Source organism: Astatotilapia calliptera, chromosome 18, assembly GCF_964374335.1.
Source record: "Astatotilapia calliptera chromosome 18, fAstCal68.1, whole genome shotgun sequence".
Classification (NCBI taxonomy): Eukaryota; Metazoa; Chordata; class Actinopteri; order Cichliformes; family Cichlidae; genus Astatotilapia; species Astatotilapia calliptera.
The window spans coordinates 28,254,372-28,396,799 of record NC_137439.1 but is presented as its reverse complement, the minus strand read 5'-3'; the positions used below and the strand labels follow the sequence as shown (position 1 = coordinate 28,396,799).

The following is a 142,428-nucleotide window of genomic DNA, read 5'->3' as shown; positions in this document are numbered from 1 at the left end:
ATGTTTCAGACCTCGCTGTTATATAATTATCATGTCTAGGTAAATTTTTAACTTACATTTAATCTTGTTTTATCTTAATTAAATATGGCTAACATCAGCTAAACATGCTAGCACTGTTATTGTGAGCACGATAATATGCTAATATTAGTATTTAAGTACGGACTAGCATTAAAGCAGTTACCCTCCAAAAAGTTGATTCTGTTCATCTGGACGCAGCGTTTTGTGGGAGAAACGTTTCGTCACTCATCCAAGTGACTTCTTCAGTCTCAGCTGACTGCAGGTCTCCCCAATCTTATAAACAGTACATTTGCATAATGACTGAAACCAGCCCACTGAAGGAACAATGGGCTGGGAGGTCAGTTCCTTAATCATAATTATGCAAATTCTCATGACCATTGATCAACAACCACTGACCAAAACCCGCTGATCAAAGACCACTGATCAATGGCCATGAGTCCCATTCACAGAGAGTTGGGGAATGGCTGCAATCACAGCATCGTAAGATGGCGAAAGATGTACCCTTAGGCCCCCTCCTCGATTCAGAGATGGTCTTTTCCTTTTCACATAAATGGCCTCCTTGACTCCGCGCTCAAACCAGCGTTAAAGCGGTTAGCATAAGAAGAGAACTTCAACTGCTTGTTTACAATAGCTCACTAGCATGTCTGTTAGAAAACCAAAGCGAGCTCTAGCATGCTAGCTGTGTTTGTTTGACTTTTCAAATACATTTTGAAATATCAAAATGAAAAAGTTCAAATGTTACGTTACAGGCTTGACTTATTATGGTCATTAATAAAACTTTATTTACATTGTTTGGTTAATGTACAAAAGTCTTTCTAGAAAAAAGTCTTGCAGCTTTGCATCTATGTTGAAATGCCTTTGGATACTTGCAGTTATCCCACTGTGGTATCTAAATGAATTTGAATAGTCACCAGGACACAACTGCTTGGATACATTTTTTGGACACTTGATTGTATTGGGATTTACTTTTAGAACTGCCTCAATTCTACATGGCAAAGATCCAGCAACGGGCTGGGAAACATTCCCCAGAGATTTTGCTGCAGATTTGTTGGCTGCACATCCATGATATGAATCTCCCGTTCCATTACAATCCAGATGTGCCGTACTGAATTGAGATCTAGTCACAATGTAGGCCATATGAGTACAGTGAACTCACAGTAGTGTTCAAGAAATGTACAGATCTACAGCCCACTCTTTGTCCTGAACATGTCTCCTACTGCTTATCTTTATGTTTCACACAACCGATGTACTAAGGCTGGGAGTAAAAGTAGGTGTCCAGTCACAAAGCACATAAGAACAGCTGTAACTGTATGAATGTGAGATACCGTAATTTTTCGTCTAGTGCACAGAAGGACACGAGCGAAACAATGAAAATGTGTCAGCAGCTGAGTACAAATAAACCAGGAAACAAGTCTTTTCTAAACTATCTTTTCCCGCTCCTCTTTCATATCCTGGTTGTATTTTGCCCCCATTGTACTATTTCTCACCAGTTACCAAAAGATCTATACACACTGCATGTTTTTCATCTCCGTGCACCAGCAAGTTTTAGTGTACCACAAAGATGTGTACTACAGGCAGTGCTGCCTGTGTGTGGGTCTGATTATAAGAAATCATTAGTATTAATGATGTCATAAACCCAATGATGTAAAGTAATAATATTAGTATTAGTAGTTTTGTCATTTAATTTTCAAATACAAAGTCAAACATCATGTGAAAACTGTTTTACATCAAACATCAGAGCACTTTTGTTGTGGTGGATATGCCTGAGTACGTGTGAATTTGATCTGTGTGTGTGTGTGTGTGTGTGTGTGTGTGTGTGTGTGTGTGTGTGTGTGTGTGTGTGTGTGTGTGTGTGTGTGTGTGGGTGGGTGAGTGGGGGTGTGATCGTCTACAGATGGTCAGGTTCCCTCATATTCAAACACGACTGAGTTTCCTGCGGCTGAACAATCGTGGGAAAAACAGAGGTCAAGACAAAAGGAGAAATAAAGAGAGAAGGAGGCTGGGTTGCATCCAAATGGCTCACAATGACTTCCTGCTTTTTTCCTGGTGGATTAATACAATGTGACAGGTGAAACCAATAGCCCGCTGGCTGATGTTTGTATTGACTTCAGCAGGTGGAGACGTGAGAATAATGTGGGAACTGAAATAGAAATTAATAGAATAATAGAGCAGAAATGAATGTTTACCCTGACGGTGGACTGAGTTTGCCTCAGGATGGAGTTTGTGTCCCCTGGGTGATCCAGCCCTATATTGAAAGACACCTTAAGAAATACATAATAATGTTTTATAGTTTGTCTTATGGGTATTTTTATGTGTACTATGATGTAGATCTGTAGTTTCTGTTGTTTTACAGGCCCTCGAGGACAGGAGTTTGACATGTGTGGTTTAAGACAGGGGTGTCGAACTCCAGGCCTCGCGGGCTGATGGCCTGGGGGTTTTAGATGCGTCCTTTATCCAACACAGCTGATTTAAATGGCCATAAACAACCAGAAGAGTCTGTTCAGTGACAGGTTGCTTCTCCCCAAGACAAGAACTAACAGACTTAAAAACTCCTTTGTCCCACACGCCATCAGACTGTTTAACTCCTCTCTGGAGGGGAGAGGGAGGGGAAACAGGAGGACAAAGGAGGGGGGAACAACTAAGCTGTAGTGCCTCTTCACCTCACTGTACAATACCTTGTGCAATACTTTTTGTAAATAGTCAACAGTGCAATAGACTCAATACTTGAAATGTGCAATTCACTTGTATTTTTATTTTTTATTCCTATTTATTCTATTTATCCCCTTTGTATATTTTATTTATATTTGTCTCTGTATTTATATGTGTGTGTGTGTGTGTGTGTGTGTGTGTGTGTGTGTGTGTGTGTGTGTGTGTGTGTGTGTGTGTGTGTGTGTGTGTGTGTGTGTGTGTGTGTGTGTGTGTGTGTATATATATATATAACAGTTCTGTAACTGTAACTTTGGTCGTTGCTGTGCTTTTTTTGGAAGTCGAATTTCCCAGAGGAACCCACCCGAGGGATTAATAAAGTTCTATCTTATCTTATCTCTTATCTTAAATGACCTCCTCAACATGTCCTGAGGTTCTCCAGAGGCCTGGTAATGAACTAATCATTTGATTAAGGTGTGTTGACCCAGGGTGAGATCTAAAACCTGCAGGACACTAGCCCTCAAGGCCTGAAGTTCAATACTCCTGGTTTAAGGCATTTGAGGGAAGTTATTTTTTCATGTTACTGCGTGCCATCAAACATCAAACCAATACCACATGAAAGGCAGTCCTGTTCTTGTATTAATCAGCAGGGGATGTAGCATAAAAGGAGATGAAGGAGGCAAAACCATGTGCCGTAGTCAGGGGTTACAGTGGGCCAGTGGTTTTGCAGTACTTCAGCATCTAGCGAGCCCTAAAGACGAGCGAGCGTGAAGGGAGTGATGTTTCTATCAGCTTAACAAACACACAAACTGTTTGTGTGCAGTTTGTCTTACACTGTGTTGCTAGCTAAAGGTCCAGCTGCTGTATTTCACAGGGAGAGAAAACACAGAGAGCTAACTTCACTCAGAGATGGAGAAAGATAAGAAAGAGGACACGAGAGGAAGAAGAGGGGCTAAAGATAAGGACTGATCAGTGGTGTTTGATAAACCGGAAATTTAAAGCTTACATGTAAGTTCTCACATTTTTAAATCAGATATCTGGTCTGTACACATGACATTACGTTTTTTCATATTGTGAAACCTGCAGCTAAACAAACGGAGGTACACTCGCTGTGTTATTTAAAGGTTGCATGAAAATCCTATAAATCCTATCCAATAAACAGGTTAGTTTGTTGTGAGGGGTTTAAAGTAAAGAACAGTGTGTGACTGGTGCACAGTGGCTGTGGTTTCATGGTCAGAGTTAGGTTACATAAAGTGTAGCAGAGATGAATCTGAAGTTAAGCTGATGATGCTGAGATTCATTCAGCGAATTTCACCTTCATACCAATTTTATACCTTCTAGAAAAAAGACAGAATACACACTGTACTGTCAGTGTCGAGGATGGAAATCAGCCAAGACAACTCATAAAACATCTGCTGACATCTGGTTGAATTAAGTTGTGTACATCCACAAAGAGCAGCATATTATTTTATAGTTACAATAATAGAGCACAAGGTTCAGTTAGTGTTGCACAAAATAGGTGGTAGAGATGTTCTTCAAGGAGCTACTTTTTACTTTCTTACTGTGAGTACATTTCAGAGTCTGTACTTTTTCACTTTTACTTGAGTAAAGAATTCAAACCAGGACTTCAACTTTTACTGGAGTATTTTTGAATCTGCACTTCTACTTAAGTACAGAATGTCTGTATTTTTGCCACATCTGCTTGTCACTTATTATCAGCTAACTGTTGCAGAACATAATCATGTCCACTCGGTTCCGAGAATTGCAGGCGGTCTTGCTCTACTGTTCCCCCTGTGAATTGTTCTGTTAACAAATAACTTCCTCTGCCGGTCTCTCAGAGTCATTCCAAAACATGCCCAATATAAATGTGTGTTATGTAACCACAAATATATCTATCTATCTATCTATCTATCTATCTATCTATCTATCTATCTATCTATCTATCTATCTATCTATCTATCTATCTATCTATCTATCTATCTATCTATCTATCTATCTATCTATCTATATATATATATATATATATATATATATATATATAAAAGCTACATTTCAGTGAGTTTTTCTTTCAGAAAACCCTCTGGTTGTCCCCACTGTCTAAAGAAATTAAAATGAGAAAACGTCACGGGTCAAGATGACTGTCTGTGGGGATTCCTCAGGTGTGCCTGTTTGGTGTTGGGTTCATTTGGTCGACTTTTTTCTACTTTTTTAATTCTGCTGTAACTGATGTGAATACAAGGTCACAATAGCTGTTCTTTCCAGTCTCGAGGAGCCACCGTGATAAAACAAAGAAGCAGGGACTGTAATGCTCTCTACAACATGGACATGATCCGTCGGTGGTTTCTCATTTTATTGTTGTAACTTTATTAACAGCACCTTTACTTACAAACTTGTACTCCAACCTTCCACCAATGCCTGCTGTCCCATAGCTGCACTGTTTTAACAGAACTACAACAATAGAGTGGAACAAGTATACACAGACACATAGTGCAAAATTAACCATTCGGCTGAAGTTGTATCTTTCTAGTCCCCGCGCAAAACTATAAATAAGAAAAACAATTTTGGAAAAATTGTATTATTTTATTGTCTGTAGTGACTGTAGTACTACTTTCCTTTTAGAAATGATGCAATATAGACCTGCACCATATCATGGATAGCATCACCCCTGCAACACATAGATACCTAGTAGGCGCTGACACTGACTGAGCTGACATGTAAAATAAAAATATGCAGAAACGTGAGTGTTCACTGCCCCCCAGTGGTCACGTGGTACATTTACAAGTTGAATCCAATTACTTGTGTCCTTGTGCACAGTTTTGACGATATACTTGTAACTTTACTCCCTTCACCTCACAAACATGAGCAGTACTTTACAAAATAATATTTACTGCAAAACACACAAAATGCTTACAACATAAAGCACACTGGACACACATATTTCAAACATAAATGCACACAATGTGTGAGGCTGTGCGATGAGTTTTTCATCTAAACCTTTGAGGCACAAACACATTCGTTACTGCAAATAAGTTGATCTGGGAATTTTTTTTTTAAATTCAGTCTTTTATTCCCATCTAACAAATTCTCACTTCTAGCTGGTGACCTCTGAAGCAGCTTGTTTCTTTGGATGGAAACCACTAGTGGAAGAGACAAATGACATGTAGGCTTGTATAAAGCAGTTAAAACAGCTTCACCGCAGATGTGCAGCAGTAAAATGCTTTCGGTTTTTAAATCAAAGTACATTTACTCAAACCCAAATCCCCTTTTGGTGTTTAGCATCCATTGTAAAACTGCAAAATTAAAAATAAGGGAGCGGCTGGGAGTAGCTTCTACTCAAAGGAAAAGGCTTACAGTGAGTTGTACTAGGAAAGGAGGAAAAAAAAGTTTTGGCTTGGCAGAGAGATTGCGCTGGGAAGGATTTGCAACAGGTTACGGTGGTTAAAGATAGAGATGGAACTGTATTAGCGAGTGAAGAAAATGTCCTGATAAGGTGGAAGGAGTACTTTGAGGGGCTGATGAGGAAATGAGAGGAAAGTGCAGAGGATTAGTAAGGAAGGAGTGAAAGTAGCTATGAAGAAGGGTGAGTGGACATACCTGTGGAGGTATGGGGATGACTAGGAGAAAGGGCATTGGGTGCATTAACAAGATTGTTTAACACAATTCTGGAAAGCAAGATGCCTGAGGAATGGAGAAGAAGAATACTAGCACCAGTTTTCAAGAACAGTGGTGATATGCAGAGCTGTTGTAACTACAGAGGGAGAGTTGCTGAAACTATGTTAAGAGGAGAAATGTGATAGTGAGCAGGACTATGGTTTCATAGCACTACAGATGTGATGTTTTCTTGGAGAGTGTTCATGGAGAAGTGCAGAGAAGGTCAAAAGGAGTTGCACTGTGACTACATGGGTCTAGAGAAAGCATTTGATAGGGTGGTGAGAGAGATACCGTGGTACAGCATGAGGTTGTGGCAGAGAAATATGTGAGGGTGGTGCAAGACATGTAAGACAGCAAGAGAGGGGTGAGAGTGACAGATGTGTTCAAGGTGGGGGTGAGATTACATCAGGGATTGGCTCTGATCCCCCTCTTGTTTTGATGAGGTCAGGCAGGAGTTTCCATGGAATATCAAGTTTGCAGGTTACACTGGGACAGTTTGAGCTGGATGTTGGGATTTTCACTGGGAGTGACCAGAATGGACACGATCAGGAATGAGTATATCAGAGAGGCAGGGCGGGTTGATCGGTTTGGAGACAAAGTAAGAGAGGCAAGACTGGGATATTTTGCACATGTGCAGAGGAGGGGGAGCAGATATACTGGGCAAAGGATGCTAAGTATGGAGGAGGCAAGCAGAAGGAAAACAGACGATTCATAGATGAAGCTGGATGATCCAATGAGGAAGAAAGAAGGAAGAAGAAGATGATGATGATGATGATGATGATGACATACTTTTAAATTGTCCAAATATTTTGGCCGGAAATGGCTCAAGTGCTAAGTTCACTGTGACGCTGTCAGCATTCTTCATTTATATCTGTTTAACGCACGTGCTCGACAAAGACACGCGCACACTGAGATAACAGCTCGGTCTCTCCCCGGGGTCTACAGCTTAGAACAGGAAGCGTACCGCGGGAAAACGGGCAGCAGGGCTCCGCGTCAATTTACGTTTCCGCTTCTAATTGGCTACGAGCTCAGAGATATTTCCATAACGTCGCACATTGGTCGAAAGCGGCGCGCCAAACATCACGTGGTCTCACTTTTCGCGCGAAACCGGGCTCTGTTGTCCGGAGCTGAGCGTGCTGTGTGTCAGAGAGGAGCAGCTCGTGTCTGTTTTGCAAACTTGTTTTTGTATCTTTTTGTTGTCGCAGTTTGACGGACTTGCAGCATGGATGTCGCCACAGCCACCGCGGAGACTGCCGGGGCGATGGTGAAGGACGAGCTGGCCGAGAAGTGCCAGAAGTTATTCCAGGCTTTCTTAGAGGAGTAAGTGAGGCAGCAGCGACGGGGTCGTATTGTTGTCGGCCGAAACGTGCTTGGCTTGACATCGCTCTTGTAATCAGCAATTATAAGGATCGAGTGCTACTTTGATCGGCTGCTATTGGTGTCTTTTCACTGCTTTTCTTAACTCTCGCCCGATTCCTGCGTCACCCTGCAGATTTCAGAGCGGGGATGGGGAGGTGAAGTATGTCCGGGAGGCCGAGGAGCTGATCAGGCCTGAGAGGAACACCCTACTGGTGAGCTTCACCGACTTGGAGGGTTTCAACCAGGAACTGGCTACCACCATCCAGGAGGAGTACTACAGGTGAGCAAGCCCACCAAGTCATAGGTGCTTCCATCATATCTCATCTAAATACTGAGGTGGGAGAGTGCGCTGCTGCATTTCAAACCATCAGTTCAGTGCTGTGGAAATAAGCTGTGGGGTAACCTGAAGGATTGTCTGTTTCCAGAGTGTATCCCTACCTCTGCAGAGCAGTGCGCAACTTTGCTCGGGATCACGGGAACGTCCCCCTCAACAAAGAGTTCTACGTCGCTATCGAGGAGCTGCCCACCAGACACAAGTAAGACACTGTTAACCAAACCACCATGTACATCTCCATTTATCTGGTCTGAGCTGCCATTTATGCAGCTAGATTGCTTTAGTGCAAAGATGGTTGTAGAAATGTCTGCTTGGCTTGAATCAATTGGAACAAAATGGTGTTTAAGTTGTGGTGCATAAAGCAGGAATGATGCATCTCTCACTGGTAAATGTTAATGGGAATGAAATGCCAAATCTGATCCTTTTCCTGTGTTAAATAAATAAATAGGATCCGTGAGTTGTCCTCCATGCGTATTGGCAGCCTGGTGAGAATCAGCGGTCAGGTGGTGAGAACGCACCCAGTCCATCCTGAGCTGGTGAGATGTTTATATCAGTGAAGAAGACACAAAGTTCAGTTGCGTTACGCTTGTCTTTTGTCATTAAACCCATCCTGCTTCCTTTGGTGCAGGTGAGCGGTACCTTCCTGTGCATGGACTGCCAGGCAGTGATCAAAGATGTCTCTCAGCAATTCAAATACTCTCCTCCGACCATCTGCAGGAACCCCGTGTGCAACAACCGCTCCCGCTTCCACCTCGACACGCACAAATCCAAGTTCATCGACTTTCAGAAGGTAACTGTGATAAAGGATGTCTGTCTGCATGGATGAATGAGTCTGATTTTGACCCTGTGTACCCTGTTTGTGTATCCAGGTGCGTATCCAGGAGACGCAGGCGGAGCTGCCTCGCGGTTCGATCCCACGCTCTCTTGAGATCATCCTGAGGGCAGAGGCTGTGGAGACGGCTCAGGCTGGAGACCGCTGTGACTTCACTGGGACCCTGATTGTCGTGCCGGATGTCTCACAGCTCAGCACACCTGGTACTTTTTAAAATTTTAACCATTTATGGTCAAAACTATGTCTTGTGGTGTTTTGTTTTGGTTCTCATGACTGTATGGATGTTACTTCCAGGTGTGCGAGCAGAGACCAGTACCCGTATAGCAGGAGGTCCTCAGGGCTTTGAGTCTGATGGTCTGAGAGGACTGAAAGCTCTGGGAGTCAGAGAGCTGTCATACAGGCTGGCCTTCCTGGCCTGCAACGTGGCGCCAACCAACCCACGGGTAAGAAGCGCTCGCCCATGTGTCTAAAAATGCAAACGGCTACAAATCTTGCTGTGTGATTACAAATGTGTGCCGTCTTTATCACAGTTTGGCGGTAAAGAGCTGCGGGAGGAGGAGCAGACGGCTGAAAGCATTAAGAGCCAGATGACAGAGAAAGAGTGGGAGAAGGTTTTTGAGATGAGCCAGGACAAGAACCTGTACCACAACCTGTGCACCAGCCTCTTCCCCACCATCCACGGTCAGTGATCGAACCCCCCGTCTAGCCTTTTTCTCCAATGGAGGACGCTCTCGTAGTTCTTTATCAAAGCTGTGACTTGTGAGTTAAACGTTAACGTGATGGTGCAGGTAACGATGAGGTGAAGCGCGGCATCCTGCTGATGCTCTTTGGAGGCGTTCCCAAGACGACCATGGAAAGGACCTCGCTCAGAGGAGACATCAACGTGTGCATTGTGGGAGATCCGAGCACTGCCAAGAGCCAGTTCCTCAAGTACGTTCCACAGTTTCCACCTTCATTGATTAGCTTTGCATAAAGCTTTTCTTTGTTCCATCTTCTGGCACAAACACTTTTCAGTGCTCTCTTTGCTGTAGACATTTGTTGTACAGCAGTGTTGATTTGAGTGTGTGTGCCTGTGTAGGCACGTGGAGGAGTTCAGTCCCAGAGCGGTGTACACCAGCGGCAAGGCCAGCACTGCTGCAGGTCTGACGGCGGCCGTGGTCCGAGACGAGGAGTCACATGAGTTTGTCATCGAGGCTGGAGCTCTGATGCTCGCCGACAACGTGAGTGTCATGAGTTCTGAAGAACAGTGAACAGTGTATTGTTATATTTAAAAAAAACAAAAAAGTTTCTTTATGTAATTAGTGCAAGTAAAACTTGTTAACTGGTTTGATTTCAGGGTGTTTGCTGTATTGATGAGTTTGATAAGATGGACCTCAAAGACCAGGTGGCCATCCATGAAGCCATGGAGCAGCAGACCATCAGCATCACCAAAGCCGGAGTCAAGGTGACGCTTTCAAAGCTTTGCGCTTTAAACACTCGCGTTTATGCAGCACAAGCGGAAGTTACACTGCTATCATATTCGATCGTTCGTCTCTGCAGTAGAATAACCAGACTGTTCCTCCGCTTCTCTCCTCAGGCTACCCTGAACGCTCGCACATCCATCCTGGCTGCTGCTAACCCTGTCAGCGGACGCTACGACCGCAGCAAGAGTCTGAAGCAGAACGTCAACCTGACCGCTCCCATTATGAGCCGCTTTGATCTCTTCTTCATCCTGGTGGACGAGTGCAATGAGGTACATGCAAATGAGCGTAGTCTGAGCATCCTGTGCTTACTGGTTGTTTCTATTCATGTCTTTTATTTTGTCCATTTTTTTTTTTTTAAATATGATAATTTAGTTGAATACTGCAGCTAACGATTTGCACCTGTCATAGGTGACGGACTACGCTATCGCCAGACGCATCGTGGATCTGCACTCCCGTGTGGAGGAGTCTGTGGACAGACTGTACTCCCTGGATGAGATCCGCAGATACCTGCTCTTCGCCAGGCAGTTCAAACCCAAGGTGGGTGTGCTGGTGTCCCCACACGCCGACACCAGCGACCCAGTTTTTACTGTTTAACACATTTCCTTTATATTAACTTCTGGACCTCCGTAGATCTCCAGCGAATCAGAAGAGTTCATCGTCGAGCAGTACAAGCGTCTCCGCCAGCGTGACGGCTCAGGGGGCGTGTCCAAATCTGCCTGGAGGATAACTGTGCGACAGCTGGAGAGCATGATCCGCCTCTCAGAGGCCATGGCACGTATGCACTGTTGTGATGAGGTACGTGCGAAGACACACAAGCTTCATTCATGCAACACTCGATACTGAGTGTGGTTGATAAAATTTAATACTGCAAAACCACCCTGAGTATCACTTTAACCAAAATGAGGGGAACAAAAAGACATCCTTTCAAAATAAAAGGCCAAACTGTGAATTAACTCTTGCCCTTTCATCCCATGCTTCTAGGTTCAGCCCAAACACGTGAAGGAAGCGTTCCGTCTTCTGAACAAATCTATCATCAGAGTGGAGACGCCAGACATCAACCTGGAACAGGAGGATGAAATGGAGGAAGAGGAGGAGCAGCAGGAAGAAGGTACTATCAATATAGAGAAGATGTGAAATGACACCATGCATCACCGCTGTTTATTTAACGTAAACTCTTCTCTGCATCTTTGCAGGTAACGTCCCGAATGGAGTAAATGGAAACGTGGATGGTGTCATTGGCCTTACTAATGGAATTAATGGACACGCTGGCGGTGTCAATGGCCACGGCGAGCCTGGGAGCCAGTCCAAACCATCTCTTCGTCTGTCTTTCGCCGAGTACAAACGCATCTCCAACCTGCTTGTCCTGCATCTGCGCAGAGCAGAGGATGGTAAGAGATGTTCCTCCCTCCAGTCTGTTTTCCATCTCATTTCCTTGTCTGTTCTGTCACTGTTCTTTTTCTTTTTCTTCTCACATTTTTCTTGCTAATCTGTGTTGCAGCTGAGGAAGAGGAGGATCTGAAGAAAAGTGCAGTGGTCAACTGGTATCTGAAGGAGATCGAGTCAGAGATCGACTCTGAGGAGGAGCTCATCAATAGGAAGGGGCTGATAGAGAAGGTCATCCACAGGCTGGTGCACTATGTAAGTCTACCATCTTAAAATGTGAAAAGATAATGAGTCAGCGATTCTCTAAGTGCAGACATGTTCATTTATACGATCTCCCACACAAATCTCTTCCTCAAGGATCACATCCTCATCCAGCTGTCTCAGGCTGGGCTGAAGGGCTCAGAGTCTGCGAGCACAGAAGAGGAATCTGTTCTGGTTGTAAACCCCAACTACAACCTGGAAGACTAAACTCCTGTCCTCAAATTGATCCCTGCTTCTTTGTGGCAAACAAGAGTTAATGTTCATAGTGTGTTTAATGCTCATAATGGTGGCATTGGAGATGTTTCGCTGCTGTACAAAGATACGAGGATTTATCTAAATATTCTTTAGATTTAAAAAAAACAAAAACAGATGTAAATATACTGGCCTCTTCTCCAGCTGTTTATTCACTTCTCTTTGACTTAGTTTATTGTTGACTTTGAATAACTGTATATTATAAGCATACAGCATGGTTTACGTCCATGGTTTAAAGTGTTTTTGTATTATAATTATGATTTTGTGAATGAAATGTTGGAACAATAAATAAAATGTTGAAAAACACAAATTTTCTTCATGTGTCTTTTGTTGCCTGCGGCATTAAAATAATACAAAATCTAAATGAGTACCACTAGGTGGCAGCAGCTCCCGTTGTTGCGACTGCGCATGCCCGTTGCAATTACGCAACAAACATGGCGGCGTCCACACTGAATACAGTCCGGACAACACTGAAAGGTTTAATTATTGGCTTTATTCGTTATAAAAAGTCACAATTAAGGGAATTATATTTTTTTTCTCGGCGGCGATAAGTTGTTTATTTTAATATAGTTATTTTTTGTAAATAACCTTTTATATGCTTTAGCACTTTAAGAAGACTTCATATCGACGTGGTCGCAAATGAAGTAAGATTTTTAAAGTACTGGTGTAATTTGTGTCAACAGGTATGTACCTTTTCTCCGGCCGGTGGCTGCTCAGACAGAGCAGTCAAAGCCGGGCCGTGTGTCCGAGCCTGCGGCTGCACGTCTCCCCTGCTGCCTGCTCCAGGATGGAGACGCAGAGGAGCGAGCAGACCCAGAATACCGACAGAGGCAGAGCCCAGGAGGAGGTAGAGGAACCAGAGGGTCCTGAATACATCCCCAAGAGAAAAGCCAAGAACCCTATGGTGAAAATCGGCTTTGCCTGGTAATTTCTCTCTTTTGACCAAAACCCGCGAGAGAGATATAGAAGCTACAGCACTGACAAATCAAGTCAGAGGTGTGTCAAAGAACGATTAAAAGATTAGAAATGACACGCTTTTTATGCAGTCCTCGTTTCCAGAGGCTCAAATATAATTGGGCTAGCATGATAATAAAAATGTTTATTTTTGATTGTTTGTTTGACTGCCTGAAGCCTACAGCTAGAGCATGGGTGATTGGCCTTTACTGCAGTTCTTCTGATTGTAGTGCATGCTTGGTTGCTTGTTCAAGTCAGCTGCTTGACAAATGCAGAACTTTTCACTTTTCTTCGAAAACCTCTCGGTTTTGTTCTGTTTTCTCAAAGAAAACGCGCTCTAGTGCTAACTGCAAAAGTTTACAGTAACTGTGTGACAGCGAAGTGAGGTGTTGATGGGGGTTGGAAAAGTGTTTTTAAAGTACTTGAATAGATCTCAGTGAATATCAGTTAGTATTTCTGCTTGAATTGCTCACCTTTCAAACTGATCTTGCTTTTCTATGCAATACCTAATCTGGCCTTTAAGTCCCTGAGGAAGTGTGGTTATACCAGCTGGACATTTGTCAACACTGGGAAGGCACCTAAAGAATGCCCCAGGCAATCTTCAGGAGATTGCTTGGGGTTAAATTAAGTTAAGGCTTAGCTCATGTTGTCCATGAAACCAATTTTGAGTCCACTGGCCAATTATATTTGGTCCCTTGAAAAGAGGTGGCTGGCAATTAGAGCAAATATTATTAGAGCACTTACTAAAAACTTCCTGTGTCTTTAAGTTCATATTTATTAGGTAACTGTAATGTCTGTGAAGGCTTTCAGTCATCCAGGTCATCGTAGTCTAAAGAGCTTGGAAAGAAAAGCGTCTGGACGACTTCTTCTTCATATTTTGAAGACGTTTCACCTCTCATCCTGTGAAAACAAGGATGCCAATGTTCACATTTTGGACAAAGACAGATGGTTTGAAAGTGTTAGGAGCCATTATGTCCACTGTGAACAACCATCTTTGAATAGAGGTGGTGGCTTACGACACCAACTGTCTGCATCTATAATCCAGTTTTGAGATCCCTTCCCAGACGCCCTAACGCCCACTCACATCTTGGGCCATTTGACCTCAGTAAATCATGTGATAGGGAAGGGCTAGGTTTCGCAATGGGTTCATGCGAAAACCTTGGCTCATTGTGACCCACACCCAGGCTCATGTGATTAGACGGAGGATCCATGACGGGGTCCATGTCCCTCTTAGGGTCACTCCCATAGGGCTTAAAATCTGTGAATCTCCACCAATTACTCTTCGAACTGAAGAAGCTTTGCGGATGAGAGGTGAATCGTCTTCAAGAAACTTAAAGAAGTCCAGATGCTTTTCTTTCCACGGTAATTTTAATGTTATGTTTTGGTCACCTTCCTGTGTTGCCTGCATGTTAATGTTACTGATGTGTCCTCCTCAAGTCCCAGAAACACAATTGGCAGACAATAACAGTGAAACAATTGTTCTTCCATATAATGCTACTGTGGCTAAAAGAGAAAACTTTGCACAATTTTCCAAAAGAGAGATTCACTATCCAAAATACAACTTGGATGAATATCATCCACACAGGCTACTACTACATTTTTTTTTTTTTTTTTTAAAGAGCAAGATATATTAGGTGCAGATTTGTCGTTCACATTCAGCGCAGTCACTGGGGAACCACCAGTTTTCCCGAGCTGCGTAGAACTTGCTGTCCTGTTATTCTCTAGTGTGACAGAGCCATCAGTACTGTATAAATATTTTGTCTCTTTCCTCTCTGTGCAGGATTATCGGTCTCCCTACAGGAATAATCAGCTTCTTCCTGGCTAAGAGACAAGTGGACAAAAACAGACTGAAACAGTTAAAGATCAGACAGAGGATGAAAAGATCAAATGAAGGCGAATACGAAGGGAGTCGCTACCGCCATCATGCAGTGGATGTTAAACTCGACCAGTAATTTATGTTGCAGCTGTGATTTGCATCGTATGCACAGTATCCCACACAGAGACTCTTGGATAAAAGACTGATCAGAACACTGATGTAAAGTTCACCCATGTCAGAGGTAAATGTATATTTGAATAAAATCATCACTGGTACAATCACATTAAGACTAAAAGAAAACTTTATTTATAATGATAAGCAAATAGATTTTCTGTAGCACTGATATATTTACAACCCCCTCTTCCACACTAACCATCCGTGGTGTACAGTAAACATGTCTGCCTCTGTTGATTTGACTCGAGGCTTTTATAAACTTTAAGCTGTGCTCTAAATTTGTCATTAATGGTCTTCGCTGATCATCTCAGGAGAAACATTTGGACAATGAAAGACTGGAGTTCAGAAATGTTCCAGTACTTTAACAACATGGCACCGATAATGCTGTCCTGTGTGGAAAAATCCCGCCCTGCCGGCCCTCGCTGTCTGACCCACATCTGACTAACACAACTATATTTACAGGCACACATATAATAACTCTATAAAACATATTATAACCCTGTATTCTGTAAAGTCAAAAAAAAATTTAAAATAACAGACATTGACACGGTGAAGGCACTGAAGTGATATAAAGGAGTACAATTCAAATAAAGTGACCTATATAGCAGAGCCGTGGCTGCCATTAGTGGCGCTGAGCTGTGCTTCAGGGGTGGACATGTCCCAAAATACTGACTCTGCTCATACTTGAGTAACTGAGATCAAATGTTGTGGCAATGCCCACCCCTACTGTACTTCATAATCTCAGAAAGTTACACTTTAGGATTTGCCTTGTTCTTGTAGCATTTAGACACATGGGAGAATTCATTTGTAGCTGTACATGTTCATACACAGAAGAGAGATCAGACACTTTCTGCATTAAGTCCAGTAATATGGAATAAATGTTGCAGATGGGATTCAAGTGTCTGTAGATAGTTAGGTAATAGTATTTGTCATAACCACCGATAAGCTGTTAAAGTATATAAAAAACAAATATAGATTTCATACAAAGTGCATTTTTGGGTGATGTAAACTAATGCTCAGATTTTTGGGGGGCATCACTTTAAAATATCCTTACTTTGCAAAAAAATAAAAAACCCCGGAGGAAAAAAAAACAAACAAAAAAAAAAAAACACTTAACAAGGCATGATCAGAGATATTATACAAACAAAGATAAATGGAATTATTCTAGGGCTGTCAACATTAACGTGGATTAATCTGTCGTCATGATGAACACGATCAAAATTTTCAATGCAATTAACCCATTTGGAGCGAAAATGACTCAAAATCCCTGCATGCATCAAGGCAATTTGGGCAGTTTGCACAAAGTTTGTCCATTCTGCGCTCCAGGTGGTTTAATTGTGTTCAAAAATTTAAAATTGCGTTAATCATGATGACGGATAAAGCCGCGTTAACATTAACAGCCCTAAAGTAGTCATAACTTTTTTTTAAAAGGTCTCCTTAGTACAGCTCTCTGAAACAATGGTTCAGTCCACGCCTTGACTTTTCTGTTCAGGGGATGAAAAAAAAATAAAAAAATCCAACGAATAACAAAAACAAATCATTAATTTTTACCACAGCTCTGATCAGCTGGTCATGGCTGGATCACAGAACAAGAAAATAAATGTTATTATTGTAAAGTCATCCAGTTAACTGAACATTTAAACATTAGCTTACTGCAGACTAGCATGCTTTAACACCTCCACATGGATAACACAGTAGATGGAACTCCAATACAATATATATGGTGGGAAATTACATCATAAACACAGAAGCCCACTTTCATGGCACACCCTGTTACTTAAATGCAAGTTTTTCCATGTAAAAAGACTGACCATGTAACAAGAGCTGAGAACAGATTAAAGAAGCTAATCATTTACTTAGCTGATTGAAGCATTTCGTGTGATTATACTAGATTATACTCTAACTATACTAGAACGCTCCTTTATCAGCTTTCAGCTGTGTTTGGAAAGTTTTTTTGTCTAGGGATCAATAAGCCTGGTCCCGTGATAAACCTGCATTAGGTAACACAATACACCTCAGCAATACAGGAGGGAAAATGCTGAAATTGACTCCAGTTTTCTTATGAAAATCCCAAACCATAAATTTACATAATCTCACATAATTTGGACATTTACAATTAACTGTCATTAAATTGATCAGATCATTTCTGATCAAGTTAATTTGTTATTAGATGAAAGTTCTTCCTTTCAAGAAAAGGGTATATCAGCGTGACCCCAAACATTTGAGCAGCAGTTTAGGTTTAATCTACAATGTAAAATCTCATATTCAGCCCTTAGACATTTTCCCTGAAGAGCACCATGGTCTTAAAAATCTTTTAATGTCTATTGGAAAAGTAAAGCTTTTCAAAAGCATGGAATGATTTCACTACACTGTGCCGCTGGATTTTTATTTGGTGGAAGCACCAATAATTTGCAACAGGAAAAGGAAGATCTGGATTATATCGACGTAGATGGAGAGTGCAGCGAACACGTACTCCTCTGGACTAATGGAGTGCTTTCTGTTTCCAATCAGTAGCTGAGTGTGATATGCCAGGAACTGCAAGACACAAACAGTTACAAAAAAACTGAGCACTATATCAACAAATACAATGAGGGCTGCTGTAAGATTTAAGGTGACTTTTCCACTTCTTTGTAACTTTAAAGTGAAATACTTACCAGAGTGAAAACTATGGCTCCTATAGCCGCATAAAGCATGTGAAGCCAAAATATCTGCAACAACAAATAGTCATTAAGATAACAAGAAAACCCAAGAAGGTGTCAGGAAACAGTCACAGTCTTCACAACAGCAGTAACTCACGTATTTGAAGGACAGCACGATGGCTGTAATGATGCCAGTCACGAACACGACGATACCGAGGACACAGAAAAGGCCCTGGCACTTGGTGAAGTCGACCTACAAAGAGAAATTGACAGCAGGCATCTCAACGCGTGGCCTTGAACAAACACACTGTGGAGATTTAAAGCTGATAAGCAGAAACGTGCACGCCCCTACCTTCGTCTGGAAGCAGAACACTGTGACGGCGATGCAGACGACAGCTGTGATTCCCAGCGCAAGAAACACTGCTTTTGTGTCATAGTAACTAAAACCAAAGCGCAACACACAGTCAGCAGTGAGGAAACCATCAGAATCTTTTTATCACATGAAAGGGACTGTATATATATTTTTTTACCTGGATATGGTTCCAGTCATATACGACAAAGACAGAGTCTGTTTCACAAAAAAATAAAGATCAGATATAACTACAATGAAACACTTCTTGTCCAACCACAAACAGCATAATCTTGACATGCGGTCTAACTCAGTGTCAACACAATACTGTGATAAAAGTCCCAGTGTCATGTGGGACTCCTACATGTCCACGTGACAATTCAGGAAATAAGAATACAGAATAAAAAACCCACAAAACCTTTTATTATGTGACAAAATGCAGATCATAAAACAGCTCAGTCATGTTGCTGTTCGAGCTGATAAACTGAACACTCAAACGTATCAACAGGTAAAATGCAAACAAATGTGGTGACTCACAGCTTGGCTCTGATATCAAAATTACATTTCAAGTACTGTGATAAGGCTGTCATTGGATGGAATGTCTCGCTGACAAAGACAAAAAGGGTTTCAGTATGACTTGATCCAAGTCCAGGAAACTGCTGGTAATGACCACAACCACAAGTCATACTTACAAAGAGGCCGAGCAGAATCATGTTCCATGGGAACTTCCTCCTGCAAAATAAGTTGGCTTTCAGTACAACGTTGGTTTAACACTGTTCAAGTACAAGTATTTCCTCTTAAAACATAATAAAAGCAGGCAATCACACTCACCGGGGGCCCTTGCAGCAGACCAGCACGATGTGGGTGATGAAATACACCGCGCTAAAATGTAGAAATGAATCACAAAGGTACAGTTTTTATCCATGAGTCAGCACATCACTTCGAATGATGTTACCACAGAGGGAGACTTACTATGATGCCCAGTACACAGCTGAGTTCTTCCTTACAAAAGATTTGACAGGTTGGCTGTAACAAAGAGAGGCCCAGTTAACACCAGGAAATGCTCACACGCAAAGAGCCTGAGAAAGAACACAATCTGTATACTCACACAAACGTGAATATGGCGACAATGGCTGTGGTGACCAGGAGCTGACACGCCAAGATCAAATACACCTTAAAAAGAAAAAAATATTCACATTTTTTTTATACTCTGAATACAGAAGCTATTGGATTGGTCCAGTTTGTGTCTGACATATCTTTGTGCTCATTTGCGTATGATACAAAAACAAAAACAAACTAGCAGTATGTAGTTATGAATTATACATTTTCTCAAAATATGGTGGAATCTTTTAAGCTACAATGTCACATATAATTATTTATTTTATGTGCTTTTGTTGTTCACTTAAAATAAATCATGCCAACACTGAGCAGGTTGGAGCTCGTCAACAATAAAAACTATACAAAACAAAAGACTATGTTGGAATCAGGATGTAGCAAACCAGGACACCAGTCCGGGAAAGCACGTTGGGGGAAGAGATTTGACACTCCACCTTTTGAAGTGGCAAAACAGTCAGTGCCAAGAGTAAAGTCAACACAGCCATTCATAGCTATCCAGTTACAAATACATCACAAAAACTCATAGGAGACGAGATCTGGTGACCACGCATATTTAAAAGTCTTAAGACACTCCCTGGTCTTTTTCTTCAAGCAGTTCTTTACAGATTTACCAGTGTTTGAGCTTGTTGTCCCACTGCCAACCGGACTCAAGTGAACCCAGGATTCGTACAGCAGTCGCTAAAGACTGGAAGACAACATTAGTGAAAACAACCCTGTGCTTGCAAACCAAAACAAATGTGTCGCACGTTCACACACTATCCATTTAACTTCGAGCCAGAAAGGTTGTGTACAGGAAACCCAACAAAACAACACTCAGTGACAGCTCTCAAGTTCAGTGCCAAGTAAACTTAGTTTGGCTGTTCTCCTATGCTTTCTGTTTCGCTGTGTCTTCATTTAACTGCCCTACTGTTACAGATGAAGAAGGCACATAAGTGAAATCCTTAAAATACCAGAATCAAAGCAAGGCTGCACTCTGCCTTCTAATATTTACACTCACTTTCATCTGTTTCTAAACAGTTTAAGGGTTATCAGTTTTCAAGGCAGGGACTCGTGTAGACTAGCACACACTTGTGGACCGGCAAGCAACCAAAGCACTGACCAGAGAAGCTGAGACTAAAACACACACACAGGTTAATTCTCTTGTAAAGCTGTCATAGCTCCTGTGTATCCTTATATAGCAAAAGGCCGTCTCCTGTTATATAGTATGTATAGTACACAGATGTATAATTATTTACACTTATTATCTAATGTGCTTACAGTACAAACTGTGAAGCACTGGGTGTTTTTAAAAAGGCCATACAAATAAAGTTATTATTAGAATAACTCATCCTCTCCCCAGTTTATGCTCTGTCATTGACCTTTCAGTCAGTGTCACAAATGTCAAATTTGGATCTAACAATAAACAGAACCTCTCACCATCATACTCTATAAAATGCTGCATGACTTAGCCAACCCCCCCCGTGCTTGTTTTGTTTCCCCTCCACAGAAGTAGTTTAGAGACTGATGCTTGTCCTCTGAGACTACTAGAGTTCTTTATTTGGAAAATTCTGCATCTGTGATGAGGCTACTTTTCTGTCTCAGTAAACAAAGCTGGATATAATGATCTTTTTCTGGTCTGCTGCTGTGTATGTGTTATCAGAATCAGAATACTTTATTAATCCCGAAGGCTTGTATATTCACTTATATAGTCCCATGTACTAGTCCATTAGAAAACCTCATCACGAGTCAAAGCTCATCCAACCATTCAAAACACATGAACAACAGCTGCAAGGCAAAAATCACTCTGGCCAGTGTTGCTGAACACATCTCAAAGAAAATTTGCCATTTTGTATAAAGAAATACATTCTTTGTAGCGCCTTGAGGCACCTGTTGTTGTAATTTGGCATATAAATAAAAATGAATTGAATTTAATACATTCTGCCAAAATTTGACTGTTAACCAGGAAATGATGTGGATTTTTTTCAAATATACAGTGGGGCAAAAAAGTATTTAGTAAGCCACCGATTGTGCAAGTTCCCCCACCTAAAATGATGACAGAGGTCAGTAATTTGCACCAGAGGTAAACTTCAACTGTGAGAGACAGAATGTGAAAAAAAAAAATCCATGAATCCACATGGTAGGATTTGTAAAGAATTTATTCGTAAATCAGGGTGGAAAATAAGTATTTGGTCAATAACAAAAATACAACTCAATACTTTGTAATATAACCTTTGTTGGCAATAACAGAGGTCAAACGTTTACTATAGGTCTTTACCAGGTTTGCACACACAGTAGCTGGTATTTTGGCCCATTCCTCCATGCAGATCTTCTCGAGAGCAGTGATGTTTTGGGGCTGTCGCCGAGCAACACGGACTTTCAACTCCCGCCACAGATTTTCTATGGGGTTGAGGTCTGGAGACTGGCTAGGCCACTCCAGGACTTTCAAATGCTTCTTACGGAGCCACTCCTTTGTTGCCCGGGCGGTGTGTTTTGGATCATTGTCATGTTGGAAGACCCAGCCTCGTTTCATCTTCAAAGTTCTCACTGATGGAAGGAGGTTTTGGCTCAAAATCTCACGATACATGGCCCCATTCATTCTGTCCTTAACACGGATCAGTCGTCCTGTCCCCTTGGCAGAAAAACAGCCCCATAGCATGATGTTTCCACCCCCATGCTTCACAGTAGGTATGGTGTTCTTGGGATGCAACTCAGTATTCTTCTTCCTCCAACCACGACGAGTTGAGTTTATACCAAAAAGTTCTACTTTGGTTTCATCTGACCACATGACATTCTCCCAATCCTCTGCTGTATCATCCATGTGCTCTCTGGCAAACTTCAGACGGGCCTGGACATGCACTGGCTTCAGCAGCGGAACACGTCTGGCACTGCGGGATTTGATTCCCTGCCGTTGTAGTGTGTTACTGATGGTGAGCTTTGTTACTTTGGTCCCAGCTCTCTGCAGGTCATTCACCAGGTCCCCCCGTGTGGTTCTGGGATCTTTGCTCACCGTTCTCATGATCATTTTGACCCCACGGGATGAGATCTTGCGTGGAGCCCCAGATCGTGGGACATTATCAGTGGTCTTGTATGTCTTCCATTTTCTGATGATTGCTCCCACAGTTGATTTTTTCACACCAAGCTGCTTGCCTATTGTAGATTCACTCTTCCCAGTCTGGTGGAGGTCTACAATACTTTTCCTGGTGTCCTTCGAAAGCTCTTTGGTCTTGGCTATGGCGGAGTTTGGAGTCTGACTGTTTGAGGCTGTGGACAGGTGTCTTTTATACAGATGATGAGTTCAAACAGGTGCCATTCATACAGGTAACGAGTGGGGGACAGAAAAGCGTCTTACAGAAGACGTTACAGGTCTGTGAGAGCCAGAGATTTTCCATGTTTGAGGTGACCAAATACTTATTTTCCACCCTGATTTACGAATAAATTCTTTACAAATCCTACCATGTGAATTCATGGATTTTTTTTCACATTCTGTCTCTCACAGTTGAAGTGTACCTCTGGTGCAAATTACTGACCTCTGTCATCATTTTAAGTGGGGGAACTTGCACAATCGGTGGCTGACTAAATACTTTTTTGCCCCACTGTACATGTAATTTTCCTGACAATACAACTTTTAGCTGTCAATCTGCCCTTTTCTTTTGGGTGCGGGTGTTGTAATGAGTCTTAAATGATTCTGAAAGTAACTTAAAAGTGTTATTAAGCACTCCTCTGGATAAATTATTGCACAGGACAGTAAAATAGGTAATTTCATGCAGATTGTGGTGCTTTACCTTTCTGATGAAGGTATGCCGAATGCTCAGACTGTCCCAATCGCTGCCACTTGCTGCAAACTCATCACCTGTATCATCAGTAGATAGAAAAGCGATCACTGACTACAAAGAGCAACAAGAAGCATTATTCATTAGGTAAACTTTATTACAATTAAAATGTGCATATTTTGTTTTATTTATTAAAATTCACTTGATAGTCCACTCACAAGTGTAAAAATGAAACAAAGAAGCTCTAATATATAACTCTATGAGACTAAGAACTCCTATAGGTGGATTTTGTTGTAATATTCCTTAACCTACATCATGCACTAGCTGACTAATGGCTCTAGTTCAATACTGGAATGATATCATTGTTAGGTGTTGTATGAGCACACAGTAGCAGGATGCTTTCTCCTTTTATTAAAAAGATAATGTCATTAGAGGATACACGTTACAAGCCAGAGTCTTACCAGAGCTCAGGACATCTGATGGTATTGTAGGTGGAACGACAGGAGGCATGGGAGGAGGATTCGGGTAGCGAGATCCTGGATGTCCAGCAGGCTGTGGCTGCCCTGGATAAGGGCCTGGAGGGTAGCCAGCTGGCTGGCCTGGGTACAGAGGGGCATTTGGACCAGAAGGGTATGGAGCAGAGGGATAGCCTGGCTGTGAACCACCATATGAAGGGAATCCATATGGAGGGGGTGGTGGGTAGTTCCCACCCTGAGGTCCATACAGTGGGCCATGAGATTCTTCGTACCCTGGAGGGTAGTGTGACATGATGCCTGTGCGGAAGGGAGGGGAGGAAATACAGTTCACAACATGCAGGGACTACAGGGAGCAGAGGTAAGACAGTCGGAAGCATCACCAACATGTGCTCTTTAAGGTTTTGCTGTACACTGTCATCGTCAGTAAAAGATTTATAATGCACATTGAAAAAGTCAGGAAAAAGGGAAATAGGTACAGCAATTTATTGAAACATGGGCAAACATACATGGTATATAAGGCCGATACGGTTTTTACCTGACTTATGACCACCTTTATTCTTCATCACAACCTGAATTCTCTAAGGCAGCCTTCTTGTAATTTCACATTACTTCAATACTGTTGAGGTCCACACTCTGACAATGTCCCACTGTGCGTTTTTCTATCCAGGTATGGTTCTACTGCACTGGCAGTGTGTTCAGGATCACTGTCAGGATCACTTTTTCACTTTTTTTTGCGTTATGACATTAGCAAACTTACGTGTCCACGCCGCCCTCCCGCCTGCCCGCCTGAAAATGCACAGTTGTGCCTTTGGCGACAACAACAGAGCTCCATTTAGCTTTAGGGCTCTGCATGGAGCCACTGTTGGTGTGCGTGCACATTAAGGTCTGGGTAATAGCTGGGCTTGGGCTCCTGCCAGAGTAATTACCATGCACCTTACTGTACACACTTGGGTGTGTATCAGGTTCACGGAGTAGAAGGATTTGCTCAACACTGGTTCACAAAACCCACCACATACCCAGGAACCATCACACGGGCCCCAAAGGGAAATTTCTAATAATAACCACATGCACGCTAACATCATGCAACAACATGAGGCCCAAGTATTCCATGCTGCTGAAAGAACTGAGATGGTCAGTACACTGGGTTCTTGAGACTTAAGTGTACCTACTTTTTCAGTGTGAAACATAAAGAATTAAAAGGGCAATTTACTTCTGCTGATTTTACAAAAGACACCAAACTGCTATCTTAAAAGGCTGACGTGTTTCTAAGCACAATACAGTTTGCTCAGTTATTCTGAAAGTGCTGCATTTTCAGTGGGACTTTTAGGGAAATATACGCAGTAAAGGAATTCAAGAGCTGGCTCCACCTCTTGTTGCCATTACCTCACATACTAAGCACCAAGCAACAGGACAGAAAACAATCAATGGAAAAAGTGCTTCAGCTGATCCTTGTGGAATGAGGACAAAGCTGATTGCTTCATAGTCACTGAGACATGAGAAGGCAGCAGGTTCATATGTGTGTTTGAACAGGCGGGTGTAGCTCTAATATTTACGAAAAATACACTCATATTCAATGTATTTCATCCTCCCTTCAACCTCAGGTCATCATGTGGTTGTGGTTATTACTGTAACGTATGTCGTCTGAACACACTAACATAACTAGTCTGTTTACATTCATCTGGCATGGCACAAACACGTCACTCAGAGCACAGCCCTGTGACTCAGAAATGCTTTTGTTACGTGAAGCCTGTCATGCGGATGGACACAGTTACAGAAGCACCACACAAGAACACTGAGAACCGGTTTGGCAAAGCTTTTAATCACTCCTTTTTGTTGAGCTTCATTATTTCTGCCTGGGCAAGAAGTCATGCATTTTTTTTAATGCTGCCGACTCTTTCTAATCCAATACGCCTGCAACAGACTTTGTCCTTTACATTCTCGCACATGCTTTCCTGCCCAATCATGACATTTTACATTGTACACAGCAGTGAACTTTAACCTGAATGCTAACTTAAAACCTGTTTGTTATTTTATCCTGTTTTTTTATTATCAGATAAACAGATTTTTTGCATACTTCTGCTTCATTATTCTCTACATGTACAGTAAACATCAGCAGATTATTAAAATGAATTGTACAAAAATAATTAATCGAGGATGTCAGAAAATGGGAATGCTGTTGTTCAGTATTATTGAGTATTGCTTTCATTTGGTGTTCCTTTTTTGTGGTAGAACCAACATCCAGTTACTTATCCTATCTATGAATTTATGCTGCATTTAAGGTTTTATTTGTCATATCAAAAGCTGATCAAACACCAGACACCAGGGAGGGGATTTGCAATCTAGCTTAGGCTAGATAAAGCCTGTTATGCGTTTCCTGGTTCTTATAACACATTTGCCACTAAACCTAAAATTAAATGTAACATTTGGTTGCTCCCTTTTGACCCCCCACAACAGTAGATGACTAACACTGTGTAAAGGCTGGTCAGATGAAACCAGACACACGGAGATGTCATCATACATTTGGGCAACTGTGTTGGGCATTTTTCAATTTAGCCTGTTTGTGTTTACATGTTTACGGTCAACTTCCGCAAAGCAAAACTCAGGCTTAAGCCCAACCGACTCCCAAAACAATATTCATCGGGTATAGTCCTGTTGAACATCAGCCAGTTATTATTTAACTATAACAGACTGTGCACAAGTATGTGTGTAGACTGGCACACTGACTAAGAACTGACACGACGTCTCACACGACTCGACAGGACATCAGCGAATTAGAAATCATCAAGAGCTCCGTTGCCTTTAAGGGCGCACTCATTAACGTTATTGCTAACAGCTGTCTTCCCCGCTACGAGGGCCGCCTTTACCCGCCCTGTAACTCATCGCTGACAGCAAAAAATAAGCAACGATGTAACATTCAAAAGGAAAAAGAAGAAAACTCAGCATCAGCTGTGTCTCGTGTTTAACATTTCAGTTTTGTCGACTGAACTGAAAAAGAAAGATGGCTATCCTAAAAGCGTTTACACACAGACCCACTCCACCCAGTTACCAAACCTCCGCTAACTCCCCCCAAAAAAGCTTTTCCAGGTGTGTGAGCGAGCTCAGCCAGAACACAAACACCACCACCTTCACCATGAGCGGTGTTTCTGACAGAATGGGAAGAATATAACAACATCTTACCAAATTACGAGACGTCAACCTCGTCGGTGGCTCTCAGTCCCAGAGAGAAGAGCGATATCCTCCCGCTGTCACTCACAAAGCCTTAAACTGTCTTTAATGCTGTACTCCAAGTTTTAGTGTGGGGTTGTTTTATGTTCTCGATGTTGTTATTCAGAGAAGCACTGGCAGAAGTGGGCAGCTGTGAAAAGTTATTTTTTTTCCTGGAACTGTGGAAGCAGGGTGTGGTCCGGAGGAATCTCTCTCACACACACCCACATCGCGGACAGCGGGGCCCGAAAGGCGCTGACTCATTTTCAGCACTGGCGGTGTCACGTTACTGAATGCACGCGCTCTCCTGAAGTGCCCTCTGCTGCTGGCGCGCGAGTCTTCCACACTTTGCAGAGTTCTGACTCCTTTCACCTGATATGAGCTGTTATTTGGACTCTGTAGTAAACAAGCTCATCAAGTGTGCTGAACTTCTCTCAGGCTGATGAAGGCCAGCGTTATGACGTGAAAACACGTTTTATAGGCGCCCTCTGCAGATACACTCATACACTTATTCTTCTTTTTTATACTAAGTTAATATACTGTGTTGTGTTGTTTGTTACGTTGTGATGTGTCATATCGTGTCGTGTTGTGTTATATGTAGTGCCGACGTAGGACAGTTTTTCCAATTTCATTGTACTACTGTACTATGTATGACTGTGCAATGACAATAAAGAGTTATCTTATCTTATCAGATAAGCTCATTCATGATTTGACAGGAAAAAGATATGCCTGTTTAAGTATTATAGAGTACTGTAAAAATTCTCTAGTCACTCTTCATTTCTTTATGTTTTGCTTCCAAGGAACCAGAATTTGCTTCTTCTTTTTTTCAAAGCGGTCTTAAACAATAATCATTGGCTGCTTCTTCAATCATTTTTAGTCCAATTCTTTTATCTGATCTGAGGATGTTTTTCCTTTATCTTTAGGCACTTTCCAAAAACACATTTCTTCAAATTTATCGGATACATACTGTCAGTCCCTATAAAAGTAGTGGACAGAAGACGATGTAGCGGGCCTTTAAAAACTATCTACAGCAGGTGAACAGTATATGAAATTCATGTACCTAATAAATATGAAGAAAATCTAGCACCTGAGAGATCTGGCCCTTCAGTTTATCCAGCTACTGTCCACTTAAGTCTCATCAGACAAGGTCTTCGTGGAAGGGTGGCTGTCAACAAGCCATTCTTAAAGGGAAACGGGAAGAATGGGTTGAGGCATTCCAGATTACACAAGACCTGCAGTGAAATCAGTCCAGCTCTTATGCAGTGACGGATCCAAATGTAAAACTTTTGGTGTGTGATTCTTATATAATGCTTTTTTCTTCTTTGAGCGCTCAAAGTGCTTTATGCAACCTGTTGCTCAAATGTTAAGAAGTGGTGTAAGAGTGTAAGATTTGATTTCATGATTCTTAGGTGAAAATCAATTTTCTAGAGTTTGGAAAACACCAAATAAAAAAAAATCCTATTTATATTTGAGAAATGACAAAAATGTACCATTTCATTTGCCACTGTGGATAATTTTTATTCAGTTCATAATTACAAAAATCACATTTATCAAACCAAACACACACACAGTGTAAACTGTAATGCGAATCCGGGAATTGTGTAGACATGCAGTGTTGTATTTGGTCACAGTCGGGTCATACAAATTTGAGGACGAGCTTCTTGGTGAGAGTGTAGTTGGGCTGTGGCATTTGTTTGTGGGATAAATACTCTCCTTTGCTGACCTCCCTGTTCACACGTGTCAGGACAGTGAGGATATCGTCCATCTCCTGTCTGGAAGGAACACACGTGAAACAAAAAGGATTCATCTTGGATAATTTTAACAAAACACGCAGCTCATGCCAACACCATGTCTGAAACCACCAAAAGCAGGAAGACAGAAATGTACAAAGATTTGATGCATTTGATTTGTCTTCCCTGATGACTTTTGAGCCTCAGAAAATGGGTGCAACTTCAAAACAGTTAAGACTGTGCTTTTTGTAAAACCCCTTGAATAAAAGCACAAGGTCTGATTGTGTGAAAATGTATTGAGGCGCTCTACAGAGGAAAAACTACAACATTTGTGTCTTTGTCCATAATTCTATGGACCGAACTGTATATAACAGAAATTACATTTAAAAAAATCTACTTTGTAGGAAACTACTGCACTATGACCTTCCCATATGTCAGTAGTACATATGGGCCAGAGGGGCCGATGGCGCAATATGGCAGCCTCGCTTCTGTCAGTCTGCCCCAGGGCAGCTGTGGCTACAACTGTAGCTTGCCTCCACCAGTGTATGAATGTGAGAGTGAATGAATAGTGGAATTGTAAAGCGCTTTGGGTGCCTTGAAAAGCGCTATATAAATCCAATCCATTATTATTATTATAGTATGGTCTGCCATAAAGAAACTAATCAGTTCAACTCACCTTCTTGCTGCTATTGTCAGCTGCTTGCACAGCTCCTGGATGTAGATAGATCCCGTAACTGTGTTTCGAAATGATTTGAATTCCTCCACAGTGGCCATGCCGATCAGAAAGTCTGCTAGTTCAGGCACTAGCACTGCCTCATCAGGGATTGAAGCGTCTGATTGCAGTGCTCCTTTGTTTTGCTTCTCGTCCTCTCTGCTGCTGGGATAGTATCCTTTCTGGTATTCTTCACCTTGACAGGCTTGAATGAAGAAGAGTTTGGGCTTCCCTGCCAAGGTTGAGGCTCTTCCACTTGTAAAGGGGTCCGTCAGCTCTTTCAGGAGCACCTTTCCCCCATCAGTGCCAAAGACACACCCCTTTTCTCCATGTGAAAGAACGCACACCACCTTAAATCAGAGGTAGATATATGTTTTATTATTTATACTAACACTACTACTGACATTGTCGATGTAGCTGCTGTTACAATCACAGAGATATGCACTACATGGTGACATTTTCAGAAATGTGCTGATCCCAGCTAAGACCTTTTTGAGAAGACAGATACCACATATCTGCACAGTAAATATGAAACAGTAGCTGGCTCATTTACTAAAGAAAAAAATGTAAATGTAATATTAATAAGTTAGGGTTTTATGGTAAAGTATTTGCAGGTTACATTTAGCCTCAGAGCCTGCTGCTTGTATTCTGTATGGCTGTGTTGCCAATCTTCTCAGATATCTCTTATTTAAAAAAGAAAAAAATTCAAAATAAGTGTAAATGTATAAAATGCATGAAGTACTACAACTCTAAAAGGTGTGTGACTACACACCAAGGCATCATGATTTGTAAAATTAATCCTGCCAAGATCATTTATTTTCTTCTTCATCTGCTCTGCAGTACAGTTGTTGTGTATCTTCACTTGAAAACCTAAGCGAGTGAACACTTCTGTCAGAGTATCTGTGTCAGACAGAAAAGAAGCAAAAGAAGGATTATAAGTACATTACATGGTCATGGCATACGTATATATGCATTAATTGTTACAGGGCTCAGGAGCTTCCAGATAAAACAGTCATAGATAAATCAGGTCATTGTTTAAAGGCAAGAACTGTACCTGCATCCTTCTGAGTTCCTTTTCGATTACTCAGATGTGTTGCTGTAAAGATCTCATTGTTGAAGACCACGCACCAACCACGTGGGTTATGAGTCAGTGTGTAGTAGTCTGACTACAGGACACAAACACAGCAAACAGGCCGATCATAAATGTTACTGATGTGACAAAAGAATGAATGAAAGCATGAGAGCCTGTGAATGGATTACCTGATCAGGAAGAGAGGTGGGATTTGTTTCTAGTTGTGCATCAGTGTTAATACTCTCTCTTCGATCTAAACAAAACATTACAACAATGTAAACTTGTATATCAATCATGAGTATGATAAAAATAACAAAAAACATAAGTGTGACAACAGAAGGTTTAACAAATAATAATCACAAATACATTTTAATAGAGACACCTACAGTTGGGCTGAGTTTCAGTTATAGACAGTGGCTCATGGGTCCTCTGTGGGAATAAAACAAAGCAGTCAGCAAACTGACAAACTGCAACATTAACTGCTCAGAAACACACATTTACAGACACACATAGACCTCAATATCCATGCTGACATCAGGGGGTAACGTGAACTGCTGCCGTTGCTGACCGCCTCCTGTAACGATCACAATCATTTGATGGTGTTACCAACACATTCAATTTCCACATGTATGTATATGTACATGTGCGGGTATATGGAAGTGGATCCTATACCTTGTGTGTACTCCTCTAAAGTAATTGCCAGTTGTTGATCACACTCTTGCAGTGCTTTATGTAGCAAGCTAACATCTGTCTCTGATAGTAAAGCAGATTTTTCCATTTCTGCAAACACGTCCAGCGGTGTCTGGAATGAAAAGACAGAAAGTTTTTAGTTCACAGAGGCTGTTTGTGGGACAGTCATCATCTCTGGTGCCATCAAATCCACAACACGGTTTCCATTTGCATCAAATGCAAAGCACAGAAAATAATGGCTGCATGCCAAATATCCTTGGGCAAGATACTAACCCCATGTTTGCCTACTGGTGGTGGTCAGAGGGCCCGGTGGCGCCTGTGTCCGGCACCCTCGCCTCTGTCAGTGCGCCCCAGGGCAGCTGTGGCTACAATGTAGCTTGCCATCGCCAGTGTGTGAATGTGTGTGTGAATGGGTGAATGACTGAATGTAGTGTGAAGCGCTTTGGGGTCCTTAGGGACTAGAAAAGCGCTATATAAATACAGGCCATTTACCATGTGTTACACTACAACATGGGGATACAGAAATATGCATTAGAACTCAAACACTGGGCCTCATGGCCCAGCACCATGACAACGGTGGTTGGTTGGCAGCATAATGGTGGCAGCAGGGAGATCCCATAAAGACTCTTTTAAATAGAGCCAAATGCACAAACAAACTTGGAGACAACGGCATACATCCATCACGTACAAACAGGAATTTGGTAGTACTAGTATTCTGATTAGGGCTTGGAGCAGGGGTAACCATCTCCAGCCCTCTAGTGCCAGTGTTTTAGATGCGCTCTACAAATGCAGGCAGGCCATAATACTTAGTGGAGATTTTAATTGAATTTAAGAAAAATACAAAACAGTGAGATTCCATATTACAGAAATTCAACCAAAGTAATAGACATTATTATTTACAAATAATCTATGCTGAATTCAGAAAGTTACTTGTGGGACTCCTTAAAGTTCAGTGCTCAAACCTAAACTGTTCAAACGGTATGTCTATAAATTTATGTTGTTCTGGGATAAAAAAGTGAAGCAGCGTTTCAATACAATTTAAAGGGAATTGTAAGTTTTTAAATATGAATAAATTATCACTAACCTATAGCAAAATAAAGAAGAAGGATAATTATATAATAACAGGAAAATTAAATAACAAATTCCAAATAACGATGAATAACAGTTAAACAAAAGAGGTGTAAATAGATGGAAATTGACACCACCAAAAAAATATATCTTCAATTACAAAATTAATTGTTCCTTGTTAGTTTCACATAGTAAGGATGTCAAACTCATTTTGATTTCAAGTGGGCCTGACCAGAGAAACACACCTTTCTGTCAGTGAAAAGACATTTAACTAATTTCAACAGCATATCTCAGTTTTTCTACACGACACAGAAATGCTGCTGTGGTAAACTTTCACCATGACTGTTTGGGTTTAAATTCTAAAAAATAAATGTGTCAATTTTCAGAGAAAATTCTAATAGTTCGTTGCCTCGTTGCCCTGACTGGCCTGTAAATAGGAAACAAGAAATGTGCTTTTTTGTGTGGACGCACAAGAAAACAACATCCAAAAACCTTCCATCTTTAACATTGAAAAAACAGGAACTTTTCTGTTTTTTAAAATAATGTAATTAATGTGGTGTACCAGGGATGGTCACCAGAGAGATGTGTATGGGTAGGAAAAGCCGAAAAATATATTGAATTATAGTTAAAAAGAATTTAGGCCTTGCTTCACATTTTCTAAAGCTGCCTAATGGGCAGGATTGGAGTCTTTTCTCAGACTGATTCTGGACCTCGGGCTTTGCGTTTGACACCCCTGTACAACATCAGAATAGTTAGAGGGATATCATGTGTTTGCTGATATATTCATCTCAGCATTTATGCATTTATATAAAAAAATAAACAGGAGAAACACCCTTCACCATATAACGATGGCTGATGTTATATGTTATATGTTAGTTACACACATGTTGTGAAAGCTGCAAACACAACAACCAGCTGATCCAAGCAAAAGTTGGGCAGAGTGTAAACAAGTAATCCATGACCTCTTATGATAATAAAAAAATTAATCTGATTTTAGCAAGGACTGTAAATAACTACATTTAATAAATAGTATGGAAATCTGTTTATGTTTCATGTGTCTGGAAAGAAATCCGCATTGGTTGCACTTTAGCTGCATGCAAAAATAAACAAATCCAGTTTTCCTGCTTTTACTTTTTTCCCCTCTTTAGAAGAAAACTCTTGAGAATCGATTAGTTTAAGCCAACCAACAGACTTTCAGTAAACTGCATGCTTTTATGATATCACTGATCTCAACTTTGCACTGATGATGTACAAAGCACAAAATAATAAACTGTATTCAGAGGCTGGTAGTTTCCACTTGAACTTCAGTGTGTGAAAAGCCACTGTAAACAGTACTCAGTCTATTTGACAGAACATTTCAAAGTAAAATTACCAGTTAACTACTCTTAGTAGTGGAAGCGTGTTCTTTACTGTGCTTATAAAATGAAAGGAAAAGTCGTTACATGCTGATCACAGTGAAAACAATCTAAATGTCAACTGTACAGCTAGCCTTTGATGTTCAGTAAAAAGCTTCTCACTCAAAAGCAGAAATGAAAAGGTGGATTGGTGTGTTCTCACCTTGGACAATTCCATTTGTCTCCTGCCCAGCTGGTCAGTCAGTAGAAACTTCAGCTTTTCAAAGTTCTCTGTAGTGAAGCCATTGTATATAGAATACAGGGTCTTCCTAATGGTCAGAGAAAAACTTTTGATATATTACTATTCCTATGCTGCATGCTGTACTATTAAGATAAAAACCGAAAGCTTTTACCTGTAGTCTGACAGGACAGGACTAGCATCTGTTTCCTCTGGCGGTCTGCTGTCTGTCTCCAGGACCCTGAGGAGATCTGCTCGATGGATGGTGCAGAGCAGCTGCCTGAGGAAGACATCGTTTTGCAGCAGACCTTTTTCCTCTAATCTCAAGAACAGGTCTTTTGCATCCTTAATCTGTAGGGAAAAAAACCCACTCTTGAACATGCATATCCTAGGGCGTCATACTGTCAACGTGTTATTTAAAACAATTTCCCACAAACATGCTAACAAAACAAGTGTAAACACATTACAAAATTTGCTGTGCTCACGTTCTCCAGGCGTCTTCTGGTGACTACATCACGGCATAAGAAGCAAAGTTCTGCCACTTCAGAAGAGTCCAGGCCCTCATCTATGTGGGACAAAGTCAGCCTGTCCATCATGGCCTGGTCCTCAGCTCACAGCGATCTGCAGCTTTTATTGTTAACAGAAAACAAGTGTGCATGTTTTGATGGAGCAAAAACTGAAGTATTCAAAAACTTCATGCATTGCAAACAAGCAGTTTTACATTAATGACTAAAGATCATGGCTAGAATGTTAAAATAACGACAACAATAATAATAACACCACACCATACACGATAAGATGCCATTACTGCCCTACGTAGAAGCATCGCTATACTGTATGTTTTTACAGGGAAACACAGTAAGATGACTACATAGAGAACTTTGTCTTCCATCGCTGACCTTTCAACAGCGAACTGTTATCTTGATCATTATTAAATGGCACAGAGCTTTGGATGTTAGGCCACATCATCTCTGACTATCCAAACAAACAAACAAACACCTGCAACATTTAAATGTTATTTACAATTTCCTATGAAAGCCTGGTTTTAAATTGTGTATTTGCATGGCAGCTTATACGTGACGCGGTGTCTTTCAGTCCTTCACGGTTTACTTTATTTCATGTTATTTTGGCCTCTCAATGCGTTCCTAGTAATCCCGTGTAGTCCCATGAAAAGACATCTGCGTGATACGACAGAGTGACGTCACTAACACTACCCACCCCGCCCCCCGCCGCCAGTTTTGTTTCTCTTGACAAAAACGAACATTAAAAAGTTTTAAGTCAATGTTACATAACGTGGCCCAGAGTTTACGCTAACAGTTTACGTCAGGTGAACTAAATTATGACGCTGAAACTTACCGCCGCTGTCTCTCGCTGTTAGTTTACAGCTCCTTAGCGAAAAGGGCGCGTCTTGTTAAATGCGAGGAAAATAACTTAAACAAATGAAAAAAAAAAACTTTTTGGGAGCGAAAAAAATACTGAAATATGTTTCAGTGGCTTTTATTTCCGCTTTCTGTTAGAGCTGCAAATTCTTTCGTTTTCGGAGCAAGCGCCTCACGTAACTGGATGTGACGTCACGGTATAGGAAGTTGAAGTTGAGTGTCGGGTGCTGGGTAGAAAATTTTAAAAAATAAAGGCCACATAGGCCACATTCACACACAAACTGTAGCGTTAGTGAGCTGACCAATATATTTTTCGCTTCACACTTGGCTACATGAGTTTACTAAGCTCAACTACAGCACATACTGGCACGTCTTTCATAATAAAATCCGTTTGTTTAGCATTGTAAACCTTTATTTTGAACTCCCATGCTTCTTTTTTTTTCTTAAACACATATTTATCGGCAGAGGGCTTTGCCCAAACGTGTACAAGAAACCCAAACTACTGAAACAGAAAAAAAAAAACCCCAAACTTTATTTATCTGTCTTTTACTGGAAAGATCACAACGTTTGAGTTTTGATCGTTTGTGTTCCTCTCCACCAAATGTCCACAGATACAACTAATAGTCAGTCACTCGGAATAAAAAACAAAATAACTTTCTAAATGTCAGTGAAGATTATTCTCATGAACAAACATATATGAATCTTATAAAGAGACAGTTTGTGAGCATGTGATAATGTGACTAGAGGGACTGGGCTTCCTGGTCTGCGTCTGCAGGATGATTGGAGGCAAAAGGGGTGAAGTACTCTCTGGCAAACAGAAAGACGTCGTCTGGTTTCCTCAACAACAGCAACTGCAGGAAGTCAGATATTAGTGCTCGAATCTCTGGATGCTGTCTCAAGTATGAGGAGTGGTCGGCCTTAAGCTCTTCCTGCCAAAACAAGACATAAACACACATTCATTTTCTGCTCAGATGGTCAGTAGAGTAATGGAAGTCTAGTATTAATCTCCTGTTGCACATGACCGGCTACCTTTCTGTCCAGAAACTTAGAACGCATCTGCATGTCTTCCTCCCACACAAGGGGGATCTTCTTGAAATCTACTGTAAAATTACAAATACACAAATATCACTGAATCTTTCATTGGAATCATACCTCTTATGTGTGAATATGTGTGTGGGCGATGTGTGTAACCTTTTTCTGCCTTTGATGGCAACTCTAGAAGTCTCATGGTGACTGGTGACCCCACCTGAACTCTGGTCACCAGATGCCTGATCAGAGAATATAACGAGTCAAATTGAAAGCACTAGTGTAACACATAACAACAATAATAGCACTTACTTGTTATTCAGAAACCGCTTGAGTTAAACCAGAAAGTTCTCATGTATCACCAATATTCTTTCGCATACAAAAATCAGATGTGTCCTATTCCGTAGGTATATCTACACTTTATGGGAACCTTTCCCTTCAAAATGATCATTTTTAGAAACTGAATAGTTCCTAAGATGTCAAGGACACAAAGCAATTAACTATTCTACTATAGCTAATGTTATAGTTTGGACCCACAAAGAAGAAGCATCAATGGCTCCATTAGCAGTGGTTAATAGTTTTGGCTAACATGTGAAAGATCTCTAGTTTAAGACCAGGAGGTGACATAAATCACAAGCAGGGTTGTACCAGGAAGGATGCCTAATCAAACATGTGGGAAATAGTAGAAATTCTTCTTTTATTTACCCCTTTCCCTGTTTCATCCACACCTCTTTAACCTCACTTACTGTCGGAGTTTTCTTATCACTGGTGGGCTCCTTTGTTCCATACCTGAACTTACCTGGCACAGAGTATATAATGACTGCACTCCCTTCCACCTCACTCTGTTTGCTTCTGGACTGGGAGCAGCTAAGGTGAGTTAGCTTAATTTACTTATTTAGCTTTAAGTCAGTGACTTGAAATCTAACCTTGTTGGTCTTTTTAAGAGATTGCTAGTCCAAGTGTGGCAATCTTTTGTGTAATTTAAACTACCTTTTTCTACAAGTTAAATAAACCCAACCACTGGGGAATCACTGATGGTTCATTCATACTGGTTGCCCATGCTGATAACAGTCCTCTCCTTTTAACCTCCTAACTAATGGATCCCTTGTGATTAAGGGAAGCATTCAATAAGTAGTGCTATTGTGTGATTAAAATGATTTGTTGTTTAGTCTACATTAGTGACCTCCTATCAGCAGTAGGTAATATAAACATGAAACTCAACAGTGGGCAGCTGCAGTCTGTCTGGTGCACAGAGGGAGGCAGTAACACAGTCCAACATGTGTGGGATGATGGAGAGGTACATATATTAAGCTTACCCATCATCCAGGAAGTAGCACTGCCAGGTACTGGGGCTGCCCTCCATGGACTGAATAATCCTCTCTACCCCAAATACATCCAGGAGCTCACCCCCGACCTCTAGCTGCCTCTGATCCAGCTCTCTCTGAGCACAAAAGAGACCACAATCAGAGCTCAGTACTCAAACAAGTTACTGATGGACCAGGATGTCTTACACAGGCATAAAGACTTACAAAAGAGGTGTTAATTATGTGTAATCCTGGGTCTAAGGAGACAAACGTCATGTTTTCTGGCATCTTCCTCCTCAGAGCGATCAGGCGCATCAACAGCAAGCTAGAGCCCTCAGTTACCAGCCCTCTCAGGACAGACATGGGGTAGGACATGCTCTCTTCTGTCACCTCCTGTACACACACACACACACACACACACACACACACGCACGCGCGCACACAAATGACAACATGCAGTAAATGCGCAACAGTAAGTAAAGATTTTGTAAATACTGGACTAACTCTTGCAAAGAGAGCGTGGAAGTTGCTCTGAATGACTGTGGTACTGTTTCATTAATATATTAGTGAGTTGACCTATAAAGCAGTGGTTATCTGACCTCTCCCACAGTCGTAACCTTATGGATCACCATCAGCCCATCACACTGCACCATGTGACACCTCTTGTCCACACTATGGCCCTCAAGCTGAGGAGAGAAGTATAGAAGCACATCAAAGGTGCAATATTTCCACTTAATGCATCTGCTGAGCTGAGTCAATGTAAAAAGAAACAGCCCGGAAAGGATTCAGCGACTCACCTTGACATATTCATGGTGATCTTCCTCCAGCACCTCCAGGTCAGTCGTTAGGTAGGCTTAAACAGAGTAAAGGGTATGAAGAGAAATACTAACAACAGGAAACAGCAAAGATCAGTTTGTCCTAGCATCCTCTGCCTGCTGTCACCTGTCACTGCTGTCCCACAGGGGCAGTCATCAATGGCTCCGTGGCTCTGAGCATGAAGCATCATGCATGGCTGCTCTCTCCGGGCAAACTCCACCGTCACACTGAACTCCCCCAGCTCTCTCCCCCCCTCTGATACAGTCACCAGCGAGTCTGCAAACACACACTTCTGCAGCTCGGCAGGCTCTGAGAAGCGAAGGGACACAGAAGGTAAAGCCAAAGTGGACAGATTCAAATATCTGTAATGATTTCACGGTTTTTTGCTTTTCAGGTAGTTTTGGACTCAGCTGTTTCCTACCGACCATATTAGCCTAAATTGGATGCGAACTCACCGATGCCGGACATGAACGTGACAGCTTCGTCAGAGGTTTCCAGCTCCTGTCGCTGTTCAGGTCCTTCAGTCCCCGCTGAAAAACCCACAGCAGTCTGTTCACCCAGCGTGGCTTCCATCTTTAAAACAGCCTGAAAAGTGTGTGGGAGCAACTTCACAGGACACTCGCCTGCCTCGACAGACAGTCTGTCTGGGTAATTTTATGCAAAGCAGTCTTATCCCACACTTTTCCTGCTTAGCATTTTTCTGCTACGGAAGGGAAGCTGGCGACCAAATCTCTGTTGGCATGGCAACGACGCTGGAGTACCGTAAAGACCATTGTATGTGTACATTGTAGGCTGACTATTCACCACCAAATCTAGAGGAAGGAATTATACAAAAATAGAGGCGCTGTACATAAGCTAATAAAAAAACAAAACAAAGAACACTGATTACTATTCCTCCTAAAAACCAGCAAATAATTTTTGTGAATTAATCTACTTAAGTCTGAGATCTTTACATCAAGCAAACAATTATGCAATACAATATATAATAGTGAATTCAGATCATAATTCTGATTGCAAAAGCTGCTAGACAGAACAATCTTAAAAACAGTCCTACTGTATTGTCAGGAGGACATCCTGGGCCACATTTGTGGGGGTCAGTCTAGCAGGCAACATGCTTGCTTTTCAAAATGATGGCCATTTCACATGTTATAGCAACAAGGGAGCTTAAGTGGGTTTTTTTTTAAATTTGATCATTTTATTTTTTTTATTTAAAAGGGACAGTGCAGTTTAACATATTTCAAGTGCAAGACATGAAACTGATGTGCCGCACACAGGTTTATAGCTACTGCTAATTTTCAACAATTGTCCCTTGTTGGGCTTACAATCTAAATAGATACATTTGTAGATATTATGTTTCTGTTGCTAAAAGTCGATTTTTTTTCATTCAATATTCTTGGGGATTCTTATTTTGAATTTAGTAGGACTTCAGAAATGTACAGTAAACCTATCCCACTTAACCAATTGTTACGGCCCTAGCAGGGCCTCCTCCTGAAGGTGCCTGTGTGGGCGTGTCCCACCACCTCTTTTGCCTGAGGTGCCATCTTTCCCTGTTACACAGCTGACTCACATCAGTAATTAAAAGTATTTAAGCCCAGGGAAAGGTGAGCTCTGGGCTAGAGTGCCAGTAGTGTGGTTACAGCTAGTGAGCTGAGTGGGTGTTGTGTTTGCAGCTAGTGAGCTGTGTTTTTGGTGGTTTTCAGCTAGTGAGCTGCTCTCTTTCTTTTTGGCTTACGTTTTACTTTATTGACCAACACCTAAGTTTTGTTTGTTTTCTTAAATGGTGATAGCGGCTTGTCCGTCTCTTTTACTTGGTATGAATTGAGACTTTAATACTCTTTAATTTACCCTTTTGCCTCCTTGACTCCTTTTTCTGACCCGGTCACTTTTGTTACTTCCCCCTCCCCGCCTAGACCCCTCAGGGGAACGTAACAAAATGTTTGATTCAGTGTCCTTTGTAGTGGACAGCAAGACTCCCACATCAAAGTCAAGTCAAAGTCAAAGTCAACTTTATTTGTCGATTCTTCCACATGTACAAGACATACGGAGAATAGAAATTGCGTTACTCTTCAATCCCTAGATAAATAGCAAATGAACATTTAAATATATTTAAATATAAAAGTGATTTAAAAAATGCAAGTAAAATAATTAAAAAGTAAAAATTTAAATAAATACAATTTTACATATAACAAGAAAGCTATACAATATACAATATAATGGGTAAGTGACATTGAGTGTAAACCAGGCAGAGTAGTGCAAATAGGCAAATAGTGCAAATGGAGATTTAGTAGTGTACGGTAAGAGAAAGTGTAACAACAAAGTCTTATGAGGTAATGGCAGTCCAATGCTCCACAAAGTGACTGGTAACTGGTGCAGGCCAGTGAGTGAGTCAGAGAGTGTGTGTGTTTGTGTGTGTGTGACAGAGTTCAGTGAGACCGTGGAGGAGAGAGGGGAGAGGGGGCAGAATCGGGAGGGAGTTAAGCTTCCTGACAGCCTGATGGATGAAGCTGTCCTTCAGCCTGCTGGTCCTGGCCTGGAGACTCCGCAGTCTCCTCCCCGACGGCAGCAGCTTGAAGAAGCTTTGCATTGGGTGTGTGGGATCAGCCGCTATGCAAAGGGCTTTTTTAGTGAGACGGGTGCTGTAAATGTCCTGGAGGGAGGGGAGAGAGACACCAATGATCCTCTCTGCAGCTCTCACTATGCGTTGGAGGGTTCTATGACAGGACGCATTGCAGGCTCCAAACCACACAGTGATGCAGCTCGACAGGATGCTCTCGATGGTGCCTCTGTAGTAACAATTGTTATGTCACACATTTTCAATCTGTGTCCACACTTCAGGAAGCAGAGGGCTGAGTGATGTAGAGTTCTTTTAAATTCTGGATTTCACTCAGTCAGACTTGCATATAGGATGAGGCGGAGGAGTGCAGGGAGGTGAGAGTCAGAGGGCACACCAGCTTCTGAGGAGCCTGAGAAGGAAGCCACTGTCACTTATGGACAAGCGTGTAACCAAAGGTGTTTTTTGGCTCTACCCGTTCTTTCTTTATGGATTCAATTTCAACCCTATTAACACTGGGTTGAAAGACTAACAATAAACATGAAAACAGGGCAACTCTGTCTATAACCACCATGACTGGAGGATCACTGATTACATCAGTGATCAGACAGCCAGGTTCTTGAAAGTGTCAAAGCACACAAACCAAAGGGAGATGCTCATCTCTGCAGGCAGCCCAAACATTTATAAGCTGCATATCATACGTTAATATCTATGACATGACTTGACTCTGGATATATTCAGTACTATTTATAGCAATTTCAATGCATATAGACAGATTGTTTAAGACTGTTACTTTCCAGCACTGACAAGATGACTTCAATGTGTGATCAGACGATAGAAGGCCAGTGCAGATGTTTCCTACAGCACTTACGCAATATCTATTAACCATAATAGGCTTCAGCTGTGGTCTCTTTGCTCCAGCACAGACTACTCAAACACTGGGATGTCCTTCTCTGAACTTCACCTTCCTTTTTTAAATCAAGTATTTCCCTTCATCTAACAGTTCAGAGATCCACATGAAAAAAACAAAACAAAATGAGGGACAGAATAAAATAAACAACATTTTTGAAAAAAGGTTTTGCTGGAACATTTTTCTTTCAACCACATATGGTAGCCATGGTAACTTTCAGGATTTGTGGAGGGAGAAATCAAGTCAAACAGTTCTGAAGCAAACTGATGTATTCTGAGAGAATTAAAAGACATAACAATTGTTACTATCAGGAGACCGTTGTGAGATTTGTTTGAAATAAAAGTAACCTTTTTGATTGATTAAGTAATGTTACTAGGTTTAAGAATGTAAAGGCTCAGTTTAGGAAAAGCACCCGTGAAGCTCTACTGCAGCACATGTAAAAACCTCCCAACACAAATAACACCAGGTGTGTTCCCAGTCTGAGATTTATTCTTTGATATAAAACTGCTACAGTATAAAATGCAGCACCTCAATGCGAGATTCAGATTTAGAAAAATAAAAGATTTAAAATGATGACAGAAAGATGGAAAATATAAAGGAAACATTTTAAGAAACATAATAAGTAATCATGCATCCCTAGTTGCACAGTAAGATGTGCTGTATTTCCATGATGACTTCAGGTGCGCTGAGGTGGCAGCACAAGTTTCTTTCTCAGGGTGAATCTCACTTCAGGCATCTGCTTGGCCAACGAGGAGGTCTCTCTATGTGCTACATCATCGTTCACGTAGTGGAGGATGGAGACGATGTCTTCGCCCCTAAGAGCATTTATAGAGATACAAAAACATGTTGATATCACTGTCAGGGTCAGTGTGCACATGTGTTTGGTGATTTTAAAACAATTACCTGGGACAGCGCTCCTTCAGCTGCTCACAAAGAGACTGAACGAACCAGCTTCCATCGACTATATGTCGATGTGCAGCATGATCTTCAACAGTGGCCATGGCAACCAGAACATCAGCTTCCTCAGGGATGGTCAATGGTGAAGTATCATCATCAGTCTCCATCAGCTGCGCTCCACGCTGTATGTTACTTCCTTGGCAGGCCTGGATCAGGAACACTTTGGGCTTACCGGTGAGGACGGACTGGTCACACCCCCTGAACTTTCGGGTAATTTCTTTAATGGGGAGGGGGTTCCTGTCAGTTCCCAAAACTACACCCTTTTTTCCGTGACTCAGAATAGAGCAGATGAAAGCATCACCGTGCTCAAGGACCTGCTGAGGATCAACAAAGCTGCTGCCATCCCACTCTTTTAAGTTGAACTTCTGCAGCTGAGACATGTCTGCCAGGGAAGCAACAAACGTCAGTGCCTGATCCATCTGATCCTTGTTCAGGTCTTCACACATCAGCACTCTGAAGCCCAGACACCTGAACACCTCTGCCAAGCTTTCTGCAAAAAATGTAATTAGAGAAAAATATTTAAGCACCAGATACTAACAAGAAAGAATAAAAAATCTGCCCCTGAAACTTACGGGCGTCTTTATCTGTCCCTCTTCTCTGTGAACCATCCTTGAAGTTCTTATTGTTTATGATCACGCAGAGGCCGACGGGCCGGCTAATGATTTGATAAACATCCTAAAGAGTGGACACCAAGATTTTACATGTGTTACTACAGGATGCGTAACCACAGAATTTCATCTACATATCTGCCTCAAGCAATGTCACAAGTGTAGGAGGCTGTTTCTGCATCACCATCTTACCTGTGACATATTCCCATCTTGTAGCAGAACATGTGAGGGAAGAACAATAAAACTGAGGTAAACAACCAAACACAACAGGAGACACAGTGTTTCTATACTGTATTACGTGTGTGTTACCGTGCTGACATGAAGACACTTGGACAGGCTCGGATAAAAGGGGGGTACAACTCAGCTGTAAACTCGCCAGCAGAGGGAAAGTTTCTTTAATGCCGCCATCGGTTTGCAGGAGGTTCAGGAAGTCTTTGCATTTATCTTCTCCTTTATTCATGATCGTATCCACGAGCTCAATGACGTGTGTCTCCACATTTGCACTGTTGATGCTTTTAAGATTCTTGTACTCCCGCTGAGTGATCAGGTTATTCTCATAAACTTTGCTGAGAATTAGCCCGTGGTCTCCGGACAGAATCTCATGAATGGCTGTTTTATTGCTCCTTATTGCATTTTGGGCCGACATGCTGAATCTGCGCAAAGGAAAGAGTCAGAGGTGATCCTAAAAACTACTGTCTATGAGAAGGAAGTGGTTTACTACAGCTTACTATCGTAATAATAGCTGCACATTATATTACATAAAACGTAATTCTCTTACGGTCAGTTGGAACTTCTGCTGTCCTTGAAAACGAAACCTCGTTCCTTCTTTCAAATAACATTGAGCTCGAAACTCTCCCGCCTTCTGAGAACAGACTCGGAAGTGACGCAGATCCTCCAATAACGACTACACGCTATACAATAGCGCCCTCTCCTTCTGGACAGCAGGAATAACAGGTTTACAGCCTTTGGTGTAGCACTGAGAAGAAGCTGTGCTGCAGCATCCCTGTCGCAGCAGAGAGTATTCCCCACAAATCCCCCACCCTGCTGCAAAAACGCACAGTATTATTACACAAACATAACATATTTTGTAAAGATCTCACAGTGAATTTCACACTGAATTTATCCGTGTGTGCGTGTGTGTGCACGCCCATGTGCAACTGTACATTGTAAATCATGATTAAAAGACATAAAAGCTGCATTTTAAGAAATAAATTTATGGAGCGCATTGTAGTTACCATGATAATTTATTTGGTGAAGGCAGACCCTTTGTATATGTGGAAAACAAACCACATATCTGCCAACCTGCTGCCTCAGGCTCAGGTGTTCCACTCCCATTGCCCCATTCCCACACACTGATATCTGAGGATGGAGGTTAGTTATTTTATGTCACAAAACAAGTGGAATTGTGTAAGGAAAAAAAAATCTTTCCTTTTTGCTAAGGCATATAGGATTCCCATGATGCATTGAGTATTTCTTCCTCAGTCACATTTCTCACTCACTGTGTGTTAATAGACCTCGCTGCATTGAATTATTAATCTTCAGCTCTCTTCCACAGCATGTCTTTTATCCTGTCTTCCTTCCCTCACCCCAACTGGTTGCAGCAGATGGCCGCCCCTCAGGGCCGTGCAGAGAGGTTTAAAGGGGCGGGTGCTCAAAGTTAAAAAGGGGCACATTGAACCAGGCTGAATAACAACAACACACATTCATCAAGAATCTAATATGGGAAGGGCAGGGCTGTGTTGATCTGAGACTGTAGACATTAAAAAGACTACTGTAGACTACGTACGACTCTGGATACTGTAGCTCCTGTGAAAACTAAGGCCTCAAATCAGAAGTACCTGACTCCGTGGTATAATTCTGAAACACGTACCCTAAAGCAGATGACTCGTAATCTGGAGAGGAAATGGCGTGTCACAAATCTAGAGGATCATCATTTAGCCTGGAGAAATAGTTTGCTGCTTTATAAGAAAGCCCTCCGCAAAGCCAGAACATCTTACTATTCATCACTGATTGAAGAAAATAAGAACAACCCTAGGTTTCTCTTCAGCACTGTAGCCAGGCTGACAAAAAGTCAGAGCTCTTTTGAGCCAACCATCCCTTTAACGTTAACTAGTAATGACTTCATGAACTTCTTCACAAATAAAATTTTTATCATTAGAGAAAAAATTACCAATAATCATCCCACAGATGTAATATTATCTACAGCTACTCTTAGTACCATTGATATTAAGTTAGACTCTTTTTCTCAAATTGATCTTTCTGAGTTAACTTCAATAATTACTTCCTCCAAACCATCAACGTGTCTTTTAGACCCCATTCCTACAAAACTGCTCAAAGAAGTCCTGCCATTAATTAATTCTTCGATCTTAAATATGATCAACCTATCTCTAATAATCGGCTATGTACCACAGGCCTTCAAGCTGGCTGTAGTTAAACCTTTACTCAAAAAGCCATCTCTAGACCCAGCAGTCTTAGCTAATTATAGGCCAATCTCCAACCTTCCTTTCATATCAAAAATCCTTGAAAGAGTAGTTGTCAAACAGCTAACAGATCATCTGCAGAGGAATGGTTTATTTGAAGAGTTTCAGTCAGGTTTCAGAGCTCAGCACAGCACAGAAACAGCTTTAGTGAAGGTTACAAATGATCTTCTTATGGCCTCTGACAGTGGACTCATCTCTGTGCTTGTCCTGCTAGACCTCAGTGCAGCGTTCGATACTGTTGACCATAATATCCTATTAGAGCGATTAGAACATGCTGTAGGTATTACAAGTACTGCGCTGCAGTGGTTTGTATCATATCTATCTAATAGACTCCAATTCGTGCATGTAAATGGAGAGTCCTCTTCACACACTGAGGTTAATTATGGAGTTCCACAGGGTTCAGTGCTAGGACCAATTCTGTTTACATTATACATGCTTCCCTTAGGCAGTATCATTAGAAGACATAGCATACATTTTCACTGCTATGCAGATGACACCCAGCTCTATCTGTCCATGAAGCCAGATAACACACACCAATTAGTTAAACTGCAGGAATGTCTTAAAGACATAAAGACCTGGATGGCCGCTAACTTTCTGCTTCTTAATTCAGATAAAACTGAGGTTATTGTACTCGGCCCTGAAAATCTTAGAAATATGGTATCTAATCAGATTCTTACTCTGGATGGCATTACCTTGGCCTCCAGTAACGCGGTGAGGAACCTTGGAGTCATTTTTGACCAGGACATGTCCTTCAACGCACATATTAAACAAATATGTAAGACTGCTTTCTTCCATTTGCGCAACATCTCTAAAATTAGAAATATCCTGTCTCAGAGTGACGCTGAAAAACTAGTTCATGCATTTATTACTTCCAGGCTGGACTACTGTAATTCATTATTATCAGGATGTCCAAAAAACTCACTGAAAAGCCTTCAGCTAATCCAAAATGCTGCAGCAAGAGTCCTGACAGGGACTAGAAAGAGAGAGCATATTTCTCCTGTTTTGGCTTCCCTTCATTGGCTTCCTGTTAAATCCAGAATTGAATTCAAAATCCTGCTCCTCACATACAAGGTCTTAAATAATCAGGCCCCATCTTATCTTAATGACCTTGTAGTACCATATCACCCTATTAGAGCGCTCCGCTCTCGCTCTGCAGGCCTACTTGTTGTTCCTAGAGTATTTAAAAGTAGAATGGGAGGGAGAGCCTTCAGTTTTCAGGCCCCTCTTCTGTGGAACCAGCTTCCAGTTTGGATTCGGGAGACAGACACTATCTCTACTTTTAAGATTAGGCTTAAAACTTTCCTTTTTTCTAAAGCATATAGTTAGGGCTGGACCAGGTGACCCTGAATCCTCCCTTTGTTATGCTGCAATAGATGTAGGCTGCCGGGGGATTCCCATGATGCATTGAGTTTTTCCTTTCCAGTCACCTTTCTCACTCACTATGTATTAATAGACCTCTCTTCACTGAATCATACTTGTTATTAACCTCTGTCTCTCTTCCACAGCATGTCTTTTATCCTGTCTTCCTTCTCTCACCCCAACCGGTCGCAGCAGATGGCCGCCCCTCCCTGAGCCTGGTTCTGCCGGAGGTTTCTTCCTGTTAAAAGGGAGTTTTTCCTTCCCACTGTCGCCAAAGTGCTTGCTCATAGGGGGTCATATGATTGTTGGGTTTTTCTCTGTATCTATGAAGCGCCTTGAGGCGACTTTTGTTGTGATTTGGCGCTATATAAATAAAATTGAATTGAATTGAATTGAATTAAAAAGTCCATAGGAGAGATGGTAGCTGATTAAACAAGTGTCATGAGATAATAACAAAATGCAAAGATTGGTGACAGCGCTTGGAACCATAAGGCAACAAAAAACTGTGAGAAATAATTTAGGCTCTGCCTGTGAATCACTCTTTGCTTCTCTTCTTCCATCCCATCATTTCATATATCACTCTCCACTTGCTATGTGAGAACAAGGCACAACTTGCTATTGCAATAAACTATAATCTAATTATCCACACCTAACAACTCCTGCACTTAATCTATAATAAAATGATGACAGAAAAATGTTATAGCACTGCCTTTAGTAGCCTCACACAGCTCCTACTGTTTCCTCCTCATGTCCTTACCAGGCATGTCTGGACAATGTTATATCATGAGTAATATTTTTTTTTAAACTCCATCTAAATAAAACACACACATGCACGCACACACAGGGACATTTTAGACCTTCTTCAGAATACTGTACTATGGGCATCATGGTGCTGATCCAGAATCCTTACATTATTATTTATTACTAGAGCTACAATAATAAAGCAATGAGGAGGGGGAAGTAATAAATATGAAATAATGTATTTATGATGATTCCATTTGTTTCACTATCCACTCTGTGCAGGGGCAAAGCTTATTACTTTTTTAAACTGTAGAGATACAATCATTTTACTGCTGTAAAATCCAAATTTTGTCTTATTTAAAATATAAATCTAATATAATCTGCTTCTTAATGTATGTTCTTTAAAATACAGCTTGTGTTTTTTAATATATTATAATAATTATTATGTGGACATGCATATTAGACCGTTTTTTAGTGAAATATAATCCCTCCAGAAAGGCAGGAAAAGCCCGGAAACTTACTTTAAAACTAAATATGTTTCTAAATACTTTAAAACTAAATATGTTCCCTAAAACGGTGACAGAGCTACAGACCCATGAAAGCCTTACACAGGTAGCCAGCAGCTATGACCAGCACTACTTGTGCAGTTAATAAAAGGACAGGTAATGTTTGTCGCGCTGTTGCACACACAGCACGCTCGTTTGTTTCAGTTAGTCAGTTGCCACAAGACAGCTTACCAACGTGTACGTAATAAGCTAATACTCCTGGGTGCTACACACTACAGTTTACGCTGTACACCTACTTACTGGTTTTGTCGCATCAGTCTGTGTCTCTGAGTTAACTTGTGTTTCTCCTACAGCTCCGGACCGCTAAAAATGCGCGTGCTCTTTGTGAGCTCGTTCCCGGCTCGTAACCAGCGCGTTCTGCCGTCAAGGGCGATCATTGGTTAAATGTGATCATGTGACTGATGCAAGCCAGATCCTTTTATTTAGCAAAACTGTGATTAATAGTTAAATATTATTGTTGAGGGGCACAGACAGGACTCCGCACGCACACACACATAAAAAAAAAAAAAAAAAAAAATTGCCTCAACAAAAGGGCACTTTGGGCACCCATCAGGAAAGGGGCGGGTGCTCAAGCCCCTCTAGCCCCCCCCTCTGCACGTGCCTGCCGCCCCTCCCTGAGCCTGGTTCTGCTGGAAGTTTCTTCCTGTTAAAAGGGAGTTTTTCGCTTCAAACTGTGGCCAAAGTGCTTGCTCATAGGGGGTCATGTAGGGCTGGGTATCCTCACTGATTTCTAGAATGATTTGATTCCGATTCACAAGGTCCCGAATCGATTCGATCCACGATTCGATTCGATTCAACACTCGCAAGACTTTTTCAAAGGTGTGAGCATCACAGCAGATACCTTTGTGTCAAAGTAGCTGAAGATAAAACACAGAAAAACATGAAGGTGATTTTCCTGTCCGGGATTTTATAAAAATATTCTGCAGTACATCAAAAACGAAAGAAAACCATTAATCAACATATGAACATTACCTCTGAAGTTACAGAGGTTTTATTAGAGACACAGCTAAGTGTTTTGCATTTTGTATAATTTTAAAAAGTTTAAATTTGTTCAGTAGCCTATTGAACGACAGAAATTAGGTTTTCTAAGTAAAAGGGAAAAACAACAGTAGACTTGTGCATAACAAGCAAGCGAATAATGCAGAAAAAAGATTTTTAGCTGGGAAACTGTTCTATACAGAGAGCGCGAGAGAGAGAAAGAGCTGTGCATGAAGTGTGATTTTTATCGTGGTGGAAGCAAAACAGCAAAAGTCAGAGGGAATGCATGACGATGTTTATGTGAAGCGTAGTTTGGATCTTCTTTTGCTGCTGGTTCGGTCAATATTGTTTGGAGAGAGATAAAACTAACAGCTTTAGAATCAACGCAAAAGGGGCTTAAACATAAAGCGCGACCCGCCGAAACATCAGAATCAGCGAGGTGTCGGCTTTCAGCCCCGACCGTGTCCGTGCTGTCACTGATTCTGATCCGCTTTGTGTTTACGTCTTTGTGCAGAATCCGTGTACCTGCTCTCATTTACTGTTTTAGCTTTTGTGTGGATTAACCTGAGATTCTGGCATTTCGGGCAAAATTAATTTATATTAAAAAATCGATTCAGGATTTTAATGAATCGATATCACGTTATCCAAGCCAGAATCGATTTTAATCGATAAATTGATTATCAAAACCCACCCCTAGTCATATGATTGTTGGGTTTTTCTCTGAATGTATCATTGTAGGGTCAACCTTACAATATAAAGCGCCTTGAGGCGACTGATGTTGTGATTTGGTGCTATATAAATAAAATTGAATTGAATAGAACAAACAGCAGCCCGATATCAGTCAGAGCTGTCATTAAACAGAAGCTATGAACACAGCTCTCTTGAGTGGGCAATTGAAGAAGTTTGTTTCAAGTTTTAGATTTAGGTTGCTCTTCATATTGTTTTGATGCCACCAAAGAAGACTGTGTTGAAAAGCTTTCAGTAATGAACCGTTTTTCAGTACAAGCTTAAATGCTTCAGAAAGCTTCATTTAGCCTGCAGAAACACAAAGTCCATTGAGCCAAAATGGAAGGAAACACACGGGCAGACAAAAAGTACAACACAACAGAAAGCTAGGACAAACCGAGACTTTATATACAGACAGATGGAGCATTAAAAGAGAATGAGTCACATCTGGGGGAAAATAAGAAACAGGTGAAAATAATCAGATAACTAAACAGGGGAAGCAAAAACGCACAGGAGACAGACTAGAAAAATAAAACAGGAAATGGCGACTATAGATATGGATGAAACACGGGAACGTAAAATAAACTTAACCAAGGAACAGAATACGATCAAACTAGAATTATGAACAGAACAAAGACTACAGGTAAAAAGGCCTGAGGATATAGACATAATGAAACCAGCCATACTATAAAAATAAAAATTGCATAATTACAACAGACTAAGGGTCAAAGAAAAACCTAAAAATAACAGAAAATGAGCAGGAAAAAACAAAACAAACACACACACACACACACACACACACACACACACACACACACACACACACACACACACACACACACACACACACACACACACACACACACCAAAAACAAAATCAGTATATATAGTACATAGTATATAGTAACAAAATAAAAATAAAACAAATGCCGTTGTAACTGAACTAACTCCATAAAGGTTTAGTTTCACCAAACTAAAGAAAACAAGAAAACACCTGCAAATATTTTCTAAAAGTAGTGTTTGTTTTAAATTTAAAATATTGTACAACAAGACCAAGCTGCAAACGTGAACGCAATTCTTTTTTTCAACTGAAGCCTTTAATCGAACAATCAAACAAACAAATTGCCACTCTCTTATGGCCAGACACGTGACAGCTCTTCTGCTATCATTTTGTTCACATTTGAAATAAAAATGCAGACATAAGTGTACACATTAGTTTTTGAGTGCTAGTGAAAAGGGTTTTCTTTTTGTTTGTACTCTCTTGAGAATTTTTCTCCTCAAAATGCAACATTTGTACTTGCAAAAATTATTTACGTGCGCTTAGAATAGAGGCACATGATCTATAAGTCATTTCTAAATGTTAATGTTTGGTTTATTTCGGTGTTTTATTGGTTCCTGACTAAATCAGTTTGGCTTCATAACTGGACCGTTTAATTTAATATTGAAGCCTTACTCTGAGAGCTGTCAGTATACTTTGAATTTCACCCGTCATATTCCCCCCGATGTAAAATCTTCTGTTCTTATTTAAACGGCTGACTGTGAATTGAATTTAACATTAAAATATATTTTAATACAAGAAGAAACATTTTCACCGGGAGCAAAAATAGCATGTTAATAAGTGGACATCCTGAAGATTGTATTTTAAATATTGTTCAGTTCTCTTCCAAACACCAGCAGCTGTGTGTTGTAAGTTTTGAGTGTCTATTAAAATGAAAATAAAAGCATTCTAACATCTCACCTGTTTGTCTTTATTCAGGCATACATGTGTTTATTAATAGAGAGATTAAGCTTGTGTTTCTGACATGTAGTGGCTTTGCTTAACCGTATGAAGCTTATTAGACATTATGAAACAGATGATACGTAAAAGCAAATTTTGCCAAAGTGCTTAAGGTACTTTTTAATTATTTTTTTCTTAAAAAAAATCTACTACATTATGTGCATTTTTTTCATTTCATGTGTAATTTCCAATGCAAATATTAATCACAGTTACATTAAGAAGGAAACGCAGTAAAAACTCAGGAACGGAGATGTCATCACGTACACTGCCGTCCTCGGGAAGTCAGGACTCCCATGTGAATCGACAAAGTCCGGACTGGCGAGAGAATTGAGAAACTGCCATTATTTGTTGTATTTCGTCACTGGGAGCCTCCAAACATAAAAACTTGAGCCTAAACAGAAACACGTGAAAGGCAGTCCTGCTCGTGTATTCATCACCAGGAGATATCAAAGACATGAAAGGCAAAATCGTGTGCCATAGCCAGGGGTTAAAATGGGCCCGTGTTTTTATTTATTATTGCAATGGTGGCTGATAATGAAGTCGTCAGCAAAGAACAAGTGACTTTTAATGAACACAGCACATAAACATAGTTGAATGTAGTACAGCTTACATGTGTGTTTATCAGTTAGCCATCTTAACTATATTCCTGGACAGCATTATTCTTCGACAGTATTCCACAGTGGTGCAGTTTGGTATGTAGCGCAGTGAGTTTTAGGCCTCAGTAATGCAGTGCAACGTTGTTATTGTTAAGTGTGATTCATCACTAAGCTGTCAATCACTTGAGTTGACCTCATTTAAATCGATAATAAAATATAAATATTATACATATAAGAAACCCCAAAGAATAAATTCGAAACCGAATTGGTTAAGAAAGAACAAGCCCCGCCTCCCCCTGCTATTTACGTGCTCAGATGCAGCCTGAACACACACACACACACACACACACACACACACACACAGGTACTGTTTAAAGTTTAGTGTTAACCTGAGTCACTGATCATTTACAGTATTACAGAGTCTGGCAGTCTTTGCATGATGTCCACGTTACTGTAAGTTTCCAGCTGACTCTCAGCTGTGCCAGCAGGAAGGAGGCTCAATAAACCTGCATCCTGAGGTTTGTCATGCAGGATTAAATGAGGCAGACTTTGTTCAGACAGCTAGGATTGTATTTTACACTGACCCTAGATCAGTATAAGTATCATACAATGTAAACGAAGCACTGAAACTTGCACATATTTTTATAGATGCATTGAAGCTAATCGGGATATTTACTGTCAATCTGTGGCTGCGATTAATGACTTTACTGGAAACTTTATTAAGTAGTAACTCATTACTTCATCACAGAGGCTAATATTTCTGTCCTAAAATCGTTTAATCGTTTAAATAGTAACAGCCAGTGGCGGAGCGGGGGGTGGCTTAAAGTTAACAAATATGGTTTTTTATATTTATCAACCTAAAAAAATAAACATTTAGTCTGATTTGATGTTACAATTAAAAAAGTGTTTGTGTTTTTGATCTGAAGAATGTGTAAATATCTGGTTTCAACTGTATATTTGATGATGTTGATGTTTGGCTTGATTGTCAGCACAAAGAGGGAGAGAGAGGAACAGAGAGGGAGAGAGAGGAACAGAGAGGGAGAGAGAGAGAATGAGGACAGAACAGCGATGGAACAAGAGCAGGTGACACAGACATGTTAGTCAAATGGTTGTTTAACAAAAGTATCACCGTATCATAGGTACTCATGTATCTTGTACCTAGTGTTTCGTTTTAGGTTTGTTATTTTTCAAATTCTATATTTATTAAGTTATGCAGGATTGTTTGCACAACAAGGCTAAACAATTATATAAACTTTCAGTGTACTAAATAGTGGACTTTGGTAGAATTAAAAAAATAAGTGTAGTGCAGGTCTATGAAGATTTTTCGTGCTACTATCATCTAGTTCTGATTCTGATTCATGCATACTACCCTTTAGGGCTAAGCCCCGGGTGTATCAAATGTCTGCCTCCGCCTCTGGTAACAGCCTTATTGTAATATAAGCTAACCTTTACACCGTAATGTTAAGCTAGCACCATAAAGACAGTAAAACACATAATAATATCTAGAAATGCATCTTAAAGCTGTTATATTAGCACTTGTTCTATTACTAACGTAACCACATTAACATTATTGACACTCGCTGACTTTCCATAGTCGTTGATAAGTGAAGCAGATGGAGCCTGACCCTGCGTCGCATATTTGATGAATTAAACCTTGTGATCCACAAAACAGCACCGGCTTCGCTCATGCGCGATTCATTTGCAGTTTGGATGCATAGGTGTGAACATCTCCTGCCCTGATAGCAGCTGGGGGAGGACTATCCTCCGCCCATGAGCACTTTGGCACGAGTGAGGTGCCCACGGCAGCACCGCTGCTTGTTGAGAGCAAGAGTGATACGTGTTTTCATGTCAAAAAGTCGTCATAAATAAGTCTCCAATAACACCAGAATAAGTCTCCAGATTTTCTAGTCGCTTTTTAGGGGGAAAAAAGTCGCTAAGGGGGTCTGAAAACTCGCTAAATATAGCGACAAAGTCGCTAAGTTGGCAACACTGGTTAGGAGTGAGCACGTGTTGCAATGTATATTTGTACGTGTGATTTGGCTCTAGAAGAATGTACAAACAGCAAATGTGGGTTTCACTTGTCATTACACTTCAGCGGAAGTATCAACAGTGCATGCATTAACCTGGACATGGACAACAGCAGAGGTGGGCAGTAAAGACACCCAGGTGTCGTCCACATATCTGTACCAGTGGCTGGGTACTCTTCCTTTGAAAGAGCCAAGAGCCTTCCTTTCCACTTCCTCCATGTAAAGGTTGGCTACAATAGGTGACACGGGGGAGCCCATGGCACAGCCATGTTTTTGTCTGTAAAAGCCTTCGTTGTACTTGAAATATGTAGTGGTGAGGCAGAGGTCTAACAGTGTGCAGATCTGATCGGGTGTGAAGTTGGTCCTGTCCTCCAAGGAGCTGTCTTCTTGTAGTCGTTTTCTGACAGTCTCCACAGCCTCCGTGGTGGGTATGCAAGTGAAGAGAGAGACTACATCAAAGGACACCATGGTTTCATCTGGATCCAGGGTAAGTTTCTGGACCTTGTCGGTGAAGTCGGTGGAGTTCTTGATGTGGTGTGGGGTGTTCCCCACGAGAGGAGCAAGGATGGTAGCAAGGTGTTTAGCAATGTTATAAGTGGCTGAGTTTATGCTACTGACTATGGGTCTGAGTGGGACAGCTTCCTTGTGGATTTTAGGAAGTCCATAGATGCAGGGTATGGCATCACCTGGGTAAAGACGGTGATATGTAAGGCGGTCAATAATTTTGTCCTTTTCAAAGTCTTGAAGGCAAGCTATAACTTTCTTTTTGTAGCTGCTTGTGGGGTCTCGCTTTAGGGCTTCGTAGGTATTGTTGTCACTGAGGAGAGTAGTGATCTTTGTATGGTAATCTGTAGTGTTTAGGACCATGGTGCATCTTCCCTTATCAGCTGGTAAAACAGTGATGTTGTGGTCTTTGCTCAGGGAAGCGACGGCCTTCTTTTCCTGTATTGTGAGGTTGGATGGAGGGACTTTGGCACTGGAGAGCGTGGCTGAGACTTTCATCCTGATTTGCTCTGCTTCTGTCTGTGATAATTTATTAATCCGTATGGCAGATTCTGTGGCTGTGATGAGGTCCACTATGGGCAACTGTTGTGGAGAAATGGCAAAATTGAGTCCTTTGGCTAATACTCTCTTTTCAGGTTCAGTGAGAATCCTGTCTGAAAAGTTCTTAACCCATTTCTCCTGACTGACTTAAGGTGTGTTTTCTTCTCTGGGTTGTGTAGGTTCAGGATGAGGAGTGTGTGTTTTTGAAAGCAAGGTGTGAAATTTCCTGCGTTGTCTTTTAGTATTAGTATTTATTTATTTATTGTCATTGTCAAGAACAATGAAATTGCGTTTGGGGCTTCCATACAACCCCAAAAAAAGAAGAAAATAATAAATACCCCTTAAAACCCAAGTGTACATATTTAACCCAGTGTGACTCCAATGCAATAAGACAATCCTTAGCAATAATGTTCGTAGAAATTCAGACAAAGACCTGAGAAACATGACAAAATACAACAATGCAACCCATTCAGTATTATTGTACTGTGAGATATGATATCAGATATGATAGTTATCTATTTAAGAAAGAGGGGGGGGGGGGGGGGGCAGGAGGGGGAAGAGAATAAAGATATGATGCACCAATGCAGACCAGTTCATTGCTATTAAGAAGTTGGATATGGTTATTGTCCGTGAGAGGGGGGCAGAGAGTTCAGGAGCCTCACAGCCTGTGGATACGGGCTGTTGGCCAGTCTGGATGTTCTGGCCTGTATAGACCTGTACCTTCTCCCTGAGGGCAGCAGATGGAAAAGGTGGCGCGCAGGGTGATGTTGGTCCCGCAGGATACTGTGCACCCTCCTCAGACAGCGAGTGGGGAAGATATTACTGATCTCTGGCAGACTTGTTCCAATAATTCTGCCAGCTTCTTTCACCACCCGCTGGAGTGCTTGCTGATCGGCCTTGGTGCAGCTGGGGAACCACACTAGAAATCCATACGTCAGAACGCTGCTGATGGCACAGTTGTAGAAGTTCAACATCAGAGATCTGGGAATGTGTGCGCTCCGCAGTCTCCTCAGGTAGTAGAGGCGCTGTTGGGCCTTCCGTACAACTGAGGTGATATGGTTGCCCCAGGACAGGTCCTCGGTCACAGTTACCCCCAAGAATTTAAAACTGCTCACCCTCTCCACCGCCTCACTGCCAATGAAGAGAGGCAGATGGTTGTTATGACCCCTCTTCCGGAAATCTAGACCAAGTTATTGTCGTGGCACCATGACTCTAGTTGTTGCACCTCTGTCCTATAGTTTGTCTCATCATTGTTGGATATAAGTCCGAGCACTGTAGTGTCATCTGCAAACTTAACAATGAGATTGGACGCGCAGGAGGAAATACAGTCATGGGTGAAGAGAGTGTATAGCAGAGGGCTCAGAACACACCCCTGAGGGGCACCGGTGTTGACCACAAGGGTGGAAGAGGTGTTCTTACCCACTCTGACACTCCTTTAGAGTGTTGGGCCTGCTGAGCCTTGTCCACAAACTTGTAAACCCCTTCTAAGATTGGAGAGGGTAGAAGGATTTCCAGTTCCTGCAGGGTCTGGCTGATCTTGATCTGGAGGGCATCTATGGTGAAATGGACCTGTCTTATCCTTTCACTTAAAAGGTGATTTTGTGCTCTGTAGAATCAAGTCTGCTCTGTATCCCCTGACAGTGGATCCAAGGCGCAGGCTCTTAGGAACAACTCTGCTTTGTCTACATCTTAGGTTGAAACGGAGATGGTTCCTATAATCCGCTAGTTTCCTCGATTCCCTTTCATACTCCCGCACCAGTTGAAGGGTGTTCCTCCCAACATGTACGGCAATATGGCTGTGAAGGTTCTCAGTCATCCAGGTCACCGTAGTCAAAGGAGCTTGCAAAGAAAAGCGTCTGGACTTCTTTAAGTTGCTTGAAGACGTTTCACCTCTCATCCGAGAAGCTTCTACAAAACGCGACTACAAATGTTGTGGGTGCTAAATAAACAGAAGAAATTGATCCCTGTTGTCTTTGCTTACTGATTGTTTTTAGTGTTGACAATCCACATTGCCGGGATTGTATCTGTCAACATGTTTGTGGGTAGATCTGGATGTACCAGGGGTTAGTGCAGCCACTCAGCCTCTACTCAATGTGATCATAGCAGCAGGTGCAGATGTGTCACAAGTTAATCTAGTAGTAGGCTATGGTACTTGGCCACAGGTGGCAGCAGTGGACTGACCTCCATTGGAGACTGCTCCAGCTGCTGTGTGATAGTGGATCTGCTACAAATTGAAGATCATAAGCAAGTTTTGGAAATTAACCCTTGTATTAAGTTGAAGAACAAACAATTGACATTGATTTTGTTGCGGGTCATTTAGATCCGTACTGTGTAAATCCACTCAGAATTATCCAAAAACTGCAATAAAACAATAGCAACTTTATTTTCCATTAGATAAACATGTAGAACACAGACATACAACAGTTAGACTTTCCATAACTATTTTAGGAACAATTTGGTTTTTCGTTCTTACAAACACATTTCTTTTGAACTTGCCCAACGTTCTCAGTTTTTCAATGCTCAACATTTTCTATTTTGTCCACATGATGGACAGAATGTAACTGTGTGCTTTCTGCAGATGTACTTCTTGCATTTCTCACAAAGAGTCCTTGTTTTCAAACAGGAACCTTCCTAACTAAGATTTAAAACAAAGGATTTCTACGTCTCCTCCAGTCTCACAAACAGATGACAAACCAAGCGACACACCTGAGTCACTGACTTTCTTAAATCCACTCACTCTCACTGGCTGTTTATTACTAATCACTGTGTAACTGCTGTGAATTCACAGTAACTGCCATCTCCTTACAAATGTTTATTAGATTAACCACACTTATAAAGACTGTATATAACAACCAACTCTAAAATGTTTGTTCGCAGAGAAAAGACACAGGCAGACTACACTAACGACATGTAACGGAGGCGGAAGGCTGGTTTTACTTCCACAGTGGGTTTTGTGCGAAGGAAGAAAATCTTCCTCCAACCGGATTGAGCAGTGGAGCCGCCAAGGGAAAGCACACGATTAAAAACTATATAATTAAAATATAATTTATTATATTTAAATAGTTAAAAATGTAAAATGAATTAAAACAACCTTGGCCAAGGGGTAACACAATGAAAATCAATAAAACACAACATTAAAAGTCCAGTGGCCTGCGCCACGACCTAAAAGTCCCAGGGAGCTAAGAAATCCGGCGAAGTAGTATAAAAAGGGAAACCCAGCGGAGTCCTCTCCTTCCTTTCCGCATTCGCGTCCCGATATGCTGGAGAAAGGGAGGAGCGGCAGTCACTATTCTTCTAGACAGTTTTATTTCATAAAAAGGGATAAGTCAGAGACTTACCCCGGGTGGGCAGAGCTCTCAACTCCGCCCGCCGCTTCTTTAAAACTGCAAATCGGCACAGCCGTCTCGTGCCTTCCGCTGGTGCTGTCTCCACTCTCCCCGCTGGTGTTGTCACTCCCCGCTGGCGATCTGCGCGCTGGCCCTCTGTGCGCTGGTCCTCTCCTCAAAGTCAACTCCAGCCGTCTTATATGTCACTCTGTAAATTATCTTGCCTCCCTCTCAGGTGTGTCCAATCAATAAAAACGGGGAAAAGGCGGAGTCTCTCCAGGACAATTTGACGGTATAACGAAAACATGCAACAACATAACCACTGCACAAAACATGACCGATACATGCAATATAAAAACTAAGTAAATACACTTCATATTAAAATATAGCACAGCAAAACAAAATCCGTCCTTCCCTGAATGACATCCCCCCACATTGAAATATTAGCAGTCCCTACTAATGCTCCATCTCCCTATAACGCTCAGGTGGAATCCCATGCGTGGTCCTAATGGGACATACCTGAATCACTCTGTTGAGGTGACACACAGTCAGTAAGGGGTAAAAACCCATAAAACACTGGCGCTGGGAAATCCGAAGGGCCTGTGGTCGGCTCCTCCGTAGGAGGGGTAAAGTCTGTTTGAGGAGCAATGCGCATTTTTAAGGCATTCCTATGTAAAGTTTGTATATTACCCCCCTTTTCTGGTTTGACCTTATACACTAAGCCTGTATCCCCCACCTGTTCTAACACCACATACGGCTCAGGAGACCACCAGGGACACAACTTTCCTTTGCCCTGTCTGTTTCGGTCACGTACCCAGACTCTCTCCCCAGGCAACAATGGAAGGGTACAGCCTCTTTTCTCATACTGGCTTTTGTGTTGGGAGGCTGCACTACACATCTTCTGCCCAGCCAATCGATAAGCTAGGGAGAGTTTCTGATGATGGGAACACACCCACTCACTCAAACCCTGCCTCGCCTGTTGGGGACCCACACCTAACACCACATCCACAGGCAGATGCAAATGCCGACCAAACATCAAGTAGGCAGGTGCGTAACCGGTGGAACTATGGATAGTGTTATTATAAGCGTGAACAAGTTCCGGCAGATTTCCTACCCACTGGCTCTGCCTAGCCGATTCTAGTGAGCGAAGCATGTTCAATAATGTCTGGTTAAAACGTTCTACGCTACCATTCCCTGCAGGGTGGTAAGGTGTCGTGCGGCTTTTAGTTATACCATAAGTGTCACAAAGTTGTTTCATTAATGTGGATTCAAACTTAGGCCCCCGGTCGGAGTGTAGTCGGCCGGGGCAACCAAACGGCTGTATCACATATTTCCACAGAGCCTTTACTGTGGTCTCTGCTGTTTGGTTTGTTGTCGGGATAGCCCAAGCGAACCGCGTAAACAGATCAGTCATTACAAGTATATTTTGGTAAGTGTCAGTTGGTCGACCTAAGGACAAAAAATCCATGCCTACAACCTCCAAAGGGTATGAGACCAAAATAGGGTGCAGTGGAGCCCTAGGTTCCGCCCTCTCCTTTTGTAGACTACAGGGGACACAACCCGAATGAAACTGTCGTACCTGCGCTTCCATGTTAACCCAGTAGAACCGCTGCCGTATCCGAGATAGGGTTCGATCTACCCCCGCATGGGCAGCAGCCTCATGGATCTTCCTCCACACCTCATGGCACCTGGAACTAGGACACACAACTTGATAACGAGTCTCCTGGGTATATTCGTCCAACACTTTACGGCACAGTACTCCGTCTTTAATAAAAAGCCTTTTTTTCTCCTGTAGGAGTCGCCGCACACCATGTGACAATGCCTGACGTTCTGACTTTGTGGGTGCGACCTAAGCTTCCAGAAGTTGTTTTACCACTTGAATATTCGGATCACGAACTTGTGCTTCTGCCCAGTCGCTCCCCTCTAGTTCACAGGTCAATTCAATGGCTGCTGAAGTAACTTCTCGCTCTGATCCAGCCCCTTCCAGGTGTTCTGCTGGGACAGTGGGGAATCGAGAAAGGGCATCAGCATTAATATTGCTCTTCCCCGAGCGATACTTAATCTCATAGTCAAAAGAGGCCAGCTGACCCACCCAACGTTGTTCTACTGCGCCCAAACGGGCAGTCTGTAAATGGGCCACAGGGTTATTATCAGTATACACAACGAATCGTGCACCAGTCAGATAGTCTTTAAACTTTTCGGCAACTGCCCATTTGAGGGCTAACAGCTCCAACTTGAAGGAACTATAGTTCGCATCATTCCGTTCTGTGTGATGTAAACTTCTGCTGGCGTACGCTATTACCCCTTCTTGACCTTCTTGAACCTGCGCTAGAACGGCTCCCAACCCGCACCCACTGGCATCAGTATACACAATAAAGGGAAGGGAGTAATCTGCGTATGCTAAAACAGGTGCTCGCGTTAATGCTGCTTTGAGGGCCTCGAATGCCGTTTGACATTCTGGGGACCACTGTACTTTACGACGGTCTGTCCTCTTGTTCACAGGGACCCCTGTCAATAATGCGTTTAAAGGACGTGCGATTTTAGCAAAGCCGGCCACAAAACGTCTGTAGTAACCAGCCAGGCCCAAAAAGGATCTGACTTGTCTGATGGTATCAGGGACCGGCCAATCCATCACTGCAGAAATCTTATCAGGGTCTGGTCTTACACCATACTTATCCACTACATGCCCCAGAAATTTCACCTCCTGTTGCAGGAACTCGCACTTGTTCGGCTGTAACTTCAACCCATGACGCCACAGCCTCTGAAACACTTCATCTAGATGCTGTAAATGAGACGAAAAGTCAGGTGAATAAATGATAATGTCATCTAAGTACACCAATAAAGACTCTGCAATCTGTCCACTCAAACAGTGCTGCATCAGGCATTGAAATGTAGCGGGTGCATTGCACAGACCAAACGGCATCCGCTCGAACTCAAACAACCCGACTGGGGTAGTAAAAGCAGTCTTTTCCCTGTCCGTCGGGTTCATTTGGACCTGCCAGTATCCACTGGCTAAGTCCAGAGTGGAAAACCACTGCGCCCGAGTAAGGCTTGTCAATGTCTCTTCTATTTGTGGCAGGGGGAAAGCATCTTTATGCGTCACCGCATTCAATTTTCTGTAGTCCACACAGAACCTCCAGGCGCCATCTTTTTTTCTCACCAAAACAATGGGTGCAGCCCACGGGCTACAGCTTTCCCGGATAACTCCCTTTGCCATCATATCTGCCAAGAGACTCCTCATTTCTTTATACATTGCAGGGGGCAAAGGACGATACCTCTCTCTAATGGGAGCTGCATCACCTGTGGGGATACAATGATGCACCAGGTCAGTCCTCCCAAAATCTTCGTCATCTTTAGAGAACACCTTCTCCCATTTAAGCAATAAAGCACGTAGCTCGCCCTGTTGCAGTTCAGACAGATCAGGTCTTTCAATCAGTTTACTCATCTCCTCAGGTAATCTCTCCTCCTTCGTGGGGGCGCCACTGTCGACCAGAGCCACCTCCACCACGCCGTCCGTCCCAAGGGACAGGCTCAGGTCCTGTGAGCCATGTACATCGGCTTCATCCACGCAGGATAGCTTTCCCAGTTTCTGGTAGCGACCTATAAAAAGAGGATAGGGGTGTGGGTTACAAATCCTCACTGGCACTCTCCCGGCCCTTACCATGACAAGGGTCCTCGCCACCCCCACATCAGGAGTTTCAGGCAGTGCCTCTACCAGGGCACAATAATCAGTTCCTTGCGGACCCGTCTGAGTCCGGCCCCACACCATTATTTCACTCCTCGGGGGAACTTTAATTTTGCGTCGGCCAGCTAGCCGTACATACCCCACCATTCCGTCCTCCACTGTACTTGCTTCTATCCGTCTGCATGTTGCGAAGGCAGTCCTCCAGGCCTGTTGATTCGTTAATTGCTGTGGGACAGGAGCAGTCTTTTCCGGCCACTTAAATACATTCCAACAGGCAGTCACAACATTCATCCCAACAATCAGTGCAATGGTAATCTTTTACCACCACAACCCCGCCTTCTATTTCCATGTCCAGGACAGCATAGGTGGTATAGGGAATTTCCAGACCATTGGCGGCTCTCAGCTTAAAGGCGGTTGGAGTTTTCTCAAGCTTAGCCTGGGAAAAATGCTCATTAAACAAACTCTCCTGTATCAAAGTCACTTGTGATCCTGTATCCAACAAGCCTTGAAGCTCCACCCCCTCGATCACTATCTTCACTGTTGGACACTGCCCAATAAATGTTCTGGCCCTTAATTCCTTAGGTGAACCAAAAGCCCCCGCCCCTCGGACCTCAGCAGCAGGGTCATCTAGTTTAAACTTGGCTGGGAAGACATGGAGGTCTGGCAAAACCTAGCTATATGTCCTGCTTGTTTACACCTCCGACAGATAGGCCGCCCTTGTGCATCCCAGCTAGCATTTGATTGTCGCGGTCTTCTCCTAAACTGAGGTGCAGGCGGAAGAGTAGCTACAGCTGGCTGAGTGGAGCCTCTAATTTCCCTTACTAGCTCTTGTGCCAATACTTTAATTTGTGCCTTAACATCCTCCAGTATCTCCTGCTTTAACACCTGTCTCCAATCTTCTTTCTGTTCAACCTTAAAAGGAGCATGAGACTTATTTACAGACAGGCAGGTTACCTCAGACTGGGGCTGTACATGTTCTGAGTCTAGGAGCAGTGCCTCCTGGCGTATGGCAGCAAAATCTTGATCTGGATTACACCGCACATAGACCTTCAGTGCCTGACTTACAGGGCCCTCCCGCAATCCTAGCAACAATTGATCTCGCAGGGCTGCATCAGAGGGGACATTATCTGGATCATGCTTTCGCAACCTACAGTATAATTCTCTCAACCGCAAAATAAATGAAGATACGGTTTCACTTGGGTTCTGAGTGCAACTAAAAAACTGTGACCTAAGAACTGGGGTGGGGACACGATCACCATATAAAGAGTCTAAAAAAGAAAAGATTTTTTGTACTTGGTCTCTTTCACTGGTTTCAAGAACACTGACCTGACGTTTAGCCTCACCTGCTAGCGCTCCCAACACAATAGCAACTTTCCTCACTTCAGGCAAATCCTGCGATCCCAGCAGCCCCCGCATCTGCTGCTTCCAATCCTGATATTGCACATCCTGATCAGGCCCTTTAAATTTCGGCAGCCACGGGGCTCCGGGATATACAGGCATCATCATCTTTGTTATTCCCCTGACTAACCCAACTGCTCTTGGCCGGATCCTGTCGACAACGCCAATTATGTAATGGAGGCGGAAGGCTGGTTTTACTTCCACAGTGGGTTTTGTGCGAAGGAAGAAAATCTTCCTCCAACCGGATTGAGCAGTGGAGCCGCCAAGGGAAAGCACACGATTAAAAACTGTATAACTAAAATATAATTTATTATATTTAAATAGTTAAAAATGTAAAATGAATTAAAACAACCTTGGCCAAGGGGTAACACAATGAAAATCAATAAAACACAACATTAAAAGTCCAGTGGCCTGCGCCACGACCTAAAAGTCCCAGGGAGCTAAGAAATCCGGCGAAGTAGTATAAAAAGGGAAACCCAGCGGAGTCCTCTCCTTCCTTTCCGCATTCGCGTCCCGATATGCTGGAGAAAGGGAGGAGCGGCAGTCACTATTCTTCTAGACAGTTTTATTTCATAAAAAGGGATAAGTCAGAGACTTACCCCGGGTGGGCAGAGCTCTCAACTCCGCCCGCCGCTTCTTTAAAACTGCAAATCGGCACAGCCGTCTCGTGCCTTCCGCTGGTGCTGTCTCCACTCTCCCCGCTGGTGTTGTCACTCCCCGCTGGCGATCTGCGCGCTGGCCCTCTGCGCGCTGGCCCTCTGTGCGCTGGTCCTCTCCTCAAAGTCAACTCCAGCCGTCTTATATGTCACTCTGTAAATTATCTTGCCTCCCTCTCAGGTGTGTCCAATCAATAAAAACGGGGGAAAAGGCGGAGTCTCTCCAGGACAATTTGACGGTATAACGAAAACATGCAACAACATAACCACTGCACAAAACATGACTGATAGGTTTGTAGCTTGTACCTATCCGCTGGAACGTTGAAGACAATATAGTTACACTGCAAAGCAAGACACAAGCAGGCTGGTTTTACTCATGCATGAGGGAAAGCTGGCTGGAGCCGAGTGTCGTTCCACCACTTGACCTCCGTCAGACTCTCAGCCAGGCTCCCCATAGCACTCCTTTTATTGTGGTTACATGAATATGCATAGGGTCATTAACATATGACATCTTACATAGGTATACATGTGAACAAAGAATACTGTGTGTGTGTGTGTGTGTGTGTGTGTGTGTGTGTGTGTGTGGTGTCCAGATGTGACCCTGTGAAGACTCCCCAAAGCTGGTGCCAGGAGTCTAGCGGTCCATCTGAACAAAAGGCTCTTATACTTAAACAGATATACGTGTGCTTGCTATACCATAAATCAATAAGAAAAGATACGACCTCTCCTAGGAGGTGTGATCTACGCCGGAACACTCTGTAGAGGGAGTGAACGCACTCCCCCTTCATGCTACACAGAGCTGTTACAGACCTCCTAGGATGAGACATTCTTTCAATCTACAAATGATTATACACTTTGTTAAGATTCAATATTGAGGAAGGGTACAAGAGGTGATCGAAGAATAACCACACCGATCCGGCCGGGTGAAGTCAAACGATGATTTTAATGAATACACGCGTGGGAAGACAACTCTGTACGCAGACAGGAAGTAGTCTTCAACTTAATCAAAGCATGAACAGATATTTTATAGCATCAGGGTTTGTTTACTGACGCCCCTTCATGCGTCACCGGTACATTTTATACATAGATCAGATCAACATCATCATGACTTTTCACCCAGAAAATCATCTTCTATTTTCATGGCTAGCCCTTCCTGTCTACCTTTCAGTTCTTGTCTTGTTCCTCTTTCTTGCCGAGACAACAAGGAACGGTTCCTCTTTTACCGAGACACTTTTGCAGTTACAACCAGACATGAGTAATCTCTCCTCTAAATAAATCTAACTCTATGTGTGTGTGTCACGACCTCACTCAGCCTCGATGTCACCTCTCGCACTTCTGACCTTTTACCAGACCAGAAGCTCACTGAGACTATGTGTATGTCTTCTACTAAATAAATATTTTAACCAAGAACCTCTACTAAAACCTTAATATAAAATGATCTGATATATAAGTGTTTTGTAAGCATGTATTGCAATTCCTTCTATGGCTCCAAGTCACTTGCACAATAGATTGTCCGAACATCGCGCCGAACAAAGCTTCCGACCCCCAATTAATTGACCGAGCTCCAACTCTTTAATAAGCACAGATATGCATTGTGTATAAAATAGTCATAGCTGCTTAAGGCCTTCTTAAAGCTATCTGTTACATTGTTAAAGCCTCGTCTTAGCCTGCGGCTCAAAATAACTTCCTGCTTTCACTTCTGCATACAACTTCCTGTCAGCCTGCAACTCAGTCTTTCTGAAAGAGACACTGTTTAAACCTCTGAATGCAATATCCATGCTGCAGATTATATTATTAATGCAATGGTAATAATGACAATTATTTAACAATAGCAGTAAAATAATTTCCCTTCTCGACACTCCCTCTTTTGACCTCTGGAACACCAGAGGTCACAATACATTGTGTCCTCACGCAGACCCTTCTCTGGTGGTCTCGAACCTCGAGATCTCCAGGATCCTCGCCCCTCCTGTGGTCGCCGAGATCGATCTTCTGCAAAAGAAACAAAACACCTTTTCCTGCATCTCCCTAACTTATCCTATCTGGGACTCTTTAATCAAAAGCCTGATCCTAATTATCTTCTTAACTTATTGACTTGTATTTATGTATACTCTTCAACGTTACTCATCCCTTTAGAACTCTTTAAGCCCTGCTTTCACGTCCGGTTGCTCGCTCTATTTTCCCTTATCTGATCATCAACATCCTGTGCACAAATTGTCGCTGCTGCAAGTTCCTCTACTCCAAAAGAAAACAACCACTTTAATCAATTAAGTTTAAGCATATAAGCAATTACTCCTGTATACATTTCATCATAGCTAAATGCTGCCTTGAAACAACTCCTATGTGTTAACTTCATTTTAACCTCACATTTCCTATGTTATAACCCATTTTGGTATAGCCTTTTTATTTCATTTTGCTCCTTTAATGTAACAATACCTTCTAATTCTAACCAAAATATATGCTTTCCTTCCTCTTTGGTCCTTCTTTAAGTTCAGTTAAAAGCTAAATGAATTTAAGGCCTTTTGCCTGGAATCAATACTGTCATGTGTGTTTCTTAACTCTGTGTCTGTAAGCGTGTGCAATCCTTCATGAACTCATATTATCCTCACAGTAGATTGGCTAATCATAGCGCTAGCCAAAGGCTCGTGACCCTCCAGAGACAAATTTGAGCCACAACTCCTTTAAAAGCACAAAATGCAATATGTATAAAAATCATTTCTATTTATAAGCTCCCCCTTTATCCTAAAAATACCTCCTATGTAATATCTGTATGTGTAAGCCTACATTATAACCACTACTTCTAGAAATCAAAAAATCAAAGCTGTTCTACCCCTTCAACCCTCACTAATTTTCCCTCTAAGATTTATTCACAGCTTTGAAAAACCGGCATTGTATCTTCTAAACAGGATTCATGGTCCTGGGCCATGTTGGCCCAGCATTCTTGGTTCCTTGTATTTTCGCTCCTTATTTAGGCCAGGTTTTCTGAGGTGTCCTGTTGTGGTGTTCCCTAAGTGTTTTTTCCCTTTGTGACTCTTACCCCCTTGTGCCCCTCTGTCTATTTATGAGCTCTCGTCTCTCTTTGTGTTTATTCCATGTTTCCCCCAGCCTGTTATGTCTGTGTTCTCCCCGTACTTTCTCTCCTCCTGTCTGAACCTCTGTGTACTTCCTGTTTTACTTTGACAGTCTCTCGTCAGTATGCGTAATGTTGTATTCACTCCTGCCCTGTCTCGTTATGTTTATCAGTATCCCCTGTGTTCTCCACCTGTGTGTAATCTCCCTGTGTTCTCTGTGTGTATTTCCCCGGACCTCCCTGCATCCTCGTTTCTGGTTTGTGTTATTAGCTTACCCAGTTTTCCGGTTTCTTGTTTTTCCACCAGTGCTGTTTTGTGCCCACCGTTGTAAATAAATATTCACCTGCACCAGAGCTGCCGCCTTTTGGGTCCTTTTCTACAACTCCACACGGCTTGCCTCGCAAACCGTGACAAGTTCACTTTTAATCCTTTAACCTTAACTTAAAAATAACAGTTTCAGTTTTACCATATCCAAATGATCAAAAACCCAAAAGGTCCTAAAATGATCCTAAATTATTAAACAATTAAATTATTAAACCCTAAACCCCCCTTTATCTTGATACATTTCATGTGTCAAGATACTATACAAAACTTAAAACTGCTCAGTTTTCCCCACTCATGATCCAATCTATGTCATAAAAATAAACTTAAAACAGAACAGTTATCAGTCATGTGTTTCTACAATTAATGGTAACTGAGTTACATCAAAAATATTTCCCCTTTAGCATTTGGCCTTCTCCCAACAATATACTATAATCCCATAATCTAACCCCACCTAATAAAACAAAACAGAAATTTTCTCTGGTAAAAACAAATTGTTTGTCCACATTAATTCATCCTCACTCACATTCAGTCACACATTCACTCACATGCAGTCACACATTCACTCACATCCAGTCACACCATGTATTTGCTGATAGTGGAGCTTCCCGCACGATCAGATACTCCACCCTCAGCAAAATGAGCTCAGTCATTTTTTATTTTCCATAGGAAAATATATCTTTATGCTTTTGGACTGGATTGACTCGCATAAAATCCTTTTTACAGGGACTTACGACCTGAATTGTCCCCAGGTAGCTCTCCTCAGCCAATTGTAATCTGGAAAGTCCCCTTATATTTGCTCTCCCCGAGAATTTTCAGCGCTGTTGCAGGCCTGCTTAAAACAAAAATGGAAAAAATAGAGCTGATTGTTAGCTCATAAAAACAAAACAAAGTCACCTGACAGGTTTTCTTTAAGTGCACTGTTACAAAATAATGGGCCCAATTTTAGACATGTCCATGTTTCCTAAAACTCCCTCTATTTAAAACAAAAACACCAACAACCCAAACCTAACTGACCGAATCAACCCATTACCACAACAACCTCAACAACCTTAAACACACAAGTATTTGCCACCACATAATTTCACCTCCTCAATACACCGAAAGTCTCATTAAAACCACACAATTTGCAAACAAAAATCACCCCCTTATACTCTTAAATTCAGCATAAGACCCCTTACGACATCATATAATCACTAAACTATAAATTCCCTACCCCAATCTGCACTTCTCGTCTCTGCTATGCTTCCTCTTCCTGAAAGTCACAGTCACACACACACTCCAGCTAATTTGCATACTGAGTCATCTCTCAAGAAGCTGTAACAACAAAAACATATGTTTAAACATTCCCAACTCATTAAATCATTTTATTTCTTCCAACAGTGATCACTAGTGTTGATCACTCAGTACGAGAGCACTCCTAAGTCACTCTTTTTTAAAACTACTTTAATCCCTTTTTCGTTTTCATAACTCCCTTTGTCATATGGCTTATTCTATTCCTCAATTACAAACTCAAATGTATTTTATTAAACATTCACACCCTTGTATCATTCATACAAAATAGCAAGCTGTTCTTCATTGCCTATGTTTGTGTTCTTAGCCAGGTTTAATCAGTGTCTATGCATTAAACTCCATGAGCTTGTCTTGTCTTTATAAGTTTAATGCATTTTCTGTTTGTGTGTGTGAATTTGCATATGGTGCTTTTACAGTGTGTCAGACTCCTTCATAATTTTGCCTTTAAACAGTCAATTTTCTCCTCCCCAAATTTACTAACCCAAATTCTGATTTCCTACCTTAAATAGCAGCATTCCTTGTCCTCAGCCAGAAGGTAGGGCTCCACTTGCCACTTTCCACCTCCACCCTAGCCCAGCGGCCTTACCCGTCAGGACCCGTCTTCTTACTGAAGCCGAGAGTAATCGTGACTGTGCCTGCCTTAGGTTGTCCCAGGGTTTCGAGGTGGGATCTTACCCGTCATGGGCTATCCAGCCTTCCATACTCGCCTGATACGGGGCCCAAGTGGGCAGGGGAGGGAACACACTGGCTCTGGGAATTAAAGGAATGTAAGCTGCTTCCTTCATTGCATCTTATATTAAACTATCTCACTTCTGACTCCTTCCTAGAATAATTTCACATATGGCACTTTGTGTATGTGTGTTTTCTTATTCATTAATGTAATTGTCAGTTATTTTCTCTCCCGGTCAGGGAACCACATTATTTTCTCTCTTCATTTTACCTTCTTTTGTTTGTTTGTGACGTTCTACTTTAGTTCTACTAAACCTTGATGTAAAAACAATACTCCCTTATTTCACGCACACACTCTGCCTTTTGCCTACACACACACTTCTCTCTCAGACTTCCTCTGTTCACACATTCACCTTATATGGGCATGCAAACTTCCTGTCACCCACACCATTTCCTGTTACACACACACCGCACGCAGCTGCTCAGAGCAGCTCAAGCTGCTTTGCTGTTTCTCCAGGCTAATCAAACTTATTTTGTATTTACAATCTACAAACCCTCTGTAATTCTACTAACTTTTGACCTAAAATGTAGCATCATTCACACAATGATTTCATAATCCTCTCACACACACCTTTTAAATAAACTAAACTCTTATAACATCACTCATGCCTCTCTCAAATTAAAACACTTTCAAAGTTTAAAACGTCCTACTTTACATCACCCAAGAAATACCTCTCACACCTTTATTCATCATGTCAAAGCTTCTAGTCACCGCATTCACACACTTAAAGTGTGACTAGAGTTAAGGAATATAACTCAACACACTTTCCTAAGAGTATTTTAGACATGCTTGTCATAATCAAAAAGAGCAAGTAAAAAACAAACAAACAAAAAAATTGAAACCTCCATTAATTCTCACCGCACACACAAGAAATTGAAAAAATAAAACCCACCAGCAACTAATGCTGGAGAAAAGTTACTACTGAAAGTGATGTGTTAGTCTTAAGTATATACAGTGCACTCAATCTATTTATATATCTAGATCCAAACTCAGTCAGTTACTATGCATCCCCTACGGCAACTCAAAACTTTATTTATAGTCCTCTAATAAACATAAATGGCATTTTAAACACACACTCTACAATGTTTGCAGCAGTATTTGTAAAACCAACTGTGGCTTAAACAGTTCACTGCTTACTCATTTGCATTTTCACTCACACACACACCGTCTAAAAATAGCAACAGCATTGCCTCAGACTCCTTTCACACAGATTTTTTTATTACAAAGACGTCTTATATTTACAACTACTGTCAGATCTGTCAGCTTTAGCGCCTAACCAATTTTGACAAATTTCAGTTAACGGTCTAACCGATAAAGTCCAACTTTTTTGTAATCAATTAACCAGTATCTGTCCAACAGTTTCTGGCCTCATCTCTAAAGTCCCTAACTCAATTTAAAAGTGTCCAACACCCAAGGTCCAACCTTTGCTGCCCAAAAAAGCGCAGATACCGTTCCAAACGGTAAGGAGATTCTAACTCCTAGTTATTCTGGAGTGCCCCAAACTCCACAGTGACCAACTGACTATCCCTCTTCGAGGACAATGTCTAAGCGTCCTTGACATTGGCAAGCGTTACCTCTGAGCACTGCGCTTCCTACCAGTCCAACTGGCGTTCTAGAATAATTTATAATACTTTGAAACAACAATAAAACACCCAACAAAGTGTAAGACTGAAGCAGGTCCAACCCTATAACCAAAAAATAACCAGATTCCCTAACATACTAAACGGTCCAACCGCATTCAATCATTACCAGCAGTCCAACTGCTTTAAATCCTCAGTACTGTCATGACATTCTCATCAAAATCAAAACAGACATCCACCAGTAACTTCAGTGAGTAGACTTAAATTTTATCATATCCAATTTGGCACACTTTGGAAATAATTCAACAGGTAGTGCCTTACCTTTTGGATAAGCCGGCTTATGTCCACTCACTTAGACCACTGGAATTCATGTCTGCCCGTCAGACCACCTAAGACCCCGGATTTCTCCGTCTAAACCTCCAACTCTCCCTCCTCAATAACCGGACGAAGCCCCCAAATGTTAAGATTCAATATTGAGGAAGGGTACAAGAGGTGATCGAAGAATAACCACACCGATCCGGCCGGGTGAAGTCAAACGATGATTTTAATGAATACACGCGTGGGAAGACAACTCTGTACGCAGACAGGAAGTAGTCTTCAACTTAATCAAAGCATGAACAGATATTTTATAGCATCAGGGTTTGTTTACTGACGCCCCTTCATGCGTCACCGGTACATTTTATACATAGATCAGATCAACATCATCATGACTTTTCACCCAGAAAATCATCTTCTATTTTCATGGCTAGCCCTTCCTGTCTACCTTTCAGTTCTTGTCTTGTTCCTCTTTCTTGCCGAGACAACAAGGAACGGTTCCTCTTTTACCGAGACACTTTTGCAGTTACAACCAGACATGAGTAATCTCTCCTCTAAATAAATCTAACTCTATGTGTGTGTGTCACGACCTCACTCAGCCTCGATGTCACCTCTCGCACTTCTGACCTTTTACCAGACCAGAAGCTCACTGAGACTATGTGTATGTCTTCTACTAAATAAATATTTTAACCAAGAACCTCTACTAAAACCTTAATATAAAATGATCTGATATATAAGTGTTTTGTAAGCATGTATTGCAATTCCTTCTATGGCTCCAAGTCACTTGCACAATAGATTGTCCGAACATCGCGCCGAACAAAGCTTCCGACCCCCAATTAATTGACCGAGCTCCAACTCTTTAATAAGCACAGATATGCATTGTGTATAAAATAGTCATAGCTGCTTAAGGCCTTCTTAAAGCTATCTGTTACATTGTTAAAGCCTCGTCTTAGCCTGCGGCTCAAAATAACTTCCTGCTTTCACTTCTGCATACAACTTCCTGTCAGCCTGCAACTCAGTCTTTCTGAAAGAGACACTGTTTAAACCTCTGAATGCAATATCCATGCTGCAGATTATATTATTAATGCAATGGTAATAATGACAATTATTTAACAATAGCAGTAAAATAATTTCCCTTCTCGACAACTTCTAAGCATATGTGGGTAAATGTTTCTAAGCATAAATGACAATCAACAATACAAATCTAACAATGACCGATACATGCAATATAAAAACTAAGTAAATACACTTCATATTAAAATATAGCACAGCAAAACAACATCGGTCCTTCCCTGGATGACACATGTGATGTTACAACACTAGTGAAATATTAGTGTCATTTCATTCATTTCAAAGGTTTATTTGCATGACGCACAAACAGACACAATTGAAAGGTACAAATGTGCATGACACGAATTCAAACGTGGTGTAGATGTGTGTCACAAGTTGATCTGGCTGTAGGCTGTGGCACTTGGCCAGAGGTGGCGCTGGTTGACTCGACTCCATGTTAGTGCACAAAGTAAACTGCACGCTGTAGTTGTGAAGCAAAAACGCTGAATTCGGAGAAATAAACCGTGCGAGGGGAACGATAACGACGACAAGAGTCTCCTGATCGTTTACTCTTGCTGTCCCGTGAACAACATCGGCGTGGTGTTAATTGTTTGCTGTTTTCATGATTGCGTTGCGCATGAGGATATCACCAGGTAAACTCGCCACATTTTTAAACATTTTGTTGTTCAACAGCATCAAGACTGACGGAGTGTGTTTGAGATAACCTTACAAGTGTCACAGATGACACATTTGGCGTGTTTTTGCTGGTTTGTCGGTAGCAGCTCCTGAAACGCAAGACTGCCACACATCTGTTCGACTAACGCCAGTTGATCTAAACGCCAGTAGATCTGGAACACCAGCAGCCGCCTCGGGTCTCTCCTCCTGCCTCACCTTCCCTCATCCACCTGTTGCCTCTGTGGAAGCTCCGCCATAGCCACCACCAAACAACTGAGTTATTTTTACACATCGGCCAGCATCTGGCCAATCCACCACCTCTCATAAATAAGTCATCAGCCCACCGTGCAAATGTCCGATGGCTAGTCCAGCTATGTTAACTTGTTAATCTGCGGTGCCGTCTTTCGTGCTTGGCTCTCCTACCTTTGCTAACATGATGCGCATAGTGCAGAAGCCGGTGCTGCATTCACTTACCCTCGGATATCTGAGCTTCACTGTGAAACCATAATCGTACATTTGATATTTCATTAAATTTTATTGTTTTAGCTTCGGGATGGCACCTGGGGTGGCCAGTCTGGTTGGGGGGGGGTGGCCTGTGCCCCCCCAGACCACCCCGCTGGACACGCCATTGGTTTGAATCCTGCAGCTTATCACACATTTGATTTCCATGTGTGACAACTGCAAGTGTCCAGAGTGAAGACAGACTGAGGGACCCACTGCTGCACATTATCTCTGAGGCTTTGCACCCCTGATGATCCACCAGGACAAACTCAGCAGTGTGTGAGGAAGAGGAGGAGGAAGAGCCAGCAGCAGCTGACAGATGGAGAGAATAGACAGAGTGTTCCCTGTTTGTGAAGGACTGCTAGAAAAGTTTAGAAATAACTAATGGGGCGATTGTGGCTCAAGAGTTGGGCGTTCGTCTTGTAATCGGAAGGTTGTCGGTTCGAGCCCCAGCTCCGACAGTCTCGGTCGTTGTGTCCTTGGGCAAGACACTTCACCCGTTGGTGCCAGTGTCCGGCAGCCTCGCCTCTGTCAGTGCGCCCCAGGGCGGCTGTGGCTACAATGTAGCTTGCCATCACCAGTGTGGATGATTGTGTATAGTGTAAAGCGCTTTGGGGTCCTTAGAACCAAGTAAAGCGCTATGCAAATACAGACCATTTACCATTTAATTGTCTGTCCTGAATCAGTCTTATTAGGTAATGTTCAAATAATTTGATCATCCCAGTGTTTTCAGTGTGGGAGAAAGTACTCAGGGCCTTCAAATTACACACTATGAAAGGCAGCAACAAGTTTAATATTCAGAAACTTAAAGTATGTATCAGCAGCAGAATGGACCTAAAAATAAATGTTTGTTTTAGTTCTATGAAGCTTTGAGTATTTTGGATTAGTAGCACTGCTGTGTTTGTTGTATCATATTGCTGTAATTGTTTATATGCTTTATATATTCTGAGATAAGTTGATCTATAGTGTTACATCATATTCTATAAGGATGTTATGTGTTTGTAGGCTTTCTGCCCAGTTTGACCCATTTAGCAGAAGTCAGCCTGTTTAAGACTCTGATATCTAAAGCAGTTATGACATGGTCTGATTTTCTCACCCAATAAAGGAATATTTAATATATCAGTCTAGTCTTCATTCTATCAAAAACAGTTATCACAACTTGTACATTTTCTTTTTACACATATATGTAAGCATTGAGCCAAAATAGAAAACATTAAACATGTTAACAACACAAAAGCCATATTAAACACAGACTACTTTAGGCCCGGAAGTAGGATTTGTCACGTCATACCTTAAAGACCGGATTAAGATAAGATAAGATAGAACTATTAATCCCTCGGGTGGGTTCCTCTGGGAAATTCGATTGTCTCCCCAGAAACATTTCTATTGTGTTTTGTGTGCTTTTTCAGCTTTTTTCTTTTTGCAGAGTTTTTGTTTTTGCTGTGTTTTTGTTTTTGCAGGTGTTTTTCCTTTTGCAGGTGTTTTTCCTTTTGCAGGTGTTTTTCCTTTTGCAGGTGTTTTTCCTTTTGCAGGTGTTTTTGTTTTTGCAGGTGTATTTCTTTTTGCAGGTGTTTTTGTTTTTGCAGGTGTTTTTCCTTTTGCAGGTGTTTTTCCTTTTGCAGGTGTTTTTCCTTTTGCAGCGTTTTTCTTTTTGCTGGTGTTTTCTGAAGTTGCAGTGCAGCGTTTTTCTTTTTGCTGTGTTTTTATTTTTAGAGCATTTTTCTTTTTGCTGGTGTTTTCTGAAGTTGCAGTGCAGCATTTTTCTTGAAGTTGCAGTGCAGCATTTTTCTTTTTGCTGGGTTCTTCTATTTGCAGCATTTTTCTTTTTGCTGGTGTTTTCTGAAGTTGCAGTCCGTTCGGCCTCTCAGGGCCACCGTATTTATTCCCATCTTGTGGCAGAACATCTGAGGGAAGGACAATAAAACTGAGTTAAACAACCAAACACAACAGTAGACACAGTACACTGAAAAAAAAACGGACTGGCCATCTCTTGGATTTATGTAAGCATCTTGCATGTATTTAACACAATTGCCTCATGTTTTAAAGTTAAATGTAACTATATAGTGTAAAAACTACATGATATGCAGAAAGGGTGTATTAAATTGTTTATATCATGTTCAGGTGAAGTAAGTCAATAAGATAGCAACGTTAAATCTCGTGAAACCACGCGTGATTTCATCTCGCGGGCTTTGGATCGTGGTTTAAAAAAGGTATCCATCTCAGTCAAGTCGAGCAGCCAACTCTACGTTTTTTGGTATGACTTGATTTTTTGAATTCATATTTACCATATTTCAGCCAAATGTAGTTAAACGTCTAGAGTGTCGCCATGTAACATGCTAAAAGAGAGCCGTTAGCTTATTTGCTGTTTTATCTGTTGTCAAAGAATTGGCGCTTTTTCATCTGAATTTGTCATTGGCACAAGAGCCGTAATATTACATTAAACCTAATTACGAGGCACTCATAACATAATTTGGTTTTCTGTGTGAATAGATTTGCCAACTGACTCTTCAGTTACATTGTGTATTTACTGCACCGTGGTATTAGTGAGATTTTGGACATTGAAAAGCTTTAGCTAATATCATCAGCGGCATTATGCTAGCTTACATCCCTACCCCTCCTGCCCTCACCTTCTGTCCTTTTGTTTTTGTTTGGTTTTTTTTGGGGGGGTTTTGCTGCACATTGAAAGATGACCTCTATTCTGCATTTCACCAGGAGTCAGCTGATGGATTGTGGGTTCAAGGTGTTATGGTTAGAAAGTATATTCTACTTTTGCTTAAGGTTTCTGTAACTTAATTATAATAAGGTTTTTTTTTATAATTATTAGGTGCATGCATAATCAAACAGACTGAGAAATCCAAAATCTGCCATAGGTTTAACTTATACCTGTATGTATTGTCAGAAAGGTGAATACTGGACTCACATTAATGCACACTTGAACTAAAATGAGGTTGTAACTTGTGGGTGGTTGGGTTGCAAATCAAAAACAAACATCTTTGGATTTTTTTAATCCCATAAGATCTGGAAACACAGTTTTTATTCAACAAAACATTACTGATTAACCAAGCACAGTGCCTGCTGTTATTTCAAAAATAATTTTATGTCATTTCAGATAAAATGCAGGATTCCAGCGCATCCCAACCTTGCCTTTACAGTCAAGGTTTCTGATGGAGCTAAGTTTCTCTCTGACAGTCTGCTGAAAGTGTTTGCAAAGTGATCGAGGAAACAGGGCACAAAGCTAAAGGATGTAGCTGCCATGATGACAGTAAGAACTTTAAAATTATTTAACTACAAAGTGTATATGTATTGCATTAGGTCAGTAAAAGATTTGTATGCTGCATCCATTAAAACAGTCAACTATTACCTGTGAGTACTGATTCCACTAAAAGGATGCCATAATTTCCGTCATGCATTTACTGGCCCACTGAGAAAAATGTATCTTTTTTTAAAAATATATGTTCTAGAAACTATATATCCATAAAGTTGATGTCAAACAGGAACTTTTGACATTGCTTTGTAGATGCTGGTGTTGCATGTTGACTGGTTTAAAAAGTCAAGAGTTTTTGTCTGGGATCATTTTCTTCTGTGCTACTGAAAAGTTCACAAATCTCTGTTTTCTTTGTTATAATACTTAAGGATGACATTAATGCTCGAAGGGAGTCCCTCATCAAAGTGCTCCGCATCTGTGTGAAAGACAATTGCAACATCTTGGTGCAGGAGTTCACGGTGAGTGTTTTATGAGTAGATTGTGGCTTTGCAACATTTAAAAATGCATTCAGTTATCCACTTGATCCTCATTGGACTGGTTAGGACCAGTAGTCCTCTTTAATAATTTGAAGTTCACATGAGGCCTGGTAGTGAACTCGGCCGCCGGCCCTTGAGGCCTCACCCCCACCCCTATATTAGGGGTCACATCAGTGTGAAAAAACTTTAAATTTGTCATTCTAGTGAACAAAGGAAAATCCCACCAATATTTACATTAGCTTTTGTTTGAAAAAAAAAAAGACCAACTGATCAACAGCTAACCAAATTGTGGGGCTGAAAGTCTAAATTCGAACATCTTCTGAGTGACATAAACTGGATTTCTGATGGGCCGGTGTCTTTCTAACAAAAACTAATGTAAAGTATTTGAAATTATTATGTTTTTCACCCTCTCTTAGAAACTCTGTTAGACCATGAATGGCAGCATGGCAGGCCACTCTTTGGCTATAACTATTTACTATGTTGCTTGCATTGGTTTAAATTACTCTAACATTAGAACTGGTAGATTCAAAAGAGATGAGTTTAAAAAGGAATCTTAAAGAAATGTTTTGTGTTTAACCAGGACTTGACTGAGGCCACTGCACAGATTGAGAAAACCACAATGAACATCTGTCTCCAGAGGATGCGCCAGGCAATGACTTTACTGATGTTGGCATCATCATCGAGGGTATAGTAGTTCTTCAAGATCTGGATAACGTGACCTTTGCAGTAGCCATGCTGTTTGGACCTTTTTTATTCCTTCAATATGAGTTACCCATCACAACTCTGCTACACTTTTGAGGTGATTCAAAGGGTGGTAATGGAGTTGGATGCAACTCAGCTCTCAAGAAAAGCTCACAACTAAGACAAAACTGCTCCTGCTAGGAAAGCTCACTGTTATGCATGTGAGGTGATCAGCTCTAGGTGAGAGGACATTTAAATCTCACACTTGTTCTGCTGCATTTTTGAAGCTCAATTCCAGGAACAGATCGCAGAGTTCATTTTTATATACTCTGCAACTGCCATGAGGACATGGCCGTTTTTTTGTTGTTGTTGTTTGTTTTTCCTTTTGCTCTGTACAAGTTCTCTGTTTGTCTGTTTGGCAGCATTTTTCAATTTCTGTTTGTATTTTTTCTTTCTTTTACTAGTGAAGAGATGTAGCGTGAACAGTTATACAGTCTAAATATCCCATATAGGTCGTGTGAAATGGTATTTTCAGTTTCATTCAGTTGAAGTAAAGAACGTTGAATATTTCTAAGTGTGCTGTTTTGAACCAAGATGTCACAGTATGATCAGTGCTGTAATTTTTGACAGTCACTGTATCAATGTTATTTTTGCATCTCTTGAATAAAGGTTTTGACCTGCAAGTGCTAATTTCTTTAGTTATTGGGGTAAAATGGGTAATGTTAATAGGAAGGTGTTTGCCAATTCAGTAACCTAATTTAATGTTAATGGAAACTAACATTACCTCAAATTGTTTAGTTATAATTGTTGTTTAACTGAATCTTGACATCAGAGGCCTTAAATAGAATGTTTTGTATTGTTCTTTCCCAAGATGGTTACCTGTAACATTTTTCAAAAGAAACAGTCTAATTTCTTTGCTGTGATTGATTCCAGAGAACACGGAAGAACTGACATTATTTAACTGTTGATTTATATAGATTCAGTAGACGAGTAATGTCAGTTTAATTCTTTATCTACTTTCAATGCAGTGAAATTAGACATTTTGTTTTGAAAGGTTACTGGTGGATGCCAGCAACCATCTTGGAAGAGAACAATACAATCTGTTATAAAGGCCTCCATTTGAAAATTGTGTATTTGATACTAGAATATAATAGCAAAATAGCAAAGATAACATGTAGTATTTAAGTGACCAAGTAGTATTGGGTAAAAGTTATTGAATGGTGTTGGGATAAAGTGAGAAAATTGTGAAGGATTAAAATATTCCAAGAGCTCAAATTACTTCATCAAAACATGTTTAACCTCCTAAGACCCAAACTTTTCCACGGCTTGCATTTTTAATTTCTCTTTGATATTTGGGCATATTCAGACCTGATGAATGTAAAAACAAACAATTACCAGATTTTTATTTTTTTTTACCAGATTTTTGTTTCTAAGAAAAATGAGAGCCACATATCAGGATATTCATTTAAAATGTCAATAGAACAGTAGCAGTATAATGTCCTCGTAAATGGATATCAGGCCCTTGTAGAGCAAAATTGAGTATTTTGGTCTAAACAACCCAAAATGTGATGTCCACATATGTGTACGCCAGGTCCTAGGAGGTTAAGTCACATTTTATCAACACAAATTGCACAGGTTTATTGAACATGAATAAATTGTGTTAATTTAACTCAATTGTTTAAGTTGCTGCCAAAGCAAAACATCTGTGTGCAACAAATGTCCACTATTGAATTAAGTAAATCCAACAACATATTTTTTTCAGTGTATTTCTATACAGTGTTACGTGTGTGTTACCGTGCTGACATGAAGACACTTGGACAGGCTCGGATAAAAGGGGGGTACAACTCAGCTGTAAACTCGCCAGCAGAGGGAACGTTTCTTTAATGGCGCCATCGGTTTGCAGGAGGTTCAGGAAGTCTTTGCATTTATCTTCTCCTTTATTCATGATCTTATCCACGAGCTCATTGACGTGTGTCTCCACATTTGCACTGTTGATGCTTTTAAGATTGTTGTACTCCCGCTGAGTGATCAGCTTATTCTCATAAACTTTGTTGAGAATTAGCCTGTAGTCTCCGGACAGAATCTCATGAATGGCTGTTGTATTGCTCCTTATTGCATTTTGGGCCGACATGCTGAATCTGCGCAAAGGAAAGAGTCAGAGGTGATCCTAAAAACTACTGTCTATGAGAAGGAAGTGGTTTACTACAGCTTACTATCGTAATAATAGCTGCACATTATATTACATAAAACGTAATTCTCTTACGGTCAGTTGGAACTTCTGCTGTCCTTGAAAACGAAACCTCGTTCCTTCTTTCAAATAACATTGAGCTCGAAACTATCCCGCCTTCTGAGAACAAACTCGGAAGTGACTCAGATCCTCCAATAACGACTACACGCTATACAATAGCGCCCTCTCCTTCTGGACAGCAGGAATAACAGGTTTACAGCCTTTGGTGTAGCACTGAGAAGAAGCTGTGCTGCAGCATCCCTGTCGCAGCAGAGAGTATTCCCCACAAATCCCCCACCCTGCTGCAAAAACGCACAGTATTATTACACAAACATAACATATTTTGTAAAGATCTCACAGTGAATTTCACACTGAATTTATCCGTGCGTGCGTGTGTGTGCACGCCCATGTGCAATTGTAAATCATGATTAAAAGACATAAAAGCTGCATTTTAAGAAATAAATTTATGGTGCGCATTGTATTTACCATGATAATTTATTTGGTGAAGGCAGACCCTTTGTATATGTGTAAAATAAACCACATATCTGCCAACCTGCTGCCTCAGGCTCAGGTGTTCCACTCCCATTGCCCCATTCCCACACACTGATATCTGAGGATGGAGGTTAGTTATTTTATGTCATAAAACAAGTGGAATTTTGTAAGGAAAAAAAATCTTTCCTTTTTGCTAAGGCATATAGGATTCCCATGATGCATTGAGTATTTCTTCCTCAGTCACATTTCTCACTCACTGTGTGTTAATAGACCTCTCTGCATTGAATCATACTTGTTATTAATCTTCAGCTCTCTTCCACATCATGTCTTTTATCCTGTCTTCCTTCCCTCACCCCAACTGGTTGCAGCAGATGGCCGTCCCTCCCTGAGCCTGGTTCTGCTGGAAGTTTCTTCCTGTTAAAAGGGAGTTTTTCCGCTTCAAACTGTGGCCAAAGTGCTTGCTCATAGGGGTCATAGATTGTTGGGTTTTTCTCTGAATGTATCATTGTAGGGTCAACCTTACAATATAAAGCGCCTTGAGGCGACTGATGTTGTGATTTGGTGCTATATAAATAAAATTGAATTGAGGCCATGGTTCTCAGCCGGAAAAGGGTGGAGTGCCCACTCCGGGTCGGGGATGAGTTCCTGCCCCAAGTGGAGGAGTTCAAGTATCTCGGGGTCTTGTTCGCGAGTGATGGGAGAAGGGAGATCGACAGACGGATTGGGGCTGCAGCTGCAGTAATGCGGACGTTGCACCGGTCCGTCGTGGTGAAGAGAGAGCTGAGTGTAAAAGCGAAGCTCTCAATTTACCGGTCGATCTACGTCCCTACCCTCACCTATGGCCACGAGCTGTGGGTAGTGACCGAAAGAACGAGATCGCGGATACAAGCGGCAGAAATGAGCTTCCTCCGAAGGGTGGCTGGCCTCTCCCTTAGAGATAGGGTGAGAAGTTCGGCCATCCGGGAGGGGCTCAGAGTAGAGCAGCTGCTGCTCCACATTGAAAGGAGCCAGCTGAGGTGGTTCGGGCATCTGACAAGGATGCCCCCTGGGCGCCTCCTAGGTGAGGTGTTCCAGGCATGTCCCACCGGGAGGAGGCCCCGGGGCAGACCCAGGACACGCTGGAGAGATTATATCTCTCGGCTGGCCTGGGAACGCCTTGGTATTCCCCCGGATAAGCTGGAGGAGGTGGCTGGGGAGAGGGAGGTCTGGGCCTCTTTGCTTAGGCTGCTGCCCCTGCGACCCAGCCCCGGACAAAGCGGATGAAGATGGATGGATGGATGGATGAATAGAACAAACAGCAGCCCGATATCAGTCAGAGCTGCCATTAAACAGAAGCTATGAACACAGCTCTCTTGAGTGGGCAATTGAAGAAGTTTGTTTCAAGTTTTAGATTTAGGTTGCTCTTCATATTGTTTTGATGCCACCAAAGAAGACTGTGTTGAAAAGCTTTCAGTAATGAACCGTTTTTCAGTACAAGCTTAAATGTTTCAGAAAGCTTCATTTAGCCTGCAGAAACACAAAGTCCATTGAGCCAAAATGGAAGGAAACACACGGGCAGACAAAAAGTACAACACAACAGAAAGCTAGGACAAACCGAGACTTTATATACAGACAGACAGAGCATTAAAAGAGAATGAGTCACATCTGGGGGAAAATAAGAAACAGGTGAAAATAATCAGATAACTAAACAGGGGAAGCAAAAACGCACAGGAGACAGACTAAAAAAATAAAACAGGAAATGGCGACTATAGATATGGATGAAACACGGGAACGTAAAATAAACTTAACCAAGGAACAGAATACAATCAAACTAGAATTATGAACAGAACACAGACTACAGGTAAAAAGGCCTGAGGATATAGACATAATGAAACCAGCCATACTATAAAAATAAAAATTGCATAATTACAACAGACTAAGGGTCAAAGAAAAACCTAAAAATAACAGAAAATGAGCGCAGGAAATAACAAAAACAAAACACACACACACCAAAAACAAAATCAGTATATATAGTACATAGTATATAGTAACAAAATAAAAATAAAACAAATGCCGTTGTAACTGAACTAACTCCATAAAGGTTTAGTTTCACCAAACTAAAGAAAACAAGAAAACACCTGCAAATATTTTCTAAAAGTAGTGGTTTTTTTTTAATTTAAAATATTGTACAACAAGACCAAGCTGCAAACGTGAACGCAATTCTTTTTTTCAACTGAAGCCTTTAATCGAACAATCAAACAAACAAATTGCCACTCTCTTATGGCCAGACACGTGACAGCTCTTCTGCTATCATTTTGTTCACATTTAAAATAAAAATGTAGACATAAGTGTACACATTAGTTTTTGAGTGCTAGTGAAAAGGGTTTTCTTTTTGTTTGTACTCTCTTGAGAATTTTTCTCCTCAAAATGCAACATTTGTACTTGCAAAAATTATTTACGTGCGCTTAGAATAGAGGCACATGATCTATAAGTCATTTCTAAATGTTAATGTTTGGTTTATTTCGGTGTTTTATTGGTTCCTGACTAAATCAGTTTGGCTTCATAACTGGACCGTTTAATTTAATATTGAAGCCTTACTCTGAGAGCTGTCAGTATACTTTGAATTTCACCCGTCATATCCCCCCCGATGTAAAATCTTCTGTTGTGGCGGACCACCAGGTGGCTCCACTCACACCCAAGTTGAAGGGAAGTGTTGGGGTGGAGACTTTGGCGCTCAATATATGTGAAGTTCTGAGAGTCAGTTAATAAAGTTGGAGTGAGACACAGAGACCTCTCCTGTCGTTATTACATACCTCCACATTGGTGACCCCTGTAGCGAACATGCTAAGGCTCGACGACGAAGCCAGCTCCAGCCTGGAAGCATCGGCTGCCGCCGGACTTTCACCTCCGCCGATGGCTGCGTTTGCTGTGGCGCTTAAATTGCCGGATTTTTGGCTTCACGATCCTCCTTCATGGTTCGTGCACGTAGAAGCTCAGTTTGCTCTTCGTGGAGTTTCAGCTGACGATACTAAATACCACCATGTGGTGGCCTCACTTGACCCGCTGTCAACCCGCCGCGTGATGACTCTCCTCCGGGACCCCCCAGCCCAAGGCAAGTACACCGCCCTCAAGGCGCTGCTGCTGCGGCGTTACTCCCTCTCTGATGCTGAGCGAGCCGAGAAACTCCTTTCCCTCGCGGGCCTGGGCGACGGCACCGCTCTCGAGCTCATGGAGAGCATGCTGTCCTTGCTGGGCGCGGATGACGGAGGATTTCTCTTCACCCACCTCTTTCTCCGACAGCTGCCGGCTCCAGTGCGCGCTGGCCTTGCCAACTCCCCGCTATTGGCCACGAAGGATTACCGCTCCCTTGTGGAAGAGGCGGATCGCATCCTCCTGGCTACCAGGACTTTCGGCATCCAGGCGATTGTTCAGGACTCACCAGCGTTTTCCCCCGCCCCCTCACCGATGCTCCAGGGGCCCTCCGACTCGTCCACGGTGGCCGGAATCGCTGCACGGCGGCACCGCGGAAAGGGGCTTTGTTTTTATCACCAGCGTTTTGGAGCGAAGGCACGGCGCTGTCTCCCGCCTTGCAGTTTCCAGACCCAGGGAAACGGGCATGTCAGCGCTCTGTAGCAGCCGCGACCGCTGGCAACAAGGAAAGGCTGCTTTTCTTAGAGGACTCAAGCTCGGGGAGGCGTTTCCTGGTGGACTCCGGCTCACAGAAGAGCCTTCTTCCCCCGGCTGGCTCGGACAGGCTAGCTGAGGGCTGCGGGCCATTGCTAACAGCGGCTAATGGCTCTCCCATCAAAACCTTCGGTGAAAGATTGGTGACTGTTTGCTTTCACGACCGTGACTTTCAGTGGAACTTTGTTGTTGCTGTTAGCTCTGTGCCTATAATAGGCGCTGATTTTCTTTGTGCTCACGGACTACTGGTTGATGTTGCTAACAGACGTTTAATTGATGCTGTGTCATTTTCCTCATTACCCTGTTTGACTCGGGGTGCTCAGCCCGTGGTGCATGCTAACTCAGTAGATTCGGGTGACGTTTTTCAGTGTTTGCTTTCTGAGTTCCCCTCACTCTCTGTCCCCACTTTCTCGAGCACTGTGACGAAGCATGGGGTGGAGCATTACATAACTACAGTAGGGCCCCCGGTGTTCGCGCGCGCGCCGCCTCGACCCTGCCAAACTGGCTGTCGCTCGGGAAGAATTTGCCACCATGGTGCGTCTGGGCATCGTGCAGCGTTCGAACAGTGCCTGGGCTTCTCCGTTACACATGGTGCCTAAATCTGATGGTCGGTGGCGACCTTGTGGGGATTTTCGCCGTCTTAATAATGTCACAGAGAACGATCGTTATCCCATTCCCCACATTCAAGATTTTTCCGCCCATCTTGCGGGGACCTCGGTTTTTTCGAAGATCGATTTGGTACGGGGATATCACCAGGTTCCCGTGCGCGCGGAGGATGTCCCCAAAACCGCCGTAATTACACCTTTCGGCCTTTTCGAGTTTCTGCGCGTGCCGTTTGGCCTGAAAGGTGCCGCCCAAACCTTCCAGCGGTTGATGGACTCGGTCTTGCGCGGGCTGCCCTTTGTTTTTGTATATCTTGATGATATACTGGTGGCCAGCAGCTCGAAGGAGCAGCACATGTTCCATCTGCGGCAGGTTTTTCAGCGTTTGGCGGAGCATGGACTGATTATTAATCCGTCTAAATGCCAGTTTGGGTTGCCCGTTCTCGATTTTCTTGGGCACCGTATTTCCGCCGAGGGTTCCGTTGCCTGACAAAGTCCGAGCTGTTTCGGAATTTCCGCGTCCCACGAATGTTAAGGCACTGCAGGAATTTTTGGGGATGGTGAATTTTTACAACCGTTTTCTCCCCAGAGCGGCACATCTGCTGAAGCCCCTTTATGGGGCGTTAAAAGGTAAGAAAGCTAATGACTCCGTTGACTGGTTTCCGGAAAGCATCCAAGCGTTTTCTGATGCTAAGTCAGCGTTGGCTAATGCTGCCCTTCTGGCCCACCCATCCCCCTCAGCGCCGATTGCGTTGACCACCGATGCGTCGAACATAGCAGTGGGTGCGGTGCTGGAACAGCGAATCTCGGGTGTCTGGCAACCGCTCGCCTTTTTCAGCCGTACGCTACGTGACAGCGAACGCAATTACAGTGTTTTTGACAGGGAGCTACTGGCGCTACACCTGGCGACTCGTCATTTCCGTTTTTTTCTCGAGGGTCGTCACTTTACCGCATACGTGGACCACAAACCCTTGACGTTTGCCATGTCCAAGGTTTCTGATCCATGGAGTGCACGCCAGCAGCGCCAGTTGGCAGCCATTTCTGAGTTTACCACAGACATTTGGCACGTGGCTGGTAAATCCAATCATGTGGCTGACTGTTTGTCCCGTGCGCTGGTTTCTCCCGTCTTTCTCGGCATAGACTACTCCGCCATGGCTGCCGATCAGAGCGGTGACCCGGACATCCTCGCGCTTAAATCCACCCAGACGGGCCTCATACTAGAGGACAGACCCGTGCAGGACGGTGGTCCCCTCCTCGTCTGTGACGTTTCCACCGGCCGCCCTCGCCCAGTGGTTCCCGCTTCCTGGCGTCGTCAAGTTTTTGACTCGGTACATGCTCTCTCTCATCCAGGGGTCCGGGCCTCTGTTAAACTGGTCAGCTCTAAATTTGTTTGGCCAGGCCTTCGCAAATCTGTTAAGGAATGGGCGTCGGCGTGCATTCCCTGCCAGCGTGCGAAGGTTCATAAACACACCAAGGCGCCCCTGGAGCCGTTCTTCATACCCGGCAAACGTTTCGATCATGTGCATGTCGATCTGGTGGGTCCTCTGCTGCAGTCACAAGGTTTTACGCACCTTTTGACTGTTGTTGACCGGACCACCAGGTGGCCGGAGGCGGTCCCCCTGGCGTCCACTACCGCAGCAGTGGTGGCCAAGGCGTTTTTGTCAACCTGGGTCTCGCAGTGTGAGACACAGAGACCTCTCCTGTCGTTATTACATACCTCCACACTGTTCTTATTTAAACGGCTGACTGTGAATTGAATTTAACATTAAAAATATTTTTAATACAAGAAGAAACATTTTCACCGGGAGCAAAAATAGCATGTTAATAAGTGGACATCCTGAAGATTGTATTTTAAATATTGTTCAGTTCTCTTCCAAACACCAGCAGCTGTGTGTTGTAAGTTTTGAGTGTCTATTAAAATGAAAATAAAAGCATTCTAACATCTCACCTGTTTGTCTTTATTCAGGCATACATGTGTTTATTAATAGAGAGATTAAGCTTGTGTTTCTGACATGTAGTGGCTTTGCTTAACCGTATGAAGCTTATTAGACATTATGAAACAGATGATACGTAAAAGCAAATTTTGCCAAAGTGCTTAAGGTACTTTTTAATTATTTTTTTCTTAAAAAAAATCTACTACATTATGTGCATTTTTTTCATTTCATGTGTAATTTCCAATGCAAATATTAATCACAGTTACATTAAGAAGGAAACGCAGTAAAAACTCAGGAACGGAGATGTCATCACGTACACTGCCGTCCTCGGGAAGTCAGGACTCCCATGTGAATCGACAAAGTCCGGACTGGCGAGAGAATTGAGAAACTGCCATTATTTGTTGTATTTCGTCACTGGGAGCCTCCAAACATAAAAACTTGAGCCTAAACAGAAACACGTGAAAGGCAGTCCTGCTCGTGTATTCATCACCAGGAGATATCAAAGACATGAAAGGCAAAATCGTGTGCCATAGCCAGGGGTTAAAATGGGCCCGTGTTTTTATTTATTTATTATTGCAATGGTGGCTGATAATGAAGTCGTCAGCAAAGAACAAGTGACTTTTAATGAACACAGCACATAAACATAGTTGAATGTAGTACAGCTTACATGTGTGTTTGTCAGTTAGCCATCTTAACTATATTCCTGGACAGCATTATTCTTCGACAGTATTCCACAGTGGTGCAGTTTGGTATGTAGCGCAGTGAGTTTTAGGCCTCAGTAATGCAGTGCAACGTTGTTATTGTTAAGTGTGATTCATCACCAAGCTGTCAATCACTTGAGTTGACCTCATTTAAATCGATAATAAAATATAAATATTATACATATAAGAAACCCCAAAGAATAAATTCGAAACCGAATTGGTTAAGAAAGAACAAGCCCCACCTCCCCCTGCTATTTACGTGCTCAGATGCAGCCTGACTCCATCCTGATTCTTGATGTTCAGAACACACACACACACACACACACACACACACACACACACACACACACACACACACACACACACACACACACACACACACACACAGGTACTGTTTAAAGTTTAGTGTTAACCTGAGTCACTGATCATTTACAGTATTACAGAGTCTGGCAGTCTTTGCATGATGTCCACGTTACTGTAAGTTTCCAGCTGACTCTCAGCTGTGCCAGCAGGAAGGAGGCTCAATAAACCTGCATCCTGAGGTTTGTCATGCAGGATTAAATGAGGCAGACTTTGTTCAGACAGCTAGGATTGTATTTTACACTGACTCTAGATCAGTATAAGTATCATACAATGTAAACGAAGCACTGAAACTTGCACATATTTTTATAGATGCATTGAAGCTAATCGGGATATTTACTGTCAATCTGTGGCTGCGATTAATGACTTTACTGGAAACTTTATTAAGTAGTAACTCATTACTTCATCACAGAGGCTAATATTTCTGTCCTAAAATCGTTTAAATAGTAACAGCCAGTGGCGGAGCGGGGGTGGCTTACTGGGCTTACAACGACCGACAGTCTCGGTCGTTGTGTCCTTGGGCAAGACACTTCACCCGTTGGCGCCAGTGTCCGGCAGCCTCGCCTCTGTCAGTGCGCCCCAGGGCGGCTGTGGCTGCAATGTAGCTTGCCATCACTTGTGTGTGTGTGTGTGTGTGTGGATGATTGTGTATAGTGTAAAGCGCTTTGGGGTCCTTAGAACCAAGTAAAGCGCTATGCAAATACAGACCATTTACCTGTCCTGAATCAGTCTTATTAGGTAATGTTCAAATAATTTGATCATCCCAGTGTTTTCAGTGTGGGAGAAAGTACTCAGGGCCTTCAAATTACACACTATGAAAGGCAGCAACAAGTTTAATATTCAGAAACTTAAAGTATGTATCAGCAGCAGAATGGACCTAAAAATAAATGTTTGTTTCAGTTCTATGAAGCTTTGAGTATTTTGGATTAGTAGCACTGCTGTGTTTGTTGTATCATATTGCTGTAATTGTTTATATGCTTTATATATTCTGAGATAAGTTGATCTATAGTGTTACATCATATTCTATAAGGATGTTATGTGTTTGTAGGCTTTCTGCCCAGTTTGACCCATTTAGCAGAAGTCAGCCTGTTTAAGACTCTGATATCTAAAGCAGTTATGACATGGTCTGATTTTCTCACCCAATAAAGGAATATTTAATATATCAGTCTAGTCTTCATTCTATCAAAAACAGTTATCACAACTTGTACATTTTCTTTTTACACATATATGTAAGCATTGAGCCAAAATAGAAAACATTAAACATGTTAACAACACAAAAGCCATATTAAACACAGACTACTTTAGGCCCGGATTCGTCACGTCATACCTTAAAGACCGGATTAAGATAAGATAAGATAGAACTATTAATCCATCGGGTGGGTTCCTCTGGGAAATTCGATTGTCTCCCCAGAAACATTTCTATTGTGTTTTGTGTGCTTTTTCAGCTTTTTTCTTTTTGCAGAGTTTTTGTTTTTGCGGGTGTTTTTGTTTTTGCAGGTGTTTTTGTTTTTAGAGCATTTTTCTTTTTGCTGGTGTTTTCTGAAGTTGCAGTGCAGCATTTTTCTTGAAGTTGCAGTGCAGCATTTTTCTTGAAGTTGCAGTGCAGCATTTTTCTTTTTGCTGGGTTCTTCTATTTGCAGCATTTTTCTTTTTGCTGGTGTTTTCTGAAGTTGCAGTCCGTTTGGCCTCTCAGGGCCACCGTATTTATTCCCATCTTGTGGCAGAACATCTGAGGGAAGAACAATAAAACTGAGTTAAACAACCAAACACAACAGTAGACACAGTACACTGAAAAAAAAACAAAAACGGACTGGCCATCTCTTGGATTTATGTAAGCATCTTGCATGTATTTAACACAATTGTCTCATGTTTTAAAGTTAAATGTAACTATATAGTGTAAAAACTACATGATATGCAGAAAGGGTGTATTAAATTGTTTATATCATGTTCAGGTGAAGTAAGTCAATAAGATAGCAACGTTAAATCTCGTGAAACCACGCGTGATTTCATCTCGCGGGCTTTGGATCGTGGTTTAAAAAAGGTATCCATCTCAGTCAAGTCGAGCAGCCAACTCTACGTTTTTTGGTATGACTTGATTTTTTGAATTAATTTTTACCATATTTCAGCCAAATGTAGTTAAACGTCTAGAGTGTCGCCATGTAACATGCTAAAAAAGAGCCGTTAGCTTATTTGCTGTTTTATCTGTTGTCAAAGAATTGGCGCTTTTTCATCTGAATTTGTCATTGGCACAAGAGCCGTAATATTACATTAAACCTAATTACGAGGCACTCATAACATAATTTGGCTTTCTGTGTGAATAGATTTGCCAACTGACTCTTCAGTTACATTGTGTATTTACTGCACCGTGGTATTAGTGAGATTTTGGACATTGAAAAGCTTTAGCTAATATCATCAGCGACATTATGCTAGCTTACATCCCTACCCCTCCTGCCCTCACCTGCTGTCCTTTTGTTTTTGTTTGTTTTTGTTTTTTTTTTGGTTTTTTTGCTGCACATTGAAAGATGACCTCTATTCTGCATTTCACCAGGAGTCAGCTGATGGATTGTGGGTTCAAGGTGTTATGGTTAGAAAGTATATTCTACTTTTGCTTAAGGTTTCTGTAACTTAATTATAATAAGGTTTTTTTTTATAATTATTAGGTGCATGCATAATCAAACAGACTGAGAAATCCAAAATCTGCCATAGGTTTAACTTATACCTGTATGTATTGTCAGAAAGGTGAATACTGGACTCACATTAATGCACACTTGAACTAAAATGAGGTTGTAACTTGTGGGTTGTTGGGTTGCAAATCAAAAACAAACATCTTTGGATTTTTTTAATCCCATAAGATCTGGAAACACAGTTTTTATTCAACAAAACATTACTGATTAACCAAGCACAGTGCCTGCTGTTATTTCAAAATAATTTTATAATAATAATAATAATAATAATACATTTTATTTGAGGGTGCCTTTCAGAAACCCAAGGTCACCTTACAAAAAAACACAATTAATAAAAGGAACAATAGTCATAAAATACATAAAATAAGTTAAAATTACAAAACAGAGCGTGACAACAGATAAAATCAGCATTAAAGCGAATAAGCCAGTTTAAACAGATGTGTTTTGAGCTGTGTCTTAAATACGGAGAGGGAGTCAATATTTCTTAGTGCAGGAGGAAGAGAGTTCCAGAGCCGAGGAGCAGAGCGACTGAAAGCTCTGTTCCCCATAGTGATAAGGTGTGAGGACGGAACAGTAAGATGAATAGCAGATGATGATCTGAGAGTGCGGGAAACAGTGGTGATATGGAGCAGGTCACACAAATATGAAGGAGCAGATTTATGGATACACTTGTATGCAAGAAGTAAGATTTTAAAATTTATGTCATTTCAGATAAAATGCAGCATTCCAGCGCATCCCAACCTTGCCTTTACTGTCAAGGTTTCTGACGGAGCTAAGTTTCTCTCTGACAGTCTGCTGAAAGTGTTCGCAAAGTGATCGGGGAAACGGGGCACAAAGCTAAAGGATGTAGCTGCCATGATGACAGTAAGAACTTTAAAATTCTTTAACTACAAAGTGTATATGTATTGCATTAGGTCAGTAAAAGATTTTTATGCTGCATCCATTAAAACAGTCAACTATTACCTGTGAGTACTGATTCCACTAAAAGGATGCCATAATTTCCGTCATGCATTTACTGGCCCACTGAGAAAAATGTATCTTTTTTTAAAAATATATGTTCTGGAAACTATATATCCATAAAGTTGATGTCAAACAGGAACTTTTGATATTGCTTTGTAGATGCTGGTGTTGCATGTTGACTGGTTTAAAAAGTCAAGAGTTTTTGTCTGGGATCATTTTCTTCTGTGCTACTGAAAAGTTCACAAATCTCTGTTTTCTTTGTTATAATACTTAAGGATGACATTAATGCTCGAAGGGAGTCCCTCATCAAAGTGCTCCGCATCTGTGTGAAAGACAATTGCAACATCTTGGTGCAGGAGTTCATGGTGAGTGTTTTATGAGTAGATTGTGGCTTTGCAACATTTAAAAATGCATTCAGTTATCCACTTGATCCTCATTGGACTGGTTAGGACCAGTAGTCCTCTTTAATAATTTGAAGTTCACATGAGGCCTGGTAGTGAACTCGGCCGCCAGCCCTTGAGGCCTCACCCCCACCCCTGTATTAGGGTTCACATCAGTGTGAAAAAACTTTAAATTTGTCATTCTAGTGAACAAAGGAAAATCCCACCAATATTTACATTAGCTTTTGTTTGAAAAAAAAAAAAAACAACTGATCAACAGCTAACCAAATTGTGGGGCTGAAAGTCTAAATTCTAACATCTTCTGAGTGACATAACCTGGATTTCTGATGGGCCAGTGTCTTTCTAACAAAAACTAATGTAAAGTATTTGAAATTATTATGTTTTTCACCCTCTCTTAGAAACTCTGTTAGACCATGAATGGCAGCATGGCAGGCCACTCTTTGGCTATAGCTATTTACTATGTTGCTTGCATTGGTTTAAATTACTCTAACATTAGAACTGGTAGATCATGTTTTTGCTGGAGAAGTGCAAGGTTTTAGTCAACACCATCAGACACAAAGAAATGTAAAAATATATATTTTAAATTAAGTTGTTTCAGCTATTTTGACTATTACCAGCTTCTCTGTTCTACTGTTTATGCACATATGTTTTCAAAGTAATTATACCACATTTAAAAGTAAGATTGTTTTGGCTTTTTATTATTAGAGTTAGGCAGCACGGTGGCATGGTGGTTAGCACTGCTGCCGCACAGCAAGAAGGTCCTGAGTTCAATTCCACCATCAGGCCGGGGTCTTTTTGTGTGGAGTTTGCATGTTCTCCCCGTGTTTGCGTGGGTTCTCTCCGGGTACTCCGGCTTCCTCCCACCGTCCAAAGACATGCAACTTGTGGGGATAGGTTAATTGGATAATCCAAATTGCCACTAGGTGTGAATGTGAGTGTGAATGGTTGTCTGTCCCTGTGTGTTAGCCCTGCGACAGACTGGCGACCTGTCCAGGGTGTACCCTGCCTCTCGCCCAATGACAGTTGGGATAGGCTCCAGCACCCCCTGCGACCCTGAAAAGGAGAAGCGGAAGCGGATGGATGGATAGAACTGGTAGATTCAAAAGAGATGAGTTTAAAAAGGAATCTTAAAGAAATGTTTTGTGTTTAACCAGGACTTGACTGAGGCCACTGCACAGATTGAGAAAACCACAATGAACATCTTTCTCCAGAGGATGCGCCAGGCAATGACTTTACTGATGTTGGCATCATCATCGAGGGTATAGTAGTTCTTCAAGATCTGGATAACGTGACCTTTGCAGTAGCCATGCTGTTTGGACCTTTTTTATTCCTTCAATATGAGTTACCCATCACAACTCTGCTACACTTTTGAGGTGATTCAAAGGGTGGTAATGGAGTTGGATGCAACTCAGCTCTCAAGAAAAGCTCACAACTAAGACAAAACTGCTCCTGCTAGGAAAGCTCACTGTTATGCATGTGAGGTGATCAGCTCTAGGTGAGAGGACATTTAAATCTCACACTTGTTCTGCTGCATTTTTGAAGCTCAATTCCAGGAACAGATTGCAGGGTTCATTTTTATATACTCTGCAACTGCCATGAGGACAGGGCCATTTTTTTGTTGTTGTTTGTTTTTCCTTTTGCTCTGTACAAGTTCTCTGTTTGTCTGTTTGGCAGCATTTTTCAATTTCTGTTTGTATTTTTTCTTTCTTTTACTAGTGAAGAGATGTAGCGTGAACAGTTATACAGTCTAAATATCCCATATGGGTCGTGTGAAATGGTATTTTCAGTTTCATTCAGTTGAAGTAAAGAACGTTGAATATTTCTAAGTGTGCTGTTTTGAACCAAGATGTCACAGTATGATCAGTGCTGTAATTTTTGACAGTCACTGTATCAATGTTATTTTTGCGTCTCTTGAATAAAGGTTTTGACCTGCAAGTGCTAATTTCTTTAGTTATTGGGGTAACATGGGTAATGTTAATAGGAAGGTGTTTGCCAATTCAGTAACCTAATTTAATGTTAATGGAAACTAACATTACCTCAAATTGTTTAGTTATAATTGTTGTTTAACTGAATCTTGACATCAGAGGCCTTAAATAGAATGTTTTGTATTGTTCTTTCCCAAGATGGTTACCTGTAACATTTTTCAAAAGAAACAGTTTAATTTCTTTGCTGTGATTGATTCCAGAGAACACGGAAGAACTGACATTATTTAACTGTTGATTTATATAGATTCAGTAATGTCAGTTTAATTCTTTATCTACTGTCAATGCAATGAAATTAGACATTTTGTTTTGAAAGGTTACTGGTGGATGCCAGCAACCATCTTGGAAGAGAACAATACAATCTGTTATAAGGCCTCCATTTGAAAATTGTGTATTTGATACTAGAATATAATAGCAAAATGTAATTTGAAGATAACATGTAGTATTTAAGTGACCAAGTAGTTTTCAATTCAATTCAATTTTATTTATATAGCACCAAATCACAACAAAAGTCACTTCAAGGCGCTTCATAGATACAGAGAAAAACCCAACAATCATAAGACCCCCTATGGAAGCACTTTGGCAACAGTGGGAAGGAAAAACTCCCTTTTAACAGGAAGAAACCTCCGGCAGAACCAGGCTCAGGGAGGGGCGGCCATCTGCTGCGACCGGTTGAGGTGAGAGAAGGAAGACAGGATAAAGACATGCTGTGGAAGAGAGACAGAGGTTAATAACAGATATGATTCAATGCAGAGAGGTCTATTAATACATAGTGAGTGAGAAAGGTGACTGGAAAGGAAAAACTCAATGCATCATGGGAATCCCCCGGCAGCCTACATCTATTGCAGCATAACTAAGGGAGGATTCAGGGTCACCTGGTCCAGTCCTAACTATATGCTTTAGCAAAAAGGAAAGTTTTAAGCCTAATCTTAAAAGTAGAGATAGTGTCTGTCTCCCGAATCCAAACTGGAAGCTGGTTCCACAGAAGAGGGGCCTGAAAACTGAAGGCTCTCCCTCCCATTCTATTTTTAAATACTCTAGGAACAACAAGTAGGCCTGCAGAGCGAGAGCGAAGCGCTCTAATAGGGTGATATGGTACTACAAGGTCATTAAGATAAGATGGGGCCTGATTATTTAAGACCTTGTATGTGAGGAGCAGGATTTTGAATTCAATTCTGGATTTAACAGGAAGCCAATGAAGGGAAGCCAAAACAGGAGAAATATGCTCTCTCATTCTAGTCCCTGTCAGTACTCTTACTGCAGCATTTTGGATTAGCTGAAGGCTTTTCAGCGAGTTTTTTGGACATCCTGATAATAATGAATTACAGTAGTCCAGCCTGGAAGTAATAAATGCATGAACTAGTTTTTCAGCGTCACTCTGAGACAGGATATTTCTAATTTTAGAGATGTTGCGCAAATGGAAGAAAGCAGTCTTACATATTTGTTTAATATGTGCGTTGAAGGACATGTCCTGGTCAAAAATGACTCCAAGGTTCCTCACAGCGTTACTGGAGGCCAAGGTAATGCCATCCAGAGTAAGAATCTGGTTAGATACCATATTTCTAAGATTTTCAGGGCCGAGTACAATAACCTCAGTTTGATCTGAATTAAGAAGCAGAAAGTTAGTCTTTATGTCTTTAAGACATTCCCGCAGTTTAACTAATTGGTGTGTGTCATCTGGCTTCATGGACAGATAGAGCTGGGTGTCATCAGCATAGCAGTGAAAATGTATGCTATGTCTTCTAATGATACTGCCTAAGGGAAGCATGTATAATGTAAACAGAATTGGTCCTAGCACTGAACCCTGTGGAACTCCATAATTAACCTCAGTGTGTGAAGAGGACTCTCCATTTACATGCACAAATTGGAGTCTATTAGATAGATATGATACAAACCACTGCAGCACAGTACCTGTAATACCTACAGCATGTTCTAATCGCTCTAATAGGATATTATGGTCAACAGTATTGAATGCTGCACTAAGGTCTAGCAGGACAAGCACAGAGATGAGTCCACTGTCAGAGGCCATAAGAAGATCATTTGTAACCTTCACTAAAGCTGTTTCTGTGCTGTGATGAGCTCTGAAACCTGACTGAAACTCTTCAAATAAACCATTCCTCTGCAGATGATCTGTTAGCTCTTTGACAACTACTCTTTCAAGGATTTTTGATATGAAAGGAAGGTTGGAGATTGGCCTATAATTAGCTAAGACTGCTGGGTCTAGAGATGGCTTTTTGAGTAAAGGTTTAACTACAGCCAGCTTGAAGGCCTGTGGTACATAGCTGATCATTAGAGATAGGTTGATCATATTTAAGATCGAAGAATTAATTAATGGCAGGACTTCTTTGAGCAGTTTTGTAGGAATGGGGTCTAAAAGACACGTTGATGGTTTGGAGGAAGTAATTATTGAAGTTAACTCAGAAAGATCAATTGGAGAAAAAGAGTCTAACTTAACATCAATGGTACTAAGAGTAGCTGTAGATAATATTACATCTGTGGGATGATTATTGGTAATTTTTTCTCTAATGATAAAAATTTTATTTGTGAAGAAGTTCATGAAGTCATTACTAGTTAACGTTAAAGGGATGGTTGGCTCAAAAGAGCTCTGACTTTTTGTCAGCCTGGCTACAGTGCTGAAGAGAAACCTGGGGTTGTTCTTATTTTCTTCAATCAGTGATGAATAGTAAGATGTTCTGGCTTTGCGGAGGGCTTTCTTATTGTTGAAAAATTTTATTATGTTTATGTATAGAAGTACATTTCATTTGAGGTTCTCTAGATGTGTTTGCTCTTTTTACTAGAGAAGTTACACTGTGCAAGCTCAGCAGAAAGTCTCTACCTGTGTATGTTATCTCTTCCACTCATGTATCTGTGATGAAGTCTCTACTGTTGTATGTTATCTCTTCCACTCATGTATCTGTGATGAAGTCTCTACTGTTGTATGTTATCTCTTCCACTCATGTATCTGTGATGAAGTCTCTACTGTTGTATGTTATCGCTTCCACTCATGTATCTGTGATGAAGTCTCTACTGTTGTATGTTATCTCTTCCTGCATGTGTCTGTGACGCAAACATGTTTGAGTACCGTATTTTCACGACCATAAGACGCACTGTGCTAAAAGGCGCAGTCTCAGTTATGTGTGCCATTACTGTATTTAACACACACATAAGGCGCACTGGATCATAGGGCGCATACAAGTACCGCATGCGTATTTAAAAATAAAGCGGGAGCAAACCTGAGTTCGGTGCCTTACTCACATTTTTATTACCAGTAATCGTCATCATCAACAACACACAAGCATACAAGTGTGTGTATTTAAAAATAAAGCAGGAGCAAAACAAAGTTTGGTACTCACATTTTTATCATCAATCAAACCCATCGAAGTCCTCATCCTCTGTGTCTGAATTGAACAGCTGCGCTAAATCTCCATCACACATGCCAGGTTCACTTTCTTCACTGTCAGAGTCACTTTCCGTGCCGTGCGGCTCCTCGGAAATGATGCCGGCGTTTGCGAAAGCTCGAACAACAGTGCCAGCAGACATGTTAGCCCAAGCATCTACAATCCATTGGCAAATTGTGGCGTAACTCGCCCGGCGCTGCCTTCCACTCTTGGTGAAACTGTGGTCTCCATCGGTCATCCATCGCTGGATGTGTTTGTCGCCGATGTGTTTGCTGCAGTAGGAGCGGAAGATGGCCAGCTTTTCCTTATAATCCGCTGGAAGTTGCTGCGCTACCGTAGTCCTGGTCCGGATGGAAAAATGGCACAGTTTCATAAAAAGTGAAAGTGAAACTGCTTTTAGCCGAATGGTGACTGTCGAAACGCTTCTCCCGCTCGTTCTTTGCTCGATGATCGCCTTATGTCCGCGGAAACTCAGCTGCGTATTCTTGACCTGTCGGAGCTTGTTTTCCAGCTTCCTCCACTTGCAAACCATCGATTCATTAATCTTAAATTCTCTCGCCGCTGCTCGATTTCCATGTTCCTCCGCGTAGCTGATGGCCTTCAGTTTAAACTGTGCTTCGTAAGCGTGTCTCTTTGCCATTTTCAGGGTTGTTAAAACAACGATGTCCTGCATAACGCACATACCTGTTCTTTTATACAGGTATGTGCAATAAAGTCAACGCACACACTTCACCCTTTAGCGTTCTCATGGTGTTCTCTACTACGTCCTCCTTACAACACAAAGGGCGCACTGCGCTATAGGGCGCGCCGCACTTTTTGAAGAAAATCTAAGACTTTTAAGTGCGCCTTATGGTTGTGAAAATAGGGTATATAAAGATGGCGCCGGTGAGGTTGGCTGCCGTCATGACTGCTCCGACCACTTTTTCTTTGTCTTTGCTTTTTAAGTTAGTTTTCAGCGTTTCTAAATCGGCAAAATCATCACCATTGGGTACATTAGGTATGACCGTGACACTCTTGTTTCTATTGGTATACAATGTACTCACAATTCGAAGTTTTTAACTCCGGATCCGAGCTGGCCGAGGGAGAACAAAGGGAAGCGGCGGCCTAGAGGGAAGCGAGCCGGCGTCAGGAACAGGCTGAGAGCTCGTGCACACCGCACACCTCTGCCTAGCATCCTGCTCGCCAACGTCCAGTCACTGAAGAACAAGCTTGACGACCTCAGGGCCAGGATAAAGTTCCAGAGAGACATTCGGGACTGCAATCTCCTCTGCTTCACTGAGACATGGCTGAACCCAGCGGTGCCGGACCACGCCATCCAGCCGGCCGAGTTCTTCTCGGTTCACCGCATGGACAGGACACGGGACTCGGGGAAGTCAAGGGGAGGCGGCGTGTGTTTAATGGTGAACAACAACTGGTGCAACAGTGCGAACGTTGTTCCTCTCACACGCTCCTGCACACCAAATCTGGAACTACTGTCCATCATGTGTCGTCCTCGGGAATTTACATCGGTCATTATAAGTGCCGTTTATATTCCACCACAAGCGGACACGGTCACCGCCTTATGCGAGCTGCATGAGGCACTCACACAGCACCAGACACAACACCGGGACGCTGCGCTTATTGTGACGGGGGACTTTAATAGCACCAACCTCAAACGCGCAGCGCCGAACTTTTATCAACACATCACCTGCCCCACCAGAGGTGAAAGGACACTGGACCACTGCTACACTACGGTCAAGGACGGCTACAAGGCACAATCCCGCCCTCCGTTTGGCAAATCTGATCACGCCGCCATCTTCCTCATGCCAAAATACAAACAAAGGCTGAAACAGGAAGTTCCGGTTCAGAGGAAGGTCGCGCGCTGGACGGATCAATCAGTGGCCGCGTTACAGGACGCACTCGATGACGCAGACTGGGGCATGTTCAGAAACAGCTCCGATGATGACGTCAACGTGTTTACGGAAGCGGTTGTGGGATTCATCGGGAAACTAGCGCATGATACCGTGGAGACAAAGACTATCACAACGTTTCCCAACCAGAAGCCGTGGGTGGATAAAACCATCCGCGACGCTCTGAGATCCCGCACCGCTGCCTACAACACGGGACTCACGACGGGGGACATGGACCCGTACAAAGCCGCGTCATATAACGTGCGAAGGGCGGTGAAAGAGGCGAAGCAGCGCTACGGGAGGAAACTAGAGTCACAACTCCAACAGAGTGACTCTAGGAGCCTGTGGCGGGGACTAAGGACAATAACGGACTATAAAGCACCAACAACCGGTATGACGAACGCGGCCGTGACTCTGGCAGACGAGCTGAACACTTTCTATGCTCGCTTCGAGGCTGCAGCTAAGGACTCCAACAATGCTAATGTTAGCGGCGCTAACGGCTGCAGACAGGAAGATACTGCCAGCACCGGAAACGTGCTCGTCATCTCCGAGCATGAAGTAAGGAGAGCCTTCAAGAGAGTGAACACCAGGAAAGCAGCAGGACCAGACGGCATCCCAGGTCGTATCCTAAGAGACTGCGCATACCAGCTAGCTCCTGTTTTCACTGAGATATTCAACATCTCTTTATCTCAGTCGATGATCCCCACATGCTTCAAAGAGTCCATCATTGTCCCTGTCCCGAAGAAACCCCACCCTGCTTCTCTCAATGACTATCGCCCTGTAGCCCTCACCTCAGTAGTGATGAAGTGCTTTGAATGCCTGGTCAGAGACTTCATCATTTCTTCACTACCAGACACACTGGACCCACTACAGTTCACTTACCGTCCAAATCGTTCCACAGACGATGCCATCTCTCATCTCCTCCACACATCACTCACTCACTTGGACACTAGAAGGGGGAATTATGTTAAAATGCTCTTCATAGACTACAGCTCTGCATTTAACACCATAATTCCCTCCACACTCACCACCAAGCTGGAGCATCTGGGACTCAGCTCATCTATGTGTCAGTGGATCTCCAACTTCCTAACTGGCAGACCACAGGCAGTAAGGATGGGCGGACATGTCTCAGCCTCCACCACTCTCAGCACTGGAGCCCCCCAGGGGTGTGTTCTGAGCCCCCTGCTGTACTCTCTGTACACATATGACTGCGTGGCCACTACCAGCTCCACCACCATCATCAAGTTTGCTGACGACACCGTCGTGGTGGGCCTGATCTCTGATAACAACGAGACGGCCTACCTGAAGGAGATTAGGAATCTGGAGAACTGGTGCCAGAGGAACAACCTCCTTCTAAATGTCAGTAAGACAAAGGAGCTGATAGTGGACTTCAGCACTAAGCAGGAGAGGAACTACCAGACCCCTGTCATCAACGAGTGCCCAGTGGAGAGAGTGGACAGCTTCAAATACCTTGGAGTTCACATCACGCAGGACCTGTCATGGTCCTGTCACATCAACACCGTGGTGAAAAAGGCCCGTCAGCGTCTCTACCACCTCAGACGCTTGAGAGACTTCCAACTGCCCTCCAAGGTGCTCAGGAAGTTTTACTCGTGCACCATAGAGAGCATCCCGACGGGAAACATCTTAACCTGGTTCGGGAACAGCACCATGCAGGACAGACGAGCTCTACAGAGGGTTGTGCGGTCAGCTGAGCGCACCATCCGCTCCGAGCTCCCTGACCTGCACTCAATCTACAGCAGGCGGTGCTGGACCAAGGCCAGGAAGATCATGAAGGACCTCAGTAGGGCTGCCATGATTAGTCGACTAGTCACGATTACGTCGACTATCAAAATCGTCGACGACTGATTTAATAGTCGACGCGTCGTTTGAAGCTTTGTAAGATCCCAAAAGACACAGCAATAAGTAGCAGGATTTAAGAGTGTAATACCGGACTGAAACAGAAGATGGCAGCACTGCATGTACAAGGATGCCAGCTGCCGTTAAACCCCGAAGAAGAAGAAGAAGCTGTGTCCCAGAGATCATAGCGCAGCCCAGCTCAGTTTCCAAAGATGGCGGCAGCTAGTTAGTTTTAATGTTACTCTTATTATTCTTTCTGGGTCACAAAATAAACGTTTAACATATTTTTAGGTGAGAATGTAGCTGTGTAAACCTCAAATATCTGCTCAGTTTATCAAGACGCCACATATTTTCAAAAGTGATCCGACGTTTTCGGAGACGTCTGTTACCCACTAGCTCGATAGTTAGCCGGGGGCTAGGCTAACTAGAGCCGTGAGAACACCGGACTCCCGGCAGATCGTTTTCAAACCCACCGTCGTCTTTCGCTACTCAGGTTAAACATATATAAGTCACTTAGATAACTTAAAACTGTTATTGATTGTCTTTTTTTTAGTATTTTATTTGTTCCTGAGTAAATTGGTTTGGCTGAGATTAAAGTTATAGTTTTTACACAGCTGAATAAACGTCAAGCAGACAGCTGATTATTAAGTGTGAGATGCTTGAGAATATACTCCGGTCTCCTGTTATATTTTAGATAGCAAGGAGTTTATTAAACTTCACCGAGACAATCTGCAGATTTCATTAAAATTTAATAAACTATCATCTTGTCTTTATTTTTAGTTAGCGCATACTTTAAACACTTAAAGCTGTAAGCTAATGATAGTTATATAAGAGCAGATGCTGCTGGTGCAATAAGCTGTAGTTTTACATCCAATGGATGATGATGATCTGATTAGTTGACTAATCGCAAAAATAATCGGTGACTAGTTGACTATCAAAATAATCGTTTGTGGCAGCCCTAGACCTCAGCCATCCCAACAACAGACTGTTCTCTCTGTTGAGGTCAGGAAAGCGATTCCGCTCCCTGAAGACCAACACAGAGAGACTGAGGAGGAGCTTCTTCCCGCAGGCAATACGGTCTCTCAATCACAATCACACCACCACACAGTACTGACCCACACATACAGGGAGTGCAGAATTATTAGGCAAATGAGTATTTTGTCCACATCATCCTCTTCATGCATGTTGTCTTACTCCAAGCTGTATAGGCTCGAAAGCCTACTACCAATTAAGCATATTAGGTGATGTGCATCTCTGTAATGAGAAGGGGTGTGGTCTAATGACATCAACACCCTATATCAGGTGTGCATAATTATTAGGCAACGTCCTTTCCTTTGGCAAAATGGGTCAAAAGAAGGACTTGACAGGCTCAGAAAAGTCAAAAATAGGGAGATATCTTGCAGAGGGGTGCAGCAGTCTCAAAATTGCAAAGCTTCTGAAGCGTGATCATTGAACAATCAAGCGTTTCATTCAAAATAGTCAACAGGGTTGCAAGAAGCGTGTGGAAAAACCAAGGCGCAAAATAACTGCCCATGAACTGAGAAAAGTCAAGCGTGCAGCTGCCAAGATGCCACTTGCCACCAGTTTGGCCATATTTCAGAGCTGCAACATCACTGGAGTGCCCAAAAGCACAAGGTGTGCAATACTCAGAGACATGGCCAAGGTAAGAAAGGCTGAAAGACGACCACCACTGAACAAGACACACAAGCTGAAACGTCAAGACTGGGCCAAGAAATATCTCAAGACTGATTTTTCTAAGGTTTTATGGACTGATGAAATGAGAGTGAGTCTTGATCGACCAGATGGATGGGCCCGTGGCTGGATTGGTAAAGGGCAGAGAGCTCCAGTCCGACTCAGACGCCAGCAAGGTGGAGGTGGAGTACTGGTTTGGGCTGGTATCATCAAAGATGAGCTTGTGGGGCCTTTTCGGGTTGAGGATGGAGTCAAGCTCAACTCCCAGTCCTACTGCCAGTTTCTGGAAGACACCTTCTTCAAGCAGTGGTACAGGAAGAAGTCTGCATCCTTCAAGAAAAACATGATTTTCATGCAGGACAATGCTCCATCACACGCGTCCAAGTACTCCACAGCGTGGCTGGCAAAAAAGAGTATAAAAGAAGAAAAACTAATGACATGGCCTCCTTGTTCACCTGATCTGAACCCCATTGAGAACCTGTGGTCCATCATCAAATGTGAGATTTACAAGGAGGGAAAACAGTACACCTCTCTGAACAGTGTCTGGGAGGCTGTGGTTGCTGCTGCACGCAATGTTGATGGTGACCAGATCAAAACACTGACAGAATCCATGGATGGCAGGCTTTTGAGTGTCCTTGCAAAGAAAGGTGACTATATTGGTCCCTGATTTGTTTTTGTTTTGTTTTTGAATGTCAAATGTATATTTGTGAATGTGGAGATGTTATATTGGTGTCACTGGTGAAAATAAATAATTGAAATGGGTATATATTTGTTTTTTGTTAAGTTGCCTAATAATTCTGCACAGTAATAGTCACCTGCACACACAGATATCCCCCTAAAATAGCTAAAACTAAAAACAAACTAAAAACTACTTCCAAAAACATTCAGCTTTGATATTAATGAGTTTTTTGGGTTCATTGAGAACATGGTTGTTGTTCAATAATAAAATTATTCCTCAAAAATACAACTTGCCTAATAATTCTGCACTCCCTGTATAGTTCTTACACACACACACTGGACATTCTGGACTTTGTTTTCTCTTCATCACTTAATCACTGCTGCTGTTATTGTGTATATATTTATTTATACTTCTTGTGTATTTTGTTCATACATTCTTATATAGTTCTATATTGTGTATTGTGTATTTTGTTGTACAGTTATTTTATTTTCAATTTAATTTATATATTTTATCTTATTCTTTCCCAGTGTGTTGTACAGTTATTTCATTTTTAACCTTAATTTATATTTTATTCCTTCCTAGTTAAATTTACCCTTTTTAATTTTTCATATTTATTTCCTATCTTATTCATAGCCTTTTCCTTTTTTGTTTTCTTTAGATCACGAGCAGTTGTCCAAGCATTTCACTACATATCGTACTGTGTATGACTGTGTATGTGACAAATAAAAAATTTGAATTTGAATTTGAGTATAAATAAAGGGTGGCAACTGCTGCGGAGTGTGAGTCTCCGTTTGAACTCTCACCCGTGTGCACGTTAAACCTGCAAACCTGTCTGAGTATCATTTATTCTGACCTGAGTTGCATTACAGGAAAACTCCTAACACTTATAAAGCAGCAAACTATTTCTCCAGGCTAAATGATGATCCTCTAGATTTGTGACACACCATTTCCTCTCCAGATTACGAGTCATCTGCTTTAGGGTACGTGTTTGAGAATTATACCACGGAGTCAGGTACTTCTGATTTGAGGCCTTAGTTTTCACAGGAGCTACAGTATCCAGAGTCGTACGTAGTGATGAAGTGAAATTATTAACAAGATAATCGACCTCTGTTGGGGTAGCGTTCAGATAGCTGCTCTGCTCTGTGTTGGTACAGGGCATTGGAGATGATAACAGTGAGTGGATTATATTCTTAAACTTAGTTACAGCACTTTCAGAAAGAGATCTACTTTGATAAAGTCTACTCTTCACCGCTGTGTAATCAATTATTGTAAATGTAAATGTTATCAGGAAATGATCAGACAGGAGAGGGTTTTCAGGAAACACTGTTAAATGTTCAGTTTCTATGCCATATGTTAAAACAAGATCTAGAGTGTGATTAAAGTGGTGGGTGGGTTCTTTTACATTTTGAGAGAAACCAATTGAGTCTAATAACAGATTACCGTAATTGTCGGGCTATAAGCCGCTACTTTTTCCACAAGCTTTGAACCCTGCGGCTTTTAGTCAGGTGCGGCTTTTCTATGGATTGTCCCTGATTTTTGTCATATCGTAAGACGATTTGTTTTGTTTGTTCCGCTGTTGTACGGCACTACGTTGCCTGGCGGAAGGGCATGTGATCAGACACACAGTATCGGGGTTCAAGAGTGGTGTGTTGGTCACGTGTCCATCCGCCAGACAACATAGTGCCGTACAAGTAGCGCGAAAAACAAACTTCAAAGTAGCGCTACGCGTTCAGCGGGAGTCGTGGATGGTGCGCGGCAATAAACTTGCGAAAAGCAAGTTATGCTCAACTCCACCGGTGGAATCTGACAGCGTGGAAAAGTGTGAAAACATCCATCCATCCACCTGAGCCTAAAAGGTAGTCTGAATCTATTTTTCTGGTGTGCTGTAGGTTATTGTTATGTACTACATTTGTTACTCGTTTATGAAGCACAGCACATGTTTCGTACTTGTAATTACCGCTACTTGTACATATACCTAAAAAGTTATGCAAATATGTGCCCATAACTTGTTTTTCAAAATATTAATAAAAGGGGTGTGTCTCCAAACAGCCATCTCTTTCCTGACAATTCGCTTTGTGCATATTCTCTTACATGATAAGTCAACATTGAAACACCTGCGGCTTTTAGTCAGGTGCGGCTAATGTATGTACAAAACAGGATTTTCCCCTGATTTTAGCTTGTGCGGCTAATATTCAGGTGCTCTTTGTAGTCCGGGAAATACGGTAAATGCCATGTTGAGGCTGTCATTTTTAGCATCTACATGGATGTTAAAATCACCCACAATAATTATTTTATCTGAGCTCAGAACTAAATTAGATATAAAGTCTGAGAAATCAGACAGAAACTCTGTGTAAGGCCCAGGTGGACGATAGATGATAACAAGTAAGACTGGTTTCTGAGTTTCACAGCTGGGGTGGACAATGTTAAGCATCAGGCTTTCAAATGAATTAAAAGTCTGTCTTGGTCTTTCATTAATTAATAGGCTGGTGTGAAAAATTGCTGCCACACCGCCCCCTCGGCCTGTGCTTCGAGATTTCTGGTAGTTAGAATGACTCGGGGGTGTTGATTCATTTAAACTAACATAATCATCCTGCTGCAACCAGGTTTCTGTAAGGCAGAGTAAATCAATTTGTTGATCAATTATTAAGTCATGTACTAACAGAGACTTGGAGGAGAGAGACCTAATATTTAATAATCCACATTTCACTGTTTTACTCTTTGGTTCAGATGTGGATACTGTATCCACATCTGAGTATTGGGTAAAAGTTATTGAATGGTGTTGGGATAAAGTGAGAAAATTGTGAAGGATTAAAATATTCCAAGAGCTCAAATTACTTCATCAAAACATGTTTAACCTCCTAAGAACCAAACTTTTCCACGGCTTGCATTTTTAATTTCTCTTTGATATTTGGGCATATTGGGACCTGACGAATGTAAAAACAAACAATTACCAGATTTTTATTTTTTTTTACCTGATTTTTGTTTCTAAGAAAAATGAGAGCCACATATCAGGATATTCATTTAAAATTTCAATAGAACAGTAGCAGTATAATGTCCTCGTAAATGGATATCAGGCCCTTGTAGAGCAAAATTGAGTATTTTGGTCTAAATAACCCAAAATGTGGTGTCCACATATCCTAGGAGGTTAAGTCACATTTTATCAACACAAATTGCACAGGTTTATTGAACATGAATAAATTGTGTTAATTTAACTCAATTGTTTAAGTTGCTGCCAAAGCAAAACATCTGTGTGCAACAAATGTCCACTATTGAATTAAGTAAATCCAACAACATATTTTTTTCAGTGTATTTCTATACAGTGTTACGTGTCTTACCGTGCTGACATGAAGACACTTGGACAGGCTCGGATAAAAGGGGGGTACAACTCAGCTGTAAACTCGCCAGCTGAGGGAAAATTTCTTTAATGGCGCCATCGGTTTGCAGGAGGTTCAGGAAGTCTTTGCATGTTTTTTCTCCTTTATTCATGATCTTATCCACGAGCTCAATGACGTGTGTCTCCGCATTTGCACTGTTGATGCTTTTAAGATTGTTGCACTCCCGCTGAGTGATCAGCTTATTCTCATAAACTTTGTTGAGAATTAGCCCGTAGTCTCCGGACAGACTCTCATGAATGGCTGTTTTATTGCTCCTTATTGCATTGTGGGCCGACATGCTGAATCTGCGCAAAGGAAAGAGTCAGAGGTGATCCTAAACACTACTGTCTATGAGAACGAAGTGGTTTAGTACAGCTTACTATCGTAATAATAGCTGCACATTATATTACATAAAACGTAATTCTCTTACGGTCAGTTGGAACTTCTGCTGTCCTTGAAAACGAAACCTCGTTCCTTCTTTCAAATAACATCCAACACGAAACTATCCCGCCTTCTGGAGAAGGGTCTGGCTGCAGCCACTGTGGAGCTCCTAGTGATGGGTCGTTCGCGAACGAAATGGCTCTTAGAGCCGATTCTTTGACGTGAACGACGCGAGCCGGCTCCTTATCGCGAGCCGTCACGTGGGTTTTTTTCCCCCCCTTCTCTCACCCTCTATCTCGCACTTTTTTTCCGCTTTACTGTGCACGTGAGCCTTGTGCTTTACACTGGGCAGAGGGGGGAGGGGCGGTAGTTACACTCAAGTAACACAGGAATAGAGCCAGAGGGAGAGAGAGCCAGGGACAACAACGTCACATTAGAAAGGTATAGTAATCATCCACAACTATTTTCAGTAGTGGAAGATAAAGGATTCAGAAAGTTTATTCATGCAGGTCCATATGACAGAGAATATGCATGTTCTTTTAGTTTTCATATTATAATTTATTAGGGCTGTCAAATGATTAAAATTTTTAATCAGATTAATCATGATTAATTAATTTTTAGGCTGTGATTAATCGCAACTCGAAATATGACCAAAATGTGTGCAAACATACGGACAGATAGCGGATTTTTACACACTTGTTAGTGTTATTTAATGCTAAGACCACGCTGAGTGGCCTGCGTTCACTCAGCGTGTTCACTCACAATGTGCCCTGCTACAGAGAACAGCCTCTCACAGGGCACTGTGGAGGCAGGAGTGGCCAGGTATCTGCGAGCAAGGCGGGCCAGCTGGCTGTGGGCTCCTGCATAAGCTGCCCACCACTGTAAGGGACAGTCCTCTAAGGCAGTGCAGGGCTCTGCTCTGTAGCACTGTATGGCTCTGTCCTGCTGTACCTCCTCCTCTGACTCAGAGTCAGAGTCCATCTGCAGCAGGCTCAGCCTCTTCTTGGCTGGACCTTCTTCTGCAGTGTGTGATCTTCTAGGAGAGTCTTCATGCAGCATGCCTGCCAGTGTGGTCCACACTGCTTCTCTGTCAGTCTTGGGCACACTGCGTAGGTCTTTAAAACGTGGGTCCAGTGCAGTTGCGATCTGGAGCCATGCATAGTTGGTATGTTCCTGGCGGGAAGCAAGGTCTTCCTTAAACTTCTCTCTAAACCTCACCACATATGCAGGGTCCTCATCAGTTACTTCCATGACACGGCACAGGTGGCAGAAGGCTGGTCGAACTACAGAGCAGGAGACGTAGGCCTCTCCTCCCAGCAGTTCAGTCACATATCTGCAGTGGCAGTGGAATACACACACACACACACACACACACACACACACACACACACACACACACACACACAGATAAGACAGCAAATTAAAAAAAGCTTTTTAATACTAGGTAATATTAATAAAATATTTGATTTCATTTATTTTTTAAATAAGACATTTTCATAATAACAAAACTGATTTAAGATGTATGTTTGATACATTTAATCTAAACCTACAATTATGGTCACAATGACAGGCTCACCTGCAGGGCTCTAGAAGTGTCTCCAGTCTCTGGAGTTTGTCCCACTCTGGAGGCGTCAGGAGGACAAGTTTATGCTTTTGTTTATCCAGAGTCGCGGTTACTGCAGTTTGGTTGCGGATAAAGCGCTTCACCATCTCCAGCGTGGAGTTCCAGCGTGTAGGCACGTCCTGGGCCAACGGCTCCTGCTTGCGCCCCAGTGACACCTGCTCTGCGTTCAGCTCTGCTGTGTTTGCTGGGCTGTGCTTAAAATGGCCAACAATTTTGCGGCATTTGGCCAGCGCAGTGACAAAGCCACTGTCTGCGAGACTCACTGTGATGCATCTCTGTAGAATGTGCGCGGTACACGGCATGTGATTGAATGGCATGATGCGAGCCGCGGCGATCATATTGCGCGCACTGTCCGTGCCTACTGTTGTCACCTTCTCCTCAATTCTCCACAGTCTGGAACTGCTCTGCACAAACCTCCGCAAAGTGCCGCTCTTCCGTTTTCATTATAGTCAGCGCAAAGGATGTCAGACCCCAGGCTTCAGTGATTAAATGCGCAGTAACTCCCAGGTAATTGTCATTACTCAATGATGTCCAGTGGTCTCCTGTCTCCTGTCCTAAAGCCTCTTCTTTTTTCTATTTCTCCGTTTCATACAGTTCGTGGATTCGAATTGTTATTGTGCTTCTCGCTGGGGGCTTGTAGGACGCGTCCTGAGATACAACCTTTAAAACATCCGCAAAGCCCTTGTCCTCCACAATGCTTAGCGGTCTACAGTCCTTTGCTATCCATTTGGCTATATTGTCGGTCAGTTTGTCCAAAGAAGACTTACCGAGTGGCCTGCGTTCACTAAGAGTGGTCTGATGCAGGCCGGGTGAAGCTGCTGCCCCGACAAATGCGTGTTTGGCATTCAGGTGGTATTTTAAGGTCGAATTTGAACGGTGAAATTGAAACTCTTTACTACAGTGAGTGCAAATTACAACGCGTTTGTTTATTGTCCCATCTATGTTCTTCTTGTATTTAAATTCCCCATCCAGAAGGCCATCCTGTTCCTGCTTCTCCATTTTCAGTGGCGCGGTAAACAAATCAAGTGGAATTATGGGAGCGACTTATCTGCGTGTTGCGCTAAATAGTTAAATATTCTAACGTAATTTATTCCAAAATTTAATTATCGCAATTAACGCGTTAATTTCGACAGCTATAGTTAGAACATTCATTGGCTCTACCCTCTGTGTTCAATAAAACTGCAGCTGATGGAAAGTCCATGAAAATGACATGCCCTCACTGTGGCCTTACTCTTCATAGCTCTAGCAAGCTATTTGCACACTGGAGAGAGGAAGCCAAAGCTGTGCTTGAAGGACAACACGTGCCCATTTTCAGACTGAAAAAGCGCAAGTTCCAGGAAGTCAGTCAGGTCAGTATTCACTTTAAACAGTAGTGTAATTACATGGTTAGTGACATTTGAATAACTGTTAAAAAACTGTTCTGCAACAGAGAAATAACTATGTTTTCATCCCCATTTGCCTGACACAGGAGCCAGCAGTTGTTGAAGATCTGCGTCCTGCTGTGCAGTGGGTTGTCCAAAATAAGGCACTTTTCCGTGGACATGTAACAATGCCCAAATATCTGTCCTTAAATCAAGGGGACCAGCAGAGGGTCTTAATAGACATGTCAGAGGAAGAAGACACTGGAGCAAGGGACTTGTTCCTCTTTGTTTTTCAGTTTGCAGAGGACATGGAGCTCTTTTTGAAAGCATGTGCTGATGAGCAGGGGCTAAGGGTCAGTGCTATGTTTGACATGTAATGGACAAATGAAGGCACTGGCTGTGTTTGTTTGTTTGTTTAATATGTTGTTGTTGTTGTTTTTTTGTTTTGTTTTTTGCGTAGTACAAAATTCCAATTAAACTTATTTCAAAATGTTGTTCACTTTATTCTGTGTCCATACTTATAATAAAGGATTACAGTGTAACAGCATTAAATGTAAATGTAACAGCATTTTTTTTAAACTTGTAATGTCAAAATAAAAAGCTTATTGTTGATATTAACAGTAAAGAATTGCAATCAATAATATTTTTATACATTTTAAACATTAACACTCTGGGCTCTATCCTGGCCATCTGTGGACACTTCACTTATTCTTTTTTTTGACTACTGCACTGCAGTGGACCAAAAGAATGACACGGGTTTGATCTTAAGGATCTAATAGTTGTGTGTGTTGTGCATGACATTGCCACACAAATATGTATTTGCAAGATAGAGTAGAATAAATTATGACGAATGAAATATTACATAGGCTGCAGTGAATTTCTGTTGATACAGCCTATTGAGCTTTGAGTTTCCCAGTCAAACTTAGCTTTGAAGCACCTGCTAAAAATACTTTTACTCTTGTACATTTCAAAACAAGACACCATAGCCAAAATATTAACAAAATATATATTATTAACAAATTCAAAGCTGCAGCACATACAGCAACAAACACCGTTAGTAAATGTGTCCTGGAGTTTATGCAGGTGCAGAAAGTGCTGCTGCTGTAGTAGATAAATGTTTTAAGAAATATACATTTTATAGCATTTTGTGAACATACACAAAAAGTGGCCATTTTTGGCAACAAACAAGCTGAGAGAGAGTTTTATATTTTTTGCTCTCCTTGAACAAAAATAATAGTGCATAATAATCAATGTTGATGTTAATCAATTAGATGTCCCAGACACTACTATTAATAATACAGCAGCCCCTCGTTTATCGCTGGTGTTACGTTCAAAAAATAACCCGCGGTAGGTGAAATCCGTGAAGTAGCCAACTTTATTTTTTACAATTATTATAGATGTTAAGACTGTAAAACCCCTCACTACATGCTTTATACACTTTTCTCAGACAGGCACGAACATTTTCACACTTTTCTCTTTTGTTTAAACACTCTTAGAGTTCAAACCTTCGTAGAAACATAAGTCCAGTATTATGGAATGAAACCTAAAGGTGCATTTGAGGGTGCAAAACGTTTCGTCGGCATTGTAGTGTTTGTTTGTGAGAGAACTTACAAACATACAGTACAGCACTTCAGAGTTACACTGCTAGCGATCGAAGATTTATGTAAATTCGACAAGCTAAACGCATTCTGTACTGTACAGCAGGAGTCCCCAACCTTTTTGCACCACAGACCACTTTAATGTCAGACAATATTTTCAGGGAACGACCTTTAAGGTGTCACGGATAAATACAAAAAAAGAATAAAAAAAAGAAACTGTGGTATTTTGTAAATATAATAATAAACGTGACTTGAGCTGTGCGCCAGCAACAATGACAGTGACATCCTCCTCTCTGCTTCTTAACGCTCTCTGGTCGCTATGGTAACGCGTAAATAGTTCTTTCAAAATAAGACACACAACTACAACCATACATTTCACCGTAAGAGAATTACGTTTTATGTAATATAATGTGCAGCTATTATTACGATAGTAAGCTGTAATAAACCACTTCCGTCTCATAGACAGTAGTGTTTAGGATCACCTCTGACTCTTTCCTTTGCGCAGATTCAGCATGTTGGCCCAAAATGCAATAAGGAGCAATAAAACAGCCATTCATGAGATTCTGTCCGGAGACCACAGGCTAATTCTCAACAAAGTTTATGAGAATAAGCTGATCACTCACCGGGAATACAACAATCTTAAAAGCATCAGCAACGCAAATGCGGAGACACACGTCAATGAGCTCGTGGATAAGATCATGAATAAAGGAGAAGATAAATGCAAAGACTTCCTGAACCTCCTGCAAACCGATGGCGCCATTAAAGAAACTTTCCCTCTGCTGGCGAGTTTACAGCTGAGTTGTACCCCCCTTTTATCCGAGCCTGTCCAAGTGTCTTCATGTCAGCACGGTAACACACACACGCAATGTATAAAACCCCTGTGATTTGTGTATATAGACTGTTCCACGGACCCCCTCTAACCACTGCTAAGATGGTACATTCCTCCCATCCTTTGTTGGTGTTTGCGCTGGTTCACCGTGATAGCGCTGATGGAGCTGGGCTGTTGTACTGAACATGTGTAGTGCGTGTGCGTGAATGATAAGTAAGTGCCTTGTATTTGTTTGTTCTATGGTTGTAACTTATCATATATTTAGCTATGTACATTGGGTGATGCTTAGTAGAGTTTTCCAGCTGTTCGTGTAGCCACGAGGCAATGTATATTCGCGCTGATTTGACCAAAATGGCGCTACCCTTGTGAACTGAGCTGCCCAAAGTAAAGATGGAGTCTATCCCTGTGCAGCAGCCCATTTGTGTCCGCCAGGGGGTGGTATTTAGTCATTTCTGTTCAACCCTTTCTGTATTATTTAGACCAGTTTGGTTGACTTAATTGTTTGCTAATTGTAATTTCTGTTATTTTTACAGAACCACACATACATATACTCACACGAATTCACTTCTGGAGATGTTTGGATTAAAGGAACCCTAATTATCATTGCTGTGGACCCTCTTTTTCATCATATAAGTCACCTGTGCCTTCTGACCGAGGATAGGAAAATCCTGCTGTAATTTGCCAGTCTATTAAGCACACACATGTCCAGTTCAAGTGGTCCTTCGAGCCGGATTAATTACAGCATTTCCTAACATGGCTGTATCCCGATATGATGAAGAACAACAAGGTGCCCGGCAAAGGAGACCACATAGGGCTCCAAGATATCTGGATGACTTCATCTGGACCTATCCCCCACAGCCGACTAACCCAGTTCCACCGAACACTAATGCAGCTACTCCAATACACCAAACCGCTGGCATCGATGGCTCACCAGAGATGGAGAGAATAAGGAGGATGGAGCAGTGTGTTACCCAGGTACAGGAGCAGATGAGGGAGATACAGAGCGCTATACAAGTGTCTTTGAACTTTGGCCAAAGAACCCCCCAAGTACAGTTACAAACCCAGGCCCGGAGCCATAGTATGCCTTTACTAACTGTGGATAATAATCCTACACAAGCTCCTCCTATGGGCGGACTAGAAAACACCCCCCCCCCCATATCTCCAGTAATACCTGGCCCTCAGTCTCATACTGTACAGCAGACCTCCCCTTCCACAGCTCATCAAGTTGATAACCCTCAAATATTACAGTTAACAGCTCCTACTCTCCCTGTTAACCGACCTATTCCTCAGTCCCCTCCATACGTCCACTCTTCTATGCCATCAGCTGCTCAGCCAACACCAGTGGTACACCGGTCTGCATTTACAGCAACAGAACAGCAACATCCTCCCTGGTATCAGCAAAGAGACCTGAATTGGCAGTCATCAACCCCACAGTGGTCTGTGCCACACAGTGCTGCTCAGTTTAGTATCCCTGGCACTATGCAGTACCCTGTCCCGCTGCCGCCTGGCATGCCCTCTCCAGGCTATCCGCCTTGGACTTCAGGCCCACCTCTCAGTCAGCCATACGTTACACAAGTGCTGCCACCTGCTGTTAGCTCACAGTATACCTATCGGCATCCTGCTCCAGCTGCACCTCCACCTGTCAGTTCACAGCATGATGTAATTCAGAGCAGCCCACAACACTCCTCATCTCTGCTTTCCTCTCAGAGACCGAACTTGATGGAGATGGCTATTTCCTCTTCTTATGGCATCCCTAAACCCAACCTGATCCGCTTCACCACAGGAAAAGAGAGTGATTTTCTGCTACTGAAGAAAGGTCTGGATGGAGTTTTGGGACCACACCCACACCTGTCTGAGGATTACAAATTCCAAGTACTTCTGGAATTACTATGGACAACCACGCCAATTAGTCCAAGGTGAAATTAACAACATTTTGAGAGCTCCCACAGTGAAAGCTGGAGATGCACAGGGGTTTGAAGACTTTGCTCTATCAGTTAGTAGTTTGGTGGGACTACTAAACTCCATGGAAGGAGCTGCTAAGAGCGAACTAGAGTGTGGTTCCCATGTGGACAGGCTTTTGAGTAAACTCCCCTTCTCCTATCAAGACAGTTTTGCTGAATATTGTTGTCATGTCTGAGTGTGGGCAGGCAGGGAGAGAGGACCCAAAATGCAGGACTCACTGAGGCGGAAGTAATTCAAAACACACAGCTTTATTGCTGGTAAGAAGCAGAACAGAAAAACACTAACTAAACTGGAAGAACGGAATGAGTAGGCAGGAAGGCTGGCTGGCAAACGGAGGAAGTGAGGGTAAACAGACGTTAACGATGCGACACCGAGTAGGGGAAGACACAGACACTAAATACAAGAGGTGAACGGAGCAAAGAGGAAACAGCTGGGAGACACTGCTGACGTTGATTACACTGACGAGACAGGGAGAGCACAAAGCTGAACGCACTGACAAAGGACACAGACCTACAAAATAAGACAGGAAGCACACGCCAGACAGAAACAGACTCGTAAACAGGCATAATGACGTCATGGACAAACAGAGGGACATACGGGCAGAGAAGACCAAGCACAGGCAACCTAGACCAAACATAAGGGCAAGATAACAAAACCTAAACCAGACATAATCATCATCGTCATCAACATCATCATCAGATAACTAAAGAATCAGAATATAATTGTAATCAAAACAGTATCACCAGAGAATAACCAATCCATAATGCAAAAATAAACCAAAACATAAGAAACTCAAAATGCTGGGTCGACCCGACCCAGGACCGTGACAGTACCCCCCCCACAAGGGCGGGCTCCAGACCGCCCAACAGAAGCACAAAAAACAGCCAAAAACAGAAAACAACCCAACCAGGGTGGGCGGCGGGGGACCAGGAAGGAGGGACAGAGCCCAGAAAGACCCAGAAGGTCAAGTTCAGGGGGCCGACCCGGAGGCCGACAGTGCAGGAGGCCAAAACAGTTCAGTTCCGGGGGCCGACCGTGTGGACGGCAACTGCGACGACGGGCAAACAGTTCCGGGGGCCGGCCACGCGGAAGGCAGTGGCGGCGACAGAGCAGATCCGGGGGCCGGCCACGCGGAAGATAGTGGCGGCGTCCAGGAGGGTGTTCAGGAGGGCGCCCACGGTGGCGGAGATGCCCAACAAGCGGCCTGGCAGACGACCGACGATGTGGAGGCGGTAGTAGGGGACCTGAAGGCTTCGTGGCCCCTGCAGCCCCAGGCGAAGTGGAGGCCGGACCAGACGAGGCGGAAGCGGAGGCCGGACCAGACGAAGCTGATGCTGAAGTTGAAGTTGGACCAGGTGACGCTGAAGCAGGTGAGGAGGCTGAAGCCGGGCCAGGCGAGGCAGCAGCTGGTGAGGAGGCTGGAGCCGGGCCAGGCGAGGCAGCAGCTGGTGAGGAGGCTGGAGCCGGACCAGGCGAGGATGAAGATGCGGGAGCCGGACCAGGCGAAGCGGATGAAGCCGAAGCAGACGCTGGACCAGGCGAGGAGGATGAAGCCGTGGCTGGACCAGGAAAAGCGGATGAAGCCGAAGCAGACGCCGGACCGGGCGAGGAGGAAGCCGAAGCAGACGCCGGACCGGGCGAGGAGGATGCTGAAGCAGACGCCGGACCGGGCGAGGAGGATGCAGATGAGGATGCCGGACCGGGCGATGCAGATGAGGATGCCGGACCGGGCGATGCAGATGAGGATGCCGGACCGGGCGATGCTGAAGCAGAAGCGGAGGCCGGACCAGGCAAAGCAGCTGATGAGGATGCTGAAGCTGGACCAGGCTAAGCAGCTGATGAGGATGCTGAAGCTGGACCAGGCAAAGCAGCTGATGAGGATGCTGAAGCTGGACCAGGCAAAGCAGCTGATGCGGAGGCTGGACCAGGCGAGGATGAAGACACGGAGGCTGGACCAGGCGAGGATGAAGACACGGAGGCTGGACCAGGTGAAGCGGATGAAGCCGAAGCATGCGCTGGACCAGGCGACGCTGAGGATGCTGAATCCGGACCAGGCAACGGCGTGGAGGATGCAGACGGAGGGGCTGCAGCAGGTGGCGGCATGGATGAAACTGCTGCTGCAAGCGTGGATGAGGCTGCTGGTGGAGCAGCTGGTGGCTGGATGGGCTCCTCGGGCCCCCCAGCTGACGAGGCAGATGGCTGGACGGGCTCCTCGGGCCCCCCAGCAAAAACAGTCTCAGAACCAGTGGGCACTGGAGCCCCTGGCACACACAGAACAGAACCAGCAGGTGCGGAGACTTCTGGCAGGAACGCAACAGGACCAGCAGGCGCGGAGACCTCTGGCAGGAACGCAACAGGACCAGCAGGCGCGGAGACCTCTGGCAGGAACGCAACAGGACCAGCAGGCGCGGAGACCTCTGGCAGGGACGCAACAGGACCAGCAGACACACGGGCCTCTGGCAGGGACGCAACAGGACCAGCAGGCACACGGGCCTCTGGCAGGGACGCAACAGAACCAGCAGGCACACGGGCCTCTGGCAGGGAAAAAACAGGTAGCGCTGGCTTCTTTACATCCAGGGGGCCAGAGTTAACTGAATGCTGACATCTAACCTCTGGGGAGGCCCTGGAGAGAGCAAAAGTCACAAAGGTAGCCAGGTCTTGTGGAGCAACAAAAGTCTGTGTGGGGCTATCCTCCTCCTGAAAACGAGTGGGTGGAGATGGTGGCTGAGGTGCAGGCAGTGCTAGTGGCTGAGGTGCTGGCAATACAAGAGAGTGCACTGAACTCGACTGAACTGACTGGAGAACAGGAGGAGACTGAACCGGGGACTGCCGGGCAGCTAACTGAGCTTCTGGCTGAAGAGGTGTTTGTAGCAAACGTAAAGAGGGTGGTGGCCTATGTTCTCCTGAGCCTCCAGAGCACAGTTTAACCCGCTGGATGGGCTCAGAGAAAACAGTTTTCCTTGGGTTCCCCTGCTCTGAGTGGGCAGGTAAAAAACAGTCTTTAGCAGGCAGGCTGAGCTCGTCTGGGCTCTTAGTAGAAATAGGAGACAAAGACGGCTCGGCTGAGCTGCCAGTGGGGGGAAGAGCAGGCTGCACTAGCCCAATAGGGTCAGGAGACGCTAGTTTAGCAGCAACAAGCGCTTCTCTGGAATTTTTAGTCTCTGGGTTAACCTTCGGTTTGCCGTGTATGGTTCTAAGCTCCAAAGGAGAATGAACAAAGTCCTTTAAATCCCCTGAGAGGGAACAGCCCCCCGCAGACGAGACAGAAAAAGTGTTCTTGTCACTCACCCCAGCCGGCTGCTCAGAAGTTCCCGAATCCAGTTGAGGTAAGGGGTGCCGGCGGCGTGAGCGGCGTTTCCTCCCAGACGAGGGAACGGAAGTGGCGGAGGAAACTTGTGATGGCGGAGGGATGACAACTTGCTCCTCATCCTCTGACCACATCGCTGCCAAGAAGGAGGCCGGTGAATTTGGCTCGGAACAGCACGCGGAGGAATCCCGCGGCAGAGGAGTGGAGACGCCTCTCCCCCGTGACCGTCGCTGCTGCGTAGCGCGAAGCTCCGTGCTCCGCGGCTGCTGCTGCGGTGGCTTCGGGTTAGCAAACTGGGAGCGGGCAAAAGCCGCGAGTTCCCGAGCTTGTAGCACCTCCTGGGCTTCGTGCAGCTGGTCCATATAGCCCATAAATCCTCTCAGCTGGCGCAGGTGAGGATTTCCCTCCAGGACGGCTTTGATGGCGTTAATCCCAACCACTATAGTCTTAGTGTCTTGGGTGTGGGAAATCCGCTTCATCAAACCTTGGATGCGGGAGAGGTCATACTCCCGGGACGAGTCCGCTGGGTCCTGGTTGTGGTCGCATCGTTCTGTCATGTCTGAGTGTGGGCAGGCAGGGAGAGAGGACCCAAAATGCAGGACTCACTGAGGCGGAAGTAATTCAAAACACACAGCTTTATTGCTGGTAAGAAGCAGAACAGAAAAACACTAACTAAACTGGAAGAACGGAATGAGTAGGCAGGAAGGCTGGCTGGCAAACGGAGGAAGTGAGGGTAAACAGACGTTAACGATGCGACACCGAGTAGGGGAAGACACAGACACTAAATACAAGAGGTGAACGGAGCAAAGAGGAAACAGCTGGGAGACACTGCTGACGTTGATTACACTGACGAGACAGGGAGAGCACAAAGCTGAACGCACTGACAAAGGACACAGACCTACAAAATAAGACAGGAAGCACACGCCAGACAGAAACAGACTCGTAAACAGGCATAATGACGTCATGGACAAACAGAGGGACATACGGGCAGAGAAGACCAAGCACAGGCAACCTAGACCAAACATAAGGGCAAGATAACAAAACCTAAACCAGACATAATCATCATCGTCATCAACATCATCATCAGATAACTAAAGAATCAGAATATAATTGTAATCAAAACAGTATCACCAGAGAATAACCAATCCATAATGCAAAAATAAACCAAAACATAAGAAACTCAAAATGCTGGGTCGACCCGACCCAGGACCGTGACAATTGTCTTGCAAAGGGCATCTTGCAGAGTGACTCAGCTAACACCTATGCTCTCCCTGACTTTGCACAGTGGTTAGAGAGGAAGTCACAGGCCATACAGATATCACGAAGGGCTACAGAAAGCTACATATCTGATAAACCCCGCTCAGATCGTAGAGACAAGTCATCCCGACCATTAAAGACATCCTCATCAGTCTACTATGGCACTGACAAGCCTACAACACCGACGGCTAATACCACTTCAGCCCCTACTGACAGTAAAGAACCGATGAAAGGGAAGAAAAGAGAGAAATTTAAGCCCTACTGCCCCTTCTGTAGCAGTACAGAACATTACTTGAGTTCCTGTTCTGACTTCAGTAAGCTGAGTACTACACAGATTATTACATGGATTAATGACAATAAGAGATGCTGGAGATGTGGTCGGAGTCACCAGCCTGACAGTTGCAATCTGAAGAAACCTTGTGCCACCTGCGGAGAACAACACCTGCAGATCCTTCATGAAGCTGCCTCCAGCTCAAACAAGAGTATCCTGACATTGAGTACAGCCTCCAGCATGGTGTATTTGGACCAAGTCACTCATTCAGGCAGAGTCATGCTTAAAGTGGTCCCAGTTACCCTCCACAATAATGAGCGATCTCTGTCCACCTACGCCATTCTTGACGATGGATCAGAGCGGACTATTGTTCTATCTGCAGCGGTTCATTACCTGCAATTGAATATCACAGAGGAGTCCCTCAAACTACGAACCATCAGGCAGGAGGTGTCACAGTTACAAGGCGCATCTGTTTCCTTTGAACTAAGCGCACCCAGCTCTCCCCAAATCAAACATCACATCAGACGTGTCTTCACTGCTAAAGAACTTAATCTGGCAAAACAATCCTGTCCAGTGGACATACTCCGTCAGAGATATCCACATCTGGCCGACGTTCCCATCAAAGCATTTAAGGATGTGCAGCCTATGCTTCTTATAGGCTCAGATAATGTCCAGCTCATCACCCCTCTGTCACCTGTCAAAGTCGGTCCACTAGGCAGCCCTGTTGCTGTCAACACTAACCTCGGTTGGGCCATCCAGGGACCGGCTACCTTTCTACATCTACCTACTGAAGCTTCATGTCTGCACACATCCCTGTTACCATCTCCCTCTCAAGCGCTAAGACAGAACGTTGAGAAGCTGTGGCAGTTAGATGTGCTCCCCTTTCGATCAGAGAAAGAGGTAACTCGCTCTAAACAAGACAAAGAGGCACTGGAGTTACTGCAGAAAACCACAGAACGTGTACAGGTGGATGGAATAGCTCGCTATGCTACTCCTCTGCTCCGCCGCAGAGACTCCACTAAACTACGAACTGACCATGACGCAGTGATGGCTCTCCTTCGGTCCACCGAGAAGCGCCTGATTAAAGATCCTGATCTAGCGGCTGTGTACAATGCAGAAATACACAAACTGGAACAAGCAGGTTATGTAAGAAAACTCACTCCTGAAGAGGCAAACCGCACAAATGAATCCTGGTTCATTCCCCATCATATTGTGCATCATAACAATAAGCCTAGGATAGTTTTCAACTGTTCCTTCCAATACAGGCAAGACTGCCTTAATGATCAGCTGCTACCAGGTCCAACTCTCGGTCCATCCTTAATAGGTGTCCTGCTGAGATTTAGGGAGCACCCTGTTGCTGTGAGTGGGGACATACGAGGTATGTTCCATCAGGTGCGGCTTCTTCCGCATGACCGGCCCCTGCTGAGATTCGTGTGGAGAGATATGGAAAGAGATCGAAGCCCGGACATTTATGAGTGGTGTGTCCTGCCCTTTGGAACCACATGCAGCCCCTGTTGTGCCACGTATGCCCTTCAGCGCCATGTGCAGGATCATAAAGATGGCAATGAACAAGTACTAGACTCAGTGCTGCGCTCATTTTATGTCGATAACTGTTTGCAATCTTTGCCCTTTGCTTTACAGGCACGACCACTTGTCGATAACATCAGTGAGTTGCTATCTACTGGTGGTTTCGAAATCAAACAGTGGGCCAGTAACTACCCAGAGGCCATTGCTCATCTCCCCTCTGAAGCAAAGTCCCCTACCTGCGAGCTGTGGTTGACTGAACACCAACCAGATCCCCAAGAACCAACCTTAGGCTTGGCATGGCACTGTTCCACAGACCAGATCGCCTACAGATGTCAGCCAGTGGTTCCTCAGGAGTCAACCATGAGAAATATCTACAGCATCCTCGCCTCTCAATACGACCCACTGGGCTTCATCATCCCCTTCACGACCCGGGCAAAGGTTATTGTTCAATGTCTGTGGCAGAACGACAGGAACTGGGATGATCCCATCGAGGGCGAGTTACTCCAGCGGTGGCAAGAGTGGGAGCTGACTGAGGTTGCCAGCTGGAGGTATGTCCCCTCGGCTTTGAACCCAGCAGATGACATCACCCGGGGAAAACCATTACGTGAGCTGTCAAAACCTACCCGGTGGATGGATGGGCCCCCCTTCCTGAGACAAGCATCTGAGCAGTGGCCAGCACGACCTACTGTGAGTACAGACACTGAAGATAATACTGAGTTAAAGAAATCAGCTTTCTGTGCCTATGTCACTACAGATTTGGCACAGTCTGATCCTGCATACAACACCTGGGCTGATTTGGTGCAGGCCACCCACCTGTCTTCTCACGGGGCGGCTGTCCTCCCTATGTCAGCGGCACAACGACTAGAGACTGAAGTTCAAATTCTCAAACAGGCACAACAAGATAGCTTCCCTGTTGAAGTACACACACTCAAATCTGGGAAAGAGGTGTACAAAGACAGCAGACTGAGCAACCTTTCTCCCGAATATGACAGTCAGCTTGGCCTCATACGAGTAGGTGGACGTCTCCGGCGAGCAGAGCAGATGGATGTTGACACTCTGCATCCTATCGTGTTGTCACCAGACCATCCTACTACTCAGCTCATCATCAAAGACTATGATACACGTCTCCTGCATCCTGGCCCAGAACGTGTTTTTGCCGAATTGAGACGCAGGTATTGGATTTTAAGAGGCAGACAGGCCATAAGGAAGCATCAGTATCGCTGTTTGGAGTGTAAGAAGTGGAGAGCCAAGCCTGTTTCACCGAAGATGTCTGATCTCCCTGCTACCCGCTTGCGATTAAATCAGCCGCCATTCTGGTCCACAGGAATTGACTGTTTTGGCCCTTTCACTATAAAGATAGGCAGGAGACAAGAGAAACGGTGGGGCATTATATTTAAATGCCTTACGACCCGCTGCATTCACCTCGACCTTCTCACTGGTATGGACACTGACTCCTTTCTCATGGCTCTGCGCAGATTTATTGCTCGAAGAGGAAAACCCTTTGAAATACTGAGTGATCAGGGCACCAATTTCAGAGGAGGAGACAAAGAGCTGCAGGAGGCATTCAAAGTGATGGAGCCACGACTGCAGGAGAAGCTCAGTGAACAGAGCATCACTTTCCACTTCAACCCTCCGCATGCTCCACATTTTGGGGGAGCCTGGGAACGGGAGATCCGTTCAGTCAAATCTGCACTTCAAGTTGCCCTCAAAGGTCAAGCGGTGCCAGAGGATTTGTTGCTTACTGTTCTTGTTGAAGTAGAGGGCATACTTAATTCCAAGCCACTGGGATACGTTTCCTCGGATATTGCAGATGTTGATCCGATCACGCCAAATATGTTGCTCATGGGGCGGCGCGATGCTTCCCTTCCCCAGGCAGTTTATGGAACCAGAGAAGAACTTGGAAGGTGGAAATGGCGTCACAGCCAAGTCGTAGCGGACCAGTTCTGGACTCAGTTCATTCAGCGCTACTTGCCTGGACTGCAGCCTCGCCAGAAGTGGAACCAGACTACTCCACCTTTGAAAGTGGGACAGACTGTCATGGTGGTGGACTATCAGCTCCCACGGGCTTCCTGGCCCGTAGGACAGGTAACACAGGTGTTTCCCAGCCCGGATGGACAGGTGCGAGTAGCTGAAGTCGCCATTGGGGAACATAAATACCAACGGCCTGTGTCAAAACTTATCATTTTACCTGAACTGTCAGTTGAATGTCCTTAGTTATATTCACATGGGTTTTTAATGTTTACTAATGTGTTATACACATTAGGGGGCGGCTGTATAAAACCCCTGTGATTTGTGTATATAGACTGTTCCACGGACCCCCTCTAACCACTGCTAAGATGGTACATTCCTCCCATCCTTTGTTGGTGTTTGCGCTGGTTCACCGTGATAGCGCTGATGGAGCTGGGCTGTTGTACTGAACATGTGTAGTGCGTGTGCGTGAATGATAAGTGCCTTGTATTTGTTTGTTCTATGGTTGTAACTTATCATATATTTAGCTATGTACATTGGGTGATGCTTAGTAGAGTTTTCCAGCTGTTCGTGTAGCCACGAGGCAATGTATATTCGCGCTGATTTGACCAAAATGGCGCTACCCTTGTGAACTGAGCTGCCCAAAGTAAAGATGGAGTCTATCCCTGTGCAGCAGCCCATTTGTGTCCGCCAGGGGGTGGTATTTAGTCATTTCTGTTCAACCCTTTCTGTATTATTTAGACCAGTTTGGTTGACTTAATTGTTTGCTAATTGTAATTTCTGTTATTTTTACAGAACCACACATACATATACTCACACGAATTCACTTCTGGAGATGTTTGGATTAAAGGAACCCTAATTATCATTGCTGTGGACCCTCTTTTTCATCATATAAGTCACCTGTGCCTTCTGACCGAGGATAGGAAAATCCTGCTGTAATTTGCCAGTCTATTAAGCACACACATGTCCAGTTCACGCAACACTGTATAGAAATACACTGTCTCCTGTTGTGTTTGGTTGTTTACCTCAGTTTTATTGTTCTTCCCTCACATGTTCTGCCACAAGATGGGAATATGTCACAGGGAAGATGCTGATGCAGAACCAGCCTCCTACACTTGTGACATCGCTTGAGGCAGATATGTAGATGAAATTCTGTGGTTACGCATCCTGTAGTAACACATGTAAAATCTTGGTGTCCACTCTTTAGGATGTTTATCAAATCATTAGCCGGCCCGTCGGCCTCTGCGTGATCATAAACAATAAGAACTTCAAGGATGGTTCACAGAGAAGAGGGACAGATAAAGACGCCCGTAAGTTTCAGGGGCAGATTTTTTATTCTTTCTTGTTAGTATCTGGTGCTAAAATATTTTTCTCTAATTACATTTTTTGCAGAAAGCTTGGCAGAGGTGTTCAGGTGTCTGGGCTTCAGAGTGCTGATGTGTGAAGACCTGAACAAGGATCAGATGGATCAGGTACTGACGTTTGTTGCTTCCCTGGCAGACATGTCTCAGCTGCAGAAGTTCAATTTTAAAGAGTGGGATGGCAGCAGCTTTGTTGATCCTCTGCAGGTTCTTGAGCACGGTGATGCTTTCATCTGCTCTATTCTGAGTCACGGAAAAAGGGGTGTAGCTTTGGGAACTGACAGGAACCCCCTCCCCATTAAAGAAATTACCCGAAAGTTCAGGGGGTGTGACCAGTCCGTCCTCACCGGTAAGCCCAAAGTGTTCCTGATCCAGGCCTGCCAAGGAAGTAACATACAGCGTGGAGTGCAGATGAACGATATGGAGAACTTCACCATTGACCATCCCTGAGGAAGCTGATGTTCTGGTTGCCATAGCCACTGTTGAAGATCATGCTTCACTTAGACATATAGTCGATGGAAGCTGGTTCGTTCAGTCTCTTTGTGAGCAGCTGAAGGAGCGCTGTCCCAGGTAATTGTTTTAAAATCACCAAACACATGTGCACACTGGCCCTGACAGTGATATCAACATGTTTTTGTATCTCTATAAATGCTCTTAGGGGCAAAGACATTGTCTCCATCCTCCACTACGTGAACGATGATGTTGCGCATTCACTGCATGTTGTCATTTGTGTGTGTGTGTGTGTGTGTGTGTGTGTGTGTGTGTGTGTGTGTGTGAGAGTTTGCTTGTGTCAAAATTGGGGACTTCTATCAGCTCACACACCAGTCAATTTAGGACACATCTCCCTTTGGGGACCAAAACCACCGTCCCCAATTAGATTTACCTCTAACAACGTTCAGCATGCTCTAAAACGTATTTTAATCCAAAAATCTCACCAGTCCCCAAAAGTGACATTTTTTAGATTTTTTGTGTATGTGTATGACATTGCCCCCCAAAATTTTCGCAATCTGCGTATAACTCTATGTTTCCCCTAGTGGAAGTGTGTGAAATTGCAAGAATTTCCACTGTCCCCAAAAGTGACATTTCTTGGATTTTTTTGTGTGTGTATTACCTCTCCCTAACCCTTATATTATTATAGTGTAAGATTTCTTTTAATTTACTGATCTTTGTTGAAAATCTTATTCAACATTCTTTTGTATGAATGGTTTTATATAAACAAACATTTGTTCTCTTGACTAAATAACAGAAATCAGTAGACTATTTAGTAGATAATATTTTCAAAGGGTAAAGAAGACACTAGAAAATACAAAAGAGTCATATTTCACGTAATTATGATATAAATAGTTTTAATATTTTTTAAAGAATTATTTGGCATGATGTAACGCAGATGCATGAAATAATGGAGCACTTTAGGTTCATATTTGCTTTCTGAACTGCAGCTTGACATAAATTACTCTAAATTCTTGATACTTGTATTGCAACATATTTAAGATGTTTCTTGAATTTCTGTTGAATGGTGCAGGGATCCAAAATTTGGTGAAACAGCTGAGCTAAATTTAAATTTCAATGTTAATACCTTTTAGGCAGTATGTAAAATACTGCCTAAAAAGCATAAAAAGTCACAAGCATATGGCATAAAACTTAATTCTCACCAAAGTCTCTTTAAGAGCTGATCAAAAACTGTGTAAGACAATGGTCATTACATATGGATCATGACAGAAAAAAATGATATCCTGGATACAAGCGGGAAAGATTAGCTCCTGTAGCATGGTTGACTGGGCCTTAGAGATATGTGCAGAGCTTGACTCAAGTCAAATTCAAAGTCAGCTTTATTCTGAAAACCCACATGTACAGATGATACACAGGGATTTTAAATTGTAATGCTCCCACGGTCTACAGTGTACAGTGAACAACTTAAAGATAAAAACAAAACAAAAGTCCTATGTACAACATAATACAATGAACACTAGTGTCATACAATCAGAGTGCTTTCGGGAAAGAGTTCGTGTGCAAGTGGGGGTGGGGCAGTCAGTCAAAGGGCGATGTTTAGAGTTTTGTATGTCTCGGGTGGGGGGGATCAGAGGAAAGAGATGAATGCAGGTCTGGAGTTCGTGTGTGTGAGAGTGAAGAGGGACAGAGCAGGGACAGCCTAAAGGTAGGGGAGGTGAGGTAAGACTTCTATGTCACCATAGGCCTTGATCGCAGCCATGGAGGTGTGTGCAAGCAGCAGCATGTAGAGCAGCTTTAAAAGTATGAAGAGTGATTAAAACTTTTTTTAGTTTCTTATACCTATATCTTAAGTGTCTGCTGACAAGTTTCAGAATTTTCTGTTTGAATGTAAGAAAGTTATTTAGTAATAACTGCTAATACTGGTTTGCTAGATGTGCCCTTGATGATTTGGAATAAAAAGACTTGAGCTAATTAACCCGAAAAAGCTAGCCACATATAAGTTACACATTCAGAGCTGTCTTGGATTAAACATCAAGGGATGTTTGAATGAACCAAACTTTCAATATTTTAGGGGATTTCATTTTTTTATGCTTTTATGATTCTAAAATAATAAAATATGTTTATTAGCATCCTCAAGTTTTTCATGTGCAAGCTAACAATGAGGATTATCTTTTTAATTAAGAGAGGCTAATGAAACGGAAAAAATAAATAAGCTTTATGAAGGGGAATATTATGCTATTTGTTTAATTTATTTATTTATTATTCTGAAACAAAGAAACACAAATAAGCTGCAGGATTGTGAATGTCCCCATTTAGGTTAAAGTGGAGTGTATTCCCCAAAAGTCATAAGCATATGGCATACTAATGACTATAGTTGGATATGTTGCGGGATTTTTTTTTCTAAAAATAGTATCATGTCCCTTTTTCAGTATAAATCTACCCATGAAGTCTGTAAACAATTTATCAATGATCCCCACACTCAAGTAAGGGTCTTCTGTTGTGTGACGGCTGTATGCGGACAGGAATAGGACCCAAAGGTGCAGACTCCAGAGACAAACTTAAACCGAAACAGCTTTAATGCTGAACTCAAACATAACATAACTGGAAAAACTCAAAATAAAATAACACCACTGGACTGACAAAACACACAGCAAAATAAACGGTAGATCGCGACACAGACACAGAGAAACACAGAGCTAAAATACACAGAAGGAGCAATCAGGGAATGGGTAACAGGAGGGAAACACAGCTGGGGCAAATCAGGCCTAACGAGACAAGGGGAAGCAAAACCAGACACATTAACATCAGACATGGACTTTCAAAGTAAAACAGGAAACCCATAACACAGACTGAACAAAAGACACAGACTCACATGCAGGCACTACAACAGAGTAGGGATGGCACGATACCACTTTTTTATTACCGATACCGATATCATAAATTTGGATATCTGCCGATACTGATATAAATCCGATATATCTATTTTTTAAACTGTTTTTGTATAAGTTCAAAGTCAAATTTAAAAAGACAGAACACTAAAGCTATTCTCTTATACTTGCATGCAAGAAAAAGACTGCACCCAAAATATTGCTCAGTTCAACAATGCATATCTCTTTATTTAAACTTTAGCACTGTTTAGCTGTCACCACACTCAGAAAAATTAGGGTTCTTACATGGTTCTTCTGATGTCTCTATGGTTCTTTAAAGAACCATCATACGTCAAAGAACCTTTTTATTTTGAAGATGGTTCTTCAGCTATTACAAATGGTTCTTTAAAGAACAAAAGGTTCTTCATCCTTAGCTATCTGAGTTTGTTGGTGTAAAATGGCATAAATAATATTCACTTTAATGAGGGTGTGAATTATACTGTGTGTTTTGTTTGTGTGCGGAGGGGGGGGGGGCAGATGGTGGGATACTGAATATTCAAATTAAAGTTAGAAACACTTGCTCAAAAATATTCTGGTGGCAGGGGTGGGGGCCAAAGCCTGAAGACCCCCAGCACCCACCCTGCAAACCCACTGATCACAAATAATGTGGTAACAGAATATAAAATTTATTATTAAGCCGTTTATGAATATGGTGAATTTATAAATTAACAATCTAAACAATCCATTCGGGGGATATTAGACAGATTCAGATACTGATCTATATCAGATCTCTCTCCCGCGCGCGCTCTCTCTCTCTCGCTCTCTCTCTCTCTCTCTCTACATATATATATATATATATATATATATATATATATATACACAACATATATCATAATGATAATACTAGTTACTGTGAGCTTTACAAGCTACCCAGCAGTATGTAAAGTCAAATTATAAAATAATATAAGTAAATAATAATTGCACATGTGATCTGAGTACTTGTTTATCACTGCGCAATTTATTATTATATGTGCCAAGCCAAATAAATGACAGGGAGAGAGAGAGACATGGAGAGTGAGAGAGACGTTAGAACACGTAGTACAACCAAAGGGAGGGGGGGGGGGGCAACTGTAGGGATGCGCATGCGCACACAGATCGCGCGAGCCTTGAACTTTCTAACGGAAAGAAAACTTTCTCTCGGACGTTGCCAGTGGATAACAGTCTTCAGTACCTGCTGGTCTTTAAAGGATTCTGGATTCCTGGACTGTTGGAAAAGGTAAAACATTTTCATAAAACCTTTTTATTGTTTTGTTTTTGTTACTCGTCATTGTAGCTTGCTGTTAATGTTGTGCTAACAGTAATGGTTAGATACGTTAGCCTTTGACGTTAACGCAGTTTAGTATCTGGTATAAAGAACTGTTTTCCTAACAAAACCACTGTTACAATTAAGTGAAGGTGCTCCCAAATAATTTGGCCTGTAAAATATGTGGCTATATTGCGTGCTGCGTACATAAACTAATGTCAGCTAGACAGATATTAAAATCAATAATATGGTTAAAGTCACCAAAATGGCGCCTGAAGCCTGTTGTGTGAGCTCTGTGTCTGGTCTAGAAACTCAGAAATTCAGTAGCCTGTACTTTGAATTGTGGAGTAGCTGTATAAAATACAGCAATGCTTAAGTGTTTTGAATAAATAGAAATGTGACACATGAGAAGTTGTGTCTTTGACTGTTACTGTAGAACTTATTTTCAGAGTAGTTGACAAATTATGCTCCAGTCATTTGATGTTACCAAGATAATGTCCGTTTTTATTATAGTTAAAAAAAAATTATGTACATTTCATTTATCCAACATCATATATTAGGCAAAAAAGAGGTCATTATACTAACAAGACCAGATAATCCAAAGCATAAAATTATCAATATTTATCTGAAGAAGGTTTAAAAGTTAGACTAAACGGTGGTATAGTGGTTAGCGCTGCTGCCTCACAGCTAGAAAGACTCTGTTCAATTCCCAGGGTCAACCGGGTGCCTTTTTGTGTGGAGTTTGCATGTTCTCCCTGTTTCTGTGTGGGTTTCCACCCACAATCCAAACATACATATCTGAATGACGACCCTGCCATGGACTGGCAACCTGTCCAGGGTCTACCCCGCCTAAAAAAAACAGCTGGGATAGGCTCCAGCACCCCTCCGATCCTTATGATGATAAAGCGGCTTGGAAAATGAATGAACAAAAAATAAATAAATAAGTTTTTGATGTCACAGAATAAAACAATGTAATGGAATTTTGTTTTGTTTTAACAGATCATGGCTCAGCAGTGGACTGTTGGAGAAGTATCTCTTTGGCTTGGGGAAAATGAATTGGCAGATTATCAACAGGTCTTTGTAGGTGAGCATTTCTATGGATGTGCCATATCAGTGTCCACAGTGCTCCACAAGAAAACCAACATATGAAAAACTGCTGAAACATCAACAGATATACCATGAAAGTGAATGTGGATTCTTCATTGTCTGCGGACTAGAAGACTGTCCCAGAAAGTTTTTGTCTGTGAAATCTTTGAAAAATCACATAAGGAAGAAACATAAATATCAGAAACAAGGATTAGAGTCTGCCCCAGACTGTGACCCTGTCATCCAGGAAACTGTTGAATTTCCCAGATCATCTGAACGAACTCTGAGTGAACTTGTAGAGAACTTTACAGAGACTGTGAGAAAACAACTGGCATTGTTTTCCTTGAATCTTCAAGAGAAAAGTATTGTAAATAGAAAAGTTCAAACATTTGTTCTTAGTGAAGTAGAGTCACTTTTCAAGTATTTTATTGAAAACTATAGGGAGATATTTTCTAAATGTTTGCAGACTCTTAATTTTGATATATCAAGTTTTCATTATATTGATGACAATAGTTTGGTAGAACATTGCTTCAGTGCAGTCAGCAACGCATATCAACTAGACAGATACTGTGTTGAGAAATTAAACTTGATTGAACCTGTTGAATGTATCCTGGGAATAGATCCTTTTACTGGGAAACAGGACACTTTTCAGTATATTCCACTTCTAAAAGTCTTAGAATTAATATGTAATGATCCTAACATTTTAAGACAAATTTTTAGGCCAGAATCCCGTGCTCCTGAAACCTTAACAGATTTTAGTGATGGGAAAATTTACAAAGAAAGTGATTTTTTTAACACAGACAACCCACATTTGAGAATTCAGTTGTACAGTGATGAATTTGAAGTTTCTAATCCATTAGGATCAAAGAAACGTCTACATAAAGTGTCTGCATTTTATTTTACTTTGGGAAATATTCCACCAAAAGACAGATCTGTTTTAAGACATATTCATCTGTTGATACTTGTCAAACATAGGTTGGTGAAAACATATGGATTTGAGAAAATATTAGAACCATTAATTTGTGACCTACAGGTTTTGCAAGAACGTGGATTACGATTAAAATTTGAAGACAGACAGTACTGCATCAAAGGTGGTCTGGCCACAATATCTGCAGACAACTTAACCTCTCACACACTTGCAGGTTTTAGCTGCTCATTCAGTAATGGTAGAATATGCAGGTTTTGTATGTGTCATTACAAGGACCTGTCTAGGATCATTAGTGAGGGAGATTGTGTTCTTAGAACAAAGACTGTTCATGCATACCATCTGCAATGTGTTGAAGATGACCCCCACTGTAGGTCAGTGTATGGTGTAACTGGCCCATGTGCCTTCAACAAGCTGTCATATTTTGATACCACAAATGCATTCCCACCTGATTTAATGCATGATTTTCTTGAGGGGGTCATTCCTCTTGTTTTGAAGTCTGTTGTAAAAGCCTTGCACGAGGACAAAACCGTTACTATCCAAGAGGTGAATGACAGCATAAGGACTTTTAGTTTTGGACAGAATGACTGCACCTCCAAACCTGCTCTAATATCTGAGAAGGTAGCACTGGATGGAAATATCTCTGGAACTGCTGTTGAGAAATGGACATTATTTAGGACTCTGCCTTTCCTCATAGGCTCCAGGATTGAAAAGGGTAACAAGTTTTGGCAGCTTTATCTTTTGGTTCGAGAAATAGGAGAGATTATTCTTGCTCCAACCATCAGCACTGACTGGATTAGTAATCTACATGAACTGATCACTTACTTTTTGACAGATTTCATCAATCTGTTTCCTGGTGTGTTTACACCCAAGCTGCATTTTCTGCTACATTATCCTCAGCTCATCCTTGATTATGGGTCACTCCGCTCTCATTGGTGCATGAGGTTTGAAGCCAGACATCAATATTTCAAGACAGTAGCAAGAATCACCAATAACTATATTAACATTTGTCAGACTTTGGCAAAGAGGAATCAGCTTCGTCAATGCTGGGAGTGGCAGCCTGAATGGATCATCAGGAGCGATCATACACAAGCAGCAGTTAATAACTTATCACTTCAAGAACTTCCAGTGAACTTGCAGATTTGTTTGCAAAACTTGGAGACAGCCGTTACTGTGGATGAGAAACTCTGGACAAGTAAATGCATCATTTTAAACTCTGTAAAATATGCAGTTGGAGATTTCTTCATTTTGGAACTTGTGCATGCAGAGCAAATTCCACTGTTTGTGAAAATAGTCCTGATTGTGTATATCAGGGCCAACTGGTTTCTTGTTGGAAGACTTTTCACAACACTGGAGTTTATAAGACACCTTCAATCATACCACATCAGAGAGACTGATGATCTGTTGATATTCAAGCCTGGGGATGAGGTAGACTTTCATGCTTTGGACGCATACAGATGTGATGGTCAAGACTTCATTACACTGATCCACCGACCTTTTAAGGCAGTCCATACCAAAGTTAGGTAAGATACATCCTAAACCATGACTTTTTAGTTAGGAGTTGTCAACCACTGTTAAAATGATTTTAACCACTTTTTGGCTATTCCACAGGTCTGTCATCATCTATAGTCACTAATGAACTCATAGCTGTTTTTTTAGTAATGTTTTATAATATTTTTAATCTTTATCTTTGACATGCTCATTTCTGTTTTGATCGTGTCTTATTGTTTTTCTGTGCCACAGACAATGAAATCGATGGATCGACACTTCTGCAGATGACTGAAAGAATGAGTGAGCGTCTTTTTCCAAAAGTGAAAGACCAAGTGAAATTTTTGTCTGCTGTAGAGAAGCTGAAAGAGTGAGTCTTAAGTTGACTGGTTGATTCACTGAATTGTACATTCATACAATCCAGTGTTTCCCCTCCCCTAGGTTTATGGTGTTGGAGGGTGGGGGGCAAGGGGTTGACGCAAGCCCTGTTCTGTTTCTCCAGCGTTGATGTGCATCACACACCCATTTACTTTCAAATTGAAATGTCACAGCCACTCTTACTCTCTGTTATGATTCTGTTTCTGTAGTTCAGCAGCTGTTATTGTACGTTTTAAATATGCGGATATTCCTGATGCAGGACACAAGGACACGCATATTCATGTCTTGTAACAAACTCTAAAAATACTTCTTACTTCTTCTTGCAGTGGAAGGCAACACAAAGAAAAGCATACTGTGTCAGCACTCCAACCTATGTTTAACTGCAAAGTGCAGTTTCCTCCAGCTGTGCTCACTGCGTTGACCAATAAAGATGCAGCACTAAAGTCACCCACCAAGAACAGACTCAAAAACATGCTTATTCAAGCACTGTTTGACCACTTGAGTAATGAGACAATGTAAGTCTATATATAATTAAGATTTGATTCATTTAAAATACAGTATGTACATCAGAATTTAAGTTCATCATTCAAAATTTGCAGGTATCCCTCTCATGTGCAGTATGTAGACCTTCTGAGGACTGTCCTTCTGAGTTTTCCTTTTTTGAAGGAGAGTTATGGCTCTGGATATGTAAGTATTCCTGAAAAGCAAACATTGATACAATTGTCCAACAAATTGTCTTTGAATTGCCCAATTATTGGCTAATGAGTGTAACATGCTAACATTTTCATTGCTACATATTCAGAGGTTATCTGTTCCCTTGTGGCCACTACAATACAAGTATTAGTATTGTGATTTTTGAGGCAGATGTCGTGCAGTATGGTCAAACAATAAATAAAATATCAATTGCTCTTTTAAATTAATTGTTTCATTTCTCTGTGAATTCTCAAGTGAATGGTGTGAAATTCAGCATTATATTAGCTCTGTTTGCCTTTGTATCAGGATAGTGTAGTTTTTGTATTTAAAAAATTAAATTTGAAAATAGGGCAGGGATAGCTCAGTAGGTAGTGTGGTTATCCCATGATCGGAAGGTCGGGGGTTTGAATCAACTGAACGGCTACCCTGAGGTACCCTTGAGCAAGGTACCGTCCCTACACACTGAGTGAATGGGTTAAATGCAAAGAGAGAAATTTCCCTGTGGGGATCAATAAAGTATACATTATTATTAAAAGGTAGAGGTATTAACATATAGACTGAAAGATCATGACGAGTATGCTTGTAGGACATATTGCCATTAATACTTTATCTACCTTTTATAGTGTATTTAGCCAATCTAAAGTGCTCCAAACCTTTATATCATGTGTTCGATCAACTCCTAAGAGTTAAAGAAGAGATCTGTAAATAGGAACTAATTAGGTTATGACATGATTACAGCAAACCTACCAGCTTTATGTCACTCAAAGTTTTCTGGTAAATGTCTTGCATAAAGGGAGGACCTAGTTGCACCTATTTATGAATAATTAGTTACATTTTTATCGTTTGTAGGATGCTCTGCATGAGTCTCTCAGGAACAAGTTTAAAAAGGAAAGAAGACCACTAGTAGACGTAGAGGAAATTGAAAAAATGAGACAGAAATACTCAGTTCCAAATTCAGGAAGAAAAAGATCATCAGATATCCAGCCCTGTATCCTTTTGAAAAAAACCAAGGCAAGTTAAATATGCTCAATGTTTGTTTGCCATTTTAAATTGTACATAAAAGTTAAAAGTATTGTTTGTTTGTTTTTTCTCTCAATATTTGCTAAACTTTTTAATAACCAGGATATCAATCCTCTTGACGATGGGGAGGATGAAAGGAGCACCGACCAACATGTATCAGTGATTAAGCAAGAGTGCCAAAAAACTAGGCCAAATGTGGATGTCATTCAAACGCACCTCAGGAAAATACAGAAGTACAGAACACACTACATTCTTCAGCATACTACTGAAGAGGTTCTACGAGAATTCCCATGTCTCACTATCCCTGTTGTGGTGAGTGTTTTATCAAAAACTGCAGCAAAAAACAACAATAACAATAGTGCACAGCAAAAACATGAATATGTACTGATGTGCTGCACATTTATACAGACTTCTAATAATCATGTACCTACAGGACAGGCAAAGTGACTGACTCAGCAGATTTCATGAGTAATAAAAGTACACTAACAGAACACTAACAGAAATTGCCACATTGACTATGTCTTTCTCTTTGGTTTTATTTTCATGCTACAGGATAATTTTGGACTAATCTGATGCCAATGATAGTTTTTTGGGAAGAATAGTCTAAACATCCCTTTTGCACAGCAATGTGTACTTGAGAATTAAACTAAACAAATGCAAAATTATAATTTCTTCTCTAATGATAATTGATGTGTGAAATAATGATTGTTCTGGTTTGCTATATAATGGTATATATTATGGTACAAAGCTAATATGTATATGTTTATCCTTTATTTTAGCTTCTTGAAGAGGCTTCCATGTTACTTAAAACTGATGTGGACAAAAAAGTAATCCGAGGATTCAGTAAGTTGGCAGCGAAGCTTGTGTCAATAGCCCCAAACAGCAACCTTAAAAGCCTCTGCTTAAAATCTGTTGATGAGAGCCAGACAGACACTGACAGAAAAGGTGAGGGCACTTGGCAATAATGAGCAAAAACAATTTTAACTCCTATCTCAGATACCACTTTTTAAGGTTTCACATACAGCACATTAGTAAACACAGTGTCCCTTACAACAGCGGTCCCCAACCCCCGGGCCTCGGACTGGTACCGGTCCGTGAGTCGTTTGGTACCGGGCCGCGAGAGTTGAGGCTCAGGTGTGAAATGTATAGTTTTTCAGGGTTTTTATCGGTTTTCAGCGTTATTTTGTTATCGTTTTTATCGTTTACTCTGTTTTCCTGGGTCTTTTCACGTGTGTTATGAATAAATTTTCTTTTTTTCGGTACCGGTACTAGTTTTATTTTGTTGTATTTATCCGCGACACCTTAAAGGCCAGTCCATGAAAATATTGTCAGGCATAAACCGGTCCGTGGCGCAAAAAAGGTTGGGGACCGCTGCTTTACAATATCCACAGACTGACATTTCTCCTGTCTCGTCTCTGCAATGATGTACTTTAAGATTTAACTGATATACCCTCGATGCTATATGTATCTCTATGAAGATTTTCAGTCATTCACACAATGTTTATCCCAAAAAATGTTCAGTGGCAGCTAGACTTGCTCTGCAAGTTCTTTAGGACTCAAATTATTTAAAGCTAGCAACTTACAGAACTGAACAACATTTTGGGGGTTTTGTATAAATGCTTAACATTTACACTGAATTACACTGAAAAGTTAATTAGGTATACATTTACTGCACTAATGCTTATGTTCTGCAAGACATTCAACTCCTGATAAAGGCACTCATATGGCCTTTACTGCTTTGTATTAACAAAATTGGCCAGAAAATATTTACATATTTCTCTTTATTTTTCAGGTCAGATGGTAAACACAGCTGTTCTTCTCCTGCCATCTATTTTCAAAGAAAATGCCTCTCGTCTCTTCGTCATAAATAAGGTAAATTTATATATTTTTTGGTATGGTGAGAGGGGGGGGGTCTTGAACAAATCCAGTATTTTACAGGAGTTTTATACTTTCATTGGGACAGCTGTTGTTTATACTTATTTAAACTATACTCCTCATTTCAAGAATTTAATTTCTGTTTCAGGATCCACACAGCCCGATACCTACAATCGTACTCAGCAGCAGTGACGGCAAGCCCTTGAGTGATTCAACTGAGGTCAATGTCCAGATGGATGGACAAAAAATGATTCTGGACAGTGGGGAAATGGACATTTCATTGGCGATGGGTATTGTCTTCTCCCTGTACCATGTCTACAATGTTGCCTATCCAAGTGAACTAAAAAAGACATTTTGCTTTTTGGAGGCATTTGTTCTCAACTTGGGAACTCTGACTACACCTGTACCAGTAGCTGTGCAAAGAGTGGCAAATGCATTAAATATCTCCTAGATTGCCAGCATAGTGCAGGTGAGAGACTGAAATTGTCCCAGTGTGGACTAACAAAGGACCATGAGTCCCACATTAAACTTAACTTACATAACTTAAGGCTGCAGTTAATTGATAATTTAAATAAAAAGATTGTTCTTGAAATAGTCTTACTGAAAATGCAAACATGCTGATAAAAATGTGTTGTTTAATTGTCTGTTATGAAAGTATTGCTATTTCTAATGTAAAAATTGTTGTTTTATCTATAGTATAATATTTATATGTATTTATAGTAAAGATATTTAATTATTACTGTTTAAATGACTTGTATGCTATTATTAGTAGTGGTGTTGTGCTTAGCATTAAAATGCCTTTTTGTCTTTTTCTGTAATACAAAGTGCCAATAAACCATTAATATATGTGCTTGTATTTATTTTACCCTACTCAAATTCAATTTATGATACATTTTATTTTGAAAGATTTAAAATGGTTCTTTAAAGAACCACCCAAAAAAGGTTCTTTAAAATGGTTCTTTGAAGAACCATTTCTTTCAGTGGTTCATTGAAGAACCTTTAAAGGTGCCCCAAAGAACCATTTCTTGATGGTTCTTTGGGGCACCTTTAAAGGTTCTTCAGTGAACCACTGAAAGAAATGGTTCTTCAAAGAACCTTTGTTTGAAAGGTTCTTTGTGGCACCAAAAAAGGTTCTTCTATGGCATCAGTCTAAAGAACCACTTTTTGTTCCAGTTGGCACCTTTATTTTTCTGAGTGCACTATCAAAATATCCATCCTGAAAGTGCGCAACATAATGCAGAACTTTAAATGTCGAAGTATTTAAAGTAACATTCATCAAAATAAAAGTGCAACATTATGCAGAACTTTAAATCTCAAAGTATAAAGTAACATTACAGTTTTTCTCAAATGCTAAAACACATTTCACAAACGTTACCACCAGGTCCCCCAATGTCCAAACACAACACCCTTCTCTAAAGCTACATAAACACAACCACACCTTCCCACTGCAAAACTCAAACTCCCACACCAAGAGAGCAGCTCGAAGCTGTCAAAACTATAAACACTATACACAGCATTACACACTACAGCAAAACAATTGAAAACACAATGCTCAATTTGTGAGAAGGTTCTTTGTTTCATAACTGCCAATGCATATTTTAGAAGCTATACAGTAACGGATCGTCGTAGATCTCTGCAGAGGATTAGGCATTTAGATTTGTGAGTTTCATATGAGTAGTATAAATCTATAGAAAATCCTGCATGTACGTACACTACTGTAACACAACTCAATGCAAAAACAGAATCTATTGCACACAACAGTAATCTTGAAAACATGAACAGGGTGTGAAGTTTTTTTATTTACGTTATTCACACCACACACACACCACAATCACTGTGCGGCATCATGTCGCTGAGCTGTTGCTCGCATCTCGTCCGTAATGATGGTGCGAGGTTGTCTTGCTCTCCCTCCTGGACCTTCTCCTCTCCCATGTTGGCCTTCTCCTCTTCCTCGTTGGTCGCTCCTCTTCCTCCTCTCATTTGAACTCCTCTTCCTCATTGGCCTGCTCCTCTTCTTCCAGGGCCAGCTCTTCTCCCTCCTCTGCATCAAATTCCTCTTCCCCTGACTCTGCCTTCATCCATTGTGTTTGTTTGGAACCTTCAGCATACTGTGCACTCTGAACTTGCTTTTACATGTGGGTACAGCATTAGCAACAAGTGTCTTCAATTTTGAGTCACTGTGTGTAGTGAATGACGCCAGGTGTGTTCCCTGTGTTCAAAGATTGGTGACTGTGGCAAGCATTTTGCATCACATGGGCTTTCATTTGAGGATATGAGCAGAGTTGTTTTGCAACATGTGTTTTAGCAAGGAAAAATGTGTTTAGATTTATGAGTACAGAGGGTTGTGTTTTGTGAATTGTGTCTTCATGTGACATGTGTTTATGGTACTGGAATATGGTGGCTACATTTAGTAAATGTGTTTAGACTACTGGTCATTTGGGTTACAGGATTGGCTTTTGTGTTTTAACATTTGAGAAAAACTGTAATCAAAATAAAAGTGCAACATTATGCAGAACTTTAAATCTCAAAGTATTTAAAGTAACATTAATCAAAATAAAAGTGCAACATTATGCAGAATTTTAAATCTTGAAGTATTTAAAGTAAAATTCAAGTAAATAAAAGTGCAACTTTATGCAAATTTCAAAACCCCTTTGGTACTGAAAAAAGTTGCAATTTTAGCAGAGCAAACAACATTCTTGTAATAATGCAGTTGTAACTTTTTTTTTCACTTTAACATGAGAGGTAGGTTCTTCTTCAGAAAGATCAACATTTCAACCTTCTCAGCTGTCAGCCTGCTTCTCCTTTCATTAATGATAATGGAGGCTGTACTGAAGAGTCTCTCACTCTCAATACTTGTGGTAGGTGCACAGAGAAATTTAGCTGCTGTAGAAACCAGAGTGGGAAATCTAAGTTTGTTGACTTGCCAGTACAGCAGTGGATTATCTGAGCGTTGAATGGTTGGCTCACTAAGGTAAGTTTGCACTTCAATGCGTGCACTTGTCGTGGCTAACTGAGGAACAGGATCTTGAGTGTTTTTCTTCAGGATTTCATCAAAAACACTTTCAAGTCTGCTTTGGCTGGAAGATTCCACCCGTGGAGTCTTCTTTGCTGGCTCCAAGACTGCTGATGTCCTCTCTGCTGGCTCTGAGGAGTTTAATGTAGTTCTCAAAAACTCCATCTTCCTCATCTCTGCCAACAAAGCATCTTTAGCTTGTTTTGAGGTTTCTACACTCGTGAAGTACCTGAAATGAAAAAAGTCCAAACTTGAATATTAAACAATCATTAAATTTATCATTAGTATCATTCAGCAGTGTGATTAAACTATCATTCCTCATTCTTGCTATTTATTCCATGCCCATTATAAAGACCTCAACATACTTTGCTGTACTACTCTGAATCAGACAATACATGTTATAATGCGCAATGATGGTGTCCTGACTGAATGACAAGTCTATCACAACTAATCTAGAATGTCCTCACCATTTTCTGACACACTCTCTCTAATGCACTATCACTTACACACACACAGACACACACAAAACAAGTTGATCTGTTAAAATAACATGAGTGAAGCCTTACATACCTGTCTTTATATCTTGGATCCAGCAGTGTTGCAACTGTGTATAGTGGCTCGGATTCCACGTCTCTGAAGCGTCTGTTAACCGCTTCGAGAAGAGTGCCTTTCATTTTCTTTATTCCATCGTCGGCCTCATTTTCTCGGGAGAGCAGGCGCTTAAGGACGCAGACAATAGGGATGACATCAGATGCAGATGAGGATGATGCGCTTACCTCCTTTGTTAACTCCTCAAAGGGAGCTAGAGCTGTCAGGACCTTTTCCAGTAACCCCCACTGCTGTGCACTAAGTGTGGCAGGCAGATCATACTCTGCAGAATATGCACACAAGGCTCGCTTCTGTTCTGTGAGGATCTTGATCATATAATATGTGCTATTCCATCTTGTTCGCACATCTTGTATCAGACGTTTGGGTGACATGTTCAGCTCCATTTGAATGTCCTCCAAACGCGAATATGCCTGTGGTGAGTGTTTGAAGTGACCCACTATTTTTCTGCCCACTGTCACAGCATCACATACACCACGTTGTGCAAGCAGTCCCTCATTCACCACAAGTTGCAAAGTGTGCGCGAAGCATCCCAAACTTGCAACACCTAGCCGGCTCATTGCCTTTTTTATATTGCTGGCATTGTCTCGCAAAACAACGTGGACTTTATTCGTCGGAATTTTCCACGCATTTAACATTTCCTCCATAGCTGCAGCGATGGACTCTCCTGTGTGTGAACCACAAAACTCTTTGGCCTGCAACACTGCTTTTTGCATTGTAAAACTCGAGTCTATCCAGTGTACAGTCAGGCTTAGCAGGGACAACGGACAAACGTCCGAGCTCCAAATATCAGTCGTCATGCTTAACGTGGGAATTATTTCCAAACTTTCGGAGATGAACTTGCGCACCTGTTTGTACTTGCCTGGGATAGCTTCCTCCGAGATGAAATGCCGGTTTGGCAGCATGTAGCGAGGCTCTAAATGCTCAATTAAGCGTCGAAAACCATCATTTTCCACAACGGAAAGGGGCTGGTCATCAAGCACAACAAATTCAACCATTTTCTCCGTTATCAGCTTCGCTCTATTGCTTTCCGGAGGGAATTTCTCACGTCTCTGAATATTTTCCAAAAGCGTTTGTTGATATGGTACACTTTTCTGCTTAGCTTTGGAGGCCAGGCTAAATTCCGCATACTCCTTTGCGTGGTGTTTCTGTAAGTGTTTAATCATGTTTGTGGTGTTAAAAATCCCCACACTGCTACCACCTCGCGAAACACTTGCATCGCATAAGTTGCATTCGGCAGTCTTGCTTTTTTCGTCTTTTAGTTTGAAATAAGTCCACACTGCTGACATGATGGCTCTGATGGCCTCTCCCACACGATAACCGCTCGATCACGTGACGCATATTGCTCTGACGTGCTAAGGTCATGACCTGGGTTATACCATGTTAGCGAGTTTTTGAGGTGCTTTTGTAACATTCACTGGATCGGATAAAAATTTTAAATTTCTCTCCGATATCCGATCCAGTAATTTACGTCAATATCGGACCGATACTGAATATCGGATTGGTCCATCTCTACAACAGAGGGAACAGAGACGTGGGACCAGGGCAGACACAGACACTGATTGGATGTGGGGATACAGCAGACAGGGGAGACAGCAACTATGGAACACAGACAGAAAACCAGAACACTAAAACTCTAACCAAACCCCACCCAGAGAACCTAAACTAAGAATCCTTCATTATGTCTAAGATTTGAAAATATGGAACAAATACCAATCAGAATGAGGACTAAGATAAAGCAATCCATCCCCCAAATCATTACACATACCTCAACATATGCATATGTTTAATAATCAGAGTTCATTGTATTTACCAGTTCCCTAAGGAAGGTTTCTCATTGAATGTCCCCATTTAGGTTAAAGAGGAGTGTATTTGTGTTAGAAACGTCCTCAAAAGTCATAAGCACATGGCATACTAATGACTATAGTTGGATATGCTTTGATTTAAAAAAAAAATGGTATCATGTCCCTATTTTCTGTATAAATCTACCCATGAAGT

At 42.2% G+C, this 142,428-nt stretch overlaps 7 protein-coding genes, 2 long non-coding RNA genes and 2 pseudogenes across 15 annotated transcripts; 6 read left to right on the top strand and 5 right to left on the bottom strand.

The window, feature by feature from the left end:
* Positions 1-7,383: 7,383 nt before the first annotated feature.
* On the top strand, positions 7,384-12,509 carry mcm6 (minichromosome maintenance complex component 6). The gene is made up of 18 exons (XM_026150779.2): positions 7,384-7,635; positions 7,808-7,954; positions 8,100-8,210; positions 8,457-8,544; positions 8,637-8,798; positions 8,878-9,043; positions 9,135-9,283; positions 9,371-9,521; positions 9,629-9,770; positions 9,919-10,060; positions 10,177-10,284; positions 10,417-10,572; positions 10,712-10,840; positions 10,934-11,098; positions 11,285-11,411; positions 11,497-11,691; positions 11,802-11,941; positions 12,044-12,509. Exons 1-18 carry the CDS (start codon positions 7,538-7,540, stop codon positions 12,152-12,154), a joined length of 2,487 nt encoding a protein of 828 aa, XP_026006564.1. The 5' UTR covers positions 7,384-7,537; the 3' UTR covers positions 12,155-12,509.
* Positions 12,510-12,568: 59 nt separating this feature from the next.
* LOC145421802 (uncharacterized) lies at positions 12,569-15,252 on the top strand. The gene is made up of 3 exons (XM_080292624.1): positions 12,569-12,676; positions 12,883-13,123; positions 14,934-15,252. Exons 1-3 carry the CDS (start codon positions 12,634-12,636, stop codon positions 15,103-15,105), a joined length of 456 nt encoding a protein of 151 aa, XP_080148750.1. The 5' UTR covers positions 12,569-12,633; the 3' UTR covers positions 15,106-15,252.
* On the bottom strand, positions 15,253-27,015 carry LOC113010736 (protein lifeguard 3-like). Its single transcript, XM_026149938.2, has 12 exons — positions 26,650-27,015; positions 23,458-23,769; positions 23,009-23,076; positions 19,240-19,304; positions 19,104-19,157; positions 18,963-19,013; positions 18,824-18,863; positions 18,313-18,350; positions 18,135-18,222; positions 17,940-18,035; positions 17,798-17,851; positions 15,253-17,678 (listed from the first exon to the last, which is right to left on the bottom strand). The coding sequence occupies exons 2-12, from the start codon at positions 23,762-23,764 to the stop codon at positions 17,529-17,531; spliced, it is 1,011 nt and encodes a 336-aa protein (XP_026005723.2). The 5' UTR covers positions 23,765-23,769; positions 26,650-27,015; the 3' UTR covers positions 15,253-17,528.
* Positions 27,016-28,168: 1,153 nt separating this feature from the next.
* casp8 (caspase 8, apoptosis-related cysteine peptidase) lies at positions 28,169-35,017 on the bottom strand. 4 transcript variants are annotated; one of them, XM_080292610.1, is made up of 12 exons: positions 34,877-35,017; positions 33,988-34,147; positions 33,696-33,871; positions 33,506-33,611; positions 30,863-30,992; positions 30,700-30,764; positions 30,577-30,619; positions 30,379-30,443; positions 30,173-30,284; positions 29,891-30,018; positions 29,083-29,468; positions 28,169-28,448 (listed from the first exon to the last, which is right to left on the bottom strand). In XM_080292610.1, the coding sequence occupies exons 2-12, from the start codon at positions 34,114-34,116 to the stop codon at positions 28,313-28,315; spliced, it is 1,476 nt and encodes a 491-aa protein (XP_080148736.1). In that variant the 5' UTR covers positions 34,117-34,147; positions 34,877-35,017; the 3' UTR covers positions 28,169-28,312. The 4 variants fall into 4 exon arrangements, with proteins under 4 accessions (XP_080148736.1, XP_080148737.1, XP_080148738.1 ...); XM_080292611.1 differs by having other exon boundaries at positions 30,706-30,764; XM_080292612.1 differs by having other exon boundaries at positions 34,006-34,147.
* Positions 35,018-35,289: 272 nt separating this feature from the next.
* On the bottom strand, positions 35,290-38,889 carry catip (ciliogenesis associated TTC17 interacting protein). 2 transcript variants are annotated; one of them, XM_026150530.2, is made up of 9 exons: positions 38,501-38,889; positions 38,172-38,354; positions 38,027-38,082; positions 37,829-37,915; positions 37,455-37,622; positions 37,242-37,366; positions 36,091-36,167; positions 35,929-35,996; positions 35,290-35,828 (listed from the first exon to the last, which is right to left on the bottom strand). In XM_026150530.2, the coding sequence occupies exons 1-9, from the start codon at positions 38,616-38,618 to the stop codon at positions 35,640-35,642; spliced, it is 1,071 nt and encodes a 356-aa protein (XP_026006315.2). In that variant the 5' UTR covers positions 38,619-38,889; the 3' UTR covers positions 35,290-35,639. The 2 variants fall into 2 exon arrangements, with proteins under 2 accessions (XP_026006315.2, XP_026006314.2); XM_026150529.2 differs by having other exon boundaries at positions 35,929-35,999; positions 38,501-38,880.
* Positions 38,890-41,973: 3,084 nt separating this feature from the next.
* Positions 41,974-48,998, bottom strand: LOC113010036 (caspase-8-like). Of its 2 annotated transcripts, none has more exons than XM_080292615.1 (7): positions 48,458-48,998; positions 43,850-44,115; positions 43,381-43,724; positions 43,264-43,295; positions 43,036-43,138; positions 42,410-42,953; positions 41,974-42,321 (listed from the first exon to the last, which is right to left on the bottom strand). In XM_080292615.1, exons 3-7 carry the CDS (start codon positions 43,715-43,717, stop codon positions 42,183-42,185), a joined length of 1,155 nt encoding a protein of 384 aa, XP_080148741.1. In that variant the 5' UTR covers positions 43,718-43,724; positions 43,850-44,115; positions 48,458-48,998; the 3' UTR covers positions 41,974-42,182. The 2 variants fall into 2 exon arrangements, with proteins under 2 accessions (XP_080148741.1, XP_080148742.1); XM_080292616.1 differs by having other exon boundaries at positions 43,264-43,280.
* A 28,593-nt stretch (positions 48,999-77,591) lies between these two features.
* LOC145421803 (uncharacterized) lies at positions 77,592-79,068 on the top strand. Its single transcript, XR_013903173.1, has 2 exons — positions 77,592-77,686; positions 78,285-79,068. It is a non-coding gene; the product is annotated as an uncharacterized LOC145421803 (long non-coding RNA).
* Positions 79,069-91,773: 12,705 nt separating this feature from the next.
* On the top strand, positions 91,774-94,344 carry LOC145421804 (uncharacterized). Its single transcript, XR_013903174.1, has 3 exons — positions 91,774-91,912; positions 92,284-92,373; positions 93,564-94,344. It is a non-coding gene; the product is annotated as an uncharacterized LOC145421804 (long non-coding RNA).
* Positions 94,345-108,402: 14,058 nt separating this feature from the next.
* LOC145422054 (E3 SUMO-protein ligase ZBED1-like) lies at positions 108,403-110,326 on the bottom strand (annotated as a pseudogene).
* Positions 110,327-112,755: 2,429 nt separating this feature from the next.
* Positions 112,756-125,300, top strand: LOC113010040 (caspase-3-like; annotated as a pseudogene). Its single transcript, XR_013903434.1, has 5 exons — positions 112,756-113,093; positions 124,431-124,454; positions 124,498-124,505; positions 124,573-124,675; positions 124,758-125,300. The product of XR_013903434.1 is annotated as a caspase-3-like (transcript).
* Positions 125,301-129,202: 3,902 nt separating this feature from the next.
* LOC145419374 (sterile alpha motif domain-containing protein 3-like) lies at positions 129,203-137,382 on the top strand. The gene is made up of 10 exons (XM_080292625.1): positions 129,203-129,319; positions 130,346-130,430; positions 133,101-133,215; positions 133,550-133,738; positions 133,823-133,910; positions 134,766-134,927; positions 135,039-135,248; positions 135,716-135,881; positions 136,729-136,808; positions 136,960-137,382. Exons 2-10 carry the CDS (start codon positions 130,349-130,351, stop codon positions 137,260-137,262), a joined length of 1,395 nt encoding a protein of 464 aa, XP_080148751.1. The 5' UTR covers positions 129,203-129,319; positions 130,346-130,348; the 3' UTR covers positions 137,263-137,382.
* The last annotated feature ends 5,046 nt before the right edge of the window (positions 137,383-142,428 follow it).

Bases quoted from the DNA above. Each gene is read 5' to 3' on its own strand.
- casp8 (XM_080292610.1), bottom strand. From the start codon at position 34,116: ATGATGGACAGGCTGACTTTGTCCCACATAGATGAGGGCCTGGACTCT. The intron at 30,285-30,378 runs GTAATCCATTCA...TGTGTCCTGTAG, and splicing joins CCACCTCTCTTCCTGATCAG to TCAGACTACTACACACTGAC. The intron at 28,449-29,082 runs GTGAGTTGAACT...TGTTCCTTCCAG, and splicing joins CTGACAATAGCAGCAAGAAG to ACAGGAGATGGACGATATCC.
- LOC113010736 (XM_026149938.2), bottom strand. From the start codon at position 23,764: ATGTCACACTACCCTCCAGGGTACGAAGAATCTCATGGCCCACTGTAT. The intron at 23,077-23,457 runs GTAAGACTCTGG...CTGATGATACAG, and splicing joins ATCAGATGTCCTGAGCTCTG to GTGATGAGTTTGCAGCAAGT. The intron at 18,036-18,134 runs GTAGGGGCGTGC...TTCTCTTTGTAG, and splicing joins TGTTCTGCTTCCAGACGAAG to GTCGACTTCACCAAGTGCCA.
- LOC145419374 (XM_080292625.1), top strand. From the start codon at position 130,349: ATGGCTCAGCAGTGGACTGTTGGAGAAGTATCTCTTTGGCTTGGGGAA. The intron at 133,739-133,822 runs GTAAGTCTATAT...CAAAATTTGCAG, and splicing joins CACTTGAGTAATGAGACAAT to GTATCCCTCTCATGTGCAGT. The intron at 135,249-135,715 runs GTGAGTGTTTTA...CCTTTATTTTAG, and splicing joins GTCTCACTATCCCTGTTGTG to CTTCTTGAAGAGGCTTCCAT.
- LOC145421802 (XM_080292624.1), top strand. From the start codon at position 12,634: ATGGCGGCGTCCACACTGAATACAGTCCGGACAACACTGAAAG. The intron at 12,677-12,882 runs GTTTAATTATTG...TTGTGTCAACAG, and splicing joins AGTCCGGACAACACTGAAAG to GTATGTACCTTTTCTCCGGC. The intron at 13,124-14,933 runs GTAATTTCTCTC...CTCTCTGTGCAG, and splicing joins GTGAAAATCGGCTTTGCCTG to GATTATCGGTCTCCCTACAG.
- catip (XM_026150529.2), bottom strand. From the start codon at position 38,618: ATGGAAGCCACGCTGGGTGAACAGACTGCTGTGGGTTTTTCAGCGGGG. The intron at 37,916-38,026 runs GTGAGTCGCTGA...TTCTCTCCTCAG, and splicing joins ATCACCATGAATATGTCAAG to CTTGAGGGCCATAGTGTGGA. The intron at 36,000-36,090 runs GTTACACACATC...GTAATTTTACAG, and splicing joins GCCATCAAAGGCAGAAAAAG to TAGATTTCAAGAAGATCCCC.
- LOC113010036 (XM_080292615.1), bottom strand. From the start codon at position 43,717: ATGTCGGCCCAAAATGCAATAAGGAGCAATAAAACAGCCATTCATGAG. The intron at 43,296-43,380 runs GTAACACACACG...TTCTTCCCTCAC, and splicing joins AGTGTCTTCATGTCAGCACG to ATGTTCTGCTACAAGATGGG. The intron at 42,322-42,409 runs GTAATTGTTTTA...AAATGCTCTTAG, and splicing joins CTGAAGGAGCGCTGTCCCAG to GGGCGAAGACATCGTCTCCA.
- mcm6 (XM_026150779.2), top strand. From the start codon at position 7,538: ATGGATGTCGCCACAGCCACCGCGGAGACTGCCGGGGCGATGGTGAAG. The intron at 9,284-9,370 runs GTAAGAAGCGCT...TCTTTATCACAG, and splicing joins TGGCGCCAACCAACCCACGG to TTTGGCGGTAAAGAGCTGCG. The intron at 10,573-10,711 runs GTACATGCAAAT...CACCTGTCATAG, and splicing joins TGGTGGACGAGTGCAATGAG to GTGACGGACTACGCTATCGC.